Raw genomic sequence first — 144,179 nt, 5'->3', positions numbered from 1 at the left:
GTAAGTTTTATGTTTTGAGTCTCAATGGCTTGCAAAGATATTTAAAACATATTCTGGTTTCACACCTAAAATAATACTCATGACATTGTATGTAAGACTTGATTTTGCACAGTGAAGCTCCTAGAAATGAAGTAATAAGAGTAAAAATATTTAAAATACCTGAAAAATCAGTTAAGAGCATGCTTGTATCCTCAGCAAAATACAAGCAGAATAGAGTCAAGTCCCAGCTCTTCTGTGGTGCCATCTCATGCCCTTTGTTCAGGATCAGGTTGAAGAATGGTGAAAACAGTCCCTGAGGCAATTCACAGGTGTCTCATCACATGCACACTAAGTGTGATTTGTCTTATAGAAGTGAGAATGGTTCTCTGGTTTAAACCAAACTACTTCTTTTCACATTCTTTAGCAATTTGTAAACTTCTTGGGGGAGAGGGAGAAGGTGTGTTGGGTTTTTTTAAAGTTTATAGATCAACGTCTGTTCAGCTTTAAAGGAAATACTATAAGGGAATGTCAGCTCAGGCTAAAAAAAGCTAACAGCCAAAAAGAGAAACCTGTGACTTGGGTGAGGATCTTGTAGACCATGTTAGCAATCCAGCTATGCTTGCTCTCTTGCATAGCAAAAGACTGGATTTAATTTCACTCTGCACTATCAATGTTTCTACTTCTACTCTTTTCCATCCTCTTGCTTGGAGGGAAATTATGTACAAAATGAAACATACATGTGCAAAACAGGAAAAAAAATAAAGGAAAACCCCAGAGATGTCCAGGACTGACTGAGGACAAGAAAACAATCTTCTAAACTGTCATTAATTATTCAATTCCCATGTTTGTTACAGATGAGTGATTAATATCCTTCTCTTTTTATAGGAGTATAATATAAAGAGGTGTATAAGGTGATTTCTTGAGACAGCAACATGAAGGGTATTGAGACAGATGGAAAAGGAAAAAGTTTCACAGATTCCTTTGGATTTAATTTCAGTCTTCATTAACAATATTTCTACCTCCATTGCTTTTCTTGGTGATATCCTTTCCTTACTACTAACCTCCTCCACCAGTTTGAGGGCTGCATGCATCTTCCCAGTCCTGACACAAAAGTGCTGCAGGTACAAATAAATGTCCACTCACTTCATGTTACTCCACAAAGTTATTTTATCCCCATTACACCTAAGCTGTTTGGGAACAGAGTAGAGAGTGTTTGAGTATTTCAAGGTTAAGCAAGCAGTGGTTTGCTGGCAAGAAACCTAAGTTCAGATTTCAATAACCATTTCATTTTTGAGTTGACTGCCAAAATTATAACAAAGCCAAAAACTTTCAAGAGAGCAGAACAGATGGAATATGGGTTTGCAGACCTCTGCTATGATGCTGGTCCTAGCTGGTGCCAAACTCTTGTGCCTTAATTGTCTAATGAAGCTACCTTGCAGAGAGCATATATGCTGAGATACAGACCTTGATGGGAACCAAAAATGGAGGCAAAGTATCTTCTCAAACAGAAGTCATCTGGCTCCATTTTGCATTCTGCAAATTAGCACCTCAGTGTCTGTCACTACAAGTCTGGGGAATGACTTGGTCCCACTAAAGTGTTTTCAGGCAGTTAACTACAAAATGTAGCTGGCACCAGCTGAAAAGTCCCTGAAATCAGCTCATTGCTTGACTCTGGCAATGCCATATTCACTCCCTTGCTGTGAGCTCCATGGGTTGTTCTGCTTCTCACATCATTCATCTACTTTTGGTCTTGCAAGCCTCAGGCTGCTCACCTACACTGCTGCAGGGAGGTCAGAGTGGACACACAAAACCTCATTCAGCCCCAAGACCTCTCATTAAAGTCTGCATGATACTCTTACAGACGAGCATGTTGCAGACCACTTACCAACAGGACAGAGGCAAGAAAGTCCTTGCTAGCAATGGGATAAATGCTTCTGGGATGGATATCAGACTCTTTGGCAGCCCAGTTGGCTTGCAGCAGGAAATAGAAAAAGCAGTGAGATTATTAGCAAATGAGGTGAGTGAAACAACATGGGTCTCTCTTGCCAAGTATCAAGTGACAGAAAAAAAGGATATGGCCTCAAGTAACACCAGAGAAGGTCTAGATTGGATATTTGGGAAAATTTCTTCACTGATAGGGTTGTCAAGCATTGGAACAGGCTGTCTAGGAAAGCAATGGAATTGTCATCCCTGGAGGTATTTAGAAGATGTGAAGATGTGCTTAAAGGCATGGTTTAGTGGTGGACTTGGTAATGCTGGGTAACAGTTGGACTTAATGACCTTAAGGGTCTTTTCCAACCAAAATGATTCCATAATTTTATGAATATACATGAAGGCCCTTAGAGGAACTGCAGGGCCTCAGAAAGAACATGAATGGTCATCTCTGCTGTGCTGTGTTGACCATCAACTGAAATCATACAAGTGCCTGCCTGAAAGTATCACCACATAACCAAGTGTGCTTAAGTCTGCCAGTGCCTCCATTTTAAGTCAGAGTTACCTGTGAGCCTAAGCAAAGGTTCTGAATGAAATAAAAAATATCATGTGTCAAGAGAAATAAACCTCCATGTCAGGTCCATTGCACTTGTGAAATAACACAGCCTTACTCCTCAAGAAGGCCCCAGCAGATTAGCTGTGGTCTAAGCACTCCTGCTTCCCTTGACTGTGAGAAGTTCAACTACACTTGCAGCTGTACCTTTGGCACAGCAGTTGGTGCAGAAGCCCAGCCTGTGCAGTGCTTCCCTGGAGGGGTGCTCTTCAGGAAATGTTAGGAGCCACCTCTGTTCCCATTCAGCCACAAAGCTCTCTCTGAGAGCTCTTCTGGGGCTGTACACTCAAAACTTGATCACTCCACTTGCTGCTGCTTCTCTCTCCTCAATCCTTCTCCAGCCATCCCTGCTTCTCTCTAATTCCTCTGCTTCTCATGAAGAGACCCTTGCAGCAGCAAATTCCTCTCCCCATACATACAAGGAACATGCTTTTATTTTGGCTGAGGCAGCAGAGACAGTATGTTCAGGCCCTGGTCAAGACAGCTCAGCTACTCCTCATTGCTGTCCTCAGTGAAGACTAATGTTTACAGTCATATGATAATGTTAAGAAACAACTGTTCTGCTTCTTCTCATTTCTGTTTAAATATAAGAACAAGTAGATGGAATGCAAAAAATGTCCCTGCATTTCAAGAGAGAAACATTAAAGTTGGAAAATACCTCTAAGGGCAAAGCACCCAGCCGTTAACCCCACACCACTGTGCTCACCACTAAACCATAGCCCCAAGTGCCATGTCTAGATATTTTTTAGTGATTCTACCACTTCCCTGTGGCATTAAAATTCTTCAAAAAGGACAGAATTTGACTTTGCAGATTGACTGAACCCTACTACAGATCTCCTATTCCTGCTTGCTCTAGTACTCAATAAATATACTAAGACTGTAACAAGCACAATACTTCTCTATTAGAATGCTCATGCCTTTGTGCTTCACAATTCACTGGGAATAACAATTGTTGGATATGCTGGCACATGTGATATAGAACCTTCAGGGATTTTTGTGAAAAATATAATACCTGGTAGTGCTGCTGACCACAATGGCCAAATTCATGTTCATGACAAAATTGTTGCTGTTGATGGAGTCAACACACAGGATTTTACCAACCAAGAAGTGGTAGAGGCACTGCGAAACACGGGACAGACTGTACATCTCACCTTGCTTAGAAGGAAACCTTCCTTTACTATCTCTTCAGAAACACCTTCAGATAGAGGAAGAGTCCCACTCCCTCCAGCACATGAGCTGAAATCCAAGTGGGAAAACCTGCTGGGACCAGAATATGAAGTTATGGTTGTGAATCTGGATATGCCCTTCAAAGACGATTCAGAGCTCCAGAAGTACTCAAAGCTGTTACCCATCCACACTCTGAGATTAGGAGTTGAGCTGGACACTTTTGATGGACATCATTATATATCATCCATTGCTTCAGATAGCCCAGCTGCAACCCTTGGACTTCTGCAACTGGAGGATGAACTTCTGGAGGTAAACGGGGTGCAGCTGTATGGAAAATCCCGACGTGAGGCTGTCACCTTCCTCAAGGAAGTGCCACCCCCTTTCACCCTGGTGTGCTGCCGGCGGCTCTTCGGTGACGGCACCGAGTCTTTCGTGGACGAGCCCCCCGTGGCAGTTCCCCCTCCAGAGCAGAAGGCTGGGCCACTCCTCTGACAGGATTCATGCGGGAGGCAGAGTACCTGCAAGTGCTGCACTTTGGCACCCTGCTCAACGACGGCGTGGTGAACCTGAGCATCCCCATCATGCTGCCGGTGTCCACAGAGGACAAGCAGCGGCTGGAGGGCAGCGCGATTGTTTTAGTTTAGGGCGAATTAGGAAGGAAAATTCTAAATGGGGATTTCTTCAGGGAAATGCCCCTCCCCACTAACTGGTCCGGGAAAAGAAAAAAAATTCCTTAGAGAGAAGTGGAAAAAGCTGTTTATTTAACAGAAATTGAGTAATATTAAATAATAAAACTTCTTCCTGTTCGATGGGATGGCAAGTCTAGGAAGAAAAGTCCTTTTCATGTGGTGTAGCTCGGCTCGCTCAGGTTCTTATCAGTCCCTCCGGCACTGGAAAGTGCCGAGGCCCAGGCCCCGGTGGGCCACAGGCGTGAGCTCCCGGGGTTTGGCTGGGTGTTCAGTCCAGAGCAGGCTTGCACAGATCCAAGAAAATTGGGAAAAAAACAAACAAAGGTCCAGGGAACTCCTCTGCCTCAGCTAGCTAGAACTAACTAAAAGCCAGAGAGAAGCTCTGTCCCGCTGTCTGTCCGTGCTGCAGACACCACAGTCCAGGAGCGGGATGTGTGGGAGTGATGTTTTTCCTTAACACAAACTGCGCGCTTCTTCTTCCCCCTCTCTTGCTCTCAAAGCCAGTCTTAAAGGTGCAGAACTTAATATATAACATAAACCAGACGATTGGGGATACCAGTATCATAAAGTCACCCCAGGACATTCCACCCCTTATCCTCATATCGTCAATTTATTATTAAAATTAATATATATATATTTTAACTTTACAACATATACATTATATATAGACAAGGGTATTTATTCATGATTTTTACTTAACTATCAGATTTTTCTGAGGTACACATTGTGTTGTTCCATCTTTCTGTATTATCTACTATGTGCAACTTGGTCCTTGAGTAAAAACAACTCTACGAATGGGTTTGTCTGTACTTGAAGTAGAATTGATCTAAACTGTCTTTCTTAACAAACTTCTGAGATGTACTGCTGGGACTTTGTTTCCGTCTACTTTATGCAGGGGCTCGGATTGGGCTGGGCCTGCTTGATTGGTGGAACTTCGGGTATTAACTATCTAGGTGGCCTTTGCTAGATGTTGCTCCCAATTTTTGAAAGATCTTCTACTTAACATTTTCAAGGTAGTCTTTAACAGTTCATTGTACTTCTCTACTTTTCCTGCAGCAGGTGCATGGTAGGGGATATGGTACACTCACTCAATGCTATGTTCTTTAGCTCAGCTGTTTATAAGGTTATTCTTGAAATGAGTCTCATTGTTTGACTCAATTTTCTTAGGGGTGCCATGCCTCTAAAGGACTTGCTTTTCAAGTCCCAGGATGGTGTTCCGGGCAGTGGCATGAGGCACAGGGTAGGTTTCTAACTATCTAGTGGTGGCTTCTACCATTGTGAGCACGTAGCGCTTGCTTTGGCGGGTTTGGGGCAGTGTGATGTAGTTAATCTGCTAGGCTTTTCCATATTTATATTTGGACCACCGTCCACCGTACTATAGCGGCTTCAACTTCTTGGCTTGCTTGATCGTGGCACACGTCTCACAGTCATGGATAACTTGGGAAATACTGTCCATGGTTAGATCTACCTCTCGGTTTCGTGCTTACTTATAGGTGGCATCTCTACTCTGATGGCCTGAGGCATTATGGGCCCATTGAGCTAGGAATAACTCTCTCTTGTGTTGCTAATTTAAGTCTATCTTTGACACTTTTATCTTTGCAGCCTCATCCACCTGTTCATTGTTTCGGTGCTCTTCATTAGCCCTACTCTTGGGGACATGGGCATCTACATGACGGACCTTTACAGACAGTTTTTCTACCCTGGTGGCGATGTCTTTCTACTCATCAGCAGCCTAGATTGGCTTTCTTCTGCGTTGTTAGTCGGCCCTTTTCTACTTTTCCAGCCATCCTCACAGAGCATTGGCTACCATCCATGAATCAGTGTAGAGGTAGAGTTTTGGCTACTTCTCTCTTTCAGCAATGTCCAGGGCCAGTTGAACAGCTTTGAGTTCAGCAAGTTGGCTTGATCCACCTTCTCCTTCAGTGGCCTCTGCGACTTGTTGTGTGGGGCTCTATACGGCTGCTTTCTACTTTCGGTTCATCCTTACGACGCGACAGGAACTATCAGTGAACAGAGCATAGCGTGTTTCTTCTGCTGGCAGTTGGTTGTACGGTGGAGCTTCTTCAGCTCGTATTACTTGTTTTTGCTCTTCTTTATTAATGAGACTAAAGTTTTCACCTCCTGGCCAGTTTGTAATTATCTCCAAAATCCCAGGGCGATTTGGGTTTCTTATACGGGCGCGCTGCGTGATGAGGGCGATTCACTTGCTCCATGTAGCGTCAGTGGCGTGGTGGGTAGAGGGAACTTTTGCTTTGAACATTCACCCCAGCACTGGCAGTCGGGGTGCCAGGAGGAGTTGTGCTTCTGTGCTAATCACTTCTGAGGCAGCTTGAACTCCTTCATAGGCAGCTAAGATTTCCTTCTCTGTGGGCGTGTAGTTGGCTTCGGACCTTCTGTAGCTTCGGCTCTAGAATCCCAGTGGTCGGCCTCGAGTCTCTTCAGGCACTTTTTGCCAAAGGCTCCAGGACAGACCGTGGCTCCCGGCTGCAGAGTAGAGCACGTTCTTCACGTCTGGTCCTGTTCTGACTGGGCCAAGGGCTACTGCATGGGCGATCTCCTGTTTGATCTGAGCAAAGGCTTGTTGTTGTTCAGGGCCCCACTGGAAAGTGTTCTTTTTGCGGGTGACCAGGTAAAGAGGGCTCACAATCTGGCTGTACTCAGGAATGTGCATCTTCCAAAAACCTATGGCACCTAGGAAAGCTTGCGTTTCCTTCTTGTTGGCTGGTGGAGACATTGCTGTGATCTTGTTGATGACATCAGTAGGAATTTGACGCCGTCCATCTTGCCACTTTACCCCCAGGAACTGAATTTCACGAGCTGGTCCCTTAACTTTGCTCTTCTTGATGGCAAAACCGGCTTTCAGGAGAACCTGGGTGATTTTCTCTCTTTTCTCAAAGACTTCTTCAGCCGTCTTTTCCCAGACAATGATGTCATCAATGTACTGCAGATGTTCTGGAGCTTCACCTTTTTCCAGGGCAGCCTGGATCAGTCCATGGCAGATGGTGGGGCTGTGCTTCCACTCCTGGGGCAGTTGGTTCCAGGTGTACTGCACTCCCCTCCACGTGAAGGCAAACTGAGGCCTGCATTCTGCTGCCAGAGGAATGGAGAAAAATGCATTGGCAATGTCAATAGTGGTGTACCACTTCGCTGCCTTGGACTCCAGCTCGTACTGGAGCTCCAGCATGTCCGGCACGGCAGCGCTCAGCGGTGGAGTCACTTCATTCAATGCACGATAGTCCACAGTCAATCTCTATTCTTCTTCAGATTTATGCACAGGCCAGATGGGGCTGTTGAAGGGTGAGTGGGTTTTGCTGACCACCTCTTGGCTCTCTAGCTCTCGGATCATCTTGTGGACGGGAATCACAGCATCTCGAGTTGTTCTATATTGTTGGCGGTGCACCGTTGAGGTGGCAATTGGTACTCGCTGTTCTTCCACTTTTAGGAGTCTTACTGCAGATGGGTTCTCTGACAGTCTAGGTAAAGTGTTCAATTGCTTGATGCTTTCTGTCTCTACAGCTGCTATCTTAAATGCCTACCTAAGCCCCTTTGGGTCTTTAAAATACCCACTTCGGAGGTAGTCTATGCCCAAAATGCATGGGGCCTCTGGGCTAGTCACAATGGGGTGTTTCTTCCACTCATTCCCAGTCAGGCTCACATCAGCTTCCACTAAAGTAAAGTCCTGTGATCCCCCTGTCACACCAGCAATAGAAACAGATTCTGCCCCTACATATCTTGATGGGATTAGGGTGCACTGTGCACTAGTGTCAACTAAGGCTTCATATTTTCGTGGTTCTGATGTGCCAGGCTAACGAATTCACACAGTCTAAAAGACACGGTTTTCCCTAGCCTCTACCTGGCTAGAGGCAGGGCCCCTCTAAGCCTGGTTATCTTTCTTTTCTTGGGTATATGTCTTGGAGGTTCCTTCAAGGGAGTCAGACATGTCATCATCATACTTGTCAGTTTGACTACAGGTTACTGGAGCAGCTTTCTTTTTGGTAGAGTATTCCTCCTGAGTCTTGCTGTCTTCCAATTCAAGCATTCGTTTTGCCAGAGCAGCAGTAGATTTTCTATCCCATCTTTTCATGTTTTCTCCACAGTCACGTAGGAAAAGCTACAGCTCAGCTTGTAGCTTTTTCTCTCTATCTGGGGAACTTCTGCGTTGAGTACCAGGGCTCCTGGTCTGTACTGCCGAGACTGGAAGAAGGTTTTCCCTGAGTTTTTTGAGATTCTCCTCTATTTTGTTTTGGAAGTTTTGCATATCTGTTCTCACAGTTGCAATTGTTGCTTGCATGGGGCCATGCACGGTATCTGCATATGCTCGAAGCTTCTTCGCCATATCCAGCACAGTCTCCTCCCGGTCATCCCGCTTCATTGTTGCTAAAGCAGAAGCGTATTCTTGTGGCCCAAGTCGAACAAGTTTTCGCCACATCACAGATGTACATGGCACCAAGTCTGGATTTCTAGTACCTAAGTCACTCACAAAGACAATCTCTACTATTGCCATTTCTCTCAAACGCTGAATGCCTTGTTCTATGGTTTTCTAACGAGTTTGCTGTATATAGAGATCATCTGCACACAGATATCTTTGTGCCACGCTTCTTAGGACCCGTTCCCAGAGACTATAAGGGTCAGCCCCCCTCATCATCTCCTGGTCAATAACCGGATCGTGTGACAGGGACCCCAGATGCCTCGCTTCATTGCCATCCAGAACTGTAGCTTCACCTGCAGCATCCCACAGACGGACTAACCAACTAATTATAGATTCATCAGCTCGTCGAGTGTAATCTTTTCTCAGGCCACGAAGGTCCTTCAGGGAGAAAGGTTCACCAGTGCCTTCGGATTTTTGATCAGTTGCTGGTCTTGAGGGTCCTTCTCCCGCATCACCATTATCATCATCTACTGGCCGATCGGTTTTGGTTTTGAATTTCATGCCTCTCGTGGCAGGAGCAACAGACACTGGCTTAGGCTCACTGTCTGGTTTGGCTGCTGGCTTGGCTGCAGCCTGAGTGACTGGGGTAGCTGCTGATTTATCTGCCTGCCCTACAGTATCTAGCAGCGTGCGATAAGCATACGCTAGGGCCCAGCTTATTGCAATGATATTTTTCTTCTTAGAATCATCACAGCAATTCTCTTCCAGATATTTCCCTACTTCATCTGGGTTCTGAATTTGTTCACGTGAAAATTCCCAGGCTGGGGGATCAGAAAATTCCTTCAGAGTCCGGCCCATTCTCTCCCATTCTCTACACCACTCAGGATTTCCCACACCTGAGTCTACTTCTGGGGCAGGGGTCTCGTTGGCTCCTCTGGATATCTCAGCCCTCACTCTAGAGAAGTTGCAGACCATATAGAGGAAGCTCAACAGCTGAACTACTAGGAAAGTGACCAGGAATGTGGTATCCTTAACACTCAGGGGAAACTGGATATTCTCAAAGAGGGACATAACAGATTCAAAGGAGAAGCAGGAAAGAAAAGGCTGAAAAGCCTCATCCCCTGGTCTTCCTCTAACAAACTGTGTGCAATTACCAATAAACTCCCAAAATGTGCTACTGGGACTGGGAGGCAGGGTCGGGCGAAGAAACCATAAACTAAACATACTTGACAGAAACTTCAGTAGTTCTATAAACTTCCTATAAATCATTATCACCGAGCCCAGCACAATAACCATTCTAATCCGTGCCCCTCTACTGTGGAAGAGGGCAAAGACAGGTATTAAAACCTCAAAAACTTTTAGGGACCAGGTCCACATGAAGGCCTCCACCCCAAGAGACATTATGTATCTAAACAACATGGCTACTGACTGCTTTATCCCAATACAGAATAAATACAACCAACACTCAGTACAGGTTTTTCCACTTTCTCTTGCCCCACGTTGGGCGCCAAAAAAACTATATTTGTTTTAGTTTAGGGCGAATTAGGAAGGAAAACTCCAAATGGGGATTTCCCCAGGGAAATGCCCCTCCCCACTAACTGGTCCGGGAAAAGAAAAAAAATTCCTTAGAAGTGGAAAAAGCTGTTTATTTAACAGAAATTGAGTAATATTAAATAATAAAACTTCTTGCTGTTCGATGGTATGGCAAGTCTAAGAAGAAAAGTCCTTTTCATGTGGTGTAGCTCGGCTCGCTCAGGTTCTTATCAGTCCCTCAGGCGCTGGAAAGTGCCGAGGCCCAGGCCCCGGTGGGCCACAGGCGTGAGCTCCCGGGGTTTGGCTGGGTGTTCAGTCCAGAGCAGGCTTGCACAGATCCAAGAAAATTAGGAAAAAAACAAACAAAAGTCCAGGGAACTCCTCTGCCTCAGCTAGCTAGAACTAACTAAAAGCCAGAGAGAAGCTCTGTCCCGCTGTCTGTCCGTGCTGCAGACACCACAGTCCAGGAGCGGGATGTGTGGGAGTGATGTTTTTCCTTAACACAAACTGCGCGCTTCTTCTTCCCCCTCTCTTGCTCTCAAAGCCAGTCTTAAAGATGCAGAACTTAATATATAACATAAACCAGACGATTGAGGATACCAGTATCATAAAGTCACCCCAGGACAGCGATGCTGGCGCTCAGCTTCCAGGGCCGCCGGGTCGCGGTGCTGCGCGGCCCCGAGTTCTTCGCGCACAGGAAGGAGGAGCGCTGCGCCCGCGTCTGGGGCACCACCTGCCCCTGCCACCCACACATCCAGATGGTGATGGAGAGTGGAGACTGGCTGGTTGGTGGAGACCTGCAGGTCCTGGAGAAGATCAAATGGAATGATGGGCTCGACCAGTACCGCCTGACCCCGCTGGCTCTCAAGCAGAAGTTCAGGGAAATGAATGCTGATGCTGTCTTCGCGTTCCAGCTGCGCAACCCCGTGCACAACGGGCACGCCCTGCTCATGCAGGACACACGGCGCCAGCTCCTGGAGAGGGGCTACGAGAACCCTGTGCTCCTGCTGCACCCCCTGGGGGGGTGGACCAAGGACGACGATGTCCCTCTGGAGTGGCGCATGAAGCAGCACGCGGCCGTGCTGGAGGAGCAAGTCCTGGACCCCAAGTCCACCATCGTGGCCATCTTCCCCTCTCCCATGCTCTACGCCAGCCCCACGGAGGTGCAGTGGCACTGCCGAGCCCGGATGGTTGCGGGGGCCAACTTCTACATCATGGGGCGCGACCCGGCGGGAATGCCGCACCCTGACACCAAGCACAGAACATCGTGCCCCAAGGCTCAGTCAAGGATGTTCTGGAGCTGTTTGTGGGTAAGCTCAGCAGTGTCCGGGCTGAGGCAGAGAAGCTGCCAGTGGTGGAGATCACTAAGCTGGATCTGCAGTGGGTGCAGGTGCTGAGCGAAGGCAGGACTCTCCTCTGAGGTCTCCTGGGCGCGGCAACCCTACTGTGCGATCAGGACCCTCCTCTGAGGTTGCCTGGAATGCAGCACAGCCGTTGCTTTTCACCGTCCTTGCTGCAAAGGACCCATTCCCTGTCGCCGACTCCCTTGGCTAACTCCGACTGCTATTAAAAGTCCTTAAGGTTCCAAAGGTTCCAAGGGTCTCTAAAGTCCCAAATGTCCCAAAGGTCCCAAAGGTCCCAAAGGTCTCTAGGGTCCCAAAAGTCCCAAAGGTCCCTGTTCGGGCGCCATTTGATGAGTTCAGTGGGAGAAAATGCAGCACTCAATATGAATGATCAGCAAGTCTCGTTTATTAGCAACTCTAAAACCACTTATATAGCATCAGTAATTAGGCTCATACATAGTGCAAAAGAAAGCTCATTATTGGATATTTCATTTAAGGTCAACTCCACCTAATTCTACATTCCTGTGATCGCTCATCTATGCTGAATTCACATTCTTCTGATCACAGCATCCTGTTCTCAGTTAACAGTTATCACTAAGGCCTTCCTGAACTTTGCAACATCTCACACCAGCTGTGCTCCATTGTCTAACTCTTTCCCAGCTAACTGCTGCATGGGAATATGACCTTTGCTCTCTAGCCATTCCTCCACAATCTACCAACAACTGCAGTACAGAACATAACAAAACTGTACAGTAAATCAAAAATGGTAATAAATGACCAGTACCACTCTCACACTGACTACATGTCTGCTCCTCTTAAAAGTTTATCATATATTCGGCCCCTATGTAGGCAGCTGTACCTTTCTGGTTAAACTAAAACAAAGATTGTTCATTTCCATGTCTAAAATAACACACAGGGCAAATTAGAAGGTAGGGTAATGCTCTCTGTTAAAGCATTTGTAGACACAAGGAGCAATAACACACTGCACAACTTGGCTAAGATTCTGTATATTTACCTTCACAAAAGAAGAAATAAATAATCTAAGTATCTGTCAATGAAAATAAATGTTGTTTTTAATAGTTGTACAATTACCAAATTTCTCTGCGTTGGACCGTTCTCTGCCTTTCAGTGTTTGGCATGACTGACACCTTGGATATTGATAAAACATCTCCTTTTAGAAAACCCTTTACAGATAATGTAAATGCATGGCAGATTTTGAGATCTTTTATTTGTCTTTCACTAATCTGGTTTCCTTTTTAATAGGATTTTTAAAACCCATATCAGAATATATTAATGAAGGAAATCCAAAACTGCTTTTCAAACTTGTATGTCATTCCAGGCAAGAGATAATTACTTTCTGCATGAATTTTAAAGACCACTGCTCAGTGACAGTGACTGGATGTTCACAAGAACTATCTTAAACATGCAGGCAAAGAAAAACCAACTATATGCCAGCAGTGCTCTTAGGGACTGAGAGGTGAAGTAGAATCCTCAAGGCCCAGCTCTGTCCAATCTGTCAGAGGAGAACGCCAGGGGAAAACACTGAACTAAAAAAGTGATTTACAACCTCATTCTCATAAAATGAGTGTCATTGTTCTTACAGGCTAAAAAAGTGGTGCAAGTATAGTGGGCCACTGAGCTAAAAATGCAGTAAGAATGAATTTCCATAATCTCAGCTATGAAAATCCTGCAGCTGGGAATATCTTAGTCCTGCAAAGCATTAGGCTACCTTTGATATACGTATCATGTATCTGTTGAATGAATTGCTACTTCAAAAATACCTTTTTAATGTAGAAAAATGACGGGTAGGACTTGGAGATAAGGGAAAACATAAGGATTAATTTTGTGTTATTTCACCTTCATTTCATTTGCCCTTTGTCTGTCATTCTTCTCCTTCTCAAGGATTTGGGCACCAAAACTAGTATAGTGATTAAGACTATTTTTGTGTGGTTTGTATAAATTTTTTTCTCCCCTCTGTAATCTGCATGTCTCACAGACAGTGCTTGAATCTCAAGCAATTTCTTCAGTATTGCTTTATCATATGTGTCAATAGGGTTTAATCCACTGCCATTCATTGAACTGCTGAATCTGGGCTTGGGAAAAAAAAAAAAGTTATCTTTTGTAAAACATATGCACCAAACAGTAATGATAACCAAAACTCCCCTAATACAAATATTTCCCTATGGTCCTTTTGGAGCTTCTGTTCCTCAAGCTTCACAAGTCTTTTGTTTTGAGTCATTCCTGCAGCCCACCCAAGTTTACATCTTCTGTATAACACAGCTATTTGTGCTGCTGCAGATCATGCTGATTTCTTATTAGTGCACCTGCAGATCCCTAAATCTGCTGTCACAAATGCCCAATGAGCAACTGATAGTTTTGCAGAGTTTAAGATGAATTTCTGTTCCAGGTGCCTAAAAACACAGATGGGTATCTAATGGGATTTTCAAATGCCCATCATCACCTATTTTTCATAGCTTTTATAATTCTATCTGCATTTTCAAAAGATAGTTTTAACTTTTTTTCAGGCTTTCAGGGTCAAGCTGGTACACAAAGTAAAAACAAAGTGAGAAATTAAAATCCATTTTCTACAAAGCTGATGACATTTGAAATCTGGAACTTCTGTTTAGGCACTGTTAAAAATGGAAAAGCCCTCCTTCTATTAAGCCATATTGTTTACCTAATAAATAAACTGTGACTTCTGGTTTTAGAAGAAATTGCTGTTTTCTCACAGTTTCTCATAATATGCAAGTTCCTGCAGAGCTGCTGCATCATTTATCCAAACTCACATAAAGCAACAAAAGAAAACACAAGTACATGAATAATCAGAACAGTGCTTATTAAATCAGTAGACATTGTCCATCGGCTGATGACAAAGAGCTGATATAACTTGGGGGGCTGTACTTGGCATATATCATGAGACATCTACATTCTGCGAATATGTATATGTATAACTGGAATTTCTTACAATAGAAACAAAGCTATGAATAATTTTTTGCAGATTAGGATCATAAAAAAGGCACAGTTTTTTGTAAAGTCTCACAAAGGTACATAACTAACTTGTACTGCCGTCTCTTGGCTACTGAAGCAGGCAGGAGGCTGAACATTCTTTGGACCAGACATGCACAACAATAATTGCTCTTTTTGTAGCATGTCAGGATGGTACCTGCCAAACTCTGGTACTTCACTAATGAATAGCAACCACCCCATTTTATTTTGTACAGAAAATGGTTCTGGGCAGAGTTTCAGCTGACAGATCTCTCCTTTGACATCTCTTGGTGTCAGCTCCTTTTTCCTCTCCAGCCAGTGAGTGAGAAATTGTGGATTTTGGTAGTAACCAAGCACCGAATGAAAGAGAATACAATCAAACATAAAATATCAAAGAAACTGAGCACAGTGGTTTAATGTCACTCCTGCCTTCAAACATACCAAATATATGTTATATTTAAGACTGAAATTCTTCTTTTTATCTTGGTTTCCTCAGGAAATGAGAAAATATATTTGCAAATACACTATATCTTCAGATACATTTCATTTTCCCTCCCTCCAAACAATTTTGAACACTAAAAGTTAAATTTATTTAATAATAATCATATCTAATAGAAAGATGGCGGTCTGAAAACATTCAGCTTTGGTAAGAAGAAAGACTTCACTATTGACTTCACTCTATTGATTGCACGGAACCTTCCTCTCCCTACGGACAGGGGCAACCTGATACCTAAGGCTACTTCCCCAGACCTGTATCAGCGTGCCAAGAGACCAGAGCTTACCAGAAACCTCTTATTTCCAAGGGATTTGGATCATTCATATAAGTGGAAAGATTTTACTCAGATCTACCATGGGAATTTTCTTTTCAACAGGCATTTTCTGGGAATTTCAAACAAATGGAAAGATTAGTGTGTATTTTCTTCCAAAAGAACGCAACGCACATAACCAGAGCAATTAAGACAGGGTAGAAAACATTGCAACGTTAGGTACATTACTCCCAGGCCTCCAGGAGCATGATTTTACTTTAAGCACAGTATTGCAAAATATGTATAGAGAAGCTACTCGCTAATATTTCTTTTACATCTTGACTGGTCCTTGCATCATCCTTCACTGATCCTTGCACCATCACAAGATGGAGTGCAGCAAATTACATCCATCAAGAGTCAACTCCAGATGCTAACAGCTACTAATTAGGGAGAGGGGGAGAACACTATTTTGCTACCTGTTGCCATAGCATTTAATGGATTCTGCTCCTTGAAACCCCAGTTTCCCATCCCTCCTGGCCCACAGGTGCCATTAGTAGAGAATAATGGTTCCCAAGCTGAGGTCTGGAGATCACAGATGAGCTGCAAAGCCTCACTTTGAAAGGTTTCCTAATTGGCAGCACACACGTGTTTTCCCAGCTGCTGCAGAGTATTAATGCTCCCGCCTTTGCTGGGTGAAATCAGGTATGTTCTCCAGCATGTGAAAGGCTCATGTTAGGTCCAGCTGCTACATATTTGTCTGGGGAACTTAGAACAGAGGAGTTCAATAGAGGAATTTCTTGTTGAGCAGCAGCAATATGTTGCTTCAATAACAAGCTGTGTCTAGAGGCAGTGCTTCAAAACTTTCCTGGTTCACATTATGAGCTCTCAATACTATCAAACCAGGACAAAACCTGCATGTTGTCATATACTTTTAAAACACACCCATGGCATTTCTGAAATACAATTACACAAGACTTCTGTTTGTTCATGTGTTTGGGTTTTGACTTTTTTCTGTGTTTTCTGAACATCCATTTGTACCCAGGGAAGGGATATCTCTTTGAAAGAAGCTTATTGCTGAAAGTCAAGATAGACCTGTGTTATGGTTTAAACCCAGTAAGCAACTAGCCCCCACACAGCCAGTCAGTCATTCTCTCAGAAGATGGGGGAGAGAATGGGAAGTGCAAAAGTGAGAAAATTCATGGACTGAGATAAAGACAATTTAATGAGTAAGGCAAAAGTCATACAAGCAAAGAAAAGCAAGGGATTCATTCACCACATCCCACGGGCAGCAGGTGTTCAGCCATCTCCAGGGGTCCATCACATGTGGCTTGGGAAGACAAACATCATCACTGTGAACATCCCCTATCCCTTCCTTCTTCTTCCTACTTTTATAAGCTGAGCACGATGGCACATGGTAGGGGATATCTCTTTGGTCATCAAGGTCAGCTGTCCCTGCTGTTTTCCCTCCTAGCTCCTTGTGCACTCCTAGACTCCTTGCTGATGGGGTGGGGGGGGAAGGTGTGAGAACCAGAAAAGGCCTTGGCTCTGTGCAAGCTCTGCTCAGTTACAGGTGAATCATCCCTGTGTTATCAATACCATTCCCACCATAAATCCAAAACACAGTCCCATACCAGCTACCATAGAGATAAATAACCCTGTCCCAGCCAAAACCAGCACACCTGCCAGATGCTGAGTCTTACACAGAGCTAGCTATTACTAATATGTGCAGTGGCACCATGAAATCTTTCTTCTACAGAATTTGTTTACATGGAAAAGATTTATTTAGTTACAAGTTAAGAAATCCAAAAATGGCCTGTTTTCTATATTTGTTCACCAGTATTGGATCCTGCTACTGTTTGCTATACAGAAGATGAAACATACCTGTTTCAAAATGCCTATATTAATTCTATTTGCACAGTAGCAGGAATTTTGTGAGAAGTCACAGGGAAATACTAAAAAGACAGGAAATCCTTAAAAACTTCTATCACTAACAAAAACTGGACAGCATATAACTTGATCTAATAAACCTGTTCTATTATTCTGAAGACACATCCATTATAAACATAACAGCTTTTAATGGGGTTCATCATAATCATCACTCTACATAAAGCAATTTGCTACTCTAGTTTTTCAGCACATCACATCCATAACTTTGTAGACCATACTTTTGTATTCATGTGGTCAGCTAAAATTTACACCATTTCAACAGAACATCCTTTTTAAAAGTTGTTGAACAAAACATTATCATTCTCTAAAATTCATCCTGGATGAATTTTCCTTCTGTATTAAATGAGTAATTATGGCAAGAAACGGTCTTCCTCCTCCAGTGCCCAAAACACAGTTTGTGCGTATAAATGAAGCTTTCTCTGTCATTGTAGACACGGTGGCAATCTTGGCAGTCACAGCAGAGGATGGAAGGATTGCCAAACTTCCCTGTCCATTCTCTCCTCTGGCTTTGTGTCCGGTTTCCACTTTCTTGCATGATCATTTCAGCCACTCCCCTTTGTGTTACTGTGACTACTTCTTCATCATCACTTTCTTTTCCCCTCCTCTTGTTCCTCTTCACCTGACAGCGCTTTCATTCACCCACCTTCTCTCATGTTATAAAACCACGGGTCCTGATGTATTCCTGCTCCTCTCATGGCCTCTGTGGCTTCACTGTTTTCTTGTTACATGTCCATGCAACTCTGAGGGCACAAATAGTCACACAACACTGAAGGAAGCTGAAGCACTCTGAAGAATACAAGCACAGGAATTAACAACTTCAGTTAATTGATTTTAAGAACCAGTGGAGAAAAACCCCTGCTTTCCTTTCTCAAATCTCAGACCCAAGTGTCAGCTCCCATAATTCTGTTTTTTTAATAAGTTAACTTTGATGAAAAATTTAGCTGAGTCCAGCATACTTACTCAGGAGAAAAGGACACCAAAGTTAACTGCCTTCACATCCAAGTCGACAAGAAAACACTAGAGTTTCAGGAGATGCCTGGGTTATTACAAGTGAAAATAAGCCCCAGCAGTGAAATCCATTAAAGAAAATCTTATGCCATAGCTTTTCACTGTCCTGAAAAATCTCTTGTAAACGTTATGGGGTAGGCTGATGAGCTGTCAAGGAAGAAAGAAACATTGTCAAACTCACATCATCTCTCCAAATTCCTGTCTGCTGGGAAGCTTTTCCAGATGATGACAAATGGCCACTCTGGATGGAAAACTAGACTCAGCCACTATCCCACACTCAGGTTCAGGATGAAATAAGAGAAGACAGAAAAAGGATCACCTTTGTAAAGTTCAAAATCCCTATTTTACCCACTAAATCCCTGCATTTCTGCTGAAGTGTGTGGGTACAAAATGGTGCTGGCTGACTTTGGCATCAGCCTTGTGGGTTTGAAACTCTAGTGAGAAGTAATAAAATACAGCTAGATAAATCTACCAATTCAGAAGACAAGAGCTTTTTACCAAATCTCTTCATATAGGTACCAAGACATTAATCCCTTGGAATCTTTTCTCTCAGTAAAGTAATGCCTGTTCCTGCTTCCACCTGACAAGAAACTGCTGAAAGCAGTCATCAGTTACCCAGTCTCAAAGGGCTGTGTTTCAACCACTATAATCACCCTCCTCATGCCAGGAGCTCCCACTTCATCAAATAGTTTAAATTCAGAGGCCAGTCTTCTGTGTGGCAGGTGGTGTGCTACCATCCTATGCTCTCAGGTTTAAAAAGAATATGAGCATCCAAAGTCAAGGAAAAATAATTTCTGGAGCATTGTGAGGAGTCATAACAAAATGGTACTGAGAAATGAAAACCACTGTTTCCTCACAGAAGAGAACTTCTCATCATCTGCTAATGCAGAGGAAACATTTTCTTCTCCATGTTTTGTTTTCTTTTCCTTGTGTTGAATAGTCTTCAATTAAAATGTTTCACTTCTTTCTGCTCACTGCTTAGAAATCAAAGCAATGCACTGTATTGACTTAAAAGGAAAAAAAACCCAATGCTTTACAAGCACAGGACTATCAAAATCAGTTAATTAGGCTCCATTCAAACTATGCTTCCACTTGCTATGCTAAGTAACTAAAGTTGTTTAAGGATATTGAAATGAAATTGTTAATTCTTTGCATTTTTTTTTCCTCTTTCTAATACATTTCTGCTTTGATAGTTTGGGAATACCATGGTAATTGAAAACCTTTCAGAAGAACTCAGTCCTACTCTATAGTCTGCAAAGCTGAGACAGACATTTAGACAAAGTGAAATGGAACACATCCAGTTGGGGAAAGGCTGTTACTCATTACAGCGGCGATTTCAAGTACCACATGATCACCCATCTCCAAAATACTCATTATCTGCCCGAAGTATCTGACAAACTATGCTTTCTCTATACAAGTTACTAGGAAAGGAAATCATAGAAATCAAATACTGTTGTTGAAAAATACTTGTTGGAAAAGATAGAAAGGAAAAATTATCCAATAATGGGGTAAAAAAAAATAAAAAATTAAAAAGAGAAAAGGAATAAGTACCTGGAAAATATTGTTTAGGAGTTATAGAGAAAGTTAAAGCAGAATACCAAATATGTAATGTATAACCAGGGTAGTGGTGATGGAAACAAAGCTATGCACACAAAAAGTATGAAGTGCTCAATGTTTTTTGGAGGGAACAAAAGGGAGAGGTACTGCTTAGAAGAAGTGTTTCATAAAAGGCATCATGGGTTCTTAGATTTAAAGACTACTGCCTCTTTCCAGAGGCTAAAAGTCTGAGTTGTTTACCAGCAGTGTAGGTCCAACACGTAGGTTTAGGATACATGAGATTTTCAAAGGTGAAAATTTGGAGTAGGAATAATGAAAACATAAAAGCTCTTATTTTTTAAAAACTGTGTACACCCATCATGGTGCTATGCATCTCAATTGTGTATAAATAACCCAACATGCAAGGGCAGAGAGTGTCTGTGCATAATGAGGGAGTGGATAAGGAGCAGAGAGAGAACATCTGTGATTCCTTCCCAGCTCTGGAAGCACAAGCATATTCACTCCACTGCACAGCACCAGAAGCACCAAACCTGAATATCCTTACTCTGAAAGCATCCTGGAATTCAAAAACTGAAGAAAGGGAAAAAGTAAACAGCATATGGAAGGAAATGTTTTTTAAATTATTGCAGTTTTAATTATTTCTGGTGGCTGCAACTAACCCTAGCAAATGCAATTTAGAAACATTTTCTCCTTTAACACATTGTTTAATGTTAATCTGCTATTCTCATCACTATATGGTGTTAGTGGATACACCATCCAGCATGTTTTATGGTACATTTAAACCAGACATCTGGAGAAATAGCCATCAGAGTACTTATCTCAAACACCTATTGTAAAAACAGACTTAATAAAATGAGAACAAATAACAGCGCTGGCAATTACCCTTATCGTGTGTATTCTGGCAAGAAAGGTCAGAAGGTTGTTGGTCTGTATATATATGAACTGATTTTCTCTAATACAGTTTCTCACCTGATTTCCCATCGGTTTTTAGAGGCTTTTTGTTTGAGGGAACAGGGGGAGGAAAAGTTAGGTTAAGCTACAATATGCTGGACGATAATTGAGTAACTAATATGAGAAGCTGGTCCCCCCACCAGGTAGTCACTTATGTTAATAAAGAAAAAAATAACCTGTCAGAGTCTAGAAAGACAAAAGGTGCAGTAATTTTACAGATATGTACAGATGGCAACAGAGAAGTCACAGTCTCAGCTTTACTATCACACCAAACTTAACTATGAATTTAATATTATTTTTTGTTATAGATCTATTCCAGGGAATATTATTTTGTTGTTTTCTTTTTTGTTGTTGTTCAGATGGGTTCAGAGCAAAGCTAATATTTGTTGTATGCAGTTCCAAAGATCTCAATGCTCAATAACTCCAGAAGTATAATCAGATAGGAAGTAAAGTAGTAAATACACAGAAACAGTTTAAATCATTACACAGGTAATGGTCCTTTTCTCACAGTTAAGAGCCACCTTTAGGGAATTTCTATGAATCTGGTGAGGGGAGGATAAAATAAAATTGTTGGGGGAGAGGAATCTCAGTCTATCCTGCTCATATCAGTTTGATGCCAGGGTCAGCAATCGATACCCAGAGCATGGAGAGTGATAGCAGGTCAGCAGGAGAGCACCTGAAGAGCAGCACAGAGAAATTCCAGTCTTTCCAGCCAGTAGGTTACCTTATGGGGACCCCTCAAATGCCTCTATGCAAATGAATGTAGCATGAGAATCAAAGAGAATTTAAAGATGTGCACAGGCTTGCAAGGCTGTGATCCTACTGGCATCACAAATGTGGTGGGATGGATCTTTGACTGCAAGTAGGGATGGGAGGATACAGGCTCTTTAGGAAGGACAGGCAAGGATGATGAAGAGCAGGCATCATCCTCTGTGTCAATGACTAGCTGACATGCATGGAACTCTGCCCAGAGATGGATGAGGAGCCGATCGAGAGCTTATGGGTCAGGATTAAAGGAAGCTCCATGACAGGTGACAGAATAGTGAGGGTCTGCTACAAGCCACCTGACCAGGAAGACCAAGCAGATAAGTCTTCTATAGACAGATAAGAGCAGCCCCACGTTCACAAAACTTGACCCTCATGGGGGATTTCAACCACTCTGGTATCTGTTGAAAGGACAATACAGTGAGGTGCAAGCAATCCAGGACGTTACCAGATTGCCTTGATGATAATTTCCTTCTCCAACTGATAGAGGATCCAAGGAGGAGAGGTGTTATGCTGGACCAACAAGGGGTCTGGTGGGGAATGTGAAACTCAAGGGTAGCCTTGCCTGAGGTGACCATGAAATAGTGGAGTTCAAGTTCTTTGAGGCAGCAAGGAGGGCACACAGAAGCTCACTACACTGGATTTCGTGAGAGCAGACTTTGCCTCTTCAGGGAGCTTCATGACAGAGTATAATCAAAGACAGCTGGTTAATAAGGACCACATTTTCCTGACTCAGGAACAATATATGCCAACAACGAGGAAGTCATTCAAAAATTCCAGGAAGTCTCCTTGAATAAGTAAGGAGGCTCTGGGAAAACTCAAAAAAAAAAAAATCCCACAGAAGGAAGAAACAAGGACAGATAGCCTGGGAGGAGTACAGAGAGATCGTCTGGACAGGAATCTAGATAGGAAAGTCAACACCCTGATGGAATTAAATCTGTCCAAGGACATGAAGGGCAACAAGAAATGCTTCTATAGGTGCATTGGTGATGAAAAGAAGGATAGGGAAAATGTGGTTCCTGTTCAGAAGGAGGCTGCTAAGCATACGTAGAAGACTGAGGTACTCCATGACTTTTTTGCATTGTTCACAAGTGCTCCAGCCACAGTGAACAAGGAGCAGCAGGCAAAGGCAGGGATTGGGAGAATAGATATCTGCTCACTGACCTTGTAAGGAATCTGAAAGCACACAAGAGTTAAAAAGGCCCTGAAAGAGGGCTTTAAACTAAAGATATTAGGAAGAAATTATTTACTGAGAATGGAAAAACACTGGCGCAGGTTTCCCAGAGAAGTTGTGGACGCCCCATCCCTGGAAGTGTTTAAGGCCAGGCTGGATGGGGCTTTGAGAAACCTGCTCTACTGGGAAGTGTCCCTGTCCTTGGCAGGGGGTTGGAACAAGATGACCTTTAAGATCCCTCTGGAATGACCCAAGCCATCCCAGAGTTCTACATCCTATTCCTAAAAGCTAAAAGAGTGTATTTTTTTTCCAGGATGACTGTAAGGAAATTTATCTGGATTAATACAGCCATGAACAGAATTTTTGCAAGTTGCAAAACTATTTTTCCTTACATATGCACTTTAATTCTGAAATAAGAATGCCCTTCTTCTGTTTGATATTAATCCAGGATCTGTGTGGACAATTAATCCAGAATAGCCATCACAGTTAATTTCCCCTGGTAGATATGCCCAAAACAAAGGAAATTATCTTTTCTTATAAATTGTAGACAAAGAGAGAGATAATAGATGCTTTCCCCATATATTATATCTAAGAAAACTTAAGCTTTCCACCTAATTCAAGTTTATTTCTCTCTAGAATCCATCTAGACTACAAATACTTGTCTGCATTCATGCTCATATTTCTTTTTTTTTTTTAAACAGTACTATGAACACTGTAGTGCATCATCATATTGCATGGGCCAAGAAATATCTTATGGTTCCAGGAAAATTAAAACTAATTCTTAAATATTACAGCAGACTGACCTACAAATACACAAGCTTTAATTACAAGTTTGATGAATATATTAGTGAAATAAAAACACCCCAAAGCATAAATCGCTTCTCAGATGAACTTAATTCAGCACCTACATTATTCGGAAATTACAACCTAAAATGGACTGGAATTTTACTAATAGTTTTTGGAAACTTATAATCTATTTTAATATCCTTTTACACAAACCAAGCAAAATCAGGCTGAGCATTAAAGAGCAGCCTTATTCAGATTATGTTCATGTTTCTTGACAACTTTTTTCCTTGATTTTACAGAGAAGAGGCAAAGGAATTAGATTAAATTTGGGGAGTATTCTCATTGTTGCGAGGAAACATCCTGGAGGACGAATGAGCTATTAACATTCTCTCCTCAAGCAAGAAGCTGTCCCTGGAGATACATAGGAAACAAGAAATAACAAAGACTGAAAAACAAATTGATGAAACTAGAGAGATGGCTGCAGACCTGCAAACAGCTTTTCACACTTTCACAGTTACTGTTTGAATTGAACAGTTTAGATTTGCAAACAGATGGAGAAATCCACTCATTTCTTAAAAAATCCTTGTGAAAAACACATTTCACATTAAATCCTATTTTAAAATAAATACCATTGCTTATATTTAGTCTGAAAAATCATATCTTGTGTAATATTAAGAAGTGTTGGGGGGACAAACCACAACAGAATTTGATTTTAATTTACTTTTAATACTTGAGCTGGGATTCATTGTTTCAGTGCTCACAAGTTAGGCTTCCAATGTTTTGTATAGGATTAGACTGCAAATCAGTCAAGTATGTTAATTAGCTTCTCCTCTGACCTGGTTTACATCAATTCCATGTATCAATACTCTTCGGCCTGGTTTATTTATCTCACATCAGTCCTATCTACAACAATGAAAAGTCTAATTCATTACACAGGGGATCAGCAACATTATAGATCATTACACATACAGATGTATTTAAATATACACACCATTATAGCAAATTTAGGAAATTAAAGAGCTTGGAACTATCAAAGCCTTTAGCAGACATAAAAATGCAAATATTTAATGAAAAATATTTAAAACCAAGCCATGATTAAACCATATTGGGATTTCTCCTTGGTGAAACCTGCTGCTACAGACACCCTGCTATAATTCTTTTTTTACTTTGCTCACTACAGGCTACTGTTGATGTGTAGGTTCAAGTCATAAGCTTCAGCATCATTATGAATATTTCCCTTCTCACAAAGGACACCCTCAAGCAAGAAATCTTCTCAACATCCCAAAATATTACAAAGAAACAATAATTATGGCTAATTACTCACTCCCAGTATACTTATTTGTGGTTTACAATTTCAAAAGAGTGAATTGAAGACAGGTGCATAAAATAGGCTTAATGAGAACATTAGAAAATAGTTGCTTTAGCTGTAAATTACTACTTTTACATGATGTATTTTATTTTTAGAAGAAAATGCATTGCTCGTAAAAGATATAAAATTAGTAGGGCTAGAATCTGAGTTCTTTTATTTCACCCCAGAAAAGGCATAACATATTACCAGTGGTACTGAAAGCTTGCCAATATTAATTAATTAATTAATTAATTAATTGGCATAATATTAATATTCACTAATACCTGGTGGGGTACAGTAATATTGCTTGGCATTAGCTGTAACAAGCACCAAGTCCAAACTACACCATTTATCCTATTACTATTATTATTATTATTATTAATAATAATAATAATAATAATAATAATAATAATAATTTTCTTTTTCCCTCCCTAAATGAGAAACTGTTCTTTGCCTTGTCTTTCCTTTTGGTCTTCTCTTCTGAGCAGGGATACCACCCTCTTCTGTTTTTTCCTTCTGAGAAAATACTTCATTCAGTATTAAGTTTCTGTTTTTCTCCTGGCTCAAACAGAGGTTCCCCTCTTTTATGGTATATCATTTTCCTCCCTGTTTCATGGCCTCTATAAATACCGGTGTTTTTTCTCAAGGCTCCCTCCCACAAGCTCTTCCTTTTTGACCTAGCAAGGGGCAAAGCCTTCGGACCGCATGCCCATACCTTCCTCTCCTCACTGACACTGAGCATAAACCATTGATGTAGAATGAAGTGATTCCTCTCTCTCTCCTGCCTTTGTTATGCCTCATTTTGCAGGGAGTTTCTATCAGCTAGATGCTAGATCAGACAACATGAGACAAGAGACAAGAGACAGCAGCTGAAAGCAAAAAAGCTTTAACCTGTGGTGGGAGGCTTGCCTTTTTGCTGCAGATAATTCCTCCTTGCTTTTCTTGTTCTCCTGTTTCAGCGCATCTGCAGCCTCAGGTCAGATTCGCAGATGCAAAAGCCTAACCTTTGTCATTGAGCAAAGGCCCGAGACAAAAGCATTCTCTTTGCCTTCCAAGGATAAAAATGTATTTTGATCACAGTTAATCTGAGCCAGACTCAAAAACACTCCCCAAAAGATAAAAAAACACTTCCATTTTATCAGTTATACTGAATATCTCTTCACTTTGTTTCTTTTTGCTTATGTAGTTACTAATAACATAGATTAACTTTGCCTTTGGGGAAAGTATTAATACCTTCAGAAATTGTGAAATGATTGCATAACTGGGTGCCTACTTAGTTTCCTGGAGGTCCCAAGGCTATCCCCTGCTCTAAGGCAAGGACATAGTATCCTAAGACACAGGAAATACTGGCTGAAATGCCCTGGCTTGTGTACTGGTGTTCATCTGGGAGACCAGAACACTACCTGGTCCTCAGGTTTATGAAGGTACAAAATGGCCCTTGATTAAAAAGAAGCAAGGAATTACCAGGAAATTTGGGATGAATTGCAAGCTGGTTTCATACCTCCAGCTGTGGCCTACACACTCCCAGTTACTTTATGTGGCTGGAAAGCTTCCCCATTAATGCTGATGATGGATTATCATTAAAGCTTCCTGTAAACACAGGATGTGTGTAGATATGTGTGAGGGCTTGCATGTGATATTTTTTCCCTCAGCTGGATTCTCAGAATATTATATTCAGAATATATTCAGAATAATAAGCACTTGAGGTTTGATGTTATCACAGTGCACTTTTCTGCCTATCTATGATCATAATATCTCTGAACTTCTTTAGGTAACCAGTTAGATTTAGGATGCACTTTTCCCAATTTGCCATACAGAGCTGATATCACTTCAACATTTTCATCCCTCGGCATAAGTAGTAATGAATAATGTCCTCAAAACAATAGGTAGTATTTATTAAATCTTTACACATAACTGAAATGTCTAGTATCTTTTAAATTGTATTTTCTATGGATGAAAAATTGGTCTTAGATTTTAAAGAGTCTATCTTCAACATTCAGTATTTGACTGGATCCTCATTGTTGGCAGCAAGAACTATCTCTTTGGCTTGTATATACTAAGATTAAGTAATATCTTTCTAATTGGTTTTTCCCTTTAATTTAATTGTAAATGAGGAAAAAATGTGGCATAATTTGGAAAATAATTTCCTGCCCTTATTTTTTATGGCCAGTGTCTTGTGGCTTACAGATTTCTGACTGACCAATAGCTTCAATGTGTTAAAAATTCTCAGTGCAAAAACTAAGGAAGACAGAAATGAATACTGTGTTCACAGCAGTTCCTTAGACTAATCTGGGAGGAAAAGAGTGTAATCTCATTATGTTTTACAGTGGTTGTATGAGTCTATCTGTAATAGATCCTAAAGGATGTACAGCACTATTTAGGTGCAAGTACTGATAAAATTTCAGCAATATTCACTTACCTCATGTACTACACAGCTGTGCTAGACCTCTAATACATTTCTTGGCAAAGTATCTTCTTACTAAACATATATTCTTTCTCTAGTTCCCTAGCAAAAGCAAGCCAAATCCAAACACTTTGTAACAACTCCTCGGAATGCATTTTCCAGATGTCACTCTCGCTTGCTCCTGGTTTCTTCCATCAGCTGTCACACTGGAAATGTGTCTTGTCCTGAAGGTTTATGCATACCTGGAAGAGGATATCAAAGTCTGAAGCATGGAGATTGTCTCAGCATGCTCCAGTGAACCCCTTAATGCAGTTGTTAATACTCAGGAGTGTGTTGTGGGATCTCAGCCCAAGCGACATCAGATTTGAGCAGTGTGTCCTTTGTTGCCTTGCAAAAGGGTGAGCCAGCTCTTGGCTTCTCTGCCCGCTGCTGAGGTGCAGAAAGGCAGAGCCTGATTGTTTGAACATCTTCTTTCACAGCATCATGTTTTACTGTGCTTTACTTTACTGTGCTAAGGACATTTTTGTTTTTTTAATTTTTAGTACCAATGGAACCATCAGGAGAGAGAGTTTCCCATCAGGAAGGATAAAGTTCACCAGCACAATAAAAATTAACACTAAATTCTGTACAATGGTCTCTAATCTATCCTTCTGTATCTTGTGGCCTATTAAATGTCCCTCCAGTAGTGAGTAAAAAGCTCATAGACTGTAGTTTTACATTTCCCACAGAAAACCACATTGTCACTGAGAGAAGCGGCTGAGGTCTCCCAGCTACCCAGAACAGACAAGGAGAGGGATGCTTTCAGAGAAATACTCCTATAGCCATGTCTGAGCCAAGAAAGGAGATGGAAAAGAGGGTTCTCCTGCTCCTCCAGGCTCCCAAAATACTCCTTCCCAGGCTTGCCCTGGCCATCACACCTACCCAGATGCTGGGCAGATGTCTAGAGGGTGTCTGTGACCCCTGCAAGGCAGCAGCCCTTCCATTCAGGTCCCGCTTCTGTCCTGGTAGGTTGAGTAAAGAGCCATGCTTAACTGCAAAGGCACACCAGAGCCCAAAGAACAAAAATATGTAAAGAAATCAAATGTTGCCCAAGAGAAAATTTTCCTTATTTACCTTTCAGGTGAGCATCTGAACCCAATTTTTTCAAAATTATTCCTGCCTGCATGTGAAGCTGTAAGCACTGGTGCCCTAAAGGAAAGGGGGAAACAGAGGGTCATGCATCTACATTTCCCAAGGCCAGGAATAAACACTGCAGCCCACCTCTGTTCCTTCATAAAAAAAGTCAGAGCCAGGCATTTTAAAATTTGGTATTTTATCAGATGATCAAATTTAAATAGCAGCTTGAGCTTGAAGTAGTCATGTACAGGAAAAAATGGATTTAATTTATTTCTTTCTTTCTTTCTCTTCCCTGTGCCACTCAAGTGTTGTTTCAAATAGGATTATTTTGTCATTCAAGTTTCAAGGTTAAGATTTGCTGCTATTTATGACTCTAAAATCCTTCAAACCAGTAAACTATCACAGTAATTCCAGAAATATATTGAAAAAACTGAACTGAGAACTGAGAATCCTGTGGGCCATGAGAAATGGAATATATTAACATTCACCTCTGAATGCTTTTCTCAGTTGTTTATATATTAAAATATAATAATAATAAAAAAACTCCTTGAAGCATCTATGCGATTGCACGTTGGTCTCCTTTTGAGAAACACAAATTATATTTCTTCTCTGTTAGGGTTTGCAGCACAACAAAAGCCCAGTAAACAGTGATGAATGGCTCTTCCTTCTCACTGGGGGAGCCACTTTGGAGTGCCCATATGCTAATCCTGCCCTTACCTGGCTGAAAGATAAATCAGGGGGTAAAATTTTCTGACTTTCAACCCCTCCTCTAGCTAAATGAGTAAATCGTGTTCACATGTGAGTTAAAGTATTTTGTTTTCCTCTTTCATTTTTTGCCTTTGAAGAGAGAGTAAATTGTAACAACCCATGCCTATTATTAAGACCTGAAGAGAAAATGTTTAAATTAAAGACTGTACAAACATCCAAGCAGCAGTGTAATAAGCTCCATTTGGGAGGCAATGTAGCAACATTTCGTATTCTTTATGTGGTTCATTACTTAAAACTAAATAACAATTGCTAGTTTTATTGCTGCTGTTTCACAAATGCTGGGATTTTCTCTGTTGGTGTTGAAATCTAGTATGATTTCATTTTTTTTCTTCCTGACATTTTACTCTACTAGTTTAATATTGATCAGCAGATACATACTGTAATCTCTGCTTTCTGCAAGTCGCAACAGAGCAAGAAAACAAAAAAATCCTCTGAAAAAGCCTAACCACACTTGTCTTTATTGTAATATAAGGCTTGCGTCTGAGACTACCATATCATCCCTCTGGTTTTATTTCACTTTTTACCTTGAATGAATTACTTAATGATGGGAGGCAAACCTTTGCTAAAAGGCAATGTGGTGTTTAAATAGTTAGACCAAAATTCCAGCAAACTGCACTTATTATTTCTGAAAAGGGCTGTAAAAGGAAGTGCCATCTTCCAAAGCTGCTATTTTGAAATATGTTAGAAACAGAATGCAGGACCAATTTTATCACCCTCCCATTTGTCTGTCTATACATTTCTGTCTGTCTATTTACTTCTCAGAAGCTCATTTCATTCCAGTCCTCAGAGATAATTTTTTTTTTTCCCCTAAAAGGGTTTTTTGCACCAAGCACTTGTCATGGCCTTAAACACTTAAACAGAACCTCTGACAGAGATGCAGTATTACTTTGGCTTGGGTTATTAAATGGCATGCCATGAATGGCTGCCTGGCATAGCCTCTCTTTCATGCAAGATGCTGCGGGTGACCCAAGGACAGTTTGTGCCTTTCATGAATGTCATGTAGGTGGAAAACTAAAACTTCAGCACAAGCCAACTAGACAGGGGACTGAGAGAGAAGAAAATATTTCAGGATCTCTGTTGCCCTCTCATTGGCTGGGGCTGTAGGTAAGACATGAGGTATGCACAGGGAAGTTGGGGTATGTTTGGGTGCAGAACCTGGCAGGAGAACAAGGGGACAGATGGTGCCAGGAGGTGCCCAGAAGTACCACTCATTTAATGTCAATTACTCAGCAATAAGGAGATGGCTTTTTTTGGGGTGGTTTATTCAGAAGTGAGAATTCTTGGAACCACACAACTTTGAGTAAATATTCTAGAAGGCTTGTGGAGTCCCTCCTACCATTTTTATCTTCTTGTTGAAATCTCACAGCTGGTAATCCCACAAATCTTCTGAAAAAGAAAGGCCTCTTTGTTTTTCCAAAACTTTTTTTCAAATATTGCACTAGCAAAATTTCTTAGAAGATGTTCCTTTCCTGAAGCCTGCAGTGGAAAGCACCCTAAGAAAGCATTGTTTGATATGGCGCAAGAGATCATGGTTTGGGAACTACTAGAATAAGTGATTTTAGGCAAAGAGAGAATGAATGAACAAAGACCATAACTAAGAATTTTTTTCTAGCTAAAAGGCAGACAGGCCAAGAGAGAGACCCAGTGCTTCTCTGCCCTAGGAACAGTAAAGTCATTACTCACAGGACTTCTATTGGCTGGAAATCACTTTAAAAATCAAAATGCCTCGGCACAGTCCCAGAACAGAACAATTCTTGCTGTGAGGAGCTACCAACTTGTTTTGTGAAAAAGAGCTTGACATTTGGGATAGTCTATAAACACCAAGAAGAATAAGCTGGGAGTGCAACCAAAAGCACAAACCTATTCTTGCAAAGTACAGATGGGGCCTACAGAAATACCAAACCAGAAGGATTGAATAAGTAAGTTACTCCTCGCTCTCACCCTCTCCCCCTCTATCTGTCTCTGTTTTTAACCATCCTGAGCTTTAGAAATGCCAGCTTTTTTAGTCTCAAAAACCATCTGTGTAGCTTTTCTCAGTGGTATCCTTTCATTTGCATCCTGTGTCATTGGTTTGTCTGTCTCTCCTGATGTTGATAATGTTGTTAGCAGCTTCTCTTGAACTTTCCTATGAGCATACTTTGGATGACAAAGGGGAAGGAGACGCAAGGCAAAGCAAGTACAGAGCTGATTTATATAGCCTTCTGCATATTGAATCAGTTTAGTTCTGTCTTGGTCCATTTTTCTTTAGCAGAAAAAATTTTAACCACTGAGAATTTTGCAAGAATGGGTGACATCTCCCCAGCCACTGCACCTCTGCCCTGTATCAGGCTCCTTGGGGAGGACCTCAAGGCACTGTAGAAGTCTGGCTATTGTGATACCATTGTTGTTTATGCAATTATTTGATAAAACTCTCCATGATGCTTTCTCAAGCTGCATAAGGAAAGGGACCTTTGGCTAACCACCTTAAACAGGGGATGCTCCTAAAACCAGGGTGGTTGTAATTTTTTTCTTTTTTCTGAACAACAAATTAGCAGTTTTGTTGTCATGTAATTCTGATATTTAAATAATACTTCCTGATTAATAATAATTCCTTCTGTCCACACTTCTCTCTGTGTCAAATCTTCCTTTTTGCAAAGACTTAGTGCCCCAAAGGCACCCAACTGTAGCCCACAGTCTAAGGGCACTAAAATCCCTTTATTTCCTCCACTCCTCCAGGAATCCACACTAGCACTTTTCCTTGAAAATAGCACATTTTGCTGTTTATGTCTCTCTGGTGCAGAAACTGTGTTGGTTGTATGAGGAGTGGTTAATTCCACAGTTAACCTCTCTCGATCTTTCTGCCACGGCAGATGAGTAGGCCTCAAGATCAGGAGGCCAGGGAATAGGGTGGTGAAGCAGCTATCAGCTCTGAAAATATATTCTGTTTTGTTTTGTTCTGTTCACAGCATGTCATTTCCATTCCATCCAGTCTGTATCATCAGCCCAATGACTTAACTCTTCTCAATCGATCTCCCTTCAGCCCTTGGCAAAATGAGCAAGTCAGACAACTGCAGTCGGCCCAGCAACTGTGTCAGGGGTGCGCAGCCTCCTCCAGAGAGGCAGTAAAATGGAATGGCAAAGCTTTCCAGAAGAATTGCTATGCATCTTTGACACTGATAATCCCTGTTTCAAAGGATTACAGAGGACAAGACCCCTTTGCAGTCTCTCATCCCAGCACTGGGAGGTCTGTGCACACCCAGAGCAGGACTGTGCTGCCTGAGGTGCCAGCTGGGGACAGGCAGCAGGCAGCAGGAGTCCTGCCCAGTGCCAAGCTTACAGGCAGCCCCTCGAGTTATCCTCCCATCCCTGTAGCACCAACAGCTAGGACAGATGTTAACTGCTGGATGTGGATGTTGCTCCAAACACATCTCCTTGCTGCTCCTGGCAGATGTGGAGTGTCACACTGTGTCTCAGCCTGTATTTTCTCTGCCAAGAAATAGATATTTCTTGGAACTAATAGAAGGATCTAATAAACTAGCTGCTTTCTGTGTGTTCAGTTGGCTACATGCTGATGAACACATAGACAGATGAGGAGAGATTTGACCAGTGTTTTTTCCATCTTGGGTATTTCCAAGTGTCCTCTGATGTTCATGCTGACTGCTAGGAATCATGGCCTGGTTGGATAGGCCAAGGACTCCTCACTCTCCCTCCTCTACATATCTCTTTCCATTTTTGCCCCAAGATTTCTAATAAACTTTGGAAACTCTTTCTATTTCATTGGCTAGGAGATATGATCACACTTATGTGAGTGACTTACCACAAGGTCTTCAAAGTCTGCTACCCAGGGAAGTCACGGTAGGCTTTCAACACCAGGGACTCACAAAGGGTTTTCTGAATCCCCTTTCACAGCAGCAGCAACTTGGGAAGTGACTCAGGAACTGACACCTCCTAAAATACAGTGGTCTTCTCCTCCTCAGCAATCCATACACTTTAACAACTTACTTCCTAAGAAGTCTTACCCAAACAGGATAGCTCAAAGTTGCAATTATTTTACAAAGGGGTTGATGCTCAGTCTTCACAGTACTCAATAACTGGAACAAGCTCTTTTTGTAGACCAAGGAACAAAATCAAGGCCCTGAGACCTAGCTGTTTTGGCATACTTAGAGTCCTTACAATCCTCCACTGTCAGAATTCCATGAGCTTTTTCCTTCCTTCCCATTCGTCCCCACAGTCTAAGTTTTTGCAGTGAAAAGATCCAGCTCATTTCACAGACATCAGAGAGTGCAGAATTTCAATCTTCAAAGTTGCCGCCACACTGTGCCTTCAAACATCTGTCTGATCTTTCCTGACAATACCATTGTTACAAGCCTCCAATTGTGTAGTTATCAGCCATGTACTTAAATGGAATGTGCTGGTTTAAATACAGCTTCTGTTTGCATGCCTGTCATTGTACTTCCACAACTAACTATGAACAAAAGTACTGTTGCTCAGCAGCTAGCAAAACTGATTTTACTAGCACAAATTCTTTTTTAAATTAATTAGAAATCAGGATCATTCAGAAACCTTCTGCAATCACAATGTTGTGCTGGGCAATACAAATCCCCTGCAACAGTTTCTGCAACTTTGTTGGCTGATCCTTCCCTCCTTCTGCAAAACTATGCTCCTAGCTCAGATGTGATGTCTCCAAACAAGTAGAGCAGGTAGGGTAGAAGTAGAATTTACAGGTGTAGACGGGAAGGAGATATAGCAAATATCTACATGTTTTTCTTGACAATTATTTCAGAAATAATTCATCTGGTCAAAAAAAAGCTGAAAAATACAAGTTCAGAAAAAGAACTTTCTGGACTACCCATCTGTAGATAAGCAGAAAAACTTGTCCTGATTTCAGCAGTGCAAACTCACTCAATTACTGATTATGGGATACAATTAGTGCAAGACTCTCCTCCACTGACAAAGTCCAAACTCAGAGCATTTGCTTCCCCAAAATGATATTTTACTTTCTAAATTGAAATTTCTCACATTTGAAAGAATTTCTCCAGCTTAATATGACAGACATCACATTGCTCCCACAATGCTAATTAATACCTTCTTCTGTAGAGCAGGATGGAGACAGTGAGATCCAAGGAAGTGGGGTAGGGCTGTGGTTTCCCAGCCATAAAAGGACAAATAAGCTGTTCTTCAGGCAAGTTACCAGAAATCAAAAAAAGGGAATGGAGAGATCTTCCTTGAGCACAGTGACTGTACAGGGATGGCCTGAGAAGCACGGGACAATTAAGCACAGGCTAGAGACCACAGTTTAAAATAGCTTTAACTTATGTTCTCATCATCTTAATTTTGAACTTTGCAGAAGCCAGATGATGCCCCAATGACAGCCCAGCATGATCCCCAGTGCACCAGGACCTTCCACATGCTGCAGCCCCATGCCACCATGTTCAGTCTGAGCAATTAAAATCCACCACACTTGGTCATCTCAAGAGCAACACCAGCCACTTTACTGAAAAAAACCTGGCTCCTCAAGCCAGGCTGGGTTCACAGAGAGGAGGCAGTGGCATACACCACACAAACACACAGGTGGCCAAAAGGAGCTTAAGTCCAAAGAGGATTTGAGGCCAGTGCCTGCAACTGGAGCACTGCTGACAGGCTTCTTAGTCAATAAACTCTGTAAGGAGCAAAAACTCTTACCATTCTTCAAAAATATGAGACTTAAAAAGCAATGGTCATGCTAGGAAGATAAGGCAAGGAATGTATCTGATCTTTCTACCTTGTGTTTGAAGCCTGCATTGCTCACTCTCTTCAGACCCAAGGGTCTAGTTTGGCTTTTCAATTTGTAATTCCCTAATACAGATAAAGCTCATAGAATATTTGAGATCCCTTATCAGAATTTAGTGATGTTATCTCACTGATGTCCAACATTTGTAACAACTTGTCACATTCATGTTCATCTGTAGGAGATAAAAGCATACAGGCACTTAGCAGTGAGAGACTCTTGGACTTGAGAGTATCTCAACAGTCCTCAGTACTGAAATCTCAGAGCTGGAATTCAAACTAAGGTTTTAAAACACTGAACAACTTTATTATTCTTCTGTTTGTTTCATTAGCAGGAAAATGCAAGTTCTTTCATGTAGAGTTACTGATAACAGAAGCTGGCTAGCGCCGAATACCCCGCTGAATTCACAGTGGGACTTGTGGAACTGGATTGTATAGCAACAAATGCCAACTGCTTAATGTCTCACTGAATTATAGATTTTTGGAAGACTGTTTAATAAGAAGTAAAACAGTTAAGGTGGTTTCTACCTAATTTTGCACATGTATAAAACGCATGGGACCAACACTGACAACATAATTCAGGAGGATTACATTACTGTTTCACACTCCTTGTAAACCTGAGCCCTTAATAATTAATATATTACCCCCATTTATATTATGCATTAAGATATAATTAAATTTTTTTTAAAAGGCTGGTCGCTTTTAAAAAGACCTAACACCTTTTTTTTTTCATAAGCAAATGATTCTGTTTTTCCTCCATGTCTCAAGATTTTTCCTCCAAAGGTGTTAATGCACTTCAAAAGAGAAATGACAGCAGTAGGTTCCTTTGCTTTGTACTTGTTTTGTATGATTCTGTGTTTACCATTTAAATTCAAGTAATTTGAATTAGGCTACAGCATGCAGCTTTAAGCAATTGTACATTGGTGAAACATGAGGAGGCCGTAGTTTGTTCAGGATTCCATCCATCACTGGGGTGGGAGTCACCTTCTGCCACAGTAGGTATGCTCAGCACGGTGCACAATTAATGCCATGGTGTTCTTCTGGATTTATTCAGCATTGCCTTCTGATGGGTTCTGCTCTCAGCAGCTGAAAAGTAACACCAATTTTATACAAACTCCTGCCGTTTCCACCAGCTCACGATTAAAGCAAACTGTCTGCAAGATTAAGCTCTACAGAAAAGAACAAGCAAAATAAATGAGAGGGCATCCAGCATCCTGCTAATTATTGTGCTTGTGCATGCACACACAGTCTGTGTGTGGGTGCATATGTGCGTGTATCTTCCTTCTTATTAGCAGCAAGGCCACTACAGGAACTACTTAACAGTAAAGTCATCCAGGATTTCCCTGCTTCATCTGCTAACATTTTTGCCAGACTTTAACCTGTTGGACAGAATTATTCTAGGCAGACTTTCTTGCAGGCTGTATAATTAGGGAAATATCCAATTTCAGACTTTTTTTGTTTTTTTCTTATTCTAAGAAAAAGTTTAAGGAAAAAATATATATCCTAGCTTCATCTTGAAAGGTTAACAGCACATTTGCTACTCCTGTGCAAATCAACCCAAATCTGACCATTGTTACATGCCTTCCTGAGACCACAGTCCAAGCACAGGAAAGCAGTTAAATTCCTGAAAGAGTCTGTGTTTTCAGGGTGTGGGCCCCACTGGGGCGCCTGGGCATTGCCCAGCAGCTGCTGTCCGAGGCTGCTGCTGCTTCTCGCCTGGCCACAGTGACCAGGGCTGGCAGCAGAGGCCCCACTTGGCTCGCTCTGTGATGAAACTGCCCTCTTCAGCTAGAGCCAAGGTGGGCTGCCCATGAATCATTGCCTGTGGAGGGGTGACAGATGAGCCTGTGTCTGTCTACAGTTCATTTGTCTCAAAAAGTTTGGGATGCACTTGGGGCTCATGCACTTTGGGGCTCCAGCACTTTCCCAGTCACCAAGTGGCTGTGATTACTGCTGCCAAGGCTTTGCTGACACTGAACCACATAAAGGTTGGGGCCAACTCTATCAGCTTTCTGCAAGGGTAATCAGCAGAGATCTTTGGTGGCTGCAATTAGTGGCACCTCCAGACCACAGTCTTCCTTCTTTTTTTTCCACCTGAAAAATTAAGATAACAATGTCCTTTGATCTTAGAGAGGGAAAATATAATTCAATGCTATTTGTGAGTCACCTGAAAACAATAGCAGTGCCTGCCACCAAAAAGCTGCTGATGGAATTAATAATTATGTATCCAGATCACAGCTTGAATAGAGTGCAATACCCAAGACATGGGGCCATGTACTGAACTATGAAGATAAAACAGAATATTGAAAAGCTGCCCAGCAAGTGATCCTAATCCATCCCAACCACCTGTGGGTAAAAAACGTGTAGCTGTATGATGGAGCGCTCATCGTAATGCAAGCAGAACTCAATTAAACATGCACAGGCAAACTTGATTCTGGTATTTCCTAAATTCTAAGAGCTTGCTTTTATAAACAATCATATCCTTTCAATGTGTATTTTTGAACATGATATATGTTAACGTCTTGTGTAAAAATACAATTATGAACGCACACTTCGTTCCCTCATTTGGCTTTCACCTCACTCTATAAGAAAACATATTGCTTACACAGGGAGGGAGGGAGGGAGCCCTACTCAACCTATTAAAGTGAACAGTACAGCTAGTGATCTCCAGTGCTTTAAAGTACTGGAAGTAAAGAAAGGGATTTAAAAGAGTGTTTATTTGCATGCTCAGCCTACTTCCAAAGCCAGACATATTACGTGTCTGGACATATGCTTACCAACCTGATTATCATAGCAGTCTCAAAATCTTGATCACACACTAAATTGGTGCAACTGTCATGAATATCCTTAGGTGCACAGTTGCTGATGCCAGTAATATCAAAGTTCAGCACATCTTTAATTTCCATATGCTGAAGACACCAGGGCAATCACTTTCAGCTGTAGAGATAGTTCATCTTGTGCAATTTGAAACCATCTCAAAAGATCAGTGTTTGCAGCAGTCCTAAAATATCTCCAGATTGGGGTGCTTGGTCTAGCTACTTGGAAATTCAGTCTTGGGAGACATTCAACTTTTGGTTTTGCTGCAGAGCAGCAGTGGTAGATTAGCCATCTGCATCAGAAATGGCCAGCTCTTGTAGCTAAGACAGCAGCAACACAAAGGGGAACAGTTTGAAAGACGAGTCCAAATGCAGGGCTCCCCAGATATGTAGCTCCACTGACTAAAAATCAGCAAGACATTCACTATTCACAGTCACTGCCACAGTGGCCTTGTTGGGTTTCACAAGTTGCAGAGAGATTTATTCCTGACTTGACCCCACTTTTGACAGCTCTGCAGAATCCCAGTCAACATGTTGCAAAGTATCTTATTAGTGATGTCCAAGTACTGCATGGACATCCTGGGGCAGCTGCTCACAGGGTGTTTGTGGAAGAGGACACCTACAGACATACACCAACTTAAAGTACCACACTTATGGCAACTGAAGAAAATATCATCTTAGCATAATTCTTTTCTTGCAAGAATTCTCTAACCAGTAATGAAATGGCATTAATGAAAATGTTCCATAATAAAAATTCAAAGTCATTACTCTAAACACTGTAATGATTTAGGATTACTAAGCAATTTGCACAAATTAATTGGAGGCAATAAGTTAAATGCAGTTTTCTGCTATTGAATCAAGCCAAGCCTTTGGGTCAGGAAGAATTCACAAATACCTGTAGCAAACACATCCCTGCCTTGCACTCCTGATCCAGCACTGAAACATCCAGCATTTGAAGTTAAAATGACACATCAGTGCTGGACTTGTGTGCTTGTTTGTCCAAAGTTTTCCAGTCAAACCTATAATCCAGTATGTCTGTGTAAAATCCAAAAGCTACCTTCATTATTGGGAAGAAAAGAAAGAAAAAAGTAAGTAGTTTTTCTTTTGGACAGGAAGTAAACCCTACCTAGCAAACACCAGTGAGGATTTATTATCTAAATGAGTTCCTCCTGTGGTGAACTTCTCAATGACTTGCCTGCCAATACTAATGAAATCAACCCACCTTTCTTGTTTTGAGCAGTGCCTTTAAATTCCTAATTGGGTCCTTACAGCCATGTACTATGCCTGACCAGCCGAAGCTCACATCTCTAATGAGTTTAGGCTTTCTTAAACTTTGAAAAAGAGTTCAGTAGCTACCTCTAAAATTGGTGAGGGCAATAAAGTTGAAAAAAATCTGCCCGAAAAAAATCTTGGTATACCTGACATAAATGTCATAGATATTTCAAAGATGAAATAAAGACAATTCATTGCAAGATTTCTTACCAGAAATCTCATATCCCATACTAAAATAACAAAAACATTTTACACCTGAGTAATGAAAGTGGGCAGTGACAACACCTACAAATCAAGAATATTTTCTCAAGCAGACAACTTCTGATTAAGGTAGAGATTACACTAGTTTCTGGCTTCACTTATTATACCTATGTATAAATGTAATACCAGGGTATGTTTTTACAGTTATTTGGGTCTTCAATTGACACTCCCTTCAGCAAAGGATTAACACATCAGAAGAAAATGAAAATACTCTAATGGTGATATATGTTGTTTGAAATATAATGATTTTTCTGAGTTGCCAAACTCCTTATTCCCTATGTTGCTGTTACAAAAGCATGTATAATGTGAATTAGAGAAAGAAAAGGAGGCTTGTATTCACATCTGGACTTCTAACTGTCACCATTTAAAAGGGCTGTGAGGTACCTGTAGGTACAACTCACTCTTTTGTGATCAGTGTATTTAGCAGTTTATTCATCTTAGGCAGAGTTTATTTGTTATTTTGCAGGCTGGGCTGCACCGGAACTTTGTGGATTGCTGTTCTCAATGGAGCTTGATTTCCTGCTGTCTCTCTTCATCACCTTTCTCATTTTGTGGATTCCCCTGCCATTCTCCTGCTTGTATCTCTGAATAGTGGCATGCTTTTCATTTTAAAAATTACTCCTTCTGTGAGCTCACTTAACGGGGTTGGACATCCGTGATTTTTCTCTTCAGTGGGTCTTTCTGCTTTGATGAAAGAGTTCACGTGTGTCCTGGTCATTGCTGCTTCCCTCCAAAATGAACTGCATTTACCCTTCTTTTCCCTGCCTCCTTGTCTCATTGGTTTCAAAAAAGCCAGTGTTTCAAATTGTATGGCCAGTGGTAGGCTGTACATGCAGACACATTTTAATTCTCACTCTCCACTCAAGAGACCACACATACACACCATTCATGGCAAATACCTGCTGAGCCTGTTAGCCAACAGCACTGAGACATCAAATTGGAGGTCCTGTGCAGAGAAGCATTTCCAGGCTTAGGACTTTGATGGAGACACTGATGTCACTAGTTTTTGGGTTCCTCACCACAGCACCTGGGTGCTCCCTCTGCAAGGGAGCTTGCATCTGGCAGCCCTATGGTGACACTTCTGGCCAGGTGTTGCCCTGTAGGTCCTCTGCACAAATTTACTTTGATGCCCTAAACAAATATCACTGCTGGTCTTAAGAAGCAGTAACACAACTCAAATGACAGCTTGTGGCCATTCTTCATTGTGCTCTATCAGGAAGTTAAAACTGGCAAAATTGTTACTGTTTTTCTCCCCATTGGACCTACCACTCAATGCCAGTCTGGTGGTAACTACAGCCTGGTAAAGCACCTTAGTTATCTGTGACTAATTTTTATTCTGCTCGTTTGGTCCTTCCTTCATTCACTATCCAGTGTCACTAAAGTCCAGCATGTTCCTTAGTCAATACTCAGTTGCTCTTCCTCAGCCTAACATGCTTGCACAGGACAAAATGCTTGATGCACTGCATCTCTCAAAAGAAATATTGGCGCCTGGGAGCAGAGATATTGTCCTTTCACCCCATCTTTTACTTATTCCATGAAAATGCTATTTCCAGAGGGTATTGCAGTGTTCTTTAAAATGTATAAATGTGGGTATCATTTCAGATCTTTCAAAGTCAGGTACATGCTCCTGGGAAAGCAAAGGTCTCACAGTGCAGTGCATGGGGATCACTGTGATTAGGCAAGCTTCATTCCTGGGTATTGAGAGCTCTGGACTGTAATGCCCAAGTCCTAAATAGGAAATTAAAATTACAGTAGCGGTATGCCAAGTGGAAGTCTTTAATTCTCTTAGATATCCTCCTACTGTACCTGTGAATTTATTTTCTTTACCAAAAAAAAAAAAAAAAATCTTTTCTAACAATTTGAAAGGTGAAGTAAAATTAGAACATGGAAAATGAAGGATAACAGAAGAAATCTCAAATAATTGTTCCTTCTTTTTCATCCTCATAGAGTGATGTGTTCTTTCAGGATGAAGGTGAGGGATTATTACAGCCCTTGTTTGCATGAACATGGATGGAATAGCATGGCTAGAGCCCTCTTTCACAGCCCCAGAGAGACATGAGTTCAGGGCTTTCTGCCCATGCTTAGACAACACCTCTCCTAAATAATGTTCTTTATAGGAAGACAGTTGACAGCTACATTATCAAACACCTCACAATACAGTGCAAAGAAATAAACTTGGAACTGTGAATTCTATGATACTCATCACCTCCAGGCCATATATTCAGACCATTCTTTAGCTTATCCATTGGTTTCTGAAGGGTCAGAATTAAAGTTGGATGTTTCCACCCCCTTAACAACAACAATAGTAATTTTGGTGTGATTTAAGGGCATCTAACCCTGCTCTCCTCAGGCCTCAAATGCAAAATTACAATATTTTGTCTTTTGTACACCAATTTCATTAAAAGTAATATTGGTGTAGTTGCACTATTTTTGAAACCCTCTACTAGAAGGACACCCATGGTAAGGGATCACTCCCTGGGGGCTCCATGGTGTGTGGGAGCAGGAAAGATGTCTGAGGATACACACTTCAGAGAGACAGCAAGGAGACCTTTGGGACCACAAATATAATGAGCTGAACTCACCTGTGTGACACTGGTACAACCTCTTTAGATCTCAACCGCTGGCACAAGGTCACAGGAAGGGGAGAGCTGTGCTTTGCATGTTAACACTGAAATTTGCTGCTCTGAAAGGAACCTGTGAGAAGTGATGATGACAAGGTATAAAGCTTATTTCAAAAAGAGAGGAATTTTTGAAATCTAGGCTAGAGGTTATGACAAATGAGAGTGATATCAAGATTCAATAGCTTGAAAGATAAGAAAAGCTGAAGATGTGATAAAAAAAGATACTTGTACAGCAGGAACCTGACTGCTAGCATAGTACCACATGAGGAAGCTAAGAATACTTTGCTGCACAATTAAAGCTACAAAGGATAAGGGAAAAGTAGCTTAGTGTTCTTCAAGTCAAAGCTAAAGACAGTGTGCATGATCAGAAATTACACCATTCCTTCTTGGAAACAAGATTTAGTGGAGACATTTTAATAAGTCTGCTCTGGAACATACTGCTAAAAGAAGCACAGAAAAATCAGGTTGTCCTGGTTTTTTCAGAGGTGCTCTTGTCTTTTTACAGAAAAGCTTTCCTTGTCCTTACACAAATTGTTATTGTCTGTCATTGGACACTACCATTTAAAAAGCAGCATGTTTCTCTTAAGTGCTTTTTGTTCGCAGAGCACCTTGAACCTAAAAGAAATGGAGATCTTTAGAAAGCTAATGGAAGTTTAAGGAGCTCGACACCCGTGAAGCGAAGGCTCTGGTTTTCTAGCTTCTCTCCACTCCCTTTTAAGCTACCTTTAATAAAATAATGTTGAATTGCTCAAAGTAATGTACACACACAGGGGCCTGGCTGAGCAATGATTCTCGTCTTTTGTTTCTGATGTTTGCGACACAGCCCTTTATTTTTGTTTCAGAAAGCTGAGAGGCAAGAGCAAGTCTTGCCGTAACAATGCAGTAAAGACAGGAATGTGAAAAGCTGTACAACAGATTCAAAATGGGCAGTCACCTGATGACTGTTCCATTCCTGGATTTATGCTGAAATGTGAGGGAAAGTGCCAATGCATTTGTTGAATGCATAAAATCTATGAGGCTGTCTGTCAGGTGGGAATCAGTCAGGAAGCCTGGAGCAAGGATACCCATAATTATGCCGTCAAAAAGCTTGCAATAAGCAGCAGAATATTTTATTTGCCGTCAATCCTACAAAAAGTCTTTTATAACATCTGTGTCAGCAGATTCCAGGTCCCAAGAGGTGCCACATTTTGAAAGCAGCAGAGAACACAGTAAGGGTTTGAGTTGTGTTTGCCAAGTACATACTGTGGAAAATGTCACCTTAATGAAGTTGTAGGCGGCAAAGGACATTCCAGTTTTGTCTGTGTGCTGGGCATTGTTTCTCAAGGTTAGCTAGACGTGGATGATGCTGCTCATTTCATTTTCATTGTTAGTGATTCCTGTTATCTAATACTTGTACTTCAATAGCAGCTGAAGTCTTCAAACAGCCCCCTCTCACCTTTGTGCTCTTCAGTGTGCAAATGCCTAAGAAAAGTCATCTGCCTTTATGTGTTAAGCTGACAAATAAATCTTGGGAGAGGATGTGCTAGTGGGTGTTGCGCCATACAGCAGAAACCCACACCAAAACTGCCACACAGGGATGATGGCAGTATTTACAGGCTAAGGCTCTTCCCATGAGCTGCAACACCATGGCATACCTACATCACCTGTGGGTACAAGCTGGCTCATATCTGACAAGCATACATCCTTGTCACATCCTTCTCCACATCCAGTTCAGGAACTAGCCCAAAGGAAGGCAGTATTTCATAATTATCCATGACTGCTGAGAGGTTTTACCAGAGCAGAGTGCTCCAGCATAGCCAGAAAGTTCAATTATCAATTCATTATCAATGCTATTTACTGGAACATGGCCTTGGACACACAAGACAGACATTGCTTCTTCTCTATCTGATATTACAAGGTGCATTCATATTGGTAAATAGGGATCATTCTCCAGCCCTGAGATCCACTGGCATAGCACTGCTCTCATTTGTATGGCTACATTTCTTTGCTAAATGGGGAGTCACATCTGACCTGCAGTCAGGCAGGTCCTTAGCCTGTGCTAGATCTCGGGCTGTGTCTGAAACCTGGGAGGGATGATAACTGACATAGGTCAAATCCACGTCAAGGATCTTGTAATGTAAATTCCAGTATGGATAATCCCAGGCCAATATTCAGACCCATACTTTGGCTGGTTCACTGCCATAGACAAAGCCATATAACAATAGTAGCTTAAAAATCTGAACTTTTCATTTTGGTGACTGTAAATATAAGTATATCTCACCTTATCTCAAAGAAGTTGGAAAACACAGCTCACCGTTTGCATTCTGAGTACTCGTATCTCTTAATTTATTTCTCCTGCCTTGATAAGCCACTCTGAGGTCAATAGTGTCAAATTCAGCTAAATTGTGTCATAAAACCTCTCTTATGACAATTTGTAGTTACAATGTAATTATCTTAATATCGTCTCTGATGAGTGTCTTTCATAGATAGAGGTTTTGATTGACTGTATCTGTGCCTAAAAAGAAAAAAAAAGAAAACATAGCCATGCTTTGCTGAAGCTTTTTTTCACTGACTGTTTCATATGGTGCCTGCTCTACTGGAGCTCTATAAGTGGTATGTGAAGCAAAAGATTCTGCTTGTCAGCCTGCTTCACAGATCTACTGAAAATAAACACATCAGACACTGAGCTGAGCTAATGGCACACTTGCTTCTGGTTGCTCATTTTTGTTTCGGGTTAATGTTGTGCTCCTGCACGTACCATCTGGAGAGGGGAAACAGATTTAATCAAAAATAAAAATAGCTGGTTTAGGCTTAAGTTTTTCTTTTGTACTATGAAGTGCAGGAAGGGAAAATGAAAGGGTGTCATTTGCTGTGACCATTGAATAGAATAAGAGCAGCAAGTGCCAGCAGGTCTGCTTCTCACCCATGAATGCAGTGCTTCATCTGTTTGGGAGAAAAAGCTCTGCACACCTTTCCACTGAACCTCAGCAGTGCTTCTCAGTATAAACAATAGCTCATATTGTTGAGAAGGCTTATCGAGAAAGTTATGTCAGTAATGATGGGGATTTTCAGCTGGCATTCTCTGGGATTTGTGAAGCATTTGCTGCTCGTAAGTGTGCTGATAAGCTGCTTGCTGATTAGAATATTCTATCTACAGTGCAATCGGGCTTCTGTTTCCCTGACATCTCTCCTCTGTGTCTTAAAAATACCAGAAGCACATCAACAGCTTATCACAAAAAGCTATATGAATTCAGAACATGATTCTTTTGCAAGATCACTCAGGTTAAGTGTCAGCACAGACTGAAAAAACAAGGCACTAGCAAAAGGTGAACATAACAAGCATATCTCATAATCTTTCAGTTGTTATAGCCCTCGTTCTCTCATTCTGGCACTTTTTGAATATTTGTAGCCTCCACTATCCTGGTGTCTGCTTTTAACTGCAGACTCCTCAGGGCAAGTGTGCCTTTGTGTCAGTAGTACACTCTACCCACTAATGGCACTGCACAGGCAGTAATGAGCAAGCCCATCACAAGCAGCTGCAAATCCAAATATCAGCAACAGTCTGGATGCTCTGCTCTGTATTGAGATGCTTAAATCAGGATCACCTGATAGCTTATCTGAATAATCACACAGGGGATCTGTATGTTTAACAAGTCTAATGCAAATCCAACAGCAGTCATGCAGGAGACTTTCCCATCCCCATCATGGCATCTAATGACAGAAGAGCCATAAAGGACTGCAGTGATGACTCCCACATGGAAAGCTAACATGCCTAAAACAATCAGCACTGTCTGGGTTCACTCAAACATTGTGGTAAACTGTGGGCTCTTGAAAACTTCTCTTAGTAGATACGGAGAAATAGATGTGCACACCAACACACATTTGGCACTTGTCACTGTTGTTTACAGCTGCAAATATAAGATGCCAAGATGCCACCAGTGTCGAAGCCCTCACCTCAGGAGCTAATAGGTGCTCACTGTTAGGGCTTTCACTCCTTTTTTTTTTTTTTTTTCCTTAAAAGCTCTTAAAATTGGTAGCATTTTGATTCAGAATTGAAACTGTTGCAATATCTTTGTAGCGTCTAGCAACTGAGTTTTCCTGTGTTGTCTTTACAGCAAATGTCTTCTCTGCATTTGCCATGTGTGTGTACAGAAAAACAGACTGACTCAGCCAGATAGCTATGGTTTCAGTTTTATCTGCTGTACTTTATCTGCTATATTTATATTTTAGATAATTTATGTAATTTTTTATATATTCAAATTCTCTGAAGCCTATAGGGTGAGAATTCACCTCACTCACTACCTCTGAGAGTACTGAAGTCCTAACTCAGATATGTGGAATAGCCATGGGTTATGCTGTAATTCAAATAATCCAATATCAGTCCCCTCTTTGTCTTTTCCTTCAAGCAGAGAGACCTTGGGCCAGTCCTAGGAGAACTGAAGAGGATTTCCCATACCAGACCAGGAGGGAACAACATTGCAACAATCTGGAGTGAATTCCCTTCTCTGCCCAGCCCCTGTGCAGAGCTCGGATGAGCAAGCTGCCCTGCCTGCTGCCTCCAGCCAGAGGAGGATACCCTGATATGAGGGGCCCACAACCAGAGGAAGACAAAGTCTATTTCTCTCTCAGTATAAACTAAAATTTCTTTTGTATTTTTGTTACGGAAGCTTCCCTGATGCCGGCAGTCACACCCACACCACCTGAGCTAGGCCTGAGATCCCTTCACAGCTCCAGTGACCTGGGAGGTGCCCTGCTTGACTCCCTGTACTCACCACACTCACAGTCAGACCAGGATTCCCTACCAGTTCAACCCCATGTTCCCCAGAATGGTGTCTCAGACATCCCAATCCTTAAAATAATTCAGTCATGGTGCAACAACAGCATGAGCTCGAGTTGGTGCCTCTGAGGAGAGACCCTGACCATGAGAATCCCTGGGTTTTATATCCTTACAGTCAGTGTGAGTGAGTCTGGGACCTTCCAGCTGAGTGCTCAGCTCCTGCCCGGTCTCTGCTTTGTCCCCCAGCTGGGCCACATGTCCCTCATGCCCTTTGTTGTGCAAAGAGATGGCACCAATTTACTGCCCCTTGCCTGGGGCTCCAACCACCCAGAGCTCAAACTGCGGCTGCACCTCAAGTTACCTGCACTAAATGTATTCTTCAACAGTTTTTTTCCTCTCAGACTGTTCAGGCCAAAATTTCCATTAATTTCAATACAAGTTTCTGTTGTATAAAATATTCAGGGTCTGACCGATCACTGTTTATGTGTCCATTAGAGCACTTGTGCAGGAAAAACATTCAATGTGGCATCTCAAACCCACTTTTAAAATACTGGTTCTGCTTTTGAAAAACTTTTAAATAGGCTCCGTTCTAGTGCCATGGGGATAAAAACCTTCCAAGAAGTTTTTTTTTTCCTCTGTGAAAGTTTTGTTTCATTTAGCTAAGAAGACCTTAGAGCCCCATGTATTTATTAGCACCTGTACCTGCAGCAGAGCTACAACAACAGCACCAATATACCCTGAAGCAACTTAGCACAGCCAAAGTAAGGTGGGGGAGGACATGTCATCTCTGATTGATATGTAGACTTTTTTTGTAGGAATAAAACTAGGACACCTTGACTGCACAAGGAACTTTACATACTCAGATTTGCTCCCTCTGATAAACATTTTCACCTACTCAATGACTATAAGAAGAGTTTGGGCTGATCTCTATGTGCTTTTCTCATTCTGCCTGAGGTCTGGAAATATCTGTAGAAAATCTGAGGGGGATTGACCTAGGTATAAATGGAATTCCTAACCATCAAACCCTTTCTTCTTCCCTTTGTTTTTAGTTGTAAGATCAAGGTCACCTTTCCATTTATAAGTTACCCCTACATTTGAACCAAAGAAAACCTTTTATTTTCTAGAAAGCAGAGGAATAAGTCCACACTAGTGCTGAGATTTTGCTTCCAAAATGCAGGTGATTTTTCAGCCCTGTTCCTTTTACTCCAAAGCACCTGCAGGCTGTGTATATTTTATAGTTCAAACATCACCTTTTTCTGGTCCAGTATCTGACTCTGATTCATCCAGACAAGCCTCTCTCCCAGCCTCAGCGAGTGGCTCAACCCTAACTCAGACAGGAGCACAGTCGGGGCCCCCAGAGGCTCTGCTCTTTTGCAGGGCTTGCTGCAGCAGAGGTACTCCAGGGATATTCTACCCAGGATTCAACTAAGTTGTTGTTACCACTCACCTGTACCAGAAGTGATTAATCCCTTGCATTGCCTGACAGGTTCAAGGATACCCAAACCCTGGCAGTTTGGACTGTCTCCCAAGCCAGATTTGGACTAACTTTGCTTTGGGCAAGTTCTGTTCTGTACAGAACCATCAAATACAACTTGCTGGAAAATGGAAGAGGGAAAGGTGGAACTTGGTGATCTCTTCATATGATTCAGCTCTTCTTTGAAAGAGGAAAATATGCAGTCTGAGATCCCAGTTATCTATAAAGTATTTAGTAGTCAGTACACAAGCTTGGGAGCAAGGTACTCAGAGCATCCTGCTATTCAGAAGCCTGTATGTGATTTTCACATTAGCCTATCTCCAAAAAGGAAGAACCTTCCTGAATGCACAGAGCCTTCCTGAAGGCTTCCAAGGGACAAACATTCTTCAAACATGTGCACTATTTTGTACTGCTAGCTGTTCCCTATCTTCATCTTCACACAGTAGGGAAGAGATATACAGAGTCTCCTTGGACTCCACCTCAAGGCAGGCACATCTTTCCATGTGCAGGGCAGGGAGTCTAGCACAGATGTCAGGAATGCAGCAAGGTGACTAGGAGCAAGGGTCTGGTCTTCAAGCATAATTTTTGGTACCAGAAGCACTTCTTATAGGGTTTTGAAAGCCTGTCAATGTTATGCCCATTTTACGAATGCTGGATAACATTTTTATGTTTCATTTTGCCTGTCTATATGAGGTGATGATTTCTAGACCTACATGACAATCAGTATATATTGTCAGATTAATATTCATGCAAATTGCTTTCAACAAGCAACATCACCATGCACAAAGCGATAATTTTTAAAATAATTTTTAAAAGAATAAAGGGGTTTTAGCTTGAATCTCATCAAATCAAAAATATTTGGCTACAAAAATGGATACTATGTTTCAGAAAACATAATTGCACTTGCAAAACTAGGTAGAAAAAATTAGAGCCGGGTTTTTCACAATGACCACATGAATTTAGCTCTTGTTTTGTGAATTCTTGGCAAAATGTACAAATTTTTTTTCACCTTGATGCACTTCACTGCTAGAATCTATTTGTCATATAATTCAAGCATATATTCTTGATTTATAGTTTGTTCAGAGAAATTTATGGCAGCATTCAACATTCTTTGTTGAGCAGAATTGGTTAATATTGATTGATAGTGTGTATCAGATGATAGTTTTCTGTTCCCTGATTAGATGACATTCTTACAGAGTTTTCCAATGCCAGTTCTAATGCTTTTTAATCCCAAAATTACTTTCTATCAGAATTCTCTTGCAATCGTTCAAAACGTCACTTGTTTTTCACCCATCACTCTTGCCAGGCAACATGTATCATAGAGTATTCAAACAAGGAAAATTTCTTAAAAGTGAGCAAGTACATCTGAAACAAATTCTAATGAAAAATTATGAATTTTTCACCTCTGAAAAGAAGCCCAGACTTATTCACATCATTGTACACACTCGTTAATTGTAATGTTTCTGAAAACAGGATTTAATGAGTCTCCAAAAATCCCCATAGGGGGATCAATTTCCTCTCCAAGAAAAGAGTATTTTTAAGAGAACTACTCCTGAGTGTACAGAGGCTTAAACAAACCAGTGCCCCACAGTTTTCACCCCAGCGGCAGGGAGCAGGTTGTGAGGACTCCTGTATCTTAAACCCCCTAACCAATGCCAGTTTGGGAGCGTGAGGGAATTCTGTCTCTGGTCTAGATGCACCGCGAACACGCGTGTTTGTGGCGCTTTAGCACAGCTGAAGTGTCAGGCTCGGAGCGGAGTCACACAGCGCGCCAGGGCACCTGCGGCTCTGCTGCTGGGCCGGCCGCGCGAGGCGGGCGTGGTGGGGCGGTGCGGGCAGTGCCATGTGGAGCAGTGCGGGCAGTGCCATGTGGAGCGGTGCGGGAAGTGTGGGCAGTGCCATGTGGAGCAGTGCGGGAAGTGTGGGCAGTGCCATGTGGAGCAGTGCGGGCAGTGCCCTGTGGAGCGGTGTGGGAAGTGCGGGCAGTGCCATGTGGAGCGGTGTGGGCAGCGCGGGCAGTGCCATGTGGAGCGGTGTGGGCAGCGCGGGCAGTGCCATGTGGAGCAGTGCGGGCAGTGCCATGTGGAGCGGTGTTGGCGGTGTGGGCAGTGCCATGTGGAGCGGTGTGGGCAGCGCGGGCAGTGCCATGTGGAGCGGTGTGGGCAGCGCGGGCAGTGCCATGTGGAGCGGTGTGGGCAGTGCGGGCAGTGCCCTGTGGAGCGGTGTGGGCAGTGTGGGCAGTGCCCTGTGGAGCGGTGTGGGCAGTGCGGGCAGTGCCATGTGGAGCGGTGCTGGCGGTGTGGGCAGTGCGGTGCGGTGCCCTCAGGCCGGCGCGCCCAGGCCCGGCGCGCGGGTGCCGCAGTGCGCCACCGGCCCGTGCGGCCGGGGCGCGGCCCGCCGGGGCCACTGGGCGGCAGCGCCCCCTGGTGCCCTCACGGCCCGACGGCGCTCGGGCGCTTTTCGGGCGGTGAGGCTGAGCCCGCACCCTCGGTGCCGGGTCGTGGATGGGTGCTGAAGCACTTGGCCTGCAGGACTGGGCCACGCTGGCAGAAGGGAGCTTCTTGAGTCGCCGTCACCTGGAAAACAGTCACTCAGGGACAAATGGCATAGGAGCCTTGTCACGGAAACACAGCAACGTTTCTCCTCAGGGCTGGAGAGAGCCTGCCTTAGTTCACATGCTGGACTTTGTCAGCTATTGATGCTACACCCGGAGTGGGGCTCCAAAAAACCAACGGGTGGGAGGAAAGCATCCTATGAAAGGGCAGTCATTTGTTGACCAGCCAGGCGCACGAGTAAGACCAAAGACTGCTGGAGGTTAGTCTGTAATCAGATGTTTCACATGTTATTTGTATAGCTGAACTGTGAGGACTCTGATTTGCCACTGCTGTTGGGTTGTTTTGGTGTTCTTTTCCTAAGTTTAAATTCCTTTCCTGCAGTTTAAATCTCCTTTGTTTCAAACACAGGCTAGTCGTTCACAAACAGGAAAATGTAGTTTCTCAAGGGACACCAAAGATACTTGTTTCTCCCAGTGTCAGAATTTTTATGTCAGGCTGAAAGCAACTGCTAACTTTTTATGGCCAGCCCAACATTGCTGCTGCATGGGTTATCCTTGTCATTCAGCTAGGGTCATACATCCAGGGTGGACTTCTGTAGCAGTTCCCTCTGAAAGGCCTGATGAGCTGTATAAAAATTGCTAGTATCCAAGGACATCCATGTCCTGTGCTAGAAGCCATATGCTGTGGTTGTCTCTGTGCAACAGTTTACTGTCCCTTTATGGCCCTTTGTGCTTTAAGAAATCTGTTGTCGCAGGCTTCTTCTGTCAACTACCCTGAGCTTTCTGCCAAAGTTATCCGTGTTCTTGACTCTAGGCCATGGCTTCTTGCCCATCTAGCAAACTTCTTAAACAGCTTCTGATTTTCAGGCATTTTTTTCTGTTTTTTATCCACCCTCCGGTCAAATTCTCTTTAATATCCATTAAGGATGAGAAGTCCGGTTCTGTGAAGCTCCGAATAGAAATATTATTAGTTAGAATCGTCCTTTGTTCATAATGAATGTAACCAGATCACATAAGCCTTAGGTGATCAACAGCTTGTAGCCCGAGTATTAATGTTAGAATGAGTCTCCAAAAGGAGATTGCTGTCACTTGCAATCTGTTTTGTGAAAAGAAAAAAAATTCAATCTCTAAAACGTGTAATGTTTTACTACCAGTTGCATGAGATCCTACAAACCTGAGTTCTTTATAAAAATGCAATTTTTATCCTTCAGTGAAGACAGATGCTTTAGGAGTAATTCATCCTGCTTTCTGGTTTGATTTAGTGTTTTGTAGCAGATCTCATCACCTCATTACTCCTCACTCCCCCAACATCCTTCTGGAGTTTATCATTTGCATGTTTTCACACTCCTCCAGCTACTGATCATTCTAAAGGGGGTAGTGCAGGGTGCCATCCCTCCCCTTCAGTCCTTCCTACAAGAACTACACACTGATTTCAAAGATTCCATTCACATGAATCACCCTGTTAGTGCTCTGCAATGACAGCTACATCAGACTTCCTCTCATCAGTGAGAATTTCCGAGTCCTTTAGCGCAGTAACTACCCAGCTATTATTTACACATGAACTATTCACTTGCTCTTCTTCCCAGCCAACTCCAGCACTGCTCGATACAGATGTGACTTCCTAAAGCTGAACTACATTTTGCTTCCTAGTATCCTTCATCTTTCACTCCCTCCTTGTTGCTCTCTTGTTTAGACTATCCCTTTCTCTTGTTATGTTTTCTTGTCTGGAGGGGAAACCATTGCAGCCATGAGGCATGATAGCTGCTGTGGGAGAGAGCTCCACAGCTGGCAAGGAAGAGTTGCATGTGTCCCCACCTGAAAGTATTGAGAGGTTTCCTGACAGCAAAGCTGGTGAATAATCTGTCAGTGCAGGGCAATGCCTATACATGTGCTTTCCTGCTGAGGCTGTGTTGTGCATGGCACACTTGTCTATGCTGGGCTACTCCACTGAGAGTAAAGCTCTGAGAGTGCAGTGTGGCTCTCTGTATCCTTGGGAGAGGTTCCAGTCCCAGAGGTCAGACTCTTCCTTTCATTAGGCAGTGAATGGGGAGAAAGCGGCTGTCTCAGCTGCCTGCAGCAGCTTGTCCATCACGTCCCAGTCCTCCCTGCTGCTCTGTGCGGCCAGCAGCTACCTCTGAGGCTGCCAGCACCAGCTCTGTGCTCTACTTCCAGTCTTTGTAGTTTCTGCTCAGGAGCCCATGGGGGAATTAATCCCTAATACAGCACTGCCCAAGGCTAAGCAGCATGATGCAAAATTATCAATTTGCAAATACACATTCAACTATAAACCACTTGGGGTTAGAAGCATCCCCTGGGAAACTGTGGAAAGTGTGCAAAGCTTACATCCTGCATAGGCAAGTGAGGGGGGAGCTTGCAGGGAGCCTCAAGGCAGCTGAGTAGAGAGGGATCAGGGACTAATCATTAGAGGGAAAAGATGATAGGACAGACCTGTGCAGAAGACCATGGAATTCAGTCAACCAACTCAATTTTGGGAGAAAAAGGCTTTCCTTTCCTCACATCCTTCCACCTCTGCTGCTGTCTGCACAAAAATGATCAGAAAGGCTGCCTCCTCAGCAGAGGCACATTGAACCTACGGTGTTTAAATTTTGCAGATTGTGAATCCCAGAGGATTTGTGACATGTGTACCTGTGATTTAGCCTGAGCAGCACAAGCAAAGCAAGAATAAACATGGCAGGTGAGTGAGAAGTTGTTGGCTCTATACACATCTTCTGTGCTGCTGGGGTAAACAGGGTCTATATGACTTCCTAGGAACCTGAGTAACTCCGAGATCCTCAGAAAATGGTGTTTTGGAGGCTCCTGGGTAGGCTGTTGAGCTGTCAAAAAGACAATCCTTCAAAGTGATACCCACATCTGCTTCCTTGGCCACCTACGTGTTGGCTTTCAGTAGCTGGTACTATATAGGTAGGGTATGATCAAGATACAGAGAGTGCCTGAGGGACATTCTGTTTGAGCTGCAGTGGTGGCAGCACAGACCCTTGGATTGAATTTGACACTTTCGATCCTAGCTGTGGTCTATTATATTCACAGGAACTTCCTTGAGCTACTTGGTGGTATTTTAAAGTTTAATTTAAATGTTTATTTTAGACTCACATTGAAGATATTTTAGTATTCAGGAGAGAGAAATTCAGAATTCATTCATTTCTCCTGTCCTGGTTGTAAGTCAGCTCTTCTGCAGTGGTATTTCAAGAGCTTTATTATGTTTCCCTCCCTTCTTCTCTGTGCTCACTTGACTGAAGCAGATCCTAAACTTCACATTTACATTTTTCACTTCCTTAAATAGAGACCCATTTGCCTTTAATTAGCTTCACAGATTCACTGAAGTCTTCTGTAAATGTACAAAAATATCAGCAATTAGTAAGCACTCAGAAATCTCCAAGAGACTTTTGGATAATCCAGATTGTGGATTCAAGGCCATGATGAATGAGTGGATGATACCTGGTGGTGGGATAAGTCCTTTGGCCTATCATCAAATTTTTTTGAATCCTGTGGTGATTTTAGTGGGTTGGCTGACCAGAAGCTTGTTCTAATAAAAAGGAGATACCTTCACTAGACACATGTGCCAATATTTCTTGAAGACTTCCTTGTGAAGAAAATTAAGGCCCTAGACTTCTCTAGAGGTAGATTTGTTTATTTAGATGTTTTTTTGTGGTCTTGGAAGATCCAAGAGGACAGCAGTTATCATCTCCTAAGATTTCTGAGTGGATGAAAGCATGGCTTTGTACCGGTGGAGACTGAGAGGGGAGACCTCTGGGCTCCACTGCTTCCTGATGGCAGTAAAGCATAAGGCTCAAACAGGGAATCAACAGTCCACTAATTTTTACAGCTGAAAACAGTCTGGATGTCACTTTTGATCTAAGTGACTTTGTAGCTGGCTACTGTCCTCTTCTGGGCATCACACAATGGCAGTAATAAAGACACTTCAGAAAGCATATTAATTAGCACCCATTCTTCTTCCAGCAAAGCAATAATTTACGACTTCTGCTTTGGATGCCGAATTCTGCCCCACATCCTCATAAGATGCAGCAGCTCTCAGGATGGTCTTCATCTGCACTTGGATTTCAGATCACTTGCAGAAGGTGGCTGTTAACGGGCTACTCTCAGACTTAGGTCTGGAGATATTTCTTACTGTCCTGCTGCAGGACTGAAGTTTTAAGTAGTGAATGTACAACAGAACACACGCAAATTCTTGGATATATGCAAAATAAATACAGAAAATATCTGACATTTTCACTGTAATAGGACATATGTGAATACCACTCCATGATAAGATGACTGTTTCTGGTTAAAACATGCATTTTTTCCCCATAATATTATCCTAGTGTTTGATAATTCATTTTAAGAGAAAAATATGTCAAGTGAATTTAGATATGCTGAAAATTTGCATCTGAGCACCTTTCTACATAAAAGTCCTTCCAAAGCCCTTGAATATAAATGAATCTAAGTTATTTCCATAACACATTGAACCATTATGCCAATGAATGAAAAGCTCCTCCTAAAGCTGTCAATTTATGTTTCAGGTTGTATAACAGGAGCATAATCATGCTGCAAAAGTTTCCAAAGCAGAATGCTCACATACAGTGTGTTAGCCTAGTCTAAAATGGATTTTACTTATTCTTGTGTTGGTAAAACTGCACCTCACTGTAAATACTTCCACAGTGATGGAGAATTTCTGTTAACCTTTTTATTATCAGTCATATAAAATTCAGAAGAGAGACTATTTCTGATTTTTCCTATCCAAAACAATAATCTTGTCAGGCTTATCAGTAAATATTCTGAACATTGCTTTAAGAAATTACTTGTGACGCCTGCAGTATGTTCTCACGTATAAGGAGCAATAACATTGTTACAAGAAGCAACTTATTAATAGTGCTTCACGTAATGCAGAGTTATATTTATTATTGTTTTATGCTACACTCCTATGCATTAGTCTAAAACCCAAAGCAGGAAAGTTACTTAAAATATATCTCTAACTGAAATCATCTGCATTCTTAATTATTAAATACAGTTTTCTGAATAACATTTCTGAATAAAAATGCAAACTTTGTTTGTTTTATAGCCTCCAGGGCTATCCTGTCAGAAGTTCGGCCCTGGTAAATCAGCTTAACCTACTTGTAGGTCCTAGGGATGAAGAAAATATAAGGAACTTTGTTTCAGTCTGCCAGCACAAGGCCAGATATACTATTTTGTCCTGCAACCTCAGCTCTGCTATATAGCTTAAGAAGCTGGGATTAGGACTTTGTGAGTGTTAGGAGGCTTGGGGAAATGGCAACTTTCTAAACGTTTATTGATTAGTTGACTTTAACCTTCCTTCCTGCAGACTCTGTTTTAATTCCTGATAAATTTCTTTCCTCCATTAAATTTGGTTCTCTGCTGAGACATGTTTTCTCTTTGAAGATTTATGCCACTTATTTGACTGCCATTTACTCTGTTGTTCTTTCACTTTATTACAGTCTTTGGAGTTTTTTCTACTACCATTAAGTCTGCAAAGCCTCATATTCCAAACCCATCTTCAAAGATTAATTTGTAAGGCAAAAGGGAAATCTTACTATCTGGAAAGTCATCCAACAAAGACACCAAAAACTATTCCAAACATACCACTTGAACAAGACATGATAAATTCTTCCACCAAGTGGCTAAGGAAATGGTTACTTCCTCTTTGAGGGATGTGGTAGCATGGTCCAGGTTAAATATCTAACATTTACCCTTTTTTCATAGTTACCACAAAAGATTATATTTTTAAATAATAACTTTGTAAATAATCTCTTCTGGGAGTTCAAAAGGACCTCTTGGGGAAAGCTGGGAGGGTGGGAGGCTGAGGAATAATGAATCCAGCAGACCTGCAACAGAGATTTGCTAAAGCAGTTTAGGAGGCAGCTGCCCCATAGCCAAAAGGCCAGTTCTTGTCTTTCACTTCTGGATGTAGGATCAGGAGTCTCAGCAATGCTGTCCTCAGAGTTTAGCTGTGATTCCACTTTTCCACTCTTTGAGTCATCTGGGATACTGTTTACTCTGTCCCATCATCCCACTCCAGGTCCTGCCTGACCAGGAAGTTGCCCATCCCCAAATCTCTCCTCTCCAACCATGGAATCAAAACTACAGTCAGCTTGTCTTCCCAAAAGGGATATGAGGAAACACAGTTCTTCTGTCATGTTAAAGTCCCCAATAGTCATTATTTTACCAAGAATCTACTCCTTCAGTCTCAACAGTCTTCTTACTTATCTTTGTATTCATAAATCTTTTGGCATAAACCTATTTGTATGAAAACTGTCTTCCATGGGCCAGATGGCCTTTAAGTGTATTTTAGTATAACTGCTGACAATCTAGGTAACAGGACAGAAATTACATTCCTTTTCACATCTCCTATTAGTGCATCTTGATGGTGTAGGACTTCTGAAAAACACCTGCGATCAGATGGAACAAGGTTGGTTAGAGTTTTCTGAAGAAAAAAAAGAGCATATTCATGAGGAGGAGGAAGGTACATGACACCAAACTTCGCACCATCATTGCTTTTGGAAAGCTTTCAAAAATTTGGCTTGCTTTTGCACCAATATTGTTCAGCCAGCATCATGTACTAGTCCCCAGGCTACATCATCACCAAAAAAATCTGACTATCAAGTGTTATAAATATCTTAAATCAGGATAAAAATGTTTTGAAAAGTATTTTTTTCTTAAACTCTAATCTGTCTGGAAGGAGCAGGTAGCAATTCTGATGGGTTCAGGGGAAAAAAAAAAAAGAAAAAAGGTGAAATCAAAAACAAAAATTGACATAAAGCCCTGACTACCTGTGAAAAAAAAAAAAATACAAACCAAAACCAACCTTACAATACCCTAGGGTCTGATTTGTTGAATCCATTTCAGTTTAATGCTAAATTATCTATGTTTTAAAAGGGCAATACAAGTAAGATATGATCAAGAATAATGGGAAGAATATATTTGTTTAGGATATTAATGCAGACATTTCCTGCAATTCAGCAATATCTGAGCAACAAAATGGGTCCCGTTTGCAGTGAGCTTCTGACCCGTAATATAGCTATAAAGATACCTTTGAGATTTGTCTGTTCTCCTGGAGCTAATCTGCTGGCTTGATTCCTGAGGTTTGTTGAGGAACATGATAGGTATTGCATGATAAACACCAAATAGAGGGTTTCCTGAGAAAGCTCTGTCTCAAAAATAAAATAGTGACATTTTAAATACCAGGGATTATCAACAGGTGGAAAATAATAAGTAAACACTCTGTTGGGATTTCTTTAATGCCTTTAATCTGGCAATGGAAATTCAGGACAGATGTATATGGCTGAGAAAAAAGGAGAAGCCTGATTCTCCAGCAAAGAATTTAGGTGAATCCTTTTCACATGCCATTCTTCTTGAAGAATATTTAATATCCATTTACTTGATGTGCACAAAAACTCTAAAGTACCTGGGGGGAAAAATGGTTCTTATTTCTACCCTGATTAGAACTGAAATGACTAGAAATGCTATAAAAGAGCTTGTGCTCAGGAGAGCTGTGACCTGATGACTTAACTGAAGAGGTCCAGAAAAAGAGCAATCAAATTAGCTGTAGACCTTCTGAACATCTGGCCAAATCAACCTCCAAAGCTTTGGAGATTTCTCTCTTCCTACTTAAATATGACAAGAGACATTTCACACCAAATGTTCTTAACTCTGTCCAGCATGGAGAAGCCCTCAGGGCCCTGCACTTCACCCATTCTTAGTCTAAAGAACTAAAGGACTTCAGACCGCAGGATGACAGCCTGGTTCCAGCAAAAGTGGGGGCAAAGCTCTCACTGAGTTCTGTGGAGCCAGAATTTCAGACTGAGGGTATCTGTTCCCATTAGTGCACTGCATGCCACTGCTTACTTACATTTATTTATACATGTGCACTCACGCACATGTATAAATGCACTGACATTGTACAAGGCTGTACTAGAGGATGGAACATTACTGGCCAGAGAGAAAAATCCTTACATTTCTAAGGAAGCAAACTTCCTGAAATCCAGCAGAACCAGAATATCAACATCCTGACACTGTTACTTTTGATTTGTATTTCAGCCAAGCCTTCTTTCTGGGTTAGCTTTTAAAATGGGAAGTTGGGATAGCAAGAGTATGTCTGCATAAGAACAGCATGTCTGCATAAAGGGCAGAGCTTGTCACAAAGAGGATGGGAGTCCTTCTGCACTGCGACAATTTCTTGCATCGGTCGGTGCTCTGACTTCAAAGTTCAGACCCACTAGCATGCATACCAGCTTTACAAGTTTTATTTGTAGAAGTAATGTAGAAGCAGAAAATGCATAGATTGTGTGCTTGGGGAAGGAAGAGGGTGTACTGTTCATTGCATTCAAATTAGGCTGCCTTTATGGACAGAAGTCCTACTTGTGTGATAAAAGGCAGGGCATTTGTCACTGTTCCTCTTCCCTATTGCTATTCAGTCCTTTATGAAACTCAGCCTGGAAACATCTGCTGAAACCCTCTTCCTCTTACAATTTCCCTGCTTTAAATAAAAAGGACTTTGGATAGAGCTAAACCATTTTCTTCTTCCATTGTTAATACTGACTTTGCTTTCCAATTTCTGAAATCTGTCTGCAGCTCACTGCTTCCTTTTCTGAACATGTAGTTCCAAGACCTCCTTTTTTTAAGCAAAGATTCACTCGGGGACTGTCTCCTAGGATATTTAGATGAAGATTTAAGAAGAACATCACATTTTAATCAGAACTGTGCACTTCGCATACAAATAAATTGTCATGAAATAATGAAGGTCTTCCTATTAATAAGAAAATGTATTAATCATAAAATGGAAGATACTAGCACAAGAGGTTGGCAGACATTTAGATCTTATTAATAATTAAAGCTATCAACAAGTTGACAGTTACTGCAGAGTAGGAATCGGATTTAAATAGAGTTTTGATCTAATGCAATACCACTAACCATCATTACCTGCAAAATAAGCCAATGAATGGTATTTATGTTGTAAGGCAGTCCTGTATGCAACACTTTGGTCGGGTAAATGCAGAATAAACTAATTTAACTAATCCTAAAATTCGTAGTTATTCAGTGGTTTTCTTGCATTTTCTGGGTTTTATTTCATTGACCACTTGACAAAAAATTCTGTTCATTAAGTACAAACATCTCCACTCACAAAAAAATATTAAACGGGCATATATCTGTGAAAAGGTCTTTAAAAGATGATACAGGTATTGTTAGTCTGAGGGTAATGAAGTCGCCATTACAGCTTTTCCACCTGTTTTTTTATGATCTTTTCATAGACACAGATGGATTAAAAAAGGTATTTAGCTCTGAATTGCCAGTTTTCCCTCTGCAAAATTGGCTCCGTGTGCCTACTGTGGTTTGAAATAAAACCCATTCTGAACAGGAATTCCAAATCTTCCAAATCACATTAGGAAGGAAGAACTTGGTATCAAAAGGCCAAGCTGTCACTATTTCTTCCTGATGACTCTCATTTAACAGCCATTAAAATGCAAATAGAACTATGATTTTCAGATCACAAAATTAACATTAACAGCTGGAATGATTGATTAAAGGTCATGGCAACTGTATAACTTAATTTCTTATGTAATTGTGTTCAGTTTTCTACAGATTGTTTGGATTTGTGAATTAATTTTAGCTGTTGCTGAACACTGACAGGTGCATTTATTGGTCTCTCATTTTTGTTAATATCTTCCTGTGTGAATGATTCCCTTCTTTCAAAGAATGAGAAGAGTACCCAGAGGGGACACTAAAATTACTATCTTCAACTAACAGGTTTTGCAGCATATTAGCAGATCTCTCAGAAGTTTTTTATTGACCCAGACAAGACCAAAATGACAATTCATGGGTATGTAACAAGTTACTCCTCCAGGAGTTTTCTCATGTGTGTGTTTACAGAACAGAATAAAAATGGCACTTAAGTTCCCAAGAGGTTTTGAGCTAAGAGCTCAGATCCTGTCTGAGCAGACCATCTTAGATGTAGCTTGCTTTATTGGATGAAATAAGCCACAGATAGACCAACTTTCATATTACTTTCGAGTCAAGGCATCGACAGGATGAGAAAGGAAAGGTTTCAGACAGTATCTGTCTGTTCCTTGTATGTACAAAAATGAATCTCAGTTGTAATTCTTCTTCTACTGCATGAATCAGTCATTTTTCAAAGGCTTTTAGAGCAAGATCTGCAAATACTCATCACCCACAAATGCAGCCAGAATTTCAGAAAAATTTAGTCCAAGAATTTGAACTTTTTTGAACTCCACCTGCTTATTTCAGTGCTCAACTGAAAGCACATTTGAAAAACAGAGCCCAGGGACAAGTGATAAAAATTTCAGAAAATTATCCAAATGAAAAGGACTGAAAGAGTCTAAGCTAGCATAAGTTGTACCTGATCTCTTTCCCACAGCCTAGCAAGGACATGGTATTGGCTCCAATGCCTGCATCTCTTCCCAGTGAGAGCTCTGTCCTATGTATTTGGTCACTCAGTCCAGAGTATGCCTGCCAAGACATGCAGTTGTTGTGTCTGTTGGGAGCCAGAAGACATTGCCAAAATATTTCACCTTTTGATAAGATCAGGGGACTGTGTCAGTCTGGAGTCAGGGAGAGACAAATTGGCACAGAGATAAAACATGACATATTTTAGTTTTTACCTGCCTTGGTACCTTTCGGGACAGACCTGTTTCAGAACCACTGAGACTTTTTTGACTGACAAACTCCATGGACTCCATTGAAAAAGTGTGAGGCAGTGCTGATGTGTCTGCTCCTATCCTGGGGCAAAGAGTAGCTTCTGAGCCTTGTGCTCTTTCTTCTGAACTTTGTTATAGAGCATTGGAGAGGGATTATGGGGCACAGGCGAGGCAAAGAGCCCAGCTTGCATGTGCCTGCAGGCAACTTCCAGACTTCCAGACTAGAGTTTGTGTCCTACACCTTCCTTAGGAGCTGTCTCTCACACTCTGCCCTTTCAGAATGAGAAAAAACAGATTTATACCATGTGCATCTGGGCAGGGGATGTTGTAATAGCAGTGAGCTTAAGCGATCCCCCACATGGGGAAAGACACTGGATAGTTTTTATTTTTGTAGGCTTTCTCACTCCTTGAATATGAAAGTTTAGCTGTAAAAATACAAACACCTTCAGCGATGTCCAAAGGTCTAGTTGTTAAAATCAGGAAACACAGATCCTGAAATTCCCTTGTTCAGGCAAATGAGAGCAAACAGGATACAGAATGGTTAGTTTTCCAAAAGCAGACAAAAGGACTGAAACAAAATTAGCCTTTAAAGTTTTGTCACAGAAGGCCAGATAATGAGGCCCTTTCTGCTTAAATGAACTGAGTGTTCTCACAGCAAAAGTCTCATCTCAAAGCTACATCAGTGCTTTCGTAGTCATTATTCTCTGCTACCCACCTCTGAGATGGCTCATACCTGAGGGAGAACAGAGGATCTTGACACTTATGAGAAGAGGATTTTACCTTGTGGGTTTACAGCTAGCACTCGTAAAAACCTGAACTTCTGCCCTTGAAAGTCTTTGTTTGTCAGTCAAATACAGATTGCATGAGGAGCATGACAAAAGCAGTCCCACAGCCATTGTCCACATAGTATTATCTGAGTACAGAAGGACTGTCTCTAGTGAGGAGAGGGTAATTATTTTCAGGCACACTAATTCTTGATTTCTATAGTAAAATTGCCAAAGGGGGGCATCAATATAGGTTATAATGTACTTGACTGCTCCCACATCCCATCTTTCACATATGCTATTCAACAGCTGTGGATGGAATTCTTCTGGGTTATACAACGTTATCATGGATAAACCAGCCTCTCTTCATGTGAAACTGAAATACATCAGTCACGTTTTTCAGGATTTCATTAACATAGAGAGAATTTTACCCAGTTTAAAATTTAAATATTATAGTCATACATGCTTTTTATTATATAGATGTCAGAGTGTTAGGAAAGTACCACAGTGACTTTAGCTCACATCTGTGTAGCTTTATAGACTTATCTTACACTATACCTAATTACATGTATTAGAGCTATATTTTTAAGATAACTTTTGAAATTAATTTTTTAATATCTATTATTAATATGTAGGGACAATTCACCTGTATAAAAATAGCGTTGAATTTCTACAATACTGCAGTTAGTAGACAAAAGGACTTGTACTTTTGCCTGCATGAAAATACTTGGCAAAAATACACTTGTCAAAAAATTTATTGACCCAAGAATAGTTTGTGTTTAGTACCTAAAACCTTTGTGAGGGCACCTAAAAACATGCCTGAAAAGAGATGGTTTGGGAACACATCAAAATTTATGAAAAACTGTAATTTCAGGATATAAGGTCAGTTCTGAATAACACAGAATTTTCTCTAAGTGCAGAGAATGCTTCTCCCAAGATCAGTATTACTGTAAAATACAATTCTAAGAATCATGCCAATTCAATTAAAATGTCCTTTTGGCTTAAACTGTCTGAGTAAATGATTTCTAATTTGCAAAAATGGTAAGGCTAAAATTATGCAAAAAGGTGCAGTTATGTATATATACATATTTGAACAACCGGAAGGATTAATTAGCTCTTAGTAAGACACTCTCATGGAGCTCAAAATAAGGGTGATACAGACTCAGAAAGGGAAGTTTGTAATGTCCCAATATGAAATCAAATAACTTTTTGATATGCATGTTGACAATACTTTTTCTTCACTCACAATTTTGCTAAATTGCACTAGCACTGAGCCCTTGGCAAAAATGTTTCCTTCATTATGTAAGTGATAAGTAGTCATATTATTATTCATCGAGATTCCCTGAATGGTTTTATTTTTGCAAGTGCCGGCTTGCTTTGAAAGACACTTCTTTCTTTGTTTTGCCAATATATTCAGTACCTGTGGGTTTTCAGGGGGGGAAGGGGGGGTGGGGGGAGTTTCGTATGACAGACATTTGGGTGGTTTTGGATGCTTTATTGCTTTTTTTTCTGTACTCATATATTTCATCTACAGTCCTGCAATGTCTCTCTAATTGACTTTGTAAGTCAGAAGTTTAAGTGCACTTAATATGTATCCTCATCTCACTGCTACTTGTTTTCAGTTAAGGTAAAAACCCCCTATTTTTGTTTTGTTGATTATGGTTCATATTTCTGTAACTGTTCATATTTTCATTTAAGGTTTTGGCACTCTTCTGAAACACTAACTGAAACCTCTCAACCATTTCAGAAAGAAATTAAGGCCATAAAAATAGAAATACCTTGTCCAAATTTACAGGCAAAGTGAGGATCAGACTTGAAATTAGATGTTTCCATTCCAATCCCACCCCACTGAAGCCTGCAGATAATCTGCCATTGATTTCCTTTGACTTTGGACCACACTGTATCATCAGTCTCTTCTCACTGATTTCATATGGTGCATTACAGTAATCTTGCTAGGGGTTATGAACTTCACTCTTCTTTTCTAACATTGCAGTTACTGCATGCCTCTGTTATGAGGGTTTTCAACTACCTGTTAAAATTACTTAATTGCTTAATTAATTAATTAAATTTGAACTGATCCTTGAATGGATGGAAGCACCCCTGGCTTAAATGCAGGGTACTGCAACCACATCAGGTAATATAGGAGTGAGCATTTTGCTAGCCACTCCTAGTGAAGGCTGCTGAAGCTTTCTTTCACTTTGCTGGTAATTCTGTGGCTGATTCTGCCTCTGAGTGACAAACTGTTCTTGCAAGTGGAAAAGATATGATTTTTTTTACCCTTTTATTATTTGACTATGGATTTCTTGAACACATGCATTATTTCCAACGTTATGTTGATGGCTAACTCAAAAATATATTCCTGTCTACATTTTGTGCTTAATCCATAGAATGGATTCAGTGTTTGAAATGTCATGTTCTAACCCTTTGTATTGAGTACATAGCTTTCCATGAATGATTTCATGCCTTGATTACATATTATAACTTTTAGACTAGTATTTCTACTTTAAATGCTTACCTTTTTTTATTTAAATCCAGTGGTCCAGGGTTGGTTTTTTTTCTACTTATGAATTTACTCATCAGTTTATGAAAATTTACTTAAGATATGAGCTTTCAATAAGCAATCTTGCCAAACAGTTTATTTGGCAGAATTTCAATTTTGAATAAATAATCCAGCTGGAAGTCTTTAAACAGCATCTAAAGAGTTAAATACTGTTTGTCAATGTGCATGGGAAAGTTTTAGGGATATTTGTCCCTCCTACTTATATGAAGTACACAAACCACTGATAGGTTTCCGTGCTGGCTCTGAGAGAGTAGTTTTTTGTAGCAGATCCCGCTGCAGAAGGAATTGTAAAAGTGCATCAGAAATAGAACTGAATCTTTTGACATCACAGACATGTGATCAATGTGGTTTGATTCCTCTCTTCTCTCTAAGACAAAGCACTTGTAGAAGTTAGAGAAATTAAAAGCTTTATTCAGCCCTATCGTATGGAATATGAAGTGGTAACTTTCAATTGTTTTTGCATAGTGGCTCATAATTGGGAAAAGAGCGTATTTTTTGTAAGAGAGAGAGACAAAGGAGTCAAGGAAAAAAGAGAGGAAATTTTACAAACATTTGTTCCAAAGCCAGTAAGCCCCCTGTGTTTTATGCTTGCAGTGTAACTTCTTTGAAGTTCACACTCTTAATTGTATGCTTTCACTATATTTTGAACACTGAAAGAATAGTAAGTGATACTGTCCCACAACCACTTATTATTAACAATAGTAACAAGCAACCCCAAATTTGATTCATATGATTTGCTAATCTGACATCTTAGCTGTCAGTAAATATTCATGCAGTCAAGCTTCACTTCCACTGATGTTCAAAGCATTGATTTTTCACCTTTGAATTCTGAGTTATTCAGAAAGCAAACAGAAAAAACCACATTTAAGGTTGATTGTTATAATTTTTATTGAAGTGGATGGTTACCTAGGTCACTCAACCAGAGAGCAGAAACAATGCATGCAACTTATATAATTAACACTTGGCTAGGAAGCAGCAAATGTTTGTGAAACCTTTTTCTGTGCTATTCCAGTGGTGAAATCATATTTGGGAAGAAATTCTTAACCATTTAAAATATATGAAAAGTAGACCCACTTTATTCCCTTTTGTTCACTGATCTTTCTCTGGATTAGCAAAATTGCTGGTAGCGATAGCCATAAAGTACTCAATCAACCTTCTCATTTGCTTCAAATTTTTAAAACAACAGGGTTTCTCCATGTTGCTTAATAAAGACTGAGCTCCCAAAAGACTTTGTGTCTCAACCTTGCAATTGGCAGGGACTAGGATACACTAAAGCTGTTTGAAAAGAGGCAGCTGCCAGCATCATAACCTGTCATGACCAGCTGATCCCATTGTGCAAACAAGAGCATCCCCTGGCAAAGAAATCTGACAAGTGTATAGCTGGACTTCAGTCAGTAGCTTTGAATGAAAACAATAAGTTGCAGAAAGGAAAAGGTGCTGTGTAGAAGTACTTTTCACCTATCCTCTCTCCAGAGTTGGTGGGTGAATGTTGCTCCAATCTTGTCCAGGTTAAAGCAAATTACTAATTACAGGCATCAAAGGATTGTCCTGCAAAGCCAGCATGGACCTCATGCTGATCTGAGGAGTGAGCTGTCTTTGGACTGCCTTAGCTGTGACCATAGTCTCAGTGATCTGTTAACTGTCTTGTGAAAAATACCTTAAAACCATTTCTGTCTCCTGTGAGTCTTTCACAGAACTGCTGACAAGGAACGCAAATGTGTGATGATCAAACTTCTCTAGACCCACTGAACTCCAGACAACCTGATATAAACATTTCAGTGGGGAAATCAGCCACCCACTGATTCCTTCTCAGATTCCAGCAAACAAATTAAGCAAATATAAAAGTAATGGTGGCAATAAACAATGTAATTTGAATGGAAAAGTCAGAATCATAGGAAAAGGAAAAGCAAGATGTAGTAGCAGTCTGGACTGACTGAACAAGATTGTCTTTTTCCTGCACAGAATAATCTTATCTTTAAAATATATTTCTCTCACAATCCCATAACTACACAAGCATGATTACCAGAGCAGCCCTAGAGTTATCCAGGCAATTGGCAGTGTCTTCAACAGACTTCTTGACAAATCCATCATTAGCATAATTTTGTACAAAAAGTTTGAATTACTATCAAGAACCAAGATGCAAGTTCCTTACATAGAGTAGGACTTTTCAAGAGGAGCTTTTGCCTCTCATTGCTTTGCTTCAGACAGGCTAACACTAGCACTGCAGAAAAGAACTCATTCTAGCATTTCAGTATTATCAACATGCGTTTTTACTTCTTGCTGTCCTGATCAGTGAAGATGTTTTGTTTGTTTATGCAGCATGACAGGCATCTGGCACCTCACAAAAAAGAAAAATATAAGCAAAAGATCAAGACTTCTGCTGATGGAGCTTTTGGAAACCACTGAAGCACTAACCTCTGGCTCTCCCAGGGCATTAATTCAAATTCTGTTGCCACCTAAGCATCCAAAACCAGGCTGTGAATCTATACACTAAGTATGTATAAGACTAGGTTCTCCATAGAACCTATTTTCTTTTGTTTAAGGAAAAAAAACCCTGACTATTCTGTTATGAAAATAACTAGGCAGGTTATGACAAATTTCTTGGACGTGATATAGTAATTTTCCTTTCTTTCATATGAGAAATATGTTCCTCTGATCCAAAATAAAGCCTTCCTAAATATATGAACATCTTTGGTTTTTCTTCTCATATTCATAAGCCATAATGTAACAGGTGCTATTCTCTGTAGCTCCAAACTGAAAGATGTTTTGCACTTTCACTATTTTTTAGATTCTGAAAATGCTGCAGGTGGCAATTTTAAACTTTCTATTTCCTATCAAAGTTGCTGAGGCCGCAGAATCAGTCTCTGCAATGGTTACCATCTTCAAGTCTGTCCCGGATATCAGTAAACAGGTATATAGTTTTCTAGTTTTCTATTTTTCCTCTTGTTTCTGGAATTAAGGTGGAAATTAGGCCTTCTTTATAGATTTACAGCTAAAGGTTTTTTCAAGATGTTGTCAAACAAAGCTGGAAAACAGTACAATTGCACAGGGTGTTTACAAGAAGCCATTTATTGAATTAAAATTAAAGGGATTGTTTCAAAAAATATGAACTGATAAGTGGTATCACAGCTACAGATTACCATTGCAAAATACAACCAGAAATCTTGTCTACTCTGAAAACTGAATGTGAATACAAAATCACAGATATAAGCAAGAGAGCAGCAGTGAGAGAGGGGATGCAACCATTTAGCATTTGACTCTCTGACACTGTAGATACCATTTCCAACTTTTCTTTATAAGCCTAACAGAGCTTCTCTGAAAAAAAGAACAAAAACTGTAGGTCCAGTTTGCAAATTCTGGTGTAGACCAAAATAATGAGAAGGAGAAATGTCAAAATAAGAGTTTAATGGAGACTGTGGCAAGAATGGGAAAAGAAATGGATGAAAATATTCTACTAGGAAATGAAGGTGTATAAAATAGCTGTTGAAGACTTCTGTTGCCTAGTGGAACACCAAGTTGCTGCTGAAAAAATAACAAAATTTAAAATAGTCCCTTTTCAGCCTTCAAGACATTTGGTCTTTGACTTACAAAGCCCCAAAACATCCTCTCCATTTTACAAGTTTTCAAACAAATTCTTCTCTATTTCCTTTCCTATAGGGAAAAACAAGCTTATGCCAAGGCATGAAGAATTTGATATTTCCCACATCTAATTTGCAGTGCAACTAAGAAAACAAAAAGCCAGCTTCTTTTTGAACATTTTCAAGCTTCCATCTCTCTCTGCTTTCCAATCTTGTTGCAGAAGGGCTGGTCTCATGGATTTCCTGACAAACTTGCCTCTGACCTCAGTGGTTGCAAGGTTTCATGTTCCACTACTTTTGCTCCTCTGTTTACAGGGATTTTTGTCTTCCCTGTCTGCTTTTGAGATGTTCTTATTCCTCCTACAACCACGAGAATGCAGGGAAAGGGCACATTTCTGAAATGCCCTCACTGCCCACAGCCTCCCTATCTGGTCAAAGAGAAGAAAAGCCGTAGGAGCACTGCTCTACCTGCATCCATCTGACACTGACTGGAGGGTGGCACAAAGTGCCTTGTGGTAGGTTCCATCACACATAGGATGAAGGTGCAAGGCAGGCCAGGAAGCCAGGAGCCTGCTGCCCAATTTTGAAAGACCACAGGTCTGGTGTCCTGCTGACACCTTCCAACCCTTGCTCAGCCTCAAAGCAAGGGTGCTGGGCTGGCATTCACTGATCACCCTTCCTTTCACACATCTCTGCTTTGTAGAATTTCCTCTCTGGGGTGTCACACTTTGTGGAAAGAAACACCATTTTCCTAAAGCAGCCTGGAGGGGAAACACTATTTCTGCATTAAAGAGGATAACTGTCTTCTAATCACATTTTTTCTGCACAGCTGATGAGCCAAGAGCTGGTGAAGCAAAAGAGGACATTTGTCTAAAAGTTCAATCGCCCCCTGATTATCACATTTCTTGAAGCTTCCTTCAAAGCCTCAGGCATGGAGTAGATGTCAGCTCCTGGAACAGCTGAATCTCCATCCTGGCAGTCCTTCTGTCCACTCAGCTCTACAAGTACACATCACTAGCAGTATCCTAGGTCATATGTGTCCTCCCATGCAGCCTTGTTCTTCTTTGGTTTTTTCCCATTATTTAATGAGTCTTGGATTTGACAACTATTATCCCTAAACAGATGTCAGTACACACACAAATCTGATGTAGAGAAAGTATCAGGATATTGTCATATTCAATAAGAAATAAATGAAATCTCAAGTCACTTTGATGTCATTAATATTGGCAAAAACGTGTTAATAGTAAGAATTTATATTATTATTTTGCTGCATTTTCAAGTTAGACTATCTCTCTAACATTAAGCTTACTTCATGGCACCGTAAAAGTTATCACACTGAAAAATTCCTGTCTCATTTTATGTACTGTTTCACAGTGTCTCTGGATCACTTCTGTGTTTGGTGATGATGTGCAACAGAGGGTTTCCCTCTAAGAAAATCTTCTTACTGCCTCTTAGAATATTTATACTGGGACATTAATATCTCAAAGCCACTTTAATTTTGCAATTCCACAGGAAATAGGGTTCTCATATCCAAAAACCTCTCAACAAATAAGCTTTAAGTCCCCTCCTTCCTTCTGTCCTGAAGTCACCCCCAAGTTTTACTTGTGGAAGAATTGTTCTTCAGTGTTTTCTGATTTTCCTTAATTTCATTTTCTTCCTGAGAGCTGACTTGTGCTTCTGTGGGGAGAGTATTTTAGAACTGTCTTCTTTGATGACAAGGAGAAAATTACTAGTTTGTTTGATGTGCCACAAATAGTGAGGGAAATATTACACTTTTAATTCAGGAGAAGTCCTGATGTCTTCCATAAGAGGTTTGCTAAAATGTTAAATTAAAGGTACTCTTTCTAGAATACTGCTTAATCTGAGCCCACCACAACATACTTGACATAAAAGCTTGATGTTGAAAAAGTAAACCTGCATGATTAACTTCAAACAAATGCACAATTAATTCAGGAACCTTTTATTACCTGAAGGGGTACACTGGGATAATTCTAATTGTGATTTGTGTCAATATGTAATCTGTCCTGAGCCAAGGCCTCAAAATAAACTATTCTATTTTTATCCAGAGATGCAGACATTGATGTTTTTGAAAGAGAAAAAACAAGTCATTTGAATCTTTTGTTATTTCAGTAGCAGAGTATTCCTGTGTCCCTGACAAAGGGGTCCTGTCTGATTTGGGGCATTTAGATTAAAATGCTTGTAGGTGATCACTATTGACCTATTACACATACACAAAACATGCAATGTGAATTCCATGGGCCAGGTTTGGATGCATAGGTACAGCTGTATATTAGACCTGAGTTCACTCATTTCAACAAAACATTAATTTTAGAAAGTTTGGCTCTGGGTATTTTGAGCACGGTATGTAAGCATCTGTTGAGTGCTATTGAGACTTACCCCTTCTGTATGACTGACCTACTGCATCAGCCAAGAACCTGAGCTCTGAGGCTGGCAGTAGATACTTGTTAAGAAAAATTCCTTATGCTGTACCCTTAAAACATATTTCAGTAAAATGTTAAGGGTTCTAACAATCTGCTTTCATAGCTTTTTTAGAATTTTGAAGTATTTCCCTTTTTAAATAATTTACTTAAATATATCCAAACTGATGAAAGTCCTGACAAAACAAATATTCACACTAAGACTACTAACACCTGAAGCAATAGTTCCTTAGAGAAATAGTGACCTTATTAATGAATTTCAGTGACGCAAATGGTATCACTATGCTACTACTAGGACTAGGTTACATCATTTTCTCAGAATGGTCTAGGCAATGTAAGTCTAATTTATTTTCTGCCTTACTGCCTGGCCGTAGCTCAGTTATTTGTGTTATAACATAGTTTTCTGGCATGTTACTGTTTATGATCAAAAAATGTGGATGCACCAAGCTGGAAAAAGTTTGATCAAATACAGATTCACCTTCTGAATTTAGCTGTACACAGCAGCAAAGAAAAAGAAGTGGTGTACTTCCCAGACAGAATCTTGTGTACAGTGTGAGAGTGCCTGTCAGTATCAGAGAAGTAAACTATAAGAGCACTTTAACTCTCTAAGAGACACATTATGGTGTTAGGGTACACACTGTAAGACTAAACTGAGAATGCTTGAAAGGGAAAATGATCTTCAGGTGTAGTTCTAATCTTAGCTCTCTTTCACAGCAATACCAAGCTTTCAGTCCTCCCCTCTGTGTACCTTTTTATCTGTTACACAAAAAGCGCTAGGAGCATTCTCTATGATCTGCAGAAGTAAAGCAAAGGATTCAAAGGTTGTGCCAATATGGGAATGAGATTGGATTTTTCCCATATAGAGCTATTCTGAATTCTCTGAGGGCAGGTATAAAAAGCTTGTTGCTCAAAACCAGTGGCAGAATGGAAAGTGTATGCATTCCTGGATGATTGCAGCATCAAGAAATATCTCAAGAGACAATCATCTTCCAAAGGAAACGATTTCCTCAGATGCAGTAAACACCATACTAAACTGACCCAGGCAGAGAGGAATGTACTGTAAACATGATCACCACAATTACTACTCAAACCTGCACCAAAACAAGAAAGAAAGAAAGATTTGTGGATAATTTCTTTTGCATGGTGATTTTCTGTTTGCTGGCCTGGCATATGGCATACCTGTCAGATATGTGCTGGTCAGCAATAGATAACAAGAGCAGGTGTATGAAGAGAAAGGAGGCTTTTGCAACATAGTGACTGAAGCAAAGTAAATAATATCAGTGATTTTAGTGTTTTGATTTTTCACAATGAATACTTGTAATGATCAGGATTCTTCAACTTTCTTATCTCATCTTGTTTTCCAATGTTACTTTTTTTTAAGGAGTAAAAAATCCCAAGTGTATGGATATGCCACTTGAATTCTCTAAGCATTCAGCATTTTCTTTTTGAGCCATGTTGGTCAGCTCTAATTTGCCAGCCAAGTCACCTGATTTGTGCTGTGCTTGTTTCCTAGCCGAATCCAGGTGTGAGTGCTCTCAGCATGAATACTGACAGATGAGTGTAAAAAATTGCTTCCTCAGAACACCTGCACCTGTCACTGTGTTGTCACTAGATTTTCATTTTTCTGAAAATGTTCAGAAATGTTAGGTGGATTTCACTGCAAACAAATATAAGGAAGGAAGGGTAAATTCAGCTGGAGAAACTTCACTTCCCATTTTACTCAACAAACCTTACAGATCCAGCCTGCGTTGTTCTAGGGGTCTTGAATTTCGTAGGAAGTTTCAGAGAAAAGACACTGCAAAAAGTTTTATACATTTTAACACCAGAGTGTCCACAGACCTGAACCAAATAAACACCCTGCTTAGCTTACATGAAATGGGAACAAAATGTCTTTTTGCTGCTCATTGTGGTCCCAGTATGTGAAAGAGGAATAGTCTTTACTGAGAATTTCAGAGTTGAGGCCAAGATTGAGTTTATAATGGAAAACAAGTTTCGACCTTAGCGATGCAGAGCCAGTAGCCTCTCCATAATACAACTGTCAGTTCAATTTCTGTCAGCGACACAAACATGGAATTGAAATAAGTGTTAGACTAGGATTTGGATGAAAGTTTTAATCAGATGAGCACCTGCACTCCAAGTCTTATTAAACCATTGAGACTGAAATTGTGTGTGAAACATTGCCATCCAGTGGCTGCTTGTACAATTTCCAACCTGCCACAAAAACATTTGCAAAAGAGAAAAATATTGCAGATTATGTCATTCCTCTTCTTTTTTACAAAACCACAGTGGTCTCTGCATTAGCATCACAATTCTAGGCAGAAAATTCAAACAGTGGTGGACTGAAGTTCCCTGAAGTTTTCATTTTAAGTAAACATTTGTTTCCTACAACAATTCATGATATCAACATTTATGCCTCAGAAAAAGATTCACTACTGCATCTGCAGTGTATCTATCAAAAAAGGAGTTTGCAACTAAGGGGTGAAAGCCCAAAGGAATGAAACTTCAAAGGCCATGCAGCTCAGATTCTGAAATCACAAGAAAATGTTTTTCTAGCTTTTCTGTCTTTTCAATGATATTGCCCACTCCCCTTAATGCCATACTGTCTGTGCCTTGGGTGTCCTGGTATTTCCTCCTTTCTTGACAGACCCACTTCTAATTTTTTTTCCTTGTAGGGGTTTGAAACTTCAGAAAGCTGCACGTGCTGCTGTAGGGAACTAACTTTTACCAAAAAAGAGCTAGAGCATGACAGATACTGACCTTTCTTCTACCACCTTGTCAACCACACTCAGCACTGATCTGGATGGAAACAAATTTGGTCTTTACGTCTATTAAGTCTTCTCTCCTCCTGCTACTCTGGGATTTTCAGATGGCCAGAGCAAGACACAGCTGCAGAAATTCAGCCAAGGGCTTAATTTCTGTGGAGAACACTGCTGGTTATCAATAAAAGTATCTGCAGCAGTAACCACATTCTTGTAATGAGAGTGCTAATCCAAAGGAAATAAGATTGAGTGTAGCTCTATTAGTTATTGGTATGACTCAGTTCGTTTGAGTCATGAACCACACAAGGTGGAAATTAAAAAGCTCTGCTCCTATTCCACGTCCATAAACTACTTGGTTCTACTTTGTTATCACCACATTCATCTGATGTCCACTAGGTATTGTAGATTGGTTTTCTCATCCTATGCCTGTTACTATGCCTGGAATCCCATGACAACGAAGATCAGATCCCCATTAAGGAAAGCTGATGCCTACAAATACAACCATCATCTCACCTGAAAAGCAGTCTTTGTAGCAGAAGATTAGAGCTTGTTCCTCAGCCCTATAGAGTTGCAGCATTCAGACTGGATGCTACAAAAGGACACAAGACCTTTGAGAATAAACATTTTGCTCTCTCTGTCATACTGGGCTGGACTGTATATGGCAGCTAAATTAAAGGTCACACTTATTACTAAAGGTAAGAAGGTTAGTACAAAAATGTAATTGACTTAGTTAAAAATAAAAGTAGCTACAGGATTGCAATACTCAGGCAAGTAAAACAAAGAAATTATAATCTTTTAAATGGGCCTGAATGCCCAAACTGTTTCGAGTTTTCCTTTTTGGAAGTCTGGCCTTGGCTAGCCAAGCTCAGGAACAATCTGACAATCCTATTAAATGCTATGTTAACAGAATAAATCAGAAGGACACTAAATAACATGTAGCTCTGGGACTGATTCATGAAGCATTACCCTGTCTTGTAAATATGCCTTATAGATTATTCAGCTATGCATCTAAAGAGTCAAATTCACCAAGCAATAACCCATCCCCTCCCATAAAGAAGAGGAACCCATGAGTCTTTCTGTAAATCTGCAGAACATCAGAGGATTATAGTATTTAAACAAAACATCAGAGCCTTTCAGGCTCTCTGCTTTCTTTGCTTTGCTAATTAACTTTTATGTAACTCATTGTATTACCTAGCTGCAACAGGGAGCTGGCACACTAATCCATCTGCAAGGTGACCCCTGTTGTGTGCTATGCAGATAGGGATATTGATATGCTGTTGTGGACTGCAAGACATATCTGTTTCTGTCCCTTGCCTGTCATTTGTAGATACAAAGGGAGGAATGGCTGAGTGTTTAACAAGAGAGTTTGATCCCACTGTGCGTCTAGGCTAATGCAGGGAAGAATAAGGCTGGGATAACCACCCTCACTTAGACATCATGGCGATTTGCTTCAGTGCCATGCCTACGATTGATCTGTGCTCCGAGAGACTTAGTTAAATCAAAGCTCTAAATAGATACAGCTTTTGTGACTGTTAATTTTAAGGCTGGATTCAGTGGGTTTTAGTTCCTAGGCTTATCTTTGCTCTCTCTGCATTTGACTCTATATAATCAAAGTCCCTTTGGGAACTGTGACTTGCTGCAGTCAGACTCACCGCAGTTACGGAGGCCCACAGAAAAGATCAACACTTTTTCTTAAGTCCTCTGTACTTATTGTAAAGGCATCTGAAATGATGATCACTATAAATATTTTTCAGTGGGATTTACTCTGGCATGAAGAAAAAAAGCAGGTGTTAAAGTTATTAGAAGTACGTCAAAAGTTTGCCACTTAATGCCAGCCTAGAGGTATGTTTACCAATGATAACACCAAAAAGGAGGGGAAAAGTTCTGCAGGAATTAGGATTTGTCAGGTTATTTCAGAAAGTTTGGGATCATTTGAGCAAACCAATTTTTAGAAGAGAAGGCTGTATGAAAGCAGCATTTCAGCAGTCAATACTCTCTAAATCCAAAATGTAGGAAACCTTTCTTGCATGAAATAGTGTGTTTCAGTTTCTAGTGATATTTTCTAAAAAGTCAGTCAAAGATTATAGAGTTTACTTGTCCTGGGATCCCCAGGTGACAGCAGAAGTGTGGACAATGACTTGTAAAAAGTCACCTTTCACCTGCACAGATCCTGGGCATATCCAAGACTTTTCTGCCATTTCCAACACACCATTTTAAACATACACCTGAACATCTTTCTTGTTTGTACAATATCCCAGCTTTATGCCTGCCAAAGAAACAGGAATAATAACAGGTCTGAGAGCCTGTTTATCACTATATACAGATTATTCTTACATATATTATACCCCATCAAAACAGTAGTGCATATTCTTCTGTTCCCAGCTCAAAAAAAAACCCACCACCTAGATTATTAATTCAAAAAGAGCTATGCACAGATTTCTAATAATGACTTTTGCTCCCGTAATTGCTACAGTAGTCTTTTGAGCAGCCAAAATTTTGTAACCTGTTTGAGTGGGGGGAGGGGAGTTAAAGGCCAGTGAGATGCAAATTAGTTCTCTGGAATGTTTTGAAGTGAGATTTGAGTGTAGATTTCCAAGAATGTGCTCTTTTAGAGAAAGAAGTTATTTTTGCTGAGAGCAGTGAGTGTTACTGATTTACTGAAGTTGATATTGACTAAGCTGCCTGGTTACAGTCCCAGGCACAGAATTATTTGCCTTCCAGGCTGCCAACATTAAGTCCTTCAACTCATCTCTATTTACTTCAGACACAGTCCAGAAGGCAGGAAAAGATGCGGACTTTCAAAAAGAAGTCAAGATACAAACAAACTGGGAAAAAAATGGTTACGTTCACTAGTAGTTCAAATTTTCACAGTTTGTTCCAGGTGCCATAAGTCCATGTCCAGACCCTATGGAAGAGGATACAGGGGAGTATTACTCTGTCTCAGAGAGAAGTGGGATGTCTCACAAGCAGTTCTTTGTAGGTTTTGTTTGTCATGGGAACTGATAAACAATTAGAGTGAAAAACCCGGTAGCTTGATTTTTTCCTGATACTTAACCAAAGTTTGCTGAAACTTTGGCTGTCATTTTCCTTGGTTTGTGGTGATGAGCAGTGAGAACAATTGATCACTCTTCTCTTTCCTTATAGTAATCTTTTAAATTTTACTGAGTTGAAAGGTTATCAGCATTACCTCTCCCCAGTCATCATTATTTCTGTTCCAAAAGTTAATGAATCCTTACCTCTTTCATTTCTCACAAATAACACCTTTAAAATACCTCTGACTATTCTCATTGCTCTTTTTGGGCATGTCTTCCTTTTAATGTCTGGTGCTTTGACCTCTCCAAATAATGTCACACCAGCACTGCAAAGAGCAAATTCTGCTCAGTTCAGTGACACTCTTCCTAATACATCCCAGAGGGAGATTGATTTTCTATATCACAGTATCTCATTGACTGACTTTTTTTCAGTTTGTGACCCAGACCCTATTTGGCAGCTCTGCTACCTTGCCACACATTGGATATTTTGTGCTTGATTTCATCTTATTATCATCTTCTACACTTATACTAAACTCCACTTTGTTGACTTGAGATCATCAGTTTCTCCATCCAGTCTGGCTCTGCATTTGGTACAAGGCCAACAATTACATTTGCAGGCACTTTTTTTACCTGTAGAGATTCCACTGCTCAGCAAGTGTCCCAGAAAGCAGAACCAAAGCTGAAGCTGGGCTATCCAGAACTGGGGTCCCTCATTAAGGAAGGACCCCTCAGGAGCATGTAGAGGAGAAATAGCAGTAATGTTAAAGATGTAACACTCTCTATGTTATATTTGCTTTCTTTCATTATAAATCTAACAGCAAAAAATAAATAGGAGAACTACCCCAAACCCACCTTTGTTCTTCTGCTGGTAATGTCCCTCAAGTGCTTTGGTCTTTTAGATATTAAATCTGCCTGCAAACAAAGGACTGGGTCCCATGCACAGGGGTCACAGCTGAAATGGCCCCTTTTAACTGGCAGCCTTCTGAAAGCAGTTCACACGCTAATGGAAGAGAATGTCATAGTCCAGGAAAGTCTTTGTAGCTCAGTGGACCTACCAGCTCTTGACAGCACACTTTATTGTACTGAGTAGGACAGGTTGGTTTTAAAACATAATTGTTGTTAAGACCTGTAGATACCAAATTAGAACTAATGTACAACTTTTAAAAGTGTTTAAACCAGGAGATGCAAAAATTAAAGATAATGGCAATGCCTGTATTCACCAGATCCCTGGATTCTAGGAGAATGTCGTTTCCATCAAGGACCAATAATAGAGAAAAAATATTTTTTAAATTCTTGAAAAGACACAGCTGGAGTAATGTTACTGTAATAGGCAGGAGTCAGTCTAAATTGCTGTCTCAGTGGCCAAGTGGTACTGCTAGTAAAATGCCTGCATAGATACCCTTGTCACATGAATATTTCAGTGTTGAAAGGAATGTTCTGTTTCTCCACCCCCCAGCAAAAAACAAAGACATTATTTACTGAAGTACTTCATGCATTTGAAGGACACTCACTCAAGGATAAAGAGGAGCCTTTTCCTCTTCTGACTTACCCTAGCCTCCTTACATTTTCTTTAGTAATAGTATATTCAAGTATATCCTTCAAGTATATCCTTCAAGTATATCCTGTATATAAGAACTTAAGCCAAATGTGCTTGACCAAGTGGGTCTTCATTTTATAAAGAAAATTTATAAATTAAAAGTTACATATATGTTTCTTTTCACTTACAAACTGTGCCACAATTGAGTTTTTTCAAACCGTGTTACACTGGCCTAAGATCCTGCAAGTGAAAAACTATCCAGAGCTGCATTTTACTTTATTACAGAGAACACCCCAGGCATAGGCAAGGAATTTCCCACACTGTCTGTTTCTCTTGACTTCTTTTAATTCACTGTCTAGAACAGACAGTACAGAATTCACATATAATACCATTCTACTTTTGATTTCCTATAGCTTACTTTGGAGTCTGGCTCTTGCTTGGATCATAGACTGAATCCTCTGTAGCTGATAACAACTGAAATTCCAGTCCAGCCAAAAGAGAATACGTACTTTTGCTGCAGCCAGGGCCTTAATTTGCCCCATGAAACAAGGACTCTGACACTTCTTGATATGCCTGCTTTGCACACACACCATCACTGCTTCTAGTTAGAATGTGTATTAAGAATGGTATGAATTCTATTTTATGGATCAATAGTTACTAAAAAAAATTATGCAGTGTTAGGCAGCAGCCACTTTCAAAAATGTCATTATCACAACTGCTGGATTAATCTAAAAAGGAATACCAAAGTGATTCATTTGTATTAAGGGGGAATAGGCTGCAGGCTTTGATTTCAAAAATCAATTTTTTCATACACAGAAATAAAACAAATGTATTAACATGCAGCGGCTTCTTACAAGACAGTCTCACACAGTTCTGGTGACATGTTGTTAACACCACCAATGGACAAGAAGAGCTTGGTCAGTGGTCCTTTCCAGCCATCCATACCCATTCAGCCAGTACTCTGGGACCAGTAGCCGTGGCAAACATCTCCTGAAAAATTACCCTGCAGGTTCAAATATGCCAAAAGGCATATTTGCATTACATGGGGAGTTTCATTCTTATAGGTCAGTGTTATAACTTCCTGGGAGATTCTTGCCCACAGGTGAGGCAACAGCAGCAGCTGTGTGGTGGCTCTCAGCCGTTGCACTTCAGACTCTGGTGCAGCAGCTTAAACTGCTATCATTGACCTCAAACCGTGCAAACAAATGTATCAGGCTTTAAACCAGCTGGGAAGCCGCAGCATGCCGAATCCTGAGCTACACTGTGCCCACCAGTACACTGGCTACAGCAGCTCCTGCATCACACGGGCACGGCAGACAGCCCCAGGCAATGCTCCTGGAACAACCCCAGCTGCTTCGTCTGCTGTGGCACTGATAACACTTCATGCTTTAGACTCCTGTGCTGTTTTGGTGGTAAGAGATAGCAAAGGCTACAGGGTGGATGGAGTGGAGGTCAGGTTGAAGGTGAGCTAAAGCAGTGCAGTTATTTCCCAGTTTTTTATATGTGTGTGTATATATATATATATATATATATATATATATATATATACCAGCAGTTCAGTGTGAGACATTGTTTTTCCTGTAAAAGCACAGACTGACATTGCATACAACTGTGCCCTGAAGATATTTGTATTCTGTCTAGCTTTGATTCACAGGTTAAATATATTACATAACACACAGAATCTGTTATACAAAACCTGAGAAAGAACTGTCTAATTTCATGCATTCCTTTCTGTGTAAATGTGCGAGACACAAAGAAAGCCATTCCCAAACTTACTGGGATATGAGATAAACCTAAAGATACATTTAGGCCATGACTGTGCAAAATAAGTCTATTTTCTGTTGCGAATGTGATTAGACATGCATTAAATATGTGGATATTGTTAGATACGGTCTGTATGTTAATAAATTGAGCAATAACAGACTAGCAGAGGATCTACTGTTCTCTGCAGCTAGAAGAACTTTTGTTTCATTGCAGTTTGGCCTGATTTCACATTTGTTTTTCTAGCGCCTACAGTTGCTCTCTTTGCCTTGGCAAAAAAACACCCACTGATTATTTTTATTTTGTCTCATTTTGAAATATACAGCAACTTTTTGAGGAGAGAAATGTACACAACCTGCAGTAGAAGGAAGTTGTGCAGATTGAAAGAAAATGGTTTAAACACAGTCACTGGAAGAAGAAAGTAAAAGATGTCCTGGAATTTAAACTAATCTTGAAGAAAAGCACACATGGTTCTGGAGAGCCTACTCAATAATAAAAGTGAAGGACAATAAACAAGAACTTGTTAGTATGATAGTCTTTCCACCTGGAAAATAAACTGAAAAATTCTAATTTTAAAAATGCAACTCAAAAAATTAATGTTCAGAGATCAAATACAAACCAAGAAAATTTTACATTTCAATGTCATATGAAGAGTTCTAACAGTAGCAAAAGGGTGAAAAACATATATATATATATGTATACATATATATATATATATAAAGCCTGTAATAGGAAGTAGAACAAAATGTTCATAAAACATCATAAAACAAAATTGTTTGTGTTCCTGTATCCATACTAGTATCAAAGGCAAATGTTTTTTGTCTTCCTTAAGCTATATAATGAAACTAAATCCTAGATGGAAGTAGACTGAGCAGAATTTTTTTGGTTAGTATCCCTGTATATATTTTTCCAGAGAGATTAATAACAGCTCCTACTTCTTCAGCAGCCTAGGTGAAATCTGTACAGAATCCTGAAGGAAAGTTCAAGTTATTTTAAGTTGCAAGAGTCAAGGTTTCAAGGTGGTCTCTTAGGCAGTAGAAATCTCCATCAGAAAACTGTCTTAAAATTTCTGTCCACAACTCTCAGCTGCACAATGCTGCAGGAGCTGGACATGCCATTAAGGATACGTCACATCAGCAAAATTCATGGCCACTAATTGCATTACTGGTGTTCCTGTAATTACTTCTGCCCTACTGTGGTAGTGCCTGTAGCCTCAGCATGTCAGTACATTCAATATTGTATAAGAATATGGAAATTAGATGGTCAGGTGTTTACATCGTGCTAATAGAATCAGTGGCACAGGGTGCAAGAAAAGAGTTAGGTGGTAGTGCTCACTGATATAAAAGGTGTGCACAGAACAGTCATCCCTGTCTTGGGATTTGAAGAGCTTAAAACAGGATTATGGTCTAGAAGTTTAAACAAAATACCTTTGGATAGGAAATGAAATAATTCAGCAAAATATTTATTTCTATTATAGTGAGCTATAATATATATATATATATATACTATATATACTATATACTATATACTATATAATATTTTATATATAATATATATCAAAACAAATGTTTCATTTCAGTGATTAAAACAGTAAGATGTAAAGTGATTAAAATATTGTCCTGCTCTGGACATACTCTGGAACTTCAAACTCTTGTCTTGTAGAGAGGGACCCAAAACCGAACATGGTATTTGAGGTGCAGCATTCAAATCACTGAATGCTAACAGCATCCAGCTTGAGAGGCTTTGTAGTGCTCCCTGCCTTGGGTTACACTTCCAAGGCAGGTTTTTATCCCTGTGTCCTGATGCAAGTTACACACTGTACACTTCCTTGCTGACACAGAACACCCTCCACATGGAGCAATTTTCCTAGAACCACAGAATAAGCTGAATTGGAAAGGACTCATCAGGATCATCGAGTCCAATTCCTGGCCCTGCACAGGACACCTCCAAGAGTCACACCCTGTGCCTGAGAGTATTGTCCAAATGCTTCTTGAGCTCTGTCAGGTTTGCTGCTGTGACCCTTCTCTGGGGAGACCGTGCCAGCGCTCAATCCTCTGGGTGAAAAACCTTTTCGTGACATCCAGCCTAAACGTCCCCTAACTCAGTTTCGTGCCTGAGCTTTGTTGAGGCTGACCTCTGTGGCTCCCGGATGTATGTCAAAGGGAGACTAAGACTCTGTCAATGCACGCCCATTGCAGAAATGCGATTTTTTTCATAAGGCCTGGCTCCCGCAGGTTTCGCAGCTCTCTGCTCTCTGTCCAGCGAGGCCGGGCACGTCCGGGGGTGTCCGGCGGCGGGATGCAGGCGCTGGCTGCCCGCGGCCGGAGCGGGCGAGCTTCCCTCGCTGCCCACGAGGTGTCCCCCCGCACCCGCACATGCCCGCAGCGCCGCCCGACAGCGGCCGCCGCTCCCGCACGGGGCTGCGCTGACTCCTCAGGCTCATGTTGCTGATGATCTCTGCTGGTCCAGCTCGGGTGTCCGTGTGCTCAAACACTGGCAGCCTCCGGCTGGCGGGCTGGGACCGGGAGCGGGGTCTGTGCAGCCCCCGGAGCACCGCAGGGGTCGCTTCTCTCTGGAGTGGTACTGCTGGACTTTGGGAATCCAGTGAGAGAAATGAAAGGCTTTGTGCTAGAAACGGTAAAAGGGCAAGAGCAAATAGTGTATTTAGCAAAATATTAATGGTATTATTTATTAATAGACTCTGATTTCCATTCATGCCCAGATTTTGCCAGTGAGGCTGGTAGGCACCCTTCCAATTCCTCTATGCTGCCCTCAGCCAGAAAGATAACAATTTCTGTATAAAGCCAGAGGCAACGTGTGACAGGCAGAGGGCACAGAACAGAACAAACTAAAGAAATGCAACTGGTCCATGCTGGGGTCATATCACAGCCAGCACACAAGGGTGACGAGAAAAGCCATGAGAGTGTGCAGAAGGTCAGTGTCAGTGTGTGGCACCGTCTGTTTTAAATTCTAGTTTGAAGCTAACACCGCTCGGCCTCTGTACTCAGCAACCAGAGTTTGCTATCCCCACAGGCAGATACAAGTGAGTAAAGTACATCAGTTGGTTTTGGATATGGTCCAGTGAACCAAAGCCCAAAATGGATGACCTCCACTGACTGTGAACTGACCAATTTTATGCATTCAAACAAAAAAAAGGCAATCCTGTCTAACCTTTCCAGATTATGCTCCCACAGCTATGGAAATGTCACCACATTCTATTTATGTCCAGTGCAAAGTTCACATGACATTACATGGTATACACAGCATTGGCTTTCTTTAAAAAAACTTATTTGCATTCAAGGATAGACAAGAATATATACGTGGCACTAAAATAGTAAAATATGTCCAATTGTTTTATAATTTGGGAATCAAATATCCTTCACTATTGAGAAAAATGCAGAAATGTGGTTTAATCTTCCCAAATTTAAACTAAAATTTGAATACAACTCTCAATATTTCAGCCATAAAAAAACAGTAGTAGCAGCACTACACAAATGCAAGAGTATTGTAGGCAATATGAAAATGAACTATTTAAATACTAGAAAAATAGAAGGGAAAGTTATAAAATTTTGAACATTAAAGGCATTCATTCTAGTTCCTGGTATGCCAGTATTAAATCCCACATTTAATTAACCTTTAAGGATCATAAGAAATTTTCTGAATAAGTACTTTCCAAACTTCTGGTTGAGAGAACTTCATGGCCTGGGGCAGACTATGGAAATTTTGCATCCAATGAAAGAAGCAAAATCTAGATAAAAAGTGAGGAACCCCTACATACTCTTCTACTTCTCCAAACAGGCTTTACTTTTTAAAAAAAGATAAGAATACTTCTCATTTTAAAAACTAATATCACACCAGCTCTGTCTTTAGACATTCATAAACTTCAGAAGCCAGGAACATGTATTAGGAACTGCAATTCTACACGTGCACTTTTCTCACATTCCTTTCCAATTTCCCACTGTACAAACAAGCATATTTTGGCCAATCAAGAATTAAAATTCTTGTGTTATTGCCCAGCATAGTTCAAGGAATGTCTGATAATCACAGCAGGATTTTCAGTGTGATTACTGGGAAAGTAGCACAAGTTTAGAATAAACTGGTGGCCAGCAGCCTCAAGAAAGTGAGCAGCTCCCTTTTGATAATTGTTGCTCCTCTCCTGAACTTATTTATTGCACTCTTCCTCCTGGGACTTTACAGGATGTTTTAGATAAGCTGGGGCAGGTTCTGAAGCATATTAAATATAGACACCAAAACAGTAAACTGCGCTGACCATTGTAGAAAATGCTTATAGGAAGCAGGAGATCTGAAAGGGGGTACTGATCTATCCTGTATTGATTAAATTTTCATTCTTTACTGATCAAAATATCTAAATACTGAAAGTTTCAAGTCCTTGTAAACTCAGTACTGTAGCCTAGCCAAGAATTACATCATTTTGCCACTTTAAAAGAGAGTTAGAGCTTCAGGAGGAAAAAAAAAGCTCATCCTGGGTAAGTCATACAAATATTACCTTAGCAGTGTAATTATAGTAGTAAAATTGTATAGACATTTATTTAACTTTGTGAGTGTCTCTCTTATTTTATATAACTCTTCAGTATAAAACATTTAAAACAATGCTTTATAGTTTCAAAATACCTTGAATAGTGGGAGGTTGTGGTTCAGCTGCCAAGCAAATTACAGAGAAGAGTACTCTCCTTTGGTAAGAACAAAGGAGACAGTTCAATAGCAAGCTTGTTCAGGGAGCTGAGAGTAGTTATTTCACAGCTTCTGACACTAGATCTTTAGAGTCACTGTTGAGAGGAACAGAGAAGATGCTCTGCTTGTGCTTTGTCCAAAGGCAAATACAACAAGGTGAAACTGCAAGTCTTAAATGCAGCAATTCAGAGATGGAGAGAGCAGGACAGGGGTGTGTATGTACCCCAAAACTCCTGTGAATAGCATCTACTAATGACAGCATTCTTAAATTCCTTTCAAAAATAGTATAACTGCAATGTAGGATTTCTATTTAGTTAATCCATACTGCTTGTCAGCATTTTCCCTTGGTGACTGCTGCTGTGTTTCTCATAACCTCTCTTTTCATGTCTGAAATAGGCAGGGTTTAAGAAGCTCTGTGCAGACAGTTGAGGAAAAGGGAATTTTGTAATAAATGCTGTATACATACATTTGCACATATTATTGTCTAGTCACAGGGATTTTTCTGCTGAGAGAATGTAAAAAACCTCTTTCAGACTAAAAAGTCAAATTGTCACAGCAAAGAAATTTCAAAATGGTTTTCAAAAGTACATATCTCTTAGTGTTTTTACCTTTCCACAAAGTTCCCTTATGTTCCCCAAGCCTTGCTACACCAATGTTTGGGGTGGCTGGGCAGTTCAGGGTTGAACACTAGGGATTTCCCCAGTGCTGGCTCCTGGCAGTCCTGAGGTGAGGTTTTTAAAAGCTGAGAACAGAAAAGCTGAGTTTGCAAAGAGCCACATTCCTGGCCCCAGAGCTGTGGGTTCTCAACTTGTCATTGCCCCTTGCTCCATCAAGCTGGCAGATTCTCCTCATGCTTCCTCAGCAGACAGTTCTATTCAATTTTTGCTGAAACATCTTCTCACAAAACACTCCAATTTTGATAAATCAGCACTTTTAGATAAAAAGTAGTTCTACCTAAAAATAAACAGCTAGCTTCAGCTTTGAGAGCCGAGATTAGTTAATTGTATCAGCAAGTGCTGACTTTGAAGCTTAGTTATAAACACCTCTTTAATACCCAACCAAGCTCTGCTAAGAAGAAAGGATGATTTATAGAGCAATGCAGAAGCTGGCAGAGCCTGAGGCTTGAGATTAAACCCTATCTTAATACTGGTTGATAGTACTGCATTCTATGACACCCAGAAGTGATGATATAATGCAGCAGAGAGGAACCAGGGGCTTTTGGTCATGATGTTTTCTGTTCCTGTTAATTATCTCCTAGGTCAAGGTGTACATACTCTGCATATGCATCTGCTAATGGCAGAATCTGTTACAGTCACACTAAAAACATTTTGCAATCTGACCTGAGTAATAAGATTGGGCAATGTCACTTCTTGTTTCACATAGAAACCCTTCTGTTTGGGTTCACTTCACCAATTACATCCTAAATGCTTTTATCTCACTCCACTGACCCCTAAAAGAAAATTCTAAAATTCAAAGCTATCTTTCTCTCCCATTTCAACTAAACTGGGTGGGGCGGAGCTTATGCCTTTTTATGGGAAGCAGTGATGAGCTATTTTTCTTAGAAACAGTTAAAAGTAACACCTGGAAGATTTAAAGTTCATGCCACCATGAACACCATCCACCATGTGGATTATATTCTTAACACCCCAAATTTAAAGTAGGGGAAATGCATCAAAAGCAGCTAAATGAACGACCCTGCTTGCCCTCAGTTTTATGCAGCCCTGCACAGAACAGAGAGCACAAAGGTGCTGCATCCCTTGGTTCCAGCAGACACCAAAGTCTGGAAGTATGTGAAAATGCACTGGCTTCATATTGACTCAGACACAGGTTAGACACAGATGGTACTATGAACGCAAACGTACAATTCTACGGTAGTGGTTGGAACACAGATTTAAAAACTCTACAATATTTCTGTGAACTGCTCTGATCCCATAACTGTGGTTGTGCAGCTCTCTGGCTCCATGTCTAATTGCTGGATTTTCTGTTTGGATAATAAGCAAAGGTCTACTCTACAAAGTGTATTCTAATCATTCGACACTTTAAATTGATTTTAACTTCAAAATAAATGAAATTAAAATTGAATCTGGCAATATAATATTAATCATAAACAATATCTATTACATATATTATTCAACATCCAGAATATTTCAGAGTCTTCAAGCAGCGTACCAAAATCTCAATATCACAGAAAGCAACTCCTCTGACATCTGAAGAGAGAAGACATCAGCACTGGCAGGTGGTTACACTAGACCCACAAGGTCCCACTGCCTCTTTCTCCCAACTGAGGCCAGTTTAGATGGACAGCCAAACCCTTCTGCAGCCCGTCTGTGCCACCACATCGCTGTGGTGGCTGAAGGTCAGACACTGCACAGACACAGTGCCACTGCTAATCCATAACATGCCGTGTGACACAGAAGCAGCAGAGCAACTTCAACGGCTCACGAATTGGCCGAGGCTGTCAAGTCCCATTTGGACAGAGGATGTGAATTATGAGAAGTTTGTGAGCTTAAGTCAGTGTTCGTACGCACTCATGAGCAGTTTCCCATCTGAACACAAGGCAAGGGACAGGAGACATTCTCTGTCCCAAAGTGTCCTGTAGTTCAGCCCACCCACGGGAGTGGCGCTGGTCTAAAGGCTGCAGTAGTCACTTTGGTGACATTACTTATTTAGAAAAAACTCAAAGGAATTTGGTGAGCCTCTCTGGCCCCTATCATCCCTAAGTTTGTCACAAGACTATTTCCTTCAATTCCTACAAGCTGTGGCAAGGCAGTATGTGCTGCTTAGATGAATGACACTCATATGCCAAGGCACCTCAGGATGGTGCACAGTAGCCAACCTTACCCTCTCTGCACAGCAAAGCTACATCACCTGCTGCACCTGCTGCAATCATAAAGAACTGCTTGCCCCAAAGCATACTTTGATCTCTATTATTCTTTTTTTATTCAGAAATTTGGCGGGTTTTCTCACAGATCTCTCCTGACTTTTATCTGCAAGAGTTAACTACAGAACAATTTAACTATCCCTCTGCAACATTTTTGACGCTATTAAAGCATGCAGAGGCTCAAAAAAGGGAAGAAAATCTGGTCCAGAGAATGGGAAAACTGTTGAAATTATGTTGATTATGTTTTGAAATTCTCCTTGGAAGAAATGTGTTGCTGAGAATACCAAATATATGGGCTGGTTATTTAAGAACTGCCTGCTTACAAATCTTTTCCCCTGCCAGTAATCCAATGCTTAGATTTTCATTGAACATTGCTACTTTCTTGCCCAATTCCTGTTAAAACTTAATTGGAAACGGTTCTTATTTACATATTTTTATTTACCCTATTTTTCTCTTCCTCCAGGCCAACTGGGTTTAGCCATAGAGCCCCATTGCACTAACCTCAAAAACAACCCATTCCTTTTTACATCTTCATTTTCTTCCTCTTATTGTGCTGTTTTATACTGTTGAGTTTTTATTTCTCTCCAGCTACCATATAATTTTTCCTGAGCACCAGCATTACATAGGCTTGAATCTTGAGGTAAATGTAATAACTCCAAAGGGTTTGTACAGGTGTATCTGTGTTCTGAGGCCTTAAACTAGAAATGAGCACCAAATTTAGATTAGATCAGTTACACAAATCAGCTTTTTATTTAATTTTTTTTTGCTGGTATCCTGAGTATCATAGTATCCTGTGGTGGCATATGCAATCAATAGAAGCCAGTTATGTCTGCAACACTCACTGTTGGTTAACAAAAATAGAAGGAACACACTGAGATCTCATTGTATCATCATCATCTGAGTCAGTGGTGAAAACCTGGTTGTAATTAGAACCTGTAGATCTTCTGAAGGTAAGTGTTGAAAGGCTCTTTAGAGCTTTGGAAGGACTTGCCTGGAAAAATTTGAGAAAGATCTGGAAAAGAGTCCTTCCTCCCTATAGCTTGTTAACTAGTACCATTATGGAGGGAATGTACTCCATGCTGGTAAAAGTCTATACCTTCTGTTCTACCCAAACCTTTGGGTGAATATTAAAATCCTGGCTCAGCCACAAAGGGAAATGGTGAAATTCTTGAAAACATATTGGAATCTACTGGTACCTGATGAGCAGAACAAAAAGTAACTACTTTAATAAAATGTTCCATTAAAAATATAATATAGGTAAAATAGTTACATGCAAAACCTTAAGATATATTTATGATAGAAGGCAGGGACCCACACATACAAAAGTAAAATCAGTATGTTTTCTTTCTAAAAAACAGCAGTTTAATTTAGTCCAAGTTATTTGTGTCTTTTGTTTGCAAATCTTGATTACAAATGGCTTTTCCCTGAAGAATGCTTGACAATGCTTGCTCATTTATTTGGCTTCCAATATTCTTCAAGGCGAAATGAATTAGTGATCTGTTTCCCTGAATTAAAAATCAAAATGGTTCTGTCTTGGCTTGAAGTAGCCAAGTTGCAAGAAAGATGTTGCCTGACCTAAATCCCTTCAACACTTGGATCAGAAGAAAGAATTTTGGATTCTTACCACAGACTCACCAGTAAGTATTTGTAGGCTGAACATTTAGTTGGATTTGTAATGGCTGAACATGGATTGGCTTCCTTAGCTTCCTTAGCTTCCTTTGTCTTTCTATTATTCCCATTAACATTTTCTGTTTGTCAGGTAAGGCACTAGCATATGGTACCCTATAACACATTTGCCACATAGTAAGGCTAATGAACACAGAAGTATTTTATCAACTTCATCTATAGTGCTTTTACCAGTTGATAATTGCCATAATGGGGCATTTGCTATTTTGATCTTGTAGAGCATGATTACATTCATACATTAATCTGGGCTGTCTATCATCAATAACTGGGCTGCTCACATCAATAACTTCTTGAAAACTCTGTTCCAAAATACTTTTCCCCATGCTCTTTTTTTCCTGTGGCTTCTTCTGCTTCCAGCACACCAGTTGTCTGACTCACACACCTTTCCTAAACTCCTCCTCCTCTAAGATGTTCTCCTCCTGTGAGTCTCTCATACATGGCTGTGTATAGGAGAAAATTATGCTGTTTGCAGAACAAAAAAATCCTCTCACACCACACACTGTAGAAGAGCAATAAAATATTATATATTTTATATATAATATAAAATATATATATATAGTATAATATATATATAGTATATAAAAGGTCAGCTATTTTAAAGCACTTCAAAAGATGATGAAAAGTGTTTCCCAGAAACAAGAAGAACCCTTCATAATAAAAATATTTCCAAAAAATTTTCCAAAACATTTCTTCTCCTTCTGCTACAAACTTTTTCTCTATCCCAGTTTCTCTGCATTTGGATTAGAGTCATACAATAAAATTAAGTCATATGACATCTTTAGCTGTTTGACCGCAGTATCATCTATGAAACTCATCCTCATCTATGAAAAAGTATCTTTGCAATTTGCAAAATTAGTAAGATGCTTACATCTTCTGGAGAAAAATGAAGTTCAGTGACTTCAGCAGCTACTATCAGGCATCTGCTGTACAAATGACACAATCATTGCACAAAGCAATCAGTCCAGCTGGCCAGAGTTCCTACATCCTTTGGATCCTATGGATGAATAAACCCTCTTATTTTTCATCTCCAATCTATTATTAATAACATTCTCTGTGATCATCCAGACACAAAGAATTAAGACAATAACTCTCTAAGTGAATAACAGAGCCTTAGTTTGCCCAATGGAATAGCAGCCATTAAGCTTCTGCCCAAAGACCATTGCTTCAGACACAAGGATGAGCAATTGCCACACAGGCTTGGAAAGAGTTCATATGTAGTATATCAAGCTAAAACATCCCCTTTTCTTGGGAGTTCCTTGTGGTAGCACCAAATCCATCAATTAAATTGCCTAATGAAAAGCATTTCAGTATAAAAGAATTTTCATTCAACGTAACTGTCTCTGTTGTAATAACAAGAATATAAATTAAAGTTTCTTTGTATCTTCCTGCAGACAAGCTTAATGGAAAGGAAAAAAAATGTCAAGGTAGATAATATTTCTGTGTCACTGAAACAAAAAATTCTAGAAACTAACTTTGTGGGACAAGGAGGGAGATACAAAGCAAGAAACCATAATTTCCTTGTCAACAAGCTTTTCTTTATCCCATCTGACTCTGGACACTGCAGACAGCCCAGAATAACACTCTGCTAGTCTCACAGTGAAATGCTGCTTCTGTCTCTCCACAGCCAGCAACTAAGCACCACACTGCTGTTCACTCAATCCCTCAGAGTGGCAGTGGGGAGAGAATGGAAAAATGAGAAAGCTCATGGGTTGAGATAAAGAGAGACATTTTAACAGGCAGAACAAAAGCCACACACAGAGGCAAAGCCACACGAGGAATTCATTCACTGCTTCCCATGGGCGGGCAGGTGTTCAGCCATGGCCAGGAGAGCAGGGCTCCATCACGTGCAAGGCTTCCTTGAGATGACAAACACCATCACTCCAAACATCCCTCACTTCCTCCTTCTTCCCCCAGCTGTACATGTGAGCATGATGCCATGTGGTCTGGAATAGCCCTTTGGCCAGTGGGGTCAGCTGTCCAGCTGTGTCCCCTCCCAGCTCTTTGTGCACCCCTGGCCTCCTCCCTGGTGGGCTGAGAGTCAGAAAAGGCCTTGGCTCTGTGTAAGCTGTGCTCAGTAATAACAAACACATCCCTGTGTTATCAACACTGTTTCCAGCACAAATCCAAACCACAGCTCCATAGGAGTTGCTATAAAGAAAATTAACTCTACCCCAGGCAAAACCAGTGCAAGTGCCTATACAGAGAGGGAGTGTTCACAGTGTTCTCTCATTAAGGATTGCAGTTAGAAGCTAGGACAGGAGCAGCCACAGCGTGGCAATCACGTTGTCGTGCGGAGAGGGATGATGAATGCAGGCACAAGCACCTGCTGAGATCTCTGACTTCCTGACAGTGTGCACGGCACGCCTGCTGCTGTTGGACAGCCCCAGTTCTCACACATCCCCGTCTTTTTTTTGTACCATATCCATCCATCCATTTAGGACTAGCCATTAAATCACCATTCTTCATGCATAACTTCATGCTGTTTTCCCTTTCAGAAAGTGACCTGTCAAAAGGAGAGAGCACACTGCACAACAATTTCTTTTGTATTATTTGAACACATGAAGGAAATATGGTTTATGGGCTGCAGAAACTGGAGTTTCAGCCTTCCAGATTTCATACCCTCTTCACATGGGTTATGTGTATACTTTTCCTCTTTATAGCTTTCACTACCTCATCTTTTCAAAACCCATGAATCCTTTTTATTTCACTTACCAAAATCTCAAACTACGTAATTGTTTTACCACAGAGGAAGTTTAAATATGGAACTAGCACAACGCATCCTGAAACACAAAGGTATTAGAATTTGAGATATGCATCTATCCACAACATCCTTCTCCCAAGTATCTCAGCCAAAGTTCTGCATCCGGTCTGCAGAACTGTGATACTCTCCTGACCCTCCCTAAATTGTAAGGAAACTCAGGTCTAGATTTAAACTTTACACACAACCATGTCTCTTGTTAAGAGAACAGAAATATTATGGGCTTGGTAGTGCCCATTTTTGAGTCGTTTTTTCACTTGCAAATGTAGGGAAAACAGATTGTTACACTGCAGTTAAAGGAGGTGGCATATGTTCATAATTAATTTACCTAAAAAACACCCTGAACCTGTAAATTTCATATTTAATCTTTCACCCAAAGAAAATACAATATTATTCAATGAGATAGTCAAGCTTCATGAACTCTCTCCTGTGAGTTGCAAAGGTTTTTTTCTGAATAAGAGTGATGACCAGAAGATTGCTCAATGAATCCATTGATCTATCTTCTGATGCAACTGCCCTGAATATACATCTTTTGGTCATATTCCCAGATTGATCTAAATAATCTCACAATGTTGCATCCCTTACACTTTTTAATATCATATCAGGTTGTACCAGTTGACAGACACTGTAGAAGTGATTTCAGGTTTAGGGATTGACACACCTCTAAGAGATTGATACACACCCTAAAGAGCACCTTTGTGCTTGCCTTCATGTTTGCCACTTATCCTGAAATTATCATTAATATAACCCAGATCAATGCAGAACAAAAATGAAGAAGCTTGCATTCAGCATTGTGCTGGAATTGAGCCCCTATACAGAGTGTGTGTTTTCCCTCCTTTGTTTGAAAAAATGCCTTCAGGTAAAGATACTTTCTGAGTATATTAATCCATATTTATTTGATGGGGAGAGAGCTTATTTATTAGTAGTAATAAACTACTGTTAAAAATACTAATATAATTATTCATTAGAAGTAAATTTTAAAGTATTTTGAGTTTACATTTTTAAGTCTCTATAGGAGGCAGACTTGTCTTGCAAATAGTTGCTGACAATTTTACCTATTTTAGCTCTTTTTGGCTGCAATTTTACAGTTTTGTTTATCTAAGCAATTTAGACATGCCTTCTGGTTCTAAATATTATTTTCATTCTTCTCTTTTCTTGCACTGTACAGGTCTGTTTGACATGCACCTAACCTAGGATTGCTCTATGTATCAGGTTTTCTGATTCTTATTGCTCTTGACAGTGCCTAGCTGAAAATAGCCAAACTCAGCTTTTAATCATATGTAATGAATGTTACAAATGACTTTCAATTCTTAATGCACAGCTGCAATAATTTTTGCCTTTTAAACACAGCTGAAATTTCTTATATACTCTCTTGGTGCAGAAGCTAGATTTATTTAAAAATTGATAACTTATGACTGATTCAGTTGAATTTAAATATAAAAAGGCATTGTTCAAAACTAGTGAGGTTTGTAGATGTAAAACAAACATTCACTGTGGAAATATCAGGTAAAGAATTTGCTGAACAGTATAGGACTTCTGCATAAAAAGAAACAAGATTTAACGTTACTAAAGTCTGTATCAAATGCTTGAGTAACAAGTTAACACATGCAATATATTAGTTATCTGATGTTGTGTGTCTTAGAGGTTAAGGAAATGTTCCAAAAACTTTGAGGTGTGCAGAATTATGTACGATAGTCACAGCTTTTACAGCTCTTACTCATAATACTGTTGGTTGTGAAGTTCTTGTGAAAATCTGAAATAACTTTTCTGACATAATTCTGAAAAGCTGAAGCTTCAGCGGACCAATAAGTTAAAAAAAAAAGAAAAAAAGTTACCTAATAAGTTTGTTTAAATTCTTTTACTTAAACAGAGAATTACGTAGGGTCAGGATTTTTCCCATGTCAGACTGAGCAAAAATTTGATATCTTTAGCAGAATTTTGTCAAAAGTATAAAATATTATTGGTATTTAGCACTGAAGTCCTTTCAAATAGCTCAGTCTTCATGCCACTTAGAGAACAATGGTTCTAAAAATACCTTTAGTATTTCCCTTTTTACCTTTTTTAAACTCTATCAGGAAAGATTGTAGCCCTCTCGTCCATGTGAACAGAGGAGCCTACATAGTTTCTTCCAATACGAACAGTCAATCTACAGAAAAATTTGACTTTTTCATGTCCTCTTTTTTTCAAAGTTCCTAAAGTGCTATAATTAAAAAGTATATCAGTGTGTCAGCCTGAGAATGTTTCTACAGCAGAGTTAAACTGATTTTCTCTCACCTTTCTCTGGCTCTAGGCAAGAGTCCTTGAGTCCTTGGTAACTATTAAAGAAGAGGCAGGAGCACACATTCATTTGGGAAACCTACCATGTGCAGTAATGAGGACTTAACACTGCAGAGATGGGACTGGGATGGAGTGATGATGCAAGTTTAAACATTTTTTTTCCTCTCAGTCAGTCTTGCTACACTGAGGAAGGGCAACCATACAGTTACCCAACTCTAGGTGAAAGGCTTGGTTTCAGTTTTCTGCAAAGTCCTCAAAAATGTAAGTTGTTCTCACATGCATAAACAGGGGAAATAGTCTGATAGTTTTCCCATTTCCTGCTGCTCTTTATCCTTCCTTTTCTCTTTTCTATATTCATTATTAATAACAAATGGACGAATGGAGTGCAGTTTCTGGTCCAGCTCTGGTGAGAACTCTCAGGATGCCAGTGGCAACCGCTGCCAAGTGACTCAATTTCAAAACGGAAATTCTCCTATGAAAACTTTCTGTAAGAGACTGCCAAGTTAAACAGGCCATTCCCATATTTATGACGTTTTCTTAACTCCTTTCCTTTCCAAACACATTCTAGCAAAACACTGTGCATGATTTCAGTTGAGAGAATGTGAGGGAGGGGAAATGAAAAATGTTTTCTCCAGCCATTTTGACCCAGATTGCTAAAATTTCATTCTATGAGTTCATTTTGTGTAAGCTGAATTGGATTTATGAGGAATGATTCCCCTTTTTTTCCTTAGTTTTAGTGTAACGATTATATAAAACAGTAACCTCATGTATCATCTATCAAACGAAGTCTGAGTCAGTAATTTTACTGGACTATAAAGTAGAGCACTTCAGAATTCCACCAGAGGGAGCCAGTGCGATTGAAAACGTGAAATTCTAAGTTAAAATTAAAAAAAAAAAATCGAACCCAAAAACACTTAGGGTAAGATCATTATCCTGCAAAATAGCAGTCTGGAAATAAAGACTGATCTTCAGAAGCATCGTGTTTGTGCCTTTTGAAGCAAAATTCTTCACGTTCAATATAACACATAATGGAGATGAATAACATAAATTAAAAACAACAATGCTTTTATTTTTTTCCCTGGGAAGTTCATTATTTTGCACTACACTGCACTTTAATGACTCCTTATTTTGATCATTTATTATCACCTTGACAATGTCTCCCTTCATATATTTCCCCACAGCCTTTTTCTCATCTCTTAAAACAGGCATCTCCAAACCACTGGTTGAAGATCACCATCTCCCCAACATCAGCTGTGACAAAATTGTAAAATGTCCCGTGCGTCTACCTAGTAATGCATCTGATATCTCTTCTTTAAACACTTTTTCTTTAATTTGACTAGAATTAAGACTATTCTGGTGATTGTCAGACAATATATTGCAAATACATAGTAAAGATCTGATTTCAAGTAGCTGTGCTCTAAGCACATAATTCTCAACAGTTCTTCATTTTCTGTTTTGGCTATTCAATTTAAATATTCGCCACTTGTTTCAAATGTAAAGTGTGCTGTGATCGATTTGTGCATCTTTTTTAAGTGTCAGGCTTTTCACAATTGAGCAAGATAGTTAACCAACAATCACATCCTGAGCCCCCTATGGTTTTCTCTGCCATTAGTAACTAAGGGAATGGCAATTCATTTCTCTAATGGCTTTTTAATATTTTATTTTATATCATCTTCTTTCTTCTATCTGCTAAATCTAAAAGCCTAACCACTTCCCTTCTACTGCTCATTCACCCATCAAAAATTGTGCCAGTAGCCAAAGAGGCCAATTCCAGCACTGACAGGCTGAACAGGACCAGGAGCTTCCTCAAGCCTTCAGGTGACTCTTTTGCACTCCCATGACTTAGATAAATCTGCTTTAAAAAGGTAAACAGGTAAAAATCCTGTTTTTTTCCTGAGGAAATAGAGTCAAACAAAAACAAAGGGAGAGAGGAGAGGAAGAATAGTGAAAAAGAAGACAAAAAAACTTCGTAGTGGAGAAGTCAGAAGTAGGAGTAACAGTACAATATGTGGTAAAGATAAAAATCAACTTCTGAAATTCAAATTATGCCTTAGTGATTTTTATTAATTATGAGGACCACTTGGGATTTCTCAAGGTTTCCCTGTGCATATCGATTACTGCAATCATTGGAGTATACCCCTAAGTAAGGAAAAGCATCCACTGGATGTAAACCATGCTGTAAGAATAAAAAAGGCCAGATTCAACTGTTAAACTTTTTACCTAACCAGAAAATGCAATTCAGCAAGGGCATTTCTTGTCTATTTAATTTCAAAATTCTTAGGACATAAATATTCAAGACCTGAAATTTCTCCAACAAGTTTTTAAAAGGCTCTATTTGTTAGACAGTTCACATGACTCAATACGGAGGGGAAGCTGCCCAGCTGTGTGGCTGCGTTTAGTACTGAATAACCTGTGCCAGGCTAATAGGGGAAAGCCCCTTAAATCCCTCCTCCCACTAATCCCCCAGGCACTGACCTACAATGTCAAGGTCCTACTTACCCTGAATTTTTTCAGCTCTTCAGCTGCTAATTTCACGATAGATGCCTGATCACTCCTTCCCTTAAGAGCTGTAAATTGATCTGTAATTGTAATGGTCATTTTTACAGGTGACTTTCACCGGTCACCTTTTAGCAGCCTCTAGGGACAAGCTAAACACAGATCTGATGCAATGATGAGGAAATCATGCAAGAAGATTGCAAGAACTGGGCAAATGAAATAGCTGCATGTAGATCCTGAGGAGAAGACGGAACCTCCAAGATCTTGGAGCATTGATAGTGGTTCCCAGTACCTGTTCTGCTTTGCATTTGCAAGGCTGTGTGACAAATCAACAAGGAATGCATATGCTCTGTAACTGCAAATCATTGCAGCCTCATAATAGCGTATCCACTTCAAAACAGCCCCTTTGCTGAGCTGACTCACACCTCCATGTCTCTTCTTGCTCCCCTTCTTTTTTGGTATTTTTGGATAAGTCATCTTCTTGTTTGGGGTACATAAAGATGTCTGAAGCTCAGCTCCCTGACCACAAGGGTTAATGAACAGAAGGAACTGAGAAATTGCAGGCAAAAAGATCTAAACTAAGTGTGTGTGGTCCCATAAAATGCAAACAGGCAACGTTTGATCCACCAGAAAGTCTCCCAGCTTCAAGCAAACCATTAACATCTTTTGAACAAAATTTGAACATGCACAGCAAGTGTAGACCAGCCTGGCAACACCGGTTTTGATCCTGCTCTGGGAGGTTTAAAGCCTATCACCAGATCACAGCCCTACAATATGTCTCATTACACTACATCTAAAGCCTTAAAATTGTTGTGAGACTGTGGTTGTTATTTTTCACTTTTCAGGACAAAATTTAAATCTGTTGCATCCACCGAGAAACATATTCAAATGTTTAAATGAGTAGGCCGATTCTCAGATATGCATTATTTACAGGTCACTTATATTTAGAAGTCTACATATAGGATGCTGTTTGCTCTTTAGCTATGATTATCTGAAAAAAAACTGAACTGGGGTTCATTTATGCAAACAAATACTAGCAGTAGAGGAGGCCATCAAAAGAGAACACCATTTGCTCCAATTTCTTGTTTATTATATGGTGTTAATTCTTCAGCTCAGAAGTCAGCAAATTAAATATAGTTTCTTGTCTAATGTCACTATGATACAAACTTACAACCATGTTTTTGCTGACCGGGTCAGCATCAAGCCAGATGGTCAGCCCATGTCCTTCTGCCTTTTACACTCAAATCCCAAAGTAGCTGGTTTCCATTTCCCTCTTTCCTTTTTTAGGTAGGTGAGGAGCAGGTGCTCCGGTTCCTTAACCTCAAGGACTGCTGACTCCAGCACTTCTCAGGTTCCCGTAAAAAGAAGCTCTGCGTGAACGAGATGCAGAACTACAAACGCAAAGACACCCGAGCTGCCGGTGCAGCTCTGCTCCCCCCGCCTCCAGCCGGGCAGTTCCCTCCCGCAGCAATTTCCAGAGACCCGTGCCCGCAGGTCCGCGGAGCCTGTCTGTGTGTCGGGTGTGTCCGGAGCTGTCCCTGTGTCGGAGCTGTCCCTGCCCGTGTGTTCGGGCCCGTGTGCCCGCTGCGCTCCCGCCTCCAGCTCCGGCCGGGGGGAGCGGGAGCGGGCCCCCGCGGGGAGCGCAGCGTTCGCGGCTCCTCGTTAGTATAGTGGTGAGTATCCCCGCCTGTCACGCGGGAGACCGGGGTTCGATTCCCCGACGGGGAGAGCTGCGCTCGCGCGCGTTTTTTATCTTACTTGCCGCGCCCCGCGCGAGCCGTTGACGCCGCCAGCAAAAGGCGCCGCCCGCCGGCAAGCGGGAAAAAGATAGCCGCGGCCTCCCCGTCGGGGAATCGAACCCCGGTCTCCCGCGTGACAGGCGGGGATACTCACCACTATACTAACGAGGAACTGCCATGTAAGGAGCCTCTGCGGGAGTGCTTTTAGGAGCAAATCCGCACAGCCATGTCCGTTCTACTCTTCTATAAATGCTGCGGGTGGAGGGACAGCAGGGGCGACCTCCGGCAGCGGGAGCACGGACCCACGGACTGCGTAGGGCGGCAACGGCGCGGGAGGCGAGCTCGGCACCACCAGGGAGCGGTGGCGAAAAGCCCTTGCTGCTGCGGCCCACTAGCGGGGGTGTGGGTGGGGAGGGTTAACGTGCTTGCGCGGGAGGGCGGAAACGGAACGGTGCCGGAGCAGAGGGGCCGGCGCAGGGAGGCGGCTGCCGTAGAGGACGGGCAGGGTCCTCGGCCGCGGCGGCCCAGCCCAGCCCCTCGGGGTACGGGGACTGCGCTGCCGGCGGCCGCGGCGGCCGAGTTGTAACCCTCTGCGTAACGGGGCTCAGCAAGACCTCGTGGCGCAACGGTAGCGCGTCTGACTCCAGATCAGAAGGCTGCGTGTTCGAATCACGTCGGGGTCATCCGCATTTTTTTTTTTTTTTTTTTTTTTTTCTTTCTTTCTTTTCTTCTTTCTTCTCTTTTCTTTCGTCGGCTTTTACTGCCTTACTCGCGCAGGAAACCGAGGAACGTTACTGCTTTAGGATTTTTTTTATTATTTTCCCCTAAAACTTAGGATCTCCTCTTTTGCTTGAGGCTGACAGGGCATCGCGACACAGAGGGCTCAGCAGGGGTCAAGGCCTAGGACTGCTGCTGCAGCAATGTAACCATAAAGATCCCGTCGGATAAAATTGGCATGTCTTTGTTTATGGTCTTTGTGTGTCTAGGACGGATTACACGCTTCAACACAAAAGGCAAGAATGCTTCAAAAGTTTATTTTATTAAGGCAACCGACTGTGTGGAAATTATGAGAAAACTTCAGAAAGTTGTATAGAAAGAGTAACTGTAAATTTTAAAGGGGACAAAGGCCCTAAAAATGGCAGATACCATATTTTCTGTACAAAACTTCACATAACAAGGAGTAAAAGTAAAGGCAGAGGCAGCAGGTGGTCTGATAGAGCCAAGAGTTCAGAGGAATGCTTGTCTTGAGAACCCTGCAGAAGAATGAAACCCTGAAAGGGAGAGTCAGGGGAGCAGGGTGCCTGTGTGGGGGAACCTTCGAGGTGATGGGGTTAGGCCATGGAAGAGAAGAGTTTTCTCAGAGCAGCTATTTCCACACACTGAGATTGACAGGTATCCATGGCAGACAGGCACAGAGAGGACTTAGTTTTGATTTAGACATGAGATAGCAAGTCTTAGAAATAATAGTTTAATGATTTAGATGGAGTGCAAAGTTTGACACTTGATAAAATTTAATTGGGAGGAAAACAATAGTTTGTCAAGGGTCTGAATTGAGAGAGAATGCCAGAGATACAATTCTCACTTTTTAAGAACTGATTATTAGTATTGTAAACCATAGAAGAAAATTAATACAGAAGTCTTAGAAATCAGATTCAGCAGAGTCAAAAAATTATGTGGGGATTATTAAGCCAAATACTTTGGCTTTTACAGGCTATTTTTTGTTCTATATACCCTTAAAACCTTTTAAATACAGAAATTCTGCATCTTCCTTAAGTGATCTGTTCCAGTACTTTGCTATTCTTACAATTACAAAATTAGTATATGTAGTTTAACCCTGATGTCCCTTTTGCCTCATATCCAGCCCTGTCATTGCACTGGAGAACAGTTTATTCCCTTCCTTTTTATAGGTAGTTCTTAAATATTTGAATTTTTTTATGCCTCTCTATAGATGTTCCAGCATAACAGACTATGTTTGACGGGCCTCTGATTATTTTATCGTTTGCCTCTGGAGCCTTTCCAAACAAGCTGCACTTTTAAGCATTGAGAACTGGTCACAGTATTTCAGCTGACTCCGATTTTACCAGGTCTGAATGGACAAGGATGATTGCTTCACATGCTGTGCTGGTGGGAATTCCATTTAATGTGGTTAGTCCTGTTTTGTTGTTAGTTTTTTTTTTTTTTAATGCACAATCTGTTAGATGGATGCATTTTGTATGAGATGCATAATCTGTTAGATGTTTTCCTGGTCCCCACACAGTATCTTATTTCTCAGCCTCACCACTCACCAGAGTTGGATGTAAGAAGCAGTAGCAATCTGTTTGCATTCCTGTACCTCTGCCAAAGCAGGTGCCCTGTTCTAAACATTCCAGATTGTTGCCAGACAATAGTTCTGGGTAATATCTGCTTATAGGAGTTGAAGTTTTCAGAGTGTGGCTCATGCTAGTATACCTGACATGCAGATTGTCACAGAACAGTCCATCTCGCTCTGCTCTGTCCATCCCTGCCTGTGCATTTCCCTCCTTCTACTTGGATCACATCTTGCAATGGCACTGCAGCAGCTGCCAGCTCAGCATGCAAATCTGCTGGCACAACTACTACATCCAACACAGGAAAAGCACCAGGAGCACATGGCCTGGGACAGGATAGACAGCAGGATCATCCCCTTCAGCAACAACCACAAATACTTGTGGTTCGGTTTAAGATTTTGTCAGCTGTTCCTTGCGGGGGAGAGGTCACTGTCCCTAAATCAAAATCATCTAGTGATGTTTCAAAACTAAATGAAAGAATTAAATGTGCATTAGCTATCTACACACTCTCACACTCAATTTCCTATTGGTGAAGTGGGGATGAGAGTTCTCTTTGATCTTACAGGTGTTTTGTCAGTTTGACTCCATTCATTCTGAGGCATCCGAGTATACTAGTAGGTATTTGTCTCTCACCATCATCTCAACAGCCCATGTTCTTCTGTGTTTTTTGTCTCTTCCTGACTCTTAAACACTGCATTTTGTAACCTGACTGATCTCTTAACACAGATGCTTTTTCTTATGAAATTGTTACTAGCTAAATATAGACAAATACTTAAATCAACTTAAGCATCAAAAAATAGTGGAGCTGAAGTAATAGCTTATACATGGCAAATATAGTTTCTGTCTGCATTTTACAGAAGTAAATATCCAAATAATTCTGGTTTGGAAATGATCCAGTGTAGGAAACTACCCTGAAAACCGTCCATTTCATTTCTGCCCACGTACTTAAGCGGGAGATGACACTTCTGTTTTTAATCCTTGTTGGTATAGGCCTTCAACTATCACAAGATCAGCAGTAAGATGTTTTAAAGCAGTTGTACAAATTTCTTTCCTTGCTTGGGGACAGCCATACAGTGCTTTATTCACCTGTCTGTTCACTGTGTCAGGTGACACTGCAGAGCAGCATTCCTGGTGGCTGCCAGCTCTGGAACTGCTCTAGAAGCAATATGCTCCATTATACTAAAGCACACTTTCTTTCTTATCATTTTCCCGTCTTCTTCAAAACCAGGCATTTCTAATGAGAAAACTAGAGTTATTAAAAAGCCACCTCTTTTTTCTAAATTAATCAAGATTGTGGAAAATAAATCGTTGATTCTATATAGTTATGCTGTGCTATAATGATTAGGCAACTTCTTATTTTATTTCTAGTAAAGCTTTCCAGTTTCTAGTGCATTTCTCAAAGGGAAATCATCATTTTCATAGTGAAACCTGCCAAGACTGAATTAATACTTCATACAGCTTTTTTACATTTCTTTATCAGCTCAGTCTAAGACAAGAGCACGTCTGTACTACTTGCTTAAATGCCTTTGCTATGAATTTATAGTCTTCACAATGTTATCTATTGTGAGGGTAATGTTACATATGAATGCAAATTATACATCTATACTTCATTATAGGTTGCTTTCCAGACCCTTCACTTAATGTAGGATACTTTTTTGAATGCACATATATAGAAAAGGGTTTTTTTTTTTCAGCATCCTGCAACATGAACTATTTGTCTGGCATTAGAGGTTAGAAATCACAAACTTAGGGAAACTCTAGCCAGAAATCTGAGACAGTTTAAAAGGCATTCAGTGTTTTCATGTCAAAGATGAATGTATGCTTGAAAAATCTCTTTCTCACGCTCAGGAAAGCTAAGAAATTCCAGACATTTGGGAGGGTCCTACAAATGAAGGATTTTTGGCTTCTTCTTTCAGCATAGTTCACAATTTTTAGGCAAGCTTACAGCAGCTTTTTAACCACCGGAAATGGCCATAGTCTCAAAACATTTTCACTTTTTTCCCTAAACTTTGCTTTTGTCAGCATTTATACTGACAAGAGGTAAATTGTAATTACCTGTTTCTCAGGTAGAAGCAGGTATTCTGGTCTTTGAAAACCAGAACTTGCAGTTAGGGATAAACATTCAATTACTGGAAAGCTTCGCAGAAGGCATGGTAAAACAACAGTTTTACCATGTTAAACATGTTACCATGTTAACAGTTCCATGTTCCAACCATTACACAGCAAATTATTGAATAGACATATGGAGGAGAGACCTCATATTTGTACATTTTTTTCCACCCCACCGTCACAACAAAAAGATTTTTTGAGCTCATTCATAATGAACTTGTTCCCTTCATCCCTTTGGCTGCTGCCTCACACTGCAAAATTTGACCTCCTTTCTTCCAACAGAGCAAACAATAAAGGTGCAGATCCTCTACTGTACTAAGGTCTAATTGTGGTGGCACCTGCAGTTTCCAGTGTCAATCATCATATATGTGCACATTTAGGTGCTTTCTTCTACTACTTTCCCTGTCTTTACCTTGAGTGGAAGATGCCTGTTGATCCCAAAGTGCGACAGTAACAAGTGTGGAACCAGTAAAGGACAGTTTAGTGCCAAGGATTGTTTAGGGACTTGGCTTCACAGAGAAGTCTGCTGCTCTCAAGAAGAGTGACACTGAAGTATTATATACTGCTTCTTTAGGTTTGGCTGCTTAGGAAACAACTGAAAGTAACCAATAAAAGAGTTCAGTGTCAGCACAAGGCAGTTACTTCAAGGTAACAATGTAAGAGAGAAAGTAATTCACAATAAATAGATTTTTTCTTTATAGTTGGGGAAAACAACTTTCAATACTTAAATGGACTTTAAGCAATAATGTAAATAAGTAAATATGAACTTTAAGCAATGTTAATCAGAGCCACAACCTCAGTGGCTCCACAACAGCTCTACTGGAGTTTGAGCAAATAGCCAAAACACATGATACATTTCTGCTATCTTTATGCTTCTATTTCATCTGACAGCAAAAGCAGAAAAACACAGAGCCAAGATAAGGCAAGTCAACCCATCCATTTGTTATGACCAAAGCTGAACTCTAACTGTGGGGATTTACTACTTCATACCATATTCCTGTAAGGGTTTTTTGCACTACACTTAATGGATTAAAACCAGCTCTACCATCAATGTACTTAGACTTCAAGCTCAGCAGTTGTACCTCCTTCCACTCCTGAGTTTTCACTCACAGGAGGAGCCAGCACCAACTGTATTACAGAATTTGAACAGTGAGTTGCAAATGGTGCCTGCAGTCTTCTAAGAAGTACTGTCAAAAAACAAACTTCAGGGCTATCATATCATTATTGTCTGTGGGGATGTTAGATGGTGACTGCACCAGCTTTTTAGACTGTATTTTCACTATTAACTTTGGCTAAAATTTTCCAGACACAGTTTCCCCTTATGCTGCTTTAAAGTATTTTAGACTTGGTATGTGCTGAAGTTATTGTTTTTTACATTAGTATGATAGCTGAAGAATTTCTCTAAAGTATGCTATGCGACTTGTTCCATATCTGAAAAAGAAGCAAATTCAAGTGAAAAATACTATCTATGCTTTAAATTAGTACTATCAAATTTGAAGAGGAATTAAGCATTTCCAAAATACCTGTTACATAAAATCCATTTACCTAGTAAATTTTTGGGTAAGATATGCTGAAAAATAGAACTATCTAATTTGTTCTGTTCAAACTTAAAAGTGACAGTAGTCAATCCATGTTGATACATTACTTTTTACTGTGTACGTGTGTGGTATTAATGGAGGAAGATGTTTCTACCCACTGTTCAGCCTCATTGCCAAACAAACTGAACAGGTTAAGTATGTACACCAAGAACCAAGCACTTTCAGATCTAAATAATAATGAACTTCAGATGACTGCCGCCTCACAGAACTACTGGTACAGCAAGGTAAATTAAACGCCTCAAGCTAAGCTTCTCCCTAGCCTTAATTACTTTGTTACACCACACCAATTCATCGTCAGGCTTCCTGTTGGGTGGGTCTTTGATCTGTCCCGAAATTACCTATCACAAAAAATAACCCTCACTGCCTTCATCTAGCTGACACTAAGGCTATAGCAAGGTAAATAGGAACAGCAGGCACCAGGACCGCTCCATGATGGAGCGCACAACTTTCCCCTTTCCCCAAAACCAATTTAGAACTCCTGGAACACAAAGGGGAGTGGGTGCAAACACCAACAATCCTGTTTCAGATCCATGATGGGAAAATTAAAATAGCCGCATTTAAACTCTTTTCTCCAGTACTGCAAGACAGTTCTCAAAAGCCTAGGACATATAGTCAAATCTAAACACTAAACCCTTTCCACCATAAAACAGCAGCAGTGGCGTTCCCAGTAAGCAGCGTGTAAACACAGGATTTAACCAGCCTGTTTAAAGACTGAAAGACTGCAGTCTTGAACTCAATCGAACCTCCCCAGCAGAGACACACTTGTGACATTTTGGAAGTCGACTTTACAAATAAATAAATAAAACGACTTTGCGCTTTTCAAACTCTACGGTACTATAGATGCAAATTTGGGGTTTTTTTGCGCTTAAGTCACAGCAACGGCGGCAGTCACGCTAATAGATTAGCTACCGATTTCCCGGCTGGATTTATTCTCGAGCCCGACGGGCACAGGCTCGGGCGGTTATCCCGGGAGAGAGAATTGCCGTGCCCGCCCGGTGCCGAGCGCGGGAGGGACGGCCGCCCGCGGCGCGCTCCGCCGGGGCCGCAGGTGCCTGCGGGGCAGGGGCGCGGGCAGGTGTCACGGCAGGACACCGGGATCAGGGCAGGTAACTGGAATCGCGCTAACAGCCTCCCCCGCTGCTCGCGACAGGGAGGGGCGCTCCCGGCGGCGGGGGCACACCTGCCGCCCGAAAGGGGCCCGGCGAGGTCCCGGCGTCACGGGGACCCGCGGGGCGCGGGCAGCGTCCTCACCCCCTCCGGCGCCCGCGAGCGCCGCCCCGTGCGCCTCTCCCGCCCGAGCCCAATTTAAACTGCGTTACTGTCCCTCGCGCAAAGCACCAACGCCGCTGCTCCCGCGCGCCCCGCCCCTTTTCCGCCCGCCAGCCAATAGCGGAGCCGCTTCGTTGCCCTCCCCGCCAATCAGGGCGCGTTTTATTGCGGGCTGGGAAGAAGTGCTCGGTGCGCGCGGCCGCCCCTGTGGAGCTGGTCCCTGGCGCGGAGCAGACGAGTCCTCCTCCTTCTCCTCCCGCTCCCCCGCCCCTTCTCCCCGCGCTTTGTTGGTGCCTCTCCCTGGAGAGCGGCGGCGGCTGCGGCCGGCGGCGATGCCCGAGTTCCTGGCGGATCCGTCGGTGCTGACCAAGGAGAAGCTGAAGAGCGAGCTGATCGCTAACAATGTGAGCCTCCCGGGCGGCGAGCAGCGCAAGGACGTGTACGTGCAGCTCTACCTGCAGCACCTCACCGCCCGCAACCCGCCCGCCCTCGCGCAGCCCGACTTTTCCAGCGACGAGGAGCGGGAGCCCACACCTCTCGGAGCCCGCAGCCGCGGCGCTGCCGCCCCCGGGCGGGTGAGTACCGCTGCCTCCCGCCCGCGCCGCCTGGCCTCCCCGGCACCCTCGGCCCCCCTTCCCCGCCCGAACGGGGCCGGCCGCCTCCGCCCGCCGGCCGCCGCTCGGGGAGCGGTACGACGCGCCGGGGTCCCCGCACGGGTCGGGAGTATCTCCAGCTCGGCTGAGGGTGGGATCGTGCCCGGCCGGGACGGTCCCGCCGCCTGGGCGAGAAGGGGCAGCGGCGCTGGCGGGCGGCCGCCCCGCTTCGGGGACGAGCTGGAACGGCGGGTCGGTGCCGGGGGCCGCTGGCCGCTCCTCCAGGATGCGTCCCGCCTAAGCGCCTTTTGGAGCGGCTGGCTCGGGGGGTAGGGGCAGCGCGACCGCGCGTGGAGTGTGCGACAGCCCCCCGACTGTAAATTAGGAAACCTTTACTATAGCTTGGCGAGCGGTCTCCTAAGTAGACTATTTCGGTGCTGGAGGAACGAAGCAAGAGAACTGGACGAGGTTGCAACTTGCTCAGGAAAGGGCTCCCCCCTGCTGTCTCGGTTGTACGGTAGTGTAAATGCCGTACTCGGTGTAAATGCCTCTAAATGAAAGGATGAAGCTGTGAGGGAACAGCTGGTTTGTTTCACTTAATGAAGTGGACTGTTTAGTGTAAAGAGGGTCTGCATAATGTAGATGTCTTGCTCGTACCTCTAAGATGTGTTTTATAGCAAAGCGCCTCTGGTGCCTGTTCAATTCGTCCACTGCACTTGTTTTCTTAGACTTTACACATGTAAGGAAAGAGGGGTAACTGGTGCCATTTGGAATTTTTCTCTTTGGGAAAAATGTGATTTCCTTCTTAATTTTTCATAAGTGGACTATAAATTTGCATATATCGAGGAAGCAATCTTGTAATTGATAATTGTAACATGTCTGGTTTCAAGAAAAGACTTGAATAATGATTATCAGCTTCTGGAGTCCTAATGTGTGTGATAGTATAACTATTTAATTGTGTCTTAGATACTATGTTTCAAAGGTCATTAGTTTAAGAGAGTGCCGATAAACTGAGTCCTTTGAAGGTCTTTCACACTTTAACCATCAAAAGCCCAAGAGAACAGTTCTTGAATTAAAAAATTGAAACTGCAACTTCAAGAGGAACGGATCTCTAAAACCAAGTTATTTACCTTAACATCTGTCCATTTCAAACACTTATCTGGCGTTTACTAAATGCAGTTAAAATGAAACAGACGTTTCTCTGACTTAGAGCGTTCTGCGTATATAAGGTGCTTTTGAGTAAAACGGGATGTGCTTGAATCTGACTTGTTTCATGCTTGTCAGAGAAGGAACATCTCAGAACTGTAGTTCCTATCCCAGACCTGAGTTTTCCTTTCCACAAAGTTTAAACAATTACGGGTAACTTTTTTGATGTTCACAGAATGGGTGGTACTGCTGCACTTTTGTTAACAATATCTGGAAGGCTCTGTGCTATTTGTGCTTATCTTGTGTGTTAGTATCAGAACACTGTATCATCAGAAGTTCCGGAGCTTCAGCGAATACTCCAGTGAGTGTTGCTCAGATTTGGGTCAGTTGTGCCCTGTGTTATGTCACTTTCCCCTCATTCCTCACTCCGCCTCGCCCCCCCGTCCCGCGCCACAAACAACCAACATTAAGCCAAAACGCTCAGAAAAATCCCAAACAATACCTGCTAAGCAAAACAATCTTGGATGATGTGTGCTTGTTGCTTTCTTTGAGCCACTTGAGTAGTTCTGAAACTGCTTGTATCCCGAGTAGCGTGTCCCTGATAGTGTCTCTTGGCATAATGGTGCTTCTTGTAATCAGTTCTCCTTCAAAAAGATTAGCACATGTGTCTCCAGAGCGATTTGCCCCCAGAACAGTTGGAAAGTAGAGGAAGAGTGAGGGAAGTCTGACATCCCAGGGACTGGGATTCTGGTGAAAAACCAAAGCAAAATATCTTGATAAGATTGAGAGAGGACGGGAGGGAAAGCACTCAGGCGTCTGAAAGATAGAAATAAGGGGCAAGGGGGGAAGCTGGAACTGCAAGGATTTATGGATAGGAGGAATGAAATAAAGGAACAGGCTTTCCCTCTCTCCGCTCTGGCCCGCTCGCCCTTCCCTTTCTTACGAGCAGATAGTTAGAAGCGTCTGGCTGAGTTGCAGTCCTCGCGTGTGCGGAGGAGCCGGAGGGCGGGGCAGCGCGGGCGGGGTCGCGGCGGTGCGGGCGGGGCCGGGCGCCAGGGGGCGCGCCGGGGCCGGGCGTCGCAGCGCGGGGCGCTCGCTGCGAGCGGCTCCTCCTGCGGCAGCCGCGGGGTCCTGAACGGGACAGGCAGCGCTTTTCTTAAAATGGGGGTGAGTAACAAGGGCACGGGAATAATCTGAACATCCATGCTGCAGTCACTGAAAGCTACGCCAGGTCTCTTCGTACTGGCATCAGAGTTTTGACATGGCTGTCGTCATTAGTGATTTTGAACTGTTTACATTGTCATTTTAGCGTGTTTTTTTCTAAGTTCAGAGCATTTGATAATGCATTTTGATGTTTATTTTCTACTGATAAAAGCTGTGCACAGAGAAAATTCCATAGTTTGAATTCTGTTGCAAGTTACATGTTTTGAATCCATCACTCTTCTGGCTTAGATCTATCCAGCCCAAGAATAAATAGCTCACTTTGGCTATATATTCATACCAGAAGAGGAAAAGCTTTTAAAATCATGCCTGTTTGTGCCTCAGTCTGATAGTACTGTGTGGAGGAGCCAGTTTCTCCAGATCGACTAAGGTTTTTGAGGAGCTTTTTTTTTTTTTCTTCTCTAAGCTTTTTTAGCATAGTAGTCTGTGAGGACTGTGACTAGGTATGGAAGACACTGTTTTGCTGCAGGGTGAACCATCTGCATCTGAATGCCCCTTGTCCTGGTTAGTTATGGGCTGGATATCAGCTCAAGTAGCTCACAGGAAAAGTAACTATAAAATTAGGTTTCTGCCTCTCTAGGACTATTACTTTAAAACATGTACCAAAAATATTGTCTTGACACTGTTAAACAAGAACTGTTCAGAGCTTAGAATATGTAGACTATTATGATTGAGCTTATTGTGTATTTCATGTCCTGGAAGAATCATTTCTAAAACATATTGAGTGATATTTTTGACCTTTAAAGTGATGATATGAAAAAGATCAGTCAACTGTTTCCTGTTAATGAAGGTATGATGAGACCATCTGGACCTGAAGGGCCTGTTTGAAAGGTCATACAAGAGACCTATCAGGTAAAGATGTTTGATTTGATGGGGGGTGGAGGAAGAGTTGTTAGTTTGGGTTGTTGGAGCTTTTTGTTCTAATCAAGTAGCCAAGTAAATAAAGAGCCAGCTTCAGCTCTTCATAGTCAGAATGCTGTGGTTGTGGTATCTGTAGCTGAGATAACAACAACAGCTTCAAGCCCTTCCTTATTGGGAAAGAGAAGGTAATAGTAAAACTGGTATTTTATGAACATTAGGTGTGTGGAAAGTGTACTGGATAGGTGAGACAGCAGCTGTGTATGCCCATTGAAGGCAGAGAATCTATTCCATGTTTCCTGTGTGGCTGTACCTGACGTGCCGCATGGATGTCACCCAGAATACAGTTTCAATCCTTTGTGGACGTTTAAAAGGTGCTCATCTGCTGGCTGAGAGAAAGCTGTGGGCAGGGATGAGGAGACCAAAGTAATTCCCACCTACAGTGAGAAGTCCTGCTATGCTGCTCTGCACCTTCAGACTTTGAACAGGTGCATTTCCTTCACCAAGTAACATGGAAATTAGGGTCTGGGAGGAGAAGGGGGTGGAAGGGTTGAATAGTCCATAATCTTATAATTTATGACTGTTACTGTACATAGATTTGGAAATTCTAAGTCTGGCACTTACTAATTATGGTTAGAAGGTAGCAAATACTTTAAGTTGTGTGTATCAGTATCTTTGAATTGCTGCTACATAATTTCCATTGTTTATTTTGTCTGTCCTGTAGCTTTTGGTAAATATTGTCTCTGGGCCTTTAAGGTTAAAAAGTTCAGTAGGACTTGATTTTTCAAAAAGGAAATTCTACTGCAGGAAATGATTGTCTATGGTACAATAAAAAGTACAAGGGGAATAAAGACCTATCTATTTCACTGTATAAATCTGTTATTCTGTTGGTGTGATTTGGGCTCTCTTTACCCTGTTTTAACCTTGTTCAGAGAAATTGTAAATAAACCCTGACCTTTTTTGCATTTAGTGATGAAGCTGTACCTGTTTGGGATTAAAATCATTGTGTATCCTGATGTAGATGCCATTTAACTTGGGATTTGAAAATAGTTTTCTGGTGATGTTCCATAGTTGTTGAAGAAGCTGTTGAATAATAAAACCAACATCTTTCTTATGCTTGTCTCTGGGACAGTGCTAGGACTAGTACAGGTGCTTATGAAGGTTGCTTGATTAAGCTGGTCTTTGGTTGTTCATTTCTATTCAGCAGAAATGCCAGAGGTAAGGGGTAGGTAGCTTCTTAAGTCTGAATTCTGGTTGCTTGCATATTCTGCTCTTCTTGCCAGCAAAAGATCGTGAAAACTTTGTGCTGTCAAGAGATGATACTTGGAGAAGATGAACTTCTCCTATGATGTTTTTCTGTGGCCCTAGTACTGACAATGCTGTGTGGCAGCCCCATGCTTATAATTCACTACAATACTTGTTTGAAGAGTTAGTTCCTAGGCAGTCGCAAACTGAGCCTGACAGATACCACTACCAAATTGCTATCTCTGATGTGAACAAATCTCTCTCAAGTGAAGTATGCAGATAGTCTTCCATCTTCTGTTTTCTAGAAAATAACAATGACTAGAAATATTTCTTTTATGCTGCGAGCTCTGGATGGGATTAGAAGATCTTCAGATAAGGGTTTATTGATTTGGGTATATTGTTGCAAAAATATTTACATAGATTTGGGTGTATTATTGAAAAAATATTTACATTATGGGGAAAGTGGTCAGCTGCACCACCTTACTTTGGCAAATCCTGGATATTGCCACTATTTCGTTTTAAGCACTTTATCTCTGCACCACAGTGAGACAGATATTACTAGTGGTCATAGAACAGGTAAATGTAGGCATGTTTTTTTGTTGTTTTTGTTTTTAATTTACAGTGTTAAGCTTCTAAGCTAGCTCTTTTGATCAGTCTTGTGGTGTAGTGCAGTGGATAAGTAGTTGTGATGCACAGGAAGTGTAGCGGTGCATTATACTGTAATAGTAGTGGTAATTAAAGCGAGTGTTGTTGCTGAAGTTAATGCTGTCATACCGCAGCTGAGCTGTGAGAAATTCTTCAGTCCTGCCTCATGCTTCTAAGGATCATCTTGTGGTCCAGAGAATGGTTAAATGGCAGCTTTCTACTTGTACAAGGGAAGTCATTTGCTCCTGCTCTAAGGTGAATAGGTGTTCAAAAGTAAAAGCTGTGACCTTGCAGAACACAAAATGAACACATCTGGCCCAATTATTGAAGAGCACAGATTGCTTTCAACTTTCTTCATCCCCTCCCTACTCTTTTTCTTTGCCGAAACTGGCTATTTTGATGATGTCTGTTTGTGACAGTAGTGCAGGAAAAAGTAAAGTGGTATTTTGAAGGAAAAAAAGCCACAAAGAAACCATGAGATATGTGAATTTTCTTCTGTTAGAGTACCCTGGTACTCGTTAGTTGCAGTTAGATTTCTGATGGCTAAGATTTCTGTAAAGCATCCAGAATGCTGAGTAGGTTTTCTGGTGTATATTGTTGTAGTATCTTCTGTGGTTTCTAAGTGAACAAGGTAGATACAAGATACATTACAACAGGTTTCCAGTTTCTCTAAAGTGTCTTTGAATATCAATTTCCTGTACCATGGTAGTTTTCTTCTGAAATATAGAATATCATCTTAGTTAATCTGCTTGGTGACGTGGGAAAACACCAGAGCTGTCGTTAGTCTAAACAGATCTCAACAAGAAAATTCAGCATTTTTTTCAGGACTTTTTTCTGTTTGGACAGTTCAGTAGTGTAGAAAAAGTGCATTGAATATGAAATTTAAGTTAATGTGTTATTTAAGTTGGCATAATGTTATGACCAACATGTTCAAGAGTGAACAAAAGTCCTGTGCAGCTGCAGGTTGATTGTTCCTTGTGTACTGTGTAAGGAGGCTCAATTGCTTCAAAAGCTAATTAGGAGTGGAATGACTGATAAAGTGAGTTGTAAATCTGTCTTTAGTCAAATCCGACACTTTAATGCCCCTATACTTTCTTCAGACTGTTTGGAGTCTATGTCTTAGAGTAAAGAAATGCCATGATCTCCTGGAGATTCTGTTGCTTTTCAGCAGCTGATTTTACGTTCATTGTACTGCAGTATCCAGGAGTCAGAAGAAAATTTGGAGTCAGATATATTTGGGAAACCCTCATACAGTCCCTGCTTAGCTTTAAAATACCAAGATACTTGAGGCAAGACCAAGTTTGCATGCAAAGAAATACTGAACTGGCATTAACAGATAGATACTCGTGGCTCATGTAAATCATCTTAAAGTGTTTTGTTGCTATCTTATAAAATGCAACAAGAAAAAGACCTGTTAATTTTTTGAGTGTTTATAGCATATTTGTATTGGGAATTTTAGTCTTTTGTTAGTACTAAAAAAAAACCACATTGGGCCTCTGGACAACTGAGTTGAGAAAAATGCTAAATGCAGAAATTGTTTCTGTTTATATAATACAACTTTGAGATACAAATATGACTTATTTCAAAGCAGTATCAAGGTCTTTCTTAGTAAAGAACATGCAAATCCTCTACTTTTCCTGTTTCACCTCTTCACTTTCACAATGCCTGTTGTAGTAATTAAATATTATGATCAAATATTTATTAAATATTATGATCACTCTGTTTGGATCGAGCAGAGACTGCTAGTTTAGGAGTAGCATCTCAGCAGATTATTGTGATAGCCATCTGTATGTAGTGATGGTGCATTGCCAAGTGTTCAAGTAGTGTTGCCAGAGTTGGGTTTAGAATTTGTTAGAGCTACAAGTAGCAGAGATGTAAGCAGAAAAGCAGGATTTTGAAAATTTGCGTCTGTTTCTGATTTTTGCCTTTCCTGCACTCTGCCTTGTAACATCAAGTAATCTCACAGAGAGTGACAGGACAAGTTGGAATAGGGGTTTTGGAAATTTGGTTGAAAGAATGTAGATACTAAAGAACTTCTTCCATATCATTAGAGGAAGAAATGTTGACCTACCAGGTAGAAAAATAGTGCAGAGACATGCCAATGTAACATAAATATTTGTAGTTTTCTGTAGTGATGGTGAAACAGCTAGTAGCTTACTTCTCCAATCACAGCAAAGCAATCCCCTCCCACTGTATACTTGAACTTCAAATTAAAACACAAGACCAGAATAATGAGTGATTTATTATTTTTTTAACTGTAGAGGAGACTTGTAATGGGTATTTCCTTCCTAAGTAGGAAATTTGTGCATGTTTTCGTAGTAGGTGTAAATGTTTGTACTGTTTCACATAAGCTTTAGTAGTAATCATGGGGGATGAATTTCTTCTGGGTTTATATGTTTATTACTCATATGTCTTCCTGTTCCTTTAAAAGAAAAAGATGTGCTCAGGATTAACTGAAAACATCCTGTCTCTCATTTCTCCCTCCTGCTCTCAGAAAGCTACAAAGAAAACTGACAAACCCAGACCAGAGGAGAAGGATGACCTAGATGTAACAGAGATGAGTAATGAAGACCTCCAAGAACAACTTATGAAGTATGGAGTAAATCCTGGCCCGATTGTAGGTAGGTCAATTGAACTAGTAGATACTAATCTTGTAACTCAGTAAAACTGAGTTTTATTTCTCATTAAACCTCACTTGTGAAGTTTCCCTGATATAGTTACTTTTTAGTACCAGTACTGTTGCAATCCTACTTTTCACCTAGGATATTTTCATTGAACTGTTTACGTTAAGAAGACTTGAAGCATTGTAGGTGGGCAAGTCTGCAGTTTGCTTCTTGTGTTCTAGGCCAGTGGAAGATATTCCAACTTGTGTTCTGAAGCTGTGTAACTGTTAGTTAAAGTTCAGTACTGTTAGGTCTGTTAGTTAGGTCTTCAGATACAGAAGTTTAAATCTGGGCTCACTTAAATAGGAAAGACATGTTACATAATAACCTAGTAGTATTGAGAGCAGAATGAGAACAGGGAACTTCCCTTTCCCTAGAGCATTTCCTAATCACTGCATTGTGCAGTAATGTTTTCCTTTGCCAATGTTTTTTTCTAGCCTAGCATTCTGTCCTGTGTGCTGGCCTGTGGAGTAGTCCTGACCCCAGCCTAATCTCCTGCCTTGGGCACTCAGATATCTGTGATGTGGGATCAAAGCACCTTGCCTTTCAGATTGTGCACTATCCTAATGGCAAGGGAATTTGATTTTGCAACTCTTCAAAAAAGATTGTTGTCTGTAGTGTGCAGAGCCTTCTGTGGAATGTTCTTGAAATCCTAGGTGGATGGAAGTGTCTGTGACTAAGCCTGCAGTCCTGCGTATATTCAAAGCCTTATCTGTAATATTTTCCGTTAGCTGATTCTGCATGCCTTGCCATTCATCCTGTACCTCTTGGATAGTACTCAAGTATGAAAAACTCAAGAATCTATGTAGTCCACTGGAAAGGCATTTACATTTGGTCCAATTTATTGCCTTTAATTCTTACAGGGTATGGACTCTTTCTTTAGAGGCTGCCATGTCTTTTAAGTGGTGGTTTCCTCTTATCAGAAAACTTCAAAAGCTAGGATCTTTTTTTTCTGCAGCTAACAGCTCAAGCAGCAGTCACCTCTACAGGTTTTTGCCAACAAAGTCCAGATGTGGAAGTATGTGCTACATTTAAAATGTTTTAAGCAGCTGTCCTCTTAGATTGAGCAAGGCAACTTGATGGCTATGTGGTATCAAGCAGAAAGGTCTGTTGTTGCTGCTTGCTTGCACCACCTCTGATGCTTAATGGGCTGAATTTGCCAACAAGGCAAAGGCAGGGGCAGCAATTCCAGGGTAAGGGAGTTAGGAGAATAATAGTGCAATCTGCATGGAAATTGTTGCCTTTGTGTTGCCTTTTTCCCAGCCTGGAAATGAAACTGGAGATAATTTTAGTAAGGAGGTAATATAAAAGGGGATCTTTATTTGAAGGCCTCCAGGAGCAGTTGTGAAAAGGTGTCCACAAAAGCTCACCCCCACCCGCAGCGGTGAGTACAATAGGTTTTAGGAAATTAGCATCATTGATTAAAAAGTACTGATTAGGAGGACGAGTGGTGATGCAATTCTCCCTGCCAGGTCAAGTCCCTGCTCTGGAGACCCCACTTCAGCACTATTTGTAATTCAGCCAGGAGAATGCATCTTGATGAGTTGTTCTCAGCCTTGGTTCCCAGGAAGAACCAAGATAGTACAAATTGTACCTCCTGTGGCTTGGAGCTCTGGGATTTGTTTTGTCTTTCTGCTTAAGGAAAGGCCATGGAAAAGTACTGGGAAAGCAAATCACTAATACACTAGACTACAGAGCTACACATATATGTGTGAAGAATAGAGAGAACATATAAAAGAAAAAAAAAGGCAATAAAATAAAATGGCATCACTTGTAATATCAAACTCACTAAATTTTTTTGGTGAGGGAATAGCAACTTGTATATTGCAGCATACAAAGCAAAAGATCTGAGAAGCTGGTAAATTCCCTTTCCATAGATTTCCTTTCTATAACTTTCAGTGTATGAAGAAGTCTAAGTTTATCTAAGAATTCTCTTAAACTGACAAGTTAAAGCCTTAGAGCCAGAGTTGTGTGCCTTGGGGTGTGTGTGTATATATATATAGAGAGAGACAGACTCTGGGTCATACAAACTGATTAAAAATAAACAACACATTATGTTCAGAAATTCCCAAAGAATATGTAACAGCCAAGTTCTATCAGTCAAGTCAGGAAAGATTAAAACTGTTTCTTTAGCATGTATCCTTCTTTGTTATAGCTACTACTAGGAAACTTTATGAGAAAAAGCTTTTGAAACTGATGGAACAAGGTCCTGACCTGAAGGGACCCGTGCCTCTCCCAGCGATTTCAGCTACTGAGAACACCAAACAGAATGGAAACAATGATTCTGACCAGTACAGCGACAATGAAGAAGGTAAGACTTGAGTGGAACTTGCATGGGAATGATTCAAATTATACATGAATGATACTTGCAGTAGAGATAACCTAAAGGGGGTATGATCTTGTGTTGGCATCGGTGCTTGGCACCACCGGACAGTGGTCTCAAACTGACTGATGCCATCAGCTTATTATCCTGTAGTAAAAACTCTCTACCTTCTCTGTGTGCACCCTCACAGGCAGCTCCACGCAGCACTGACTCCTTCTCTCCTTCCCTCTTCCAGACCAGCTAACTCCTTCCTGTCCCTTACTTGGCTGCCTGACCCTTCCTCCTCCTCACAGCAATGCCAGCAAAAGTCTCTCTTCTCCCTCCCTGTGCTCTCTGCTCCTAACTCTATATATTTCTTTTTCACATGCATAACACCTACATTCCCTTTTACTCTTTTGTGATTGGTCACATCAGCATTCCACGCTTCTTCTCCTTCAGTTCTATTCACCTGTCTTATACAGCTGCACCCCCTTAGGAATGAGGCTGGACTGCAGCCCCATTCCTAATCTTCCACAATCTATTCTCCTACAGTCTTGCTGTTGGGTGAGGCTGTAAGATACTGTTGCAAGCCATGTTAGTCATGTGCTTGATCATGCAGTACCAGCACAGTGATCCAGGTGCCTGTTCTGGGAAAGGAAACCTTTTGCTACTGAACTGTCTTTAATCCATTTTCCCCAGACTGGAGCCTGTAAATCCAGTAGACAGAATTGCATATTGGGTGTTTCAATGTTCTTTGCACGTTGTACTTAAGTATCAGTCCAATTTTGTCTTATGGTGCTCACAATAGTTATTTACTATGGGATATTGAATGAATGTTTGTTTATTAAACTTTTGTTCTTTTCTGTTTACTATCTAACACTTATGATTCAACCCCTTTTATGCGCTGTTCCTTATGGACTTAGTTGGGGGTAGGTTGATTGGTTGGTCCTGGGTGTGTTTTTTGTGGTTTTAACATCAAGTTTGTATCAAGAAAGTGTAGTGGTGGGGGAAGTGGAACACACCATTGTGCAATTTACAAGAAACAAAAACAGTATAGGTTTTAAAGAATTACTTGAATGGATTGTTAGAAGATGCTTATTTAGTGTGGTGTGGTTTTGGGAGTGGGTTTTCTTATTGTTTTTGCAGGAATTTTCATGAACACAGGACAGAAAGGGTTGAAATGCACCTAGTAATTGCATATTTGGACTTGTTTTTCAACTTTTATCTATTGCATTTTTCAGGGGAAAGGGTGTTAGAGATTGATTGATTTATTAATTTTTGTGATAGCCAAGAGCCGAGTCACAACTGACAGCTAACTTCATATAATTTCATATGCTTCATATAATTACTGAACTGTTCACACCCTGGGGAAAAATATCAAACCCAAATATTCCCCCTCTCCCCTACCAAAAACAAGTTTCTTTTTATAAGTAGGTCTTAAATGTGTCAGTGTAATGCTACTAGAATTTTAGAAAAGCAGTGGAAATAATGCATCTTCTTACTGGTGAGATGAGTGCTAACCACTCTCCCTTTCTACTGTGTTAAAAATGGGGTTTTATATAAAAGGACACAAATTAGAGGAAACTAAGCAACAACTTCAAACAACATTGACAAGCTTCAGTACCTTTACTGCAATAAACAGCAGAATGGTACTTCAGTTAAAAGAATTTGATACCAGTTTCTAATGGAACTGCTGGATTGGTCAAGGCTTATCTGAAATGTAGGAGTTTTAGCACAAAATGTAAACACGTGGGTCAGTGCTTCAAAATAATTTTAAGATTATTCTTCAAAAACCTTTTCTCTTATACATTAATAGAGAAATATACCTGTTTCACAGCTTTTTATGGAAATGGCATCTCATAAGAGTTGTGTTGCCTCTTGAAATGAATTTTTATTAAAATATATTTGATTTCAACTAATACAACAGCCAGTAGTATTATAGAAACCAGTTTTATTAAAACTGTTTGCAGATCCGAAGACTGAGCTGAGGCTTGAGAAGAGAGAACCTCTGAAAGCCAGGACGAAGACGACAGCAGCACTCAAACAAAAAAGAGTTGTTGAACACAACCAGGTATGTTTATCATAGTCGCGTGGGGAACAACTACTAACTGCAGATGATGTGCTCACTAAACACCTTGCTTCTTTTACCATCACATGACTAAGTGAGCTATGCTGTTTTTTAAAGTTTTTAGAAAGCCTGTTCTAATATAGCATGAAAAATCTTGTGAATTAACTATAGTGGCTGTTTTTAGCATGTCTGATAACGTTCAAAGTTATGATCTGCTGTTTGTCTGACTTGCCAGCTGCTGTAGCACCTCCTAGAGAAGAGCAGGCAACCTTAACATGTTTAGTTTTGGAAATCTGACAGATTTTTAATTCATATGGGCTGATGGCTTTCTGTTGGACGCTTGTAATCAACTCGATTCTATAAAAGTAGTGGTTTCTCAAAAAAAAGTTTGGAAAAAGGGATGTGTGGCATTTTTTGTTTTTTTTAAGAAGTGTTTTTAAATACATATATATATTTGTTTAGCTAGCTATAGACATAGGTATGCATTTTAAATGCATCTGTTTAATGACTTACTTAAATACAATATGTATTTGGGTATATACCTATATGTATAGGTGTGTTTATATGTGTACATGCATACATTTGCTCTCTATGTAATATTTTTTCTTCAACTATGTTTGTAGCAGCAGTATTAGAGTAGACATGAATTTGTTGAAAAACTTCTCCTTATGAAGAAAATGGATAAATAACAAGTGTAGATCTCCCTGCGTGTACCACCTGGCCTTTACTTATAAACATTAGTTCTGCTGCCTTAATGCAAGAGGGATTTTACAGAAACACCTCTGATTTTCAAGCTGCTGAATATAGGGCTTGGTAGTTGATGGCTGATCTGTTATTCTGATGTGAAAGCATCATTAAATACCCTGTTCTTCAGCTTAGGATATTTAGTCTTTACAGTGCTCATCTGACCAGTAATTAGTGGAGTTATGCTACAGTAAAGGACTTGTAATGAACCATTCAGTGACTCAGAATCTAACTTGTTAATTGCTTGGTGTATTTTTGCAGATCACAGTGATTTTTCTCAGTACTTTGTTAAATGCCAGATGCTTGCTACTTAGTGTATGTGTATGTATAAACATGCTTTAGCTACAGACAGCTCTTAAAGCAGGTTAAATGCTGCTATATGACTTTGAGTAATACAACACAGTTATGGAGATCTATAACTAGTTTGCTTATTTTAAGTTGGACTTTTAGGGTACAAGCTGAACAGATTTTACTTCTAAAAACAAAATGCACACGTAGCCCAATGCACCAAGTATTCTTTAATTTGTTTGGGGAACTTCTGCTTGTAATGGTCTTTATAATGAGCATTTTAAGAATTACTTTTTTTGGAAATGGTTATTCTGCCAGAAATCCCTGCCGGCTTCAGTGTAATAAAGATATTTAATTCTTCTGTCAACAAACAAAACTTATAGTCTTCAGAAACTCACAGAATAAGAGATTTAGTGAGGTATTTTTGTGGCATTTTAAGTGATTTGTTTACTCAATTTTTTGTCATCCAGTTTCACTATATTAGTATCAGGTCATTATTGTTTTGCCTTGCAGTCTTACATGTGCAGTACAGATGCAATATTTTGCAACTTGCATATTTTAATTACCAGGAGTTAATCAAAGGAATAATCAAAAAATTACCTCATTTCAAAATCACCAAATTCTTCAGAAACTCTCTTCAGTTTGTTAAACCTTTCACCTTTGAACATCTGATTGCTTCTTGAGTTTTTTTGGGTGTTTTTTAAATACAGCAAAGAGACAAAACCATATAAAAAACCCAAAAAAACCAGCCCCACCCCCCAGGAAAATATTGCAGCTGCTTGGGGCCAAGAACAACTTCATGCTTTTGGCTAGCAAATGTGTGTAGTCATGTCTTTTTACTGAGAACAAAACCAGAACATGGAGAAGATTTTTTTCTTTCCTTCCCTTCTTCCTGTGGAATTGCATTGTAGGTTTTCAGCTAATGTGTCAAGGGACTATGCTCATTCTGCAGAACTATTTCAACTGTTGAGGAATGTGTGGCATTGATGCAGAGTGTGTGGCTGAAGCATGGTGAGGCTGAGCTGATGGGCAGTGTGGTGTGAGCAGACTTGCTAGTTACTTCTGGGTCCTGTGTAACACTGGTTTTAGACCAGATGTACATAGCTGACAAGACTGTCATTTGGCATGGCTGGATGTAACTGCTCTTAAGAAGAGAATGCAGATAGATAGACAGTTATTAGGCAGACTGCTGCAAAAGAAATTGGGTGGGGAGGTTGAGCAGGCATATGGGTCTTATCAGTCAGTTAGTGGTCGAGTGCTGGATGAATTTGAGATCAGCTACTTGTGTTTAATTACCTCCTCATAGTGAAAAGTTGGCAGAAAACCCTAATTTAAATATCCCCTTCTAATCCAGTAGGTGAATCTAGAGTAGGAGTTCAAAACTCAGCCTGACAGTAAATTGCATTGGACAGAAGGAGGCAGGCTAAACAATGTAAATGTTAAGGCGCAGTGTAGAACTAGTCTCTTTCCTGAAACTTTGTACAGTGACATTCTGCATGTGCTATGTTCCCCTGCTCCTCCCTGTATTTTTTTTTGACTACCTGTATAGTAACTTGGTAAGTGGTAGCTGAGGTAAAGTCATAATCTGTAGCTCCACTGCTCATGAGTTACTTGACAGTTAGAAGCACATGCTGAACACTGCTTGTGTACTACACTGTTGTGGTTTCTCTGGTTACCTACAGGGTGTTGGTGTACCTAACATGGGTGTTACATTTTGATAGTGTTAGGGGCCTGCTCCATTGACAGTGGGGGTAATTATAACTGTAGACAATATTTTTTATATCTTCTTTTCTGTCTGTTGAATGTGTTGTACTGAAGTCTGGATGAGTTATGCAGTAGATTCTGGTTTTTCCTTGACTTTTCATGCAAGGAAAAAATTGAAACTTGGTGCTTAAAACATATGATTGGAGCATCCGAAGAAGAGAGGCAGTTATTAGTGGAGTGCTTCTAACTTTTCATTAGAAGATAAGAAATTTGTAGTCAAATAGTCTGGGATGGGGAGCTCTTTGTTACTAATATGAGTGAATTTGCTTTCCTGCTTTCCTGAGTGGATTGTACTGGGGTAAAAACACTCTGAAATTAGTGTTTTTTCTCTAAGCTTCTAAAGAACACCTCTTAAATAGAAAGTGTATGGGGTTGAGGTGGGGAACTGTGATTGTAGGTTGCAGGAAGGAAGAGAATGCAGTGTCTGGTAAATATTTAAGAAGGGGTTAGAAGATATTTCCTCTGTTAAATTTGTAAAGAACTTTGGAGAATTGGGCTGAAATCAACAATTCTAAAAAACCCACGAACTTGAATCTGTTTGGACCTGAGGTCTGTGCATTTGTTTTATAAAATACTTCAGTGAGTTTGGAAAGAAGTGAGGCACTTGTGCTCCCTCTGCTGGGCATTTAGTAGCTGTTATACAGAATTTATCATGGAACCATAAAGCTGATCAGCTTCTAGTTTCACTGTCCTCTCTCAAGTAATAAATACTTCTCAGCCTGTTCTCTTAACACATTGTTTTGCGGCTAATACTGTTCTAGTGAAGTAATTTCACTATTGAACCTGTAATTGACAGTTACAGTGTGTAACTTTATTTAGCAATGAGTGTAACTTCCAAAAACTTGATAATACATCACTGTATGAGGTGTTAATATGCAAAGATAGAAGTATTTAAAAAGTAATAATTTTTATTTTTAAACTTAACCAAATATAAAAGAAAATCTTGTATATAATCTAGAATAAGCAGCTTCACATCTCCCTTTCCATCTTGGAATTAGCTTTGAGGGGGATATCTGCTTCGAGCACGAAACTTGCAGTAAAGCGTAGGGAACGATCTGCATTTGTTAATGGCTATAAAAGTTGGGCGCTTCATGCTGTTACTTTGATTTGTGAGAGATCTGTATCAGGCTTGATTGTTTAAACCTGTTATGTGATAATTGTTAGTTTCATCCCTGTATGTAGAAATTTTTAAGATCATTTAGTGTCTCTCCCCGACCCCTGTGGCTGAAGATTAGTTCCTATTGAAATTTAGGTGGCTGTCCATAAACTGTGCCCAACTCTGCTTGAGAGAATCTATCAGTGTAGAGAACAAGGTGATGCTTTCTTCTTATGTTCATAGATTTGTGTGTGTGTGTAGGCAGGAAATGTAATGGGCCTGAAAGCTTCATGTCTGCTGTCCATGACTTGATGTAACTCCTTGTAGTGTTAGCTCATTCCAGGGCAGTGAGCAAATTAGCAGTTTTTACTAATTGGGCATTATCTATTCAGTTCTGTATTTGAACAACAATGTGCTGAAATGTAAATATTATGGTCAATGCTACTAATCTAGCTAGCTATTCATTATTGAATGTATTAGGATCCACAGTTCTTTGATTGTAGACATGTTGCTTTTGGAGTGTGCATGCTATTTTGGCTTTTGGTTGCGAGTATCCAATGTTTGGAGCTGGTTTTCATGTATATGATCATGTGTTTGATGCTTGAATAGACCTATTCTCAAGATGAAGTTACTGAGACTGTCTGGACAAGTGGATCTTCAAAAAGTGGACCTCTGCAGGCATTTTCTAGGGAGTCTACAAGAGTGTCAAGAAGAACACCAAGAAAAAGGGTGATGAGAGGCTTTTATAATAGACAAGTTTTTTTTTTCTCTCACTCTTAGGGTCCCAGTGGCTCTTTTATTCAATTGTTGTCTTTTGTTTGTTTTAAACAAACAGGTGGAAGCTACAGCACAGTTGCCTGTAGATGATGCTGTAATATCAGAGAGTACTCCCATAAATGAAACTATATTGGCTGCAAGCAACGAGACCCTAGTAAATATGTTTAATCAATTGTGGTATTCTTCTGTAACATATCTTCACTGACAGAATCATTCTGTTTTGGACAAATAGAAAACTGTTTTAAGGAAAGTAAGACTATTCAGTAGTCTCTGAAAACACATACTCGGTATCTGTTTTATTATACCTAATACTGTTCACTTTGAGATGGGACTAGGTCAACACCTAGGTCGCATCTGATGTCTTTTGTGGGGGGAGGGCTGTAAAAAAAACACTTTAAAAGCTTAGATACTTTCTTAATTTATTTAAGTACATGCAGAATATTTGCTTTTAAGTTTGGCTTTTCTTGTGAACTAAATAGCTTTTATGTTTCTAAATGGCTTAAAAGAAACCAGTTGGAATGATAAGCAGTGTGTTTCCTTTGCTGATCTTGGAGTATCTGTTACATAACCTTCTTGAGTTAACTTCTAACATGCATATATTCAATGCACATAAAGGTTTTGTTGTTTGGTTCTGCCACCTTGCCCCTTTTCATTTTGTATTTTGGCTGTTTCTGAGTGAACAATTTTGAATCTCGGCAGGTTGGCAATAGGGTGCCTGGAAATTTCAAGCATGCAGCTCCTACACTGTCAGTCAGTGAACTCTCAGACATGCCCAGAAGAACACCAAAGAAACCACTGATGACAGCTGAAGTAAATAAATTAAAACTTAGATTGCTCTTGCTTACTCTCTGTGAACAAAATTCCTGTGTGTATGTGCTTACTTCTTAGTACAGAGGGGGTGGAGGATGTCATTGCCCAGGTGACACCAGTCAAAAGAAACTAGTGTTGTCACATGACATAAAAGAGAATATAAACTTATTTTTATCTTCCCCTTTCAGATTTGTGTGTGTGTGTGAAAATCTGATTTTTTCTTTTTCCTAAGATAAATATGTTTTAATATGCTATTTCTCCTTGGGCTGCTATTTTTCTGAATAAAATGTAGATTTTTTTTTTTCTTTTAAATTCTTTGAATAGCTCAAAGTAGAGTAGACTTGGGTTATCTCCCTTTGAGCTTGTAAATCAACCTATCATGAAAAAACACAATGTGCTTTAATTTAGGGAATCAAGTAGTAGAATGACTATACACCAAATTACCGAATTAAAAAAGCATCAGTAGATTGCTTTCAGTTATCAAGAAAGAAAATAATTCTTTAACTGTTAACCTATTCAAGCTGCCAAAAATTGTATCTCTTGGAGAACTGTCTAAAGCACCTGCAAGTATATGTAATTGTATTAATATAATACTGTAATGTTGTGGAATTTTACATTGCAAGATGCTGTTTGTCTGTTCATGTAGCTGTAGATAAAGCTGCTATTAACATTTCATTTACAATATGACTGCCATGTAGACTTAGTTGTCAAATAGAAGGTTGTGGGTAAACGTGATGTTCTATTCCAAGCTGCTGATGGGGGTTTTTCAGTCAGTATTTTAATGTAATGTGGCATGGTTTTTTACAGCAAGAAGAGACAGATTGCCCACATCAGTGCTTTTTAAATCATGTTGGTCACAACCAGTCCTGTGATATGCTCAACACAGCCATGATAGAGGTGATGGTTAAGTTTTTTTGATCATCTACATCATTGGCTGGCAGGTGTATAGGATTTATACAACTTATTCTTTATCCTAAAGGAAACTGAGGAGATCACTGAATGCTTTAAGACACCAAAAGTGACTGGATGGCTGCCAATAATTAAGGTTAAACAAACTTCTAAAACCCAAGAAGTAAACTTCTTGAATGTCACTGGGTGACTCATTCATTCTTACAAATTGCACATGGTTCTGGTCACTGAGACAGCTATACAGAAACTTTTTCTTTTGCTGTCTGTTCGGCCTCTAACTGTTTTTTGTTTCCTAGGTGCTGGAGAGAACTACAGAAGAAAGAAGAATAGAAAGGGATATTCTTAAAGAAATGTTCCCTTATGAAGTATCAACACCTACAGGAATTAGGTATTTCTAAAGTTTATGGCGCTTCTTTTGTCAGTTCTTGTAAACCTATTTAAGCTGAGAAATATCTTTTGATTATATTGATAGAGTTCCGAGAAACAATTTTTGCACTCTGGCTCAATGACATTTGTGACAGCCACCTATTTTTCCATTCTATATACATAAATTTGTTACCAAAGCAGCCCCATCTTTATTTAAACTGGAGAAGGGAGAACAGGGTGGTACTATAGTACAAATTAGTACCAGAATTTCTGGATGGTGAAAGTTAAATGAAAAGAGCTTTTTCGTGGTAATGACTTGCAATATTTAAGTTTTTGGCTAGATGCAACTGCTTAGGCCTGCTTTTAAATTAAGGAAAGATCTCATGGCATATATTTGAGTTGTCTTTTGCAAAGCCAGACAGAACTTTCAGATACCTTATTTTTTCCTTTAAATGGCAATCATGTTGTTTAATCTTATCATGAATGAGGATGGCATCTAGGAAAGGCTATTACTTGTGGGTTTTGGGTTTGTTTTGTGGTTTTTTGTTTGGTTTTTGGTTTTGGTTTTTTTTTTGTGTGTGTGTCTTTATATTTAAACAAAGATTGAAGCAACCCTCTGGTTAATTGGCCAATTAAAAAAAAACACTCTGCTTAGAGCATATGAGAAAAAGTTTCCCCACGTTAAGATGTGAAATCATCTCCTGTGTTTCCAATATGTTAATTATAGCTTCAATTTAAACTGCAATTGCATAAAGTCTTAACCATAAGGAGAATATATAGTACTAGTTACTACTGCTGTGGGGCATCTGCTGACCACTCCGAATTTGCTCTCCTGTTTTGAGGTCCAGTTAAATCCATACCACTTTTTTTTTTAAAAAAAAAAGTAAAAATCATACATGTATACTTCTTGTATATTAGAATTTGGAAGTGTACATGTGGTTTTTTAATCCTTACTGCTCTGTCTTCTGGCTCGGTTTTGGCTTAGCCATCAGTAGATATTTTATTGGCCGGAAATAATCTTTTGTTTAGAAATTCCAGTGGGGCTGCAAAAATAATCATTAAGAAAGCAAATAGAAGGAGACACTTTCTACAGTTTGATTGCAAGTTATGATCCTTTCTGTGTGGATAGGATGAAGTGGCATTTGAGTTTGTTTTTTTTAAAGACTGATTGAACACTGAATTACTAACTTTATTGTGTCTATCGGTCAAGCTTCAAAAATCGTATTACAGGTACTGTATTCACCAGAAATAATTCTTAGTTCTTTAATTATACTAAAACTTCCCTACGTATTTTAGATTGCTCTTTTAAATATGCAGTATTTCAATTTTTTTTTCTTTTTAATTCACAGTGCTAGCTGCCGTAGACCAATCAAAGGAGCTGCAAGCCGGCCTCTGGAGCACAGTGACTTCATACTGGAGGAAAGTTACTCTAAGTATGCACAAAAATATGGTACCTCGACTGACACCAAGTCGGAGAAACCAGCAGTAAAAAAACAGCGCCCCGTCCCCCTGTGGATAAAAGTTTTTCTCTTTGTTGTTGTTTCAGTCTTCATGTTTTTGGTTTATCAGTCAATGGAAACTAATCAAGGAAATCCTTTTTCTAAATACATGAATATTGTCACTCAGGGCAGTGCCAAATGAATATCTTTCTGAAAGGCACACCCAATTTGATCTCCTGTTTTTTAATTGTAGAGAACTCTCCTGCCCTCTCATCGGCTCAAGGACTTCTTATAAATAATGTGATTGGAACCTGATAAATTGGATAAATGAAGAAAGATAATATTAAATGGACATCGGTAACTTTCTGGACTTTGGACAAGTAGGAGATCACTGCCATAGGAGTAACATTTTTTTAAATCTTTGAACTTTTTTAGGCTTTATTTTTTTAATGTGGACATCCTTTAAATTCACTTTTGAGAAAATGTATATTTGTTTTTGCAAGAACTTGGAAGCTGAGAAGGGCAAAAATGTAGTAAAATGTGAAGCTGTGTCTTTAAAACTTTTCATTTGTACAGAAAAGAAGTTGTACTTCTGTCTCTAGATTATAGCGGAGAAGGATTTTAATATGGGATAAAGGGAAATGCATTTCATTATGCATTTTTGCAGTAACAACACAACTGAATTTGAGCTCTTAGGATGTAGAGAGAGTACAACAGCAGCCTTTTCTGTAGATTACTGTAACTTTAGTAAATGTAACTGTAAACCTGTTTGCATTTCTGTAAAAGTCTTAGTATCATATTAGTAACTGTTTAAGTGTAACTTCATTTAAATGTATCCCTTCATTTTAGTGCTTACAGTGTTGTAGGAGTTGAATACAAATCAAATTGGCAAGGGATGTATTAGAGGAACTTATTTATTAGTAATATGTGTGGGAAATAAAAACTACATCATAACAATTTGTTACTAAAATACTTTTTTGGGTCAAGATTGTTATCTGAAGCAGTCTAAATTCCAACCTTAGCAGTGGTCTTTTTTCTTTCTTAAAAAAGCGAGGTCTTTCCAACACAGCTTTATGTGATTATCTTTAAATATTTGTGTAGAGAAGTATTCTCAAAGTATGAAAATTCCATATGAAGTTTTATTCTTGTATGAAGAGGGCATTGCTGCATTTTCCGCTACAGTTTCATCTTTTAAGGTGAGATTTACTACTTTCATGCCATTGACTATTTTTCTCAGTGGAAGCATGCTGAAACACTCTCTATTGTGTAACTTGGTTGAGCAGGCAGCTGACTTCACTACTACCAATGAAGAGTGATAAGCAAAAATTTTTTTAAAGTGAATGTATACATTTTTGGTGTGCTTAAATCTGCAGCATACAGATGTTCAGTCTTATTGCTTGGTACAAAATTGCAATAAATCATACTACTTATTCTTAAAGTGCTACTTATAAAAAGCTGAGAACATTAGTTAATAGTCAATATCTTTTTACTCTAGGTACAATTATTGTGTAGACTATAGCTATGGGGAAGCTTTACTTTGTGAACTTTGGGACAAACATGGTAATTTGTAGCAAAGCAATAGTTTTGGGGTTTTTTTCCTGTTTAATGGTTTTTTTCCTTCTAAACTGCTTTTTTGAGTAATCCAAATAGCTAAACCTGTGTCCATCCTATAGAGAATTGTAACATAAGACATTCACTTTTGGTGTCAAAAATGGAGAAAAATAAAAATGATTTTAATGTGTGTGGATTTTCCTTATCAAAATAAATGCATTGCTGAAAGGCAGCAAAAGCAAGACAAATGATGTATCAGTGGTGTCATTTTGTGCTGCTACGGTCTTCCATATTGAAAAAATATTTGAAATCTGATAATAAACTCAGGTCAGTTCATGTCACTTGGTGGGAGGAATATTCATAATATTTGCAGTATCAGAGTTTTGTGCCATAGTCCTTTAGCCTATGTCAGGCCTTTAGTTTGGATGAGGGGGAGAAAGTAGCTTTCATTTGTTTTTCAATGCTAAAGGAACTTCCTTTTCACTTTAAATTATTTCTCACACCATGTTTCTGCATGTTTGCATGTAAAATATATCCTTTTTTCCTAGTTACAAGAAATACTTTCAGTTTGCCTCTGCCAGGGGTACTATTAATATCATCAAAGAAAAAAAAACAAACTACAATCAAAACAAACTACAGACTGAATTTTCTTGCAATTAACTGTCATCATTCTTTCATTTTTGCACTGTTTTGGAGAATGCTTTCAACTTCAGTGTTGCCTCACAGACAGTAAAGAGTTTCTAGAAAAGTCCTCAAAGTAACCCACCCGTAGTTCAGTTGTAGTTAGGAAGCAATGCATCTTCGATAAAGGAATGGGCTTTTTTATATTTCAGACACTTAATGGTGTGTGGTAGCCCAAAGACTAGGATCTTTCTCCTGGTCCCAAAGTTGAATTTTTCATGGTATTCTAAGAGTAACACATATAATAATGCTATGAGCTGTATATGCTTAAAGCCTTCTAACTAAATGCTGTATAAATTAAGCTGTAGTATATAATTCTACTGTAGTCTTTGTATCAAAGTGCTGAAGCAATACACACTGATGTTCCTTTTTTTCTTCCTTTTACACATTCTCACGTTTGTTCCATTAGTTCATCTTGGTTTTTTTTAGACAGAGCCAGCTTGAACTTTCAGAACCAATGAAAAAAGAGTAATTTTAGGGACTAGTATCCAAAATCCAGTTGCAAAAATGAGTAGAGTTCTGATGTAGTAAGTATTGTTTAAGAAGTCCCCTTCAGGGCAGGGGCCACAACAAGCCTGGAAAAGGCCTGTGGAAGTTAATGGGTGTGACAATGTTATTTTGGGTTTGGTGGCTTTTGTTCTCATGATTGGTCATACTGCTCAGAATGTTGTGCTGAAAACCTGGCAGGTCTTGATTTCCTGTCTGAATTGGAACTAACGCACAGCTTGTATTTTTCCCTTTAAATTCTGTGCTAATAATTCAACATTTATCCAGTCTCGGGAGCCTGGTATCAGGTTGTGGATCACTAGATTATTTCACTTGAGATTAATTTTACAGCATCTGATCCATGATGAGAGCATGAGAGCTTCAGTAGTCTAAGACAATAAATTTTCAAGAAGGATCTTAAATTTAAATTCTGTGTGTTTTAAGACCTTGATTTGTATTTCAATAAGAAACAGCATGAAAGAACTTCAAGTTTACTTGCTAACAGCATGCTCAGCACTGCCCTACAGAATGATTTTGGATCCCTCCGAGGCTTGGGCTATGTGGGTTTTTTTTTTTGTTTCTGGTGGCATAATTTACAAAACTCTTTATGGTACTAAAATTCCTGCTAATTACCTTCTCTACTAGTTTTGTGGACAAGATGTCTTTAAAAAATATGTTAACTTGTTTATGCAGAGTCAAAGCAGAAAAGCTGACTTTATTAATCTTTAAATAATACAAGTCCCAAAGAAAACTCAGCAGTAAAATTTATGTAATTGCAAATGAAGCTGGTAAAATTGTGTGGCATATTTTGTGCATGGTACATTTGGCTTACTTTGATATGGCTTAAGTAACATATTGGGTCAAATAGATACAGGGGTGTGTTGTGATGTATAATTTTAATTTTTTTGTTTGCAAAGGTAGGTGTTTCAGCATATCCTTTGTTAATATGGCTTTTATTGTGTGTTTGGTAAGTCTACCTCTCTTTGTCTGAAGCTGTCCTTAGACTTGCTTTTCCTGAGGGAATTTACCAGTCTGCTTTGCACCAGTGCAACAGCAAGTTACTACAATGGATATATACATGCATGTTTCAGACAGCACAGGGTCGCCAAGTTAATTGAACTTGTAAAGCAGTCCTAAGGTGGCATAAACACCTGTAAGTACTGTGTATATGCTGATATAAAAAGAAATCTCACGAGTTACACCTCACTTTGAAGTTCTCTGTTAGCATTGGTAGTCTGTGGTTAAAACATAATAACTGCACTGTCTTATTTGTTCTCTAGAAAAAAATGTGATGTTTAATAGATACAAATCATGTACTGTGTGAGAATTAAAAAAAAATTAAATATTATTAGACAAGGATATACATGGCAGCAATTAATAAGAATAATAAGATTCCACTACTTACTTCCTGTGTTGAGGATAGGTGACTGCTGTTGTCCAACCTTGGAAGCCTGGTTTCTGGTGAAGGAAATGCTGCAACTTAAGGTTTCCCTTGGGCTGTAAAACCTGATCCATTACTGACTTTAGAACCATGGTCTAGTAGTTCTGGTGTTGAAATAAGGAAAGTGTATATAAAATAAAAGTTTACAAGCCAAGCACATGCTGCTCTGCTAACCTGATTATCAAAGGTGTGGATGGTTGTTTCAGTATCTCGTATATTTTTGAAAACAAGGTCACCTGGGAAACAAGCTCATAAGAGCTTTGATTTTGCTTGCAGGCTTTACCAAAATGTTAGAATTGTGAAAAGTTACTGTAAGACAGGAACTAGCCTGCATTTCCTTGATTGTATGCAGTTTGAGGTGAAATTAGGGTGGGAAATGGAGAGGATATGCGGTGGGTGTTACAACAGAAGGATAGATGAAATTAAGAACACTCCAGAGCTGCAATCTGAAATTTTCCTAACCTCATAAAACTTACAGCTACTGATTAAAAAAGATGGATTTAATTTACTGTGAATTGGACAGAGGGTGACGCTAGAATGTAGCATCTTTCAAGTCTTCACCTATTACTACCTTCAATGTCTCTCAGAAATTAATTAAATTAATCTAGATGGTTTGAATTACAGGCTATTGCTGTTTCATTCCTTCACATCTGGGAAAAGTTGTAGGTATTTTCTTTGTAAACTTATATGTATTCAGTAAGAACATATATTATCCCTGTATTTTCATGGGGCTATGTTAGACTGCTGTTTAGTAAGTCTTGTTAATAGTACAGCTGTTAGAAGTTAATTGTCACTTAAAAACCACTCACAGTTTGTTCTAGAAAAGTTCTATAGACCAATTCATAAGCATTTGTATAGCTGTGCACATAAATCACCATTAGATGTTGTCTATAAGTGGTCATCTGCTCATGCTTTATAATTGGAAGGAACAGAGGTTTTCCATATGTTAAAAATTGGAAGAGTCCGCAAGAATTGTAATCATTTTTCTGCAGTTTGAAGATAAGAGCCCAAGTCTCAATTGTCTAGTGGTTATCTATTGAAATTGAAAATAATGTCAGTGTTTGGCTTTAAAATAAAATATTGTTACAAATAATTGTTTAGAGGTGAGTAGAGCAGAGCAAGTAATAGCAAAATGAACTATTATGGCTTGTTTTCACTGCTGCCACTGGCAATGAATTCAACAGCTCTTTGGGCTCTCAGCTGGTTACTAAACAAAAGTATTTGAAGAGTGCAAGTTTCATTTGACCTTTTCCTGCTTGAGCAGCTGGAGTGTAGTTTATTCAAGAGGCACTTAACCAGCCTTGATATTTGTGATAATGCTATTGGGCACTTTTGTCCATTTTAGACAGTCCCCCTGGATTCACAACTTTGTTGTGAAATAGAGAGAGTAGAGCCAGAGCCTAAGGGCTTTCCTTGGAAGTTTCACAGGAGCTGAGTAGAGTTGGGGTGTTTCTTCAGTGTGGTGTTGCTGGTATGCTGTCATTTGCCCAGAAGTAAGATCTGGGATGTTCAGCACATTGAAGAAGTCTCTTGCCTTCCTGGCTTCTGTGTGTATGCTGTTGCAGAGCACTATAATTGAAAGAATATGATCAAAACAATGAAAAAGTGGAGTTACTGCATCTTCAGTAACTGGACAGCTGAACTTGTCTGTGCTAGTCTTGTACTACATAAATCACTAAAACGAGAGAACTCACCCTGTGTTGGAAAAGGCATAGTTAAAGGTAGCTAAGGCCAAGCATGGGTCCTATGTTACACAACATTCTGCTTTTAACAAACCAGTAAGAAGCAATTCTGTGAGCAGCTGTGGGTGTTGTAGCATGTAGTACAGGCTATGTCATGATGCCCTGGAAGCTTACCCTCCAAACGTGGAACTCGGCCAGGGAGTCTGCAGGCAGTGCTTGGCGCTAGAGCTGACCCTGCTTGGGTTGACAGAATTCTGGAGTCTGTTGAGAGGATGAGATACAACTCCCTCAGCTTTCTGCTGAGGGACTTGCAGCCCGTGTGTTTAGCAGTGATTAGAGAGCATTACTAGATGTGATTACTAGATGTGTAACCTGGGGTGATACCGAGGACTTCTTTAAGCTAATCTCAAAAAATGGGTGCGTTGCTAGGGGCTGGACTTGATCTTCAACATCTCTTCCAACCCTGATGCTTTCATGATTCGGTGTGAGCGCTGCAAAGCACGGGTCCAGGGCAGCACAGGGAACTCGCGTTCGGGCCTTGCTCAGGTTTGACATTGCCCGGGGCGAGGCCGTGGGAGGCACGTGGCTTAGTTGGCAAGCTCCCCGAGCCGGGCAGCGATAAGGAAGGAACGTGAGCTGAGGCGCGGGGTTCATCGCTGCAGGGTGCGCTCACACAGCCCGAGCAAGGGCCACAGGCCCTGCCGGGCCGCTGAGGGGGGGCTCGGCCCCCCGGGGCGCAGGCGCGGGTCGGGCGGGCGGTGGCCGCGCGTGCGCAGCGGTCGGTGTGGCGCCTCCGCCAATCGCGGCGTGGGTCGTTGCGCGGCGGCCCCGCCCCCGGCGCGGCGAAGGACAAGGTGACGGCGCGGGGCCCGCGTTCAGCCTCTGCCGCAGCGGCTCCATCTTGTGAGGTGAGTCGGGGCGGCGCGGGCCGCCCGCCCGCCGGGGACCGGACTGAGCCTCGGGGCGGCCGGGCCCCCTCGCGGGTGCGGGGCTGGGGCTCGGCGGCCGCGCCGTAGCGGAGTTTCCCGGTCCCACGTCCGTCTGCTCTTCTCGCCCGCTTTAGGTCGCCATGTTCTCGTCCATCGCGCCGCTCGCGCGGCACAACTTGTTCTGCGCGCCGCACTTCCAGCTGGTGCAGGACGGCGTCAGAAAGCGCCCAGCGGAGCCCGCGGAGGCCCCCGCCACGCGGCGGGGCCTGGCGGCCGCGTCCGCCAACGAAGGTGAGCGGGACGGAGGGGCCGCGGCGGAGGCGAGGCCCGTGGGCGTGCGGGGCTGGGGGTGCCTGCGATGGCCCCGGGCCTGTGCCCGCCAAGGCGGCGCAGGGAATGTCAGCGCTCAGTGGGGCTCGGCCGAGCCGGGAGGGGCCGGCGCTGGGCCTACGCGCCCGCTTGGAGGACGAGGAAGGGCACGGGTGGGGGAGGCGCTGGCAGTGCTTCCGCTCTGCCGGCGATGTGTGCTGAGGAGCAGGAGGGATCCGGGCTTGCCGGAAAAGGACACGGGAAGGTTCTAGTGCGGAGTAATCGCAGAGACTCCCGTAGATTCTGTCTTGGGGAGCACAGAGTGCATTTTCTGGCTCTGCGTGGCCTGCAGCGTCGGGCGCTGTGGTTGCAGGCCCCTACTTCTTTCATCGGTGGAGAAGAGCAGTGAGTTAATCTGTGGATTCGAAAGACCATCTCTCCCATCCTTTTTCCCTTTTTCTCTTATTTTTTTTCACCAGTTTATTCATAACTGGGTAACTGAACATCTAGATACATTCGGGTGCTTGCTGCTGTTCTTTTTTTAGTTCTTTCTTTTTACTAGTTGTGGGGCATACACCAGGTAACCTGCTATTTAAGATACAGGGATGCACTTAAGAGTTAAGTGCAAATGCTTCCTGTATGTTTCCCAGTCAGTTTGTTGACTTCTGAAGGTCAGACCTTGATACTTGCAGTACTATAGAACGGGTAAGGGTGGAAAGGACAACAGTGAGTCATTGTCATCATCCTTACAGGTCTAACTTCCCTGCTGAAGCAGGGTCATCCTAGAGCAGATTGTACAGAATTGTGTCCAGATTCTTGAATATCTCCAGGAGGGGAGACTCCACAGAGTCTTTGGGTAGCCTGTTTCAGTGTGTGGTCACCACAGTAGAGAATTTCTTTCTTATATTCAGATAGAACTTCCTGTGCATCAGTTTTTGCCCATTGCTTCTTATCCTGTTGCTTGGCATCACTGAGAAGAGTCTGGATCCATCCTCTTGACACCCTCAATCAATACTTACAGACAATGATGAGGTCTTCTTTCAGTCTTCTTTTCTTGAGGCTGAACAGACCCGGCTCCTTCAGTCTTTATTCATAAATGAGGTGTTCAAATCTCATCATCTTCATGGCCCTCCCCTGGGTCTGCTCCAGGAGCTGCATGTCTGTCTTTTACTGAGGGGACCAGAACTGGGCACAGCACTCCAAATGTATCCTCACTAGGGCTGAGTAAAGGGACAGGATCACCTTTGAGCTGCTGGCAGTGCTCTTCCTAATGCATTACAGGATACCGTTGGGGTGGCCTTGGCCACACAGACACACTGCTGGCTCGTGGACAGCTTGGCTGATAAACCCCCAGCTCCTTCTCTGCAGAGCTGCTTTCCAGCAGGTTAGCCCCTTAGCTTCTGATGGTCCATGGGTCTATTCATCCCCAGGTACACAACCCTGCATTTGCCTTTGTTGGACTTAATTCACTTCCTCTCTGCATGGCTCCAACATGTTGAGGTCTATCTGAAAGAGTGCACAATAGTAGAGGTGGATATTAAAATTCTAATTCTCTTAAGCTGTCAATAACTTAAAAGTGTCTCTTTGGTTTTAGTTAAAAAAAAAAAGGTAAGAATTACTTTCAATAAGCTACCTTTTCTGAAATACCATGACAATTGAAGTATTTTAGGGGACTTGCATGAATATTCATAGATTACGTGAAAGAGAGACAAGTTAGGTTTTATGAAGTTTTCAAGAAATCATTTGTGGCTTTCAGTGGAGTAATCCTGCTTCCAGCTAAATAAAGCCCTAAATCGCTCTTTGGTATGCTAAATATATTCAGTAGGTGCACTCGTTTCTTTAAAGCATTATGCTTAATCTTCATCCTGTTTGTTGGCAGTTGTGGTCAAAGGTGGCCAAAGTTTTTCAGTCTTTATAATCTTTTCTGCTGAGTTCACTATTTCATGTACCATTCAGTTCTCTGGCTTTTGTGCTGAGAACATAACGTGTTGCAGAAGATATCTGGGCTTGCACAAGGTCACACAAAGTCAGTACAAACCACACGACCTTCTGAGATCAGTTCAGGGCATCAACCACAATGGAGCTCAGAGACCAAGTATTTTATGACTGGCTCATGGAATTTGTCCTTGTGAACGTGTCAGATTGGAAGCAGAGATATTAAATAGTTCCAATGTAGCTGTCTCAACAGGGTAGATATATTTTTATGCCACATATTTATATTTGTGTACCTTTAAGAGTTTTTGTCTTAATTAGAATTACTTTCTTGTCCTCTGTGCTGCATGTTCAGCTGGTTCTCTTTTCAAGTTAATGGTTTTCAGAAAATTTGACTCTACTTCTGAAATAGGAAGTCCAAGATCATCTGTGGATTTATTTTCCTAATATTACTGTACCACTACAAACCTAGGCACCTCTAAAGAGCTCAAGCCTAATTGATACTGGCTTTCTTAATTACTGTACTTGAACACCAGGCTGATAGGTCAGTCTGAATAGCACTGAAATACAGCCCATACATAAAACTCTACTTTCCTGTGGCTACTATAAAGGTCTGACCCTGTTATTTGAGGAGTATGACTTCTGAATTACTGTGAAAAAGGCAGTGAGAGCAAACAGTTCTGAGATCTGGGCAGCATGGTAGCTGTTGGCCAAAGACACAGCTAGACAGAGCTGCCCCAAACAGACCTAGACTCTGTTCTCTGATTACAGCTGTCTGATCTATGTGTGTTTAACCAGCCATTCTGGAAAGTTGTAAACAGACTTATTTCTGTCTGCAAATCTGCTAGCATAGCCAAGCCATTTTGGAGCCATGTGTAAGTCTCAGACCAGCATATTTACAGTCTTTAGCAGTGTGTCAATTAAAAATAAGTTATTCTGATGACTGATTCCTGGCTTTTAATTTAGGTTCTCTATGGCATCTGTGATTTTATATTTATTGTTTTAAATATAGAAAAGCTTATTTTTTATTGTTTGGGTAATTTTTAAGAGTAAGGTGCAAAATGTAAATATAAAATCTAATGTAAAATCTGGATTATTTGTGGGAGGGAGTTCCTTTAAAAATTAACAAAGTTATGAGCTGGATAAGCTTGCTAGTGTTATCTGCTGCTCTGTTGGTGCTCTTGAACATCATCGTCAGTTTCTGTTAATGTTCATAAAGGAATTCAGAATCAGAAAGATGGCAAAGAAGCTCTGCATAAGATAGGCTTTTGCTGTCTTTTCGTTTTCATTAGTGTTTCTTGGACATAGTTCTTAGTAAGTCATAATACTTTAATGCCATTATGTTGAAGTGACACCAGTAGATTTAGTAGCAAAAAATTGTCTTTCTACTTTGGAAAGTAGATTTTTCTCATAGTTATGATTTTCTGTATGCTTATTCAGTATATCAGTTTTGCTTCTACTTATATTTTCAAAACATTGAGCATAGTAATAGAACTGTGGTGCTACTTTATGCTTATTTTGTACTGTTCATTGTAAATTTGAGTGGTTTTTGTTTGCACTCACACATAGCCTCTGTAGCTTCTTCAAAAATGAAAGAAAACATTCTTTTTTTATAGCTCCAGTGACTTCACTGTATAGAAATATTAAATTAAATAATATTAATAATATTAATAGTAATAATAATAAATACTATGAAAATTAATAGCTTGTTTTAAGATTGGATAGTTTTATACACAGTATATACAATGTATAGAACAGTGCATATGAAGTATCTCTTGATTAAATGTGACCAGAAATATTCTTTAATGAACTTTGTATGAGCATTCAGTGGGACAATAAATAGCAAGCTGTATACATTTGAGATTCTGTATTTGAAACACAATTTAAAAAAACTTGTAAATTAAAAAAAATCTGTAAATAATCTGAGAAATACCTGAAAATAAATGTGCATATCTCCAACACCAGTATTGTAGATTTTTATAGTATCTACTTAAATACAGGAGTTAAACTGTTACAGAATATTTAACAAAAGAAGCTTTGTCTTTTGAGTACTAGAGAAATACTGTTCTTCCTTAATTAGTGGCTATAACAAATTGCTGGACATTGCAACTTTGAGTTGTTGTTTCTGTTAGTAACATCTGGGATTAATTTCTATGGTTTTAGTGTGCTGCAAGCTAAAACTTCACAGTTTCTTCCTTTGCTTATTTAAAGGAATACATTCAATTTGGAAGCCTTAGAATCAAATCTTGTCTGTCCAAAATGTTTTAATTTAAAGCAAAATAATTTTTTCATTTTAACACTATTCAAGTAATACAGCATGGGAGGTTATTTCAGTTTAATACTTTTGAGAAAGTAGCGCTTAGTTTTGCTTCTTTTTTGATCATTGTTATCATTTATGATTGATAATATATATGTAATTTTTTCCAATTAACTAGAATACAGCTGTGCCTATGGCTCAAACAGATTCTTTGTGCTTTGTGGCCTTGGTGGGATTATTAGCTGTGGAACAACACATACGGCACTGGTTCCTCTAGACCTGGTTAAATGCAGAATGCAGGTTTGTTCTGCATGTTGGTATGTGACGACAGAGCATGTTTAGTGTGGTATATTTAATTACTAATGAACTGGAGGCATAAACTATACCGTGGACATCGCTGTCCAACCGTGCATGGAGTTAATATAAAAGCATGGTGTGTCTTTATTTTTTGCTGCAGAGTACAGTTGTGAATATGGCTCGCTCAAGTTTTATGCTCTCTGTGGCGTTGGTGGGGTCCTAAGTTGTGGCCTGACACACACTGGTGTCGTACCTCTGGATTTAGTGAAATGTCGTATGCAGGTTTGTATAAACTTAAACATTTCTTGAACTTTGGTTTTCTATCTAGCCAGCATATTAAGAGTTGTCAGTAGGGATGCAATCTTTTGTGGATGACCAGAAGCAAGTAAACTTGAATGCAGCTTTATCAAATCTACTGCTGTAAGACTAGCAAAATACCACTTTAAAGAGAAGTAAAGGTATTACAGATAATCTGGACGCATTATTTTTGACAGCATTTAAGGCACGTTTAACTGACTGTTTGCTAAAAGGCACGCACCACAATGTTACTCTGCTGGCTGGTTTGCTGTCCAGCACTATTCCAGTGCTTTTGGAGTAAGGAAATAGTACCTTTGAGATCTGTGGTTTTTAGCCTGGAGTGGCATGCATGTGTAATTTGATCCATTAACACTGGATATCAATGCATGGCTTATGGATTGGATATTTTCTAAGGATGCCACTTTGAGCAGAGTGGCTAAAACTCAGTTTCAGGAAGGCCATCGATGCTTGCAACTGCTTTCCTTGAAGTGGTTTTTGATTGAACTGAAAGGGGCATTGTTGCATTGGGCTTATGACACATGAAAATAATTTTGCGAACAGCCATGGATGAAAACATACTAATGGATTTATTCAGGCAAATCTGCAGGAATGAAGCAAATTAAAGCACACTTGTAAATATAGTAGTTAATGATTTCTGTGTTGCACAGGCTGATACTGATTATAAAAATGGCCATTTTGTAATTATAGAACTCCAACATTAAGAGGGAACTATGAGTTAGTCGGACCTCCTTGTCACACTAGGAATATGCACGTGCTGTGCATATTCAAAAACTTCAAAACTGTGTTCTTCTGAATGGCCATTATTTAACAATGTTTACCAGAGAGACCTTTCCACATTCTTGAGAGCACCTGAAGGTCTATTCTCAAACTAGGAAATCTGCAACACTTCAGACATACCCAGTGTGGGCTACCAGTTCCTATTTATTACATGGTAAGGGTGGTGATACTTCTCCTTCCCTCTCCAGTACTTAGAGGGAGGTTCAGGAGGGGTGTTCCATGTGGATTTCAGGTGTGATCTTGTAAAACCTGTCAGCATTTATCTCTTTACAGATCCAGTACAGCATGTTTCTAATCCTTCCTAAGTTCTCCAGGAAGAAACCTGTTGCCTGCCCTCTCATGTCTTTTTAAGAAGAGGTCACCTTTGCCATGGTTTAGCTGAAACCAGGACATCTGTTACACACCTAATAACTAAGCATGGTTCTGACTTGAGCATAGTCTCATTTTTCAGTGCCTGATTAAATACCCACTTTTCTAAAATTATGTCTGTTCAAAGGTGACATAGTTAGGTGAACTATATCCCAAGTATGTTGTTCCTAGCTGCAAGAGAAAACACCAGTCTGTGAATGCTCATGCATGTCCTATAGCTCTTTCTGGAAGTTTGATGGGCATCCAGTTTGATATCTTCCTTCTTATCCTCTGAGGAACTGTTGGATGATGTGAAGTATGAAAAGTAACAGTGGGATGTGACTTAATTACCTGTTGAACAGTTTCTGCTAAATCACTTCCTTTCACCTGAAACAAAATTATTCAAGTCAGTCTGTGTCAAATTCTGATGAATTAATAAAATCTCACTCAAAATTTTATAGGCAGAAAACAATTTGTGTAGCCTTTATTGCCAAGTGAAAGTACAAGTGTAGAAGTTTTTGAGTACTCTTTGGTCTGCTTTGCTCCATTTGTCTTAGCCTGACTATGTGGAGAGATGACACAGGAAAAACAACCTTCTCTGATCAGTAATTAGGTAAAACATTAGGTTTCTGGCAACGTTCCTGTACATACCCATAGTGTGTAAAGTAAATGAGATTGCTGACAGGACCCATTAAATTTTTTAAAAATCTGATCCAGTACACCTGACAGTGTTAGAACAGTGATTTCAGTAAATCTTTTCATTACAGTTGCACTGTTAATTTGGACAATTAAAGCGAAACAAAATTGAATTTGGTGGTTTCTGGGTATTGAGGAACATACTGGCTGTTAAAACAATTCTGGGTTTGAGACTAGCAAGTAACCATTATGGTTACGTTAGTGTAACCTTGTGGTGAGTACATCATCTGTCTAGGGAATTATAGGAAGCTGGCTGTTGGAGGAATAGGAAAATTAAAAGTTTTGGATGGGGTTGTAAGGAGGAAAATAGTAAGCTATATCAAACATTTACCTGTCTATTCTGTTTAGGTCGATCCACAAAAATACAAGAGCATCTTCAATGGATTTTCAGTGACAATCAATGAGGATGGTGTTCGTGGCTTGGCTAAGGGATGGGCTCCAACCTTTATTGGCTATTCCATGCAAGGGCTTTGTAAATTTGGTTTTTATGAAGTTTTCAAAATTCTGTATGGCAACATGCTGGGAGAGGTAAGCCTTAAATTTACATAAAGCTATATGTCTGCAGCATAATATTATTAGTGATAAGGCATAATCAGAAAAGCATAATTCATTAATAAAAATGTGTGTTTAAATTCCTTTCAGGAAAACGCCTATTTGTGGCGTACTTCGCTATATTTAGCTGCATCTGCCAGTGCAGAGTTTTTTGCTGACATTGCTCTGGCTCCAATGGAAGCTGCTAAAGTTCGTATTCAGACACAGCCTGGATATGCAAACACTCTACGGCAGGCTTTACCCAAAATGTTTGCAGAAGAAGGCATCTGGGCGTAAGCATCCCTTCATCTTAATTGAAGTTCTTGATTTTCAGTACATTTTCTTAATGAAGAACTGGTGCTATAACTAATTCTGGCCTTAGCTTGTAATGCTTTTTGGTCTTTATATATCAGGATAAGAACTTAACATACTTCAGGCAGTCTGTGCTGAACTGGCTGTTAATTCCACATGCTCCTTAGATCCATCTTTGTGAGTATCTTTGTGCTGAGTTCTGCTGGATAACTTCAGTTTCTAGCAGTTCCAGTCAGAGATACTCAGCAACTTTCTGGTTGTACAGTCAAAGATGCTTGAGTCATTGGCATGTGAGAGTAATATAACTGCATGTTAGCTTTCTGTTCTGATGGAAGTGGCTGTTGATGTACAGGTCATGTCTCACTATCAGGACTTGGCTGGTATGCAGACATTAGCCTTTCTGCACTGGTAGTATCAGTACTACATTGCTGCAGTGCATTGTAATCTGAAAAGTGACTAAAGAAATTGCTCTGCAGCCTGGGGATCAGGAAAATTTCCATTTGTGTTGCTGTTTGAAGGTAGTACTCGGAAATTAATACAACTCAGATTTCTGTAGGTATTGACAGCATTACAAGGTCAATGTATAGAAGCTGTGTAGCAGCAATAAATAAGCTAATTTATTTCAGGTTAGAAATATACTTTAAATACTGAAGAAAATGAAACGGAGATTGTCTCTTCTCTGATTAAGTTTCTATAAAGGTGTTGCTCCGCTATGGATGAGACAGATTCCATACACAATGATGAAATTTGCCTGCTTTGAACGTACTGTTGAAGCTCTCTACAAGTATGTTGTTCCCAAGCCACGAAGTGAATGTACAAAAGGAGAACAGCTGGTAGTCACATTTGTTGCAGGCTATATTGGTAAGGAATCTTTAAGTCCTACACTTCGTTAATGGATTACTGCAAATCTAGAGACCTGTTGCTTTTCAGAGTTTTGAGCACATGTCACTGACATGGGAGAACTTATTTGCAGCTTTAAAATGTGCAGGTGAAATAGCTATAATCAGTTTGTTAGAGGAAAATGGGTCTGTAATAGGACACTATTTTTAACTGCTCCTATATGTTACCAATATTGATGGCCAGATTTAAAAACTGCAGCTGATTTAAGTGAAAACTTCCATCTTCTTCAGTCTTTGGAATCTTTGGATGGAAGGGGGATTTCCAATATCCAAAGATTCAGAAGTTTTTTTTCTGGTTGTTTTCTTCCGTTCAGAAGTTTCAGCTGGTTGTTCTTAGTGTACACAGTAGTGTACAGCTAAAACACCGCAGAACTAATGTCAAATTATTCTTTCAGCTGGTGTATTCTGTGCAATTGTTTCCCATCCTGCTGACTCTGTGGTATCTGTGTTGAACAAAGAAAAGGGCAGCTCAGCTTCGCAGGTTCTTATGAGGCTTGGATTCAAAGGTACGTTCTTACTTTCATGTATTTTGGATCAAGTGTTTCTGGTGTTTTGGGGAGGATTTCTTTTTTCCATGCTATTTTATGCTGCTCATGCTTTATTGTTTGCTCTCCAGGTGTATGGAAAGGTCTGTTTGCTCGTATCATTATGATTGGTACCCTGACTGCACTACAGTGGTTCATCTACGATTCTGTCAAGGTTTATTTCAGACTTCCTCGCCCACCTCCACCTGAAATGCCAGAATCTCTGAAGAAGAAGCTTGGTCTAACTGAATAGACAACTCATGGACTGACTGCTGACTGTCCCAGTGATGAGTTTCATGAAAATTTTATACATTTGACTATGTAGAAAACAAACTCTATACAATGTCATTATTGGTTGTGCCCTCATCTCACAAGAGGGTTTAAATTCTACCACTGTCATTGCCTGAAATAAATGAGAAACAGAGTGCTTAGTGTCTGTTTACTACTGCATATGTATGCTTCATTTCATAGTAGCAAATACCTCAAATACTCTACTGGCTTCCCCCTCTCCACCCAAATTTTTTTTTTTTAAAATAACCCCATTCCACATTTTAGAGAAATGTTACTCTTCCACTTAAAAAATAAAATTAGGCTTTCATTGTTTCCAGAGAAGTGCCAAGAACCCATCCTTGCACTTTGAGCCCAGTGGTCATTTGCCTGTAATAAGCTGTTACTGTGGAACAGCTGAACTCCTGAATGGCTGAGATGAGACTGGAGTCTGATGAGCATCCTAGTCATGATTATCAGTGTTCCCCACAGAGATAAAAGGAACCTTATGCATACTAGAGCTGTTTCTGCCTTGGGATGGTCATCCCAACTTACGCTTACTTGACTTAATTTCTCTTCTGTTGGCTTTGAACCACACCAAAGAACTTGGCCCTTCTTATTGTCCTGTGGAATTAAACAGTAGCTGCTACCTCTTAACTAGAGAAAAGCTGATAATATTTTCAAATATATCTGTACACTATTAATGGTGTACTTCAGTGTCACAATGAAATAAAAATAGCTTGTGTTTTATTCTAAAGTTTGAAAAACTTGGCAGCTTTTCCCTACATTTGTTACAGCTGTAGTTTTTTATTTCAGTTATTTTTTTTCCTGAATTAGTTTAATGCTGAATGATGGTTGAACCATGTATTTCTGCAACACAAGGAGCCATACCAGGTTTTTCAGACCTTGATGTGAAGAAATACATGCTCCTCAGCACACAAGAGGAGACAATTAAGGCAATGTTAAGGTATTTGTTTTTCAATTTTTTTCTCAAGTCTTTTAGTGAAGGATGATTGTGCTGCCTTCTGCATTTCACCTGTTCAGTAACCCACAGCTGGTGGTCACTACACCCTATCTATTACTACTTTGCTCACAAAGTAGCGCTGGAACTGATGTTTTTCTGCAGTACTGTGGATAGGCTGCCTTACAGCATGTGAGCTGTTGATACTGAACTTAGCTTGGCACTCACTTATGTTACACTGCTTCTTCCTCTTGGCTCCTTCAGAGCCAAAGGGACAAATTGGGCATGTACCACTGGATTATAATAAATGTACTGACTGCAGCATCTTGCTGCTGGAGTTGGATGTGCCTGCTATTGTAGCATTGAGCTTTTCACCCACTGGGAAAATCCTCCAACTTCCAAGATTTTGAATGATTATGCTAAACAAGAAAGCTGGGCCTTAC

The 144,179-nt window shown here is 40.5% G+C and overlaps 2 protein-coding genes, 4 non-coding genes and 1 pseudogene across 13 annotated transcripts; 6 read left to right on the top strand and 1 right to left on the bottom strand.

Moving 5' to 3' along the window:
- Positions 1-10,911: 10,911 nt before the first annotated feature.
- Positions 10,912-11,679, top strand: LOC148184320 (bifunctional 3'-phosphoadenosine 5'-phosphosulfate synthase 2 pseudogene; annotated as a pseudogene).
- An 86,560-nt stretch (positions 11,680-98,239) lies between these two features.
- TRNAD-GUC (transfer RNA aspartic acid (anticodon GUC)) lies at positions 98,240-98,311 on the top strand. Its single transcript has one exon. It is a non-coding gene; the product is annotated as a tRNA-Asp (tRNA).
- Positions 98,312-98,421: 110 nt separating this feature from the next.
- On the bottom strand, positions 98,422-98,493 carry TRNAD-GUC (transfer RNA aspartic acid (anticodon GUC)). The gene has a single exon. It is a non-coding gene; the product is annotated as a tRNA-Asp (tRNA).
- Positions 98,494-98,933: 440 nt separating this feature from the next.
- TRNAW-CCA (transfer RNA tryptophan (anticodon CCA)) lies at positions 98,934-99,005 on the top strand. The gene has a single exon. It is a non-coding gene; the product is annotated as a tRNA-Trp (tRNA).
- Positions 99,006-105,785: 6,780 nt separating this feature from the next.
- TMPO (thymopoietin) lies at positions 105,786-128,337 on the top strand. Of its 7 annotated transcripts, XM_088055411.1 has the most exons (11): positions 105,786-106,179; positions 113,807-113,933; positions 116,131-116,286; positions 118,248-118,348; positions 122,847-122,966; positions 123,073-123,168; positions 123,714-123,824; positions 124,632-124,721; positions 124,804-124,869; positions 125,030-125,121; positions 126,449-128,337. In XM_088055411.1, exons 1-11 carry the CDS (start codon positions 105,937-105,939, stop codon positions 126,738-126,740), a joined length of 1,494 nt encoding a protein of 497 aa, XP_087911537.1. In that variant the 5' UTR covers positions 105,786-105,936; the 3' UTR covers positions 126,741-128,337. The 7 variants fall into 7 exon arrangements, with proteins under 7 accessions (XP_087911537.1, XP_087911538.1, XP_087911539.1 ...); XM_088055412.1 differs by lacking the exon at positions 122,847-122,966; XM_088055413.1 differs by lacking the exons at positions 122,847-122,966; positions 123,073-123,168.
- Positions 128,338-133,171: 4,834 nt separating this feature from the next.
- On the top strand, positions 133,172-142,933 carry SLC25A3 (solute carrier family 25 member 3). Of its 2 annotated transcripts, none has more exons than XM_005519451.3 (8): positions 133,172-133,287; positions 133,443-133,599; positions 138,264-138,385; positions 140,591-140,770; positions 140,885-141,066; positions 141,774-141,946; positions 142,380-142,490; positions 142,601-142,933. In XM_005519451.3, exons 2-8 carry the CDS (start codon positions 133,449-133,451, stop codon positions 142,759-142,761), a joined length of 1,080 nt encoding a protein of 359 aa, XP_005519508.1. In that variant the 5' UTR covers positions 133,172-133,287; positions 133,443-133,448; the 3' UTR covers positions 142,762-142,933. The 2 variants fall into 2 exon arrangements, with proteins under 2 accessions (XP_005519508.1, XP_014104401.1); XM_014248926.2 differs by lacking the exon at positions 138,264-138,385 and adding an exon at positions 137,985-138,106.
- Positions 141,239-141,478, top strand: LOC148184316 (small nucleolar RNA SNORA53). The gene has a single exon (XR_015772624.1). It is a non-coding gene; the product is annotated as a small nucleolar RNA SNORA53 (small nucleolar RNA).
- Positions 142,934-144,179: the final 1,246 nt, after the last annotated feature.

Source organism: Pseudopodoces humilis, chromosome 5 (assembly GCF_049639895.1).
Source record: "Pseudopodoces humilis isolate 2021_Gansu_Grassland_sample_001 chromosome 5, ASM4963989v1, whole genome shotgun sequence".
NCBI classification, from domain to species: Eukaryota; Metazoa; Chordata; class Aves; order Passeriformes; family Paridae; genus Pseudopodoces; species Pseudopodoces humilis.
This window is presented reverse-complemented; position numbering and strand designations above follow the sequence as displayed.

Excerpts from the sequence above, each read along its gene's own strand:
- TMPO (XM_088055411.1), top strand. The coding sequence starts at position 105,937 with ATGCCCGAGTTCCTGGCGGATCCGTCGGTGCTGACCAAGGAGAAGCTG. Across the intron at positions 116,287-118,247 it reads GTACAGCGACAATGAAGAAG|ATCCGAAGACTGAGCTGAGG; the intron begins GTAAGACTTGAG and ends AACTGTTTGCAG. Across the intron at positions 124,722-124,803 it reads TCAACACAGCCATGATAGAG|GAAACTGAGGAGATCACTGA; the intron begins GTGATGGTTAAG and ends TTTATCCTAAAG.
- SLC25A3 (XM_005519451.3), top strand. The coding sequence starts at position 133,449 with ATGTTCTCGTCCATCGCGCCGCTCGCGCGGCACAACTTGTTCTGCGCG. Across the intron at positions 133,600-138,263 it reads GGCCGCGTCCGCCAACGAAG|AGTACAGTTGTGAATATGGC; the intron begins GTGAGCGGGACG and ends TTTTTGCTGCAG. Across the intron at positions 140,771-140,884 it reads ATGGCAACATGCTGGGAGAG|GAAAACGCCTATTTGTGGCG; the intron begins GTAAGCCTTAAA and ends AATTCCTTTCAG.